Source organism: Balaenoptera borealis (assembly GCF_965194805.1).
Source record: "Balaenoptera borealis genome assembly, chromosome: 6".
Classification (NCBI taxonomy): Eukaryota; Metazoa; Chordata; class Mammalia; order Artiodactyla; family Balaenopteridae; genus Balaenoptera; species Balaenoptera borealis.
In genome coordinates, this window is record NC_138863.1 from 52,686,925 (window position 1) to 52,831,103 (window position 144,179).

The window sequence follows — 144,179 nt, forward strand, 5'->3', positions numbered from 1 at the left end:
ATTTGAGACTAAAATAGAAGATTAAAATAAGGATTGACTAAAATGCAAAATTGTACTTTATCTTATAGATTACCTTTCAGAAGTTTTCTAATTTATGTATACCCGCTTTTACATATAAACATATATATATTCAATACTACCTGTAATGCTATAAACAAAAACTCTTAGCCTAGTGGTAAAGAATGGGGGCTGTACCTCTGCATCATACTGGCCGTGTAATCTGCATCAAGTAATTTAACCTGTCCGTGAATCAGTTCTATTCTGTCAACTGAGGATCATCAGAGTGTCTCTCTCCTGAAACTTTCTGAGGGATAGTAAATGAGATGAGGCACCTCAGTAACTAAGTGGAGCCTGGCATGTAGTGGTCTGTGCACTGCGTGGCCCCTCTGAGGGCACACGATCATAATTAGAACACTCCAGGCTCAACAGGGTACATGGTGCTATGGCCATTCTTGAATACTTACAACATTACATTTGGACTTGTAAAATTTGCTCTTAATGAATAAGAAAAAGTCTAGGTTTTAAAATATCACAATTTACATCTAGAACAAAGTTCCATGGGGGAAAAAAAAACCTATCTGTAGTACACATGGATGGACATCTATGTAACTGGGAAGTGGATCAAAAATAGAAAAGATTTTTAAAAATTCAGAATTTTAAGAGAACCTAATAGTAGGAACCAAAGTGATGACTTATTACTCAGTCCATTTGAAACTGTGGCCTGTTCCCGGCAAGAGAAAGTGGAACAAGTATAACAAATTTTATAAGATTAGAACGACTGAGTTTGAGGACTAAGGACTAATAGAGAATAGGGAAATAATGATATTAACTTCTTTGAGTTTTACATAAGAGATGGAAGTGTCTTATTTAAGGCCACAAAGGTAGTTTGTGGATGAGCCACAAATATTTTTATGTCACCAGTTCTCTGCACTCTGTCCCAGGTGAGTATGGGACACAGCCTACAAGTAAGCAGTTTGGTGGTAGTAATTAGGCTGATAGCAAATGAAGGAAGTCAAAGGATAGCATCTCCAAACATCCTGATATTCAGTATGATGAAAGCTTTTCTAGGACTAAGAGATGTTTATTAACCTAGGATGCAGAATGTACAATATTGGAATTGGGTAAAAACTACTTTCTACAGCTCACCTACATAGAAATCCTTATAGCTTACATAAAAGATGCCCATTCTCATCACATTAACTTGAACTCCAGTACAGATTATTAGTTACTGCTTAAAATAGTCAAGGCTCAGAGGTTTTCATAAGCCTAAGCCTGTTTGGTGTACCTCTGTAACATGGAGAGATTCTTTTTGTTTATTTTTTTGGTGGGGGGCGGAGAGGCGGGTGTGTGTTAAGTGAAAGATAGATATAAAAGTGTAATTTTATTTTTACCCTGATTTAAGACTTCTACTGACAAACACTCAAGTAGGAGTCCATTATTCTTTGTGAGGGTATATACAACTAGAAATGTTTTACTTTATTATCTTGGAGCAATGTATTTTTATGCTAATAATTCCAGCCTATAAATTTTAGGGTGTTTTTCTATTTCCATATTTAGGACTGGAGAAGATATTTGCCCATATTCCACAACTTTGGTTACATGACCAGAGAATTACCTCAATAACTATCCCAGTCATAGAAAAAAACATTTATCCTCTGTTGACCAATCTGAATATTGAAAAATAAACTAGCTCCTGTAAGAAATCTAATATTTAATAATTATAACTAGAAAGAAGGAATTCATATAACCTATTAAACCCTTAAAATTCCCTATTCTTTCAACTGAGAAATAATGCCACAACTGCACAGTAATCCAGAGTTCTAGTCTACCTTCAGGGCAGACAAGGGTTTCTGTGTTCATCTCTGCCTCTGCCTATATCTGTTGGACAAATGCATAATAAGAATGGTAACGCACACCAAAAACACCATGAAAATTCAAGAACAGGATTAGAAGTCAAAAATGCATGAAAGACACAGAAGGGCTACCAGATTAAAGTTATTTGACAATACTGCCCAATGGTGGACAGACCATTCTGGAAACAAAATCTCGTAAGCCCGGATTTCATGTTATTTTTAGCTCAAATATCATATTATCAAAGTAGAGCTTTATCTTTTTTTTTGAGACCAATGGTTAAAAAACGCAGTTTTGTACATTTAAACTCATGTATTCTCTCATTAGGACTTAAAGGAAAAAAACTCTACACATTTATAAGATTTCAAATGTTTTCAATTTAATAAATGATTATTTATACTAGTCCTCTGTAGTCAATCTTCATATCCACATTTTTATTTCATCAACAATCATCTCAGACACACCTTCTAACAAGACTGACTTAAAATATTACGACAGGAAACTATGCCTTCAGGAGCATGTTTATTGTGTTTGAGATGATACATCAGGTGCTCTCTGAGCTACAAAGGGTAAAAGGAAATCCTCTCGTTACAAACTGACAAAGGTAAAAGGTAAAACATTTTTCACAACAGCATGAACCACATACTCAGAAATAGATCTGGGTTTAATACAAATGACATAATTCCTAGTCATCTACGGCTACTATTATAACTTCATACAGATAATGAATTAGGCTAAAATGCACTATAATATTTGGTAGACTTCAGGACCAGTATCCTTAGTACATCACAAAATACATTTTGATATCCCAAAGAAGCAAGACTTGCAAGTAGGCGTTTTAAACGTAACTAATCTACAGCTACAAAGTTCTACTCTTGATAGCATTTACCTTTTTGGGGAGTCTCCCAGTCTCCAAAGGATAAAAGCAGAGAGTAGAATCAGTATAACATATACACAGAAGTCCGTATTGTAAAGGCTATAAAGATTTGCAGCACAGTGAGAAGATGCCTTCTGCGCCTTCACACTGCATACAAATTATGTGAATTATGTTGCATATCGCTTGGTCCACTGTCTGGCTATCCTGTCATGTTCTGCTCTGTTGGTCAAATACTGAGTGGCTATGCTTCCAACCAGAGGATCCGCTGGAAAAGTGGAAAGAACATTAAAAGATATTATATGGTGTCTTAAAGGTTCAGTTCTAATAGTCTACTGAATTGAAATGCTGATTTTTCAGCAGCATCTTGATATATAATGGCTAATTTCTCAAAAGAAAAATGTTAAAGTAACATAATCATCTTTATATTTTACTATTCAAATTAGAAAAGCCTCTTTAAAAAATAAATGTTGAGTTAATAAATCTGATTTTTAAAAATGTGTATGCCTTTAATATACAAGAACTATTTTTCACTCTTAGCATTTTATTGAACAATAAAAGTGTGCTAGATGATTGTATTTGTTTTTCTACGGATATTTAAAAATTAATTTTTCCAAACTCAGATCCTATGATGCAATGCTATTCAGAATGAAATATTTCCTTCATTCTGTACAATAACACGACTTAAATCACTACCCTTACCTCCATTTGAAAGCTTACTTGCCATTTTGTTTTAAATAGTATTGAGTGAGAAATTGAATCTGAGATGTAAACTTTATTTTGAACTTATTTTTCAAAAAGGTGTACTATGTACCACGTTTGAAGTACACCAAACAACAGCCAGTAAAACGTAAAGCTCTCTTCCCTCCTGACTCCAACTACTCAGAAGTTTCTCTTCCTGGCAAATAATTTATACCTGTTCACAGCATTTCTACCCAGAGACATTATACACATTTATAAGCATTTAGAATATTGTTACGCATGTGTGTTTTTTTTCAGTGCCTTGCTTTTTTACTTAACATATCTTAGAGAGTTTTCTCTAACCATTCACATAGAGCTACCTCATTAAGCTACATCCTCTATTAATGGATATGTAGGTTATTTACAATCTTCTGCTTTAATAAAAGATGCCACAATGAATATCCTTCTATATATCGTTCTATCTATCCTTCTATCTATCTAGCAATCAATCAATGTATTTTGGGTATATGTACAACTGCTAGGCCTAATATAATAGTAATAACCTTTGGTGATTGATTCAATGTTTAGAAAAATTAAGCCAACTTCTTTAAAAAATGACCACTTAGTAAGAGAGCATATGCGAAATCCCAGGTCTAAACATTATTTTTTCAAGTCAGCTACCCACATTAAAGATCACGTGTGGCAGTTAGGCATTTCTTCCAGATTACGCACTAATGACTTTATCTCTGAGTTTTTATAATCATAATCTAGTCTAACTCTCTCATCGGCTATCATTTTAATATCGACTATTACCACATCTAATACAACCAACCATAATCCGAAAAGGAAGGGAGAACAAGAAGCCCATCATTACTGAGAGGCTGCGTTAAAGCACACGGCAGCATGGAAGGAGCAAGAGGAGGAGGCAGTGGTGTCAGAAACATTACTTTACTCCCGTCAAAAGTGGTTTGTACAACTCCACTAATTTAGAAAACAGAGAGTCACCAATGACAGGGAGAAAATAATTATAGGGTAGTATGCCATTAACAAATTAAAGGAAGTTATTGTGAAACTTCTGGTCTATTCTAATTGAAATGGCATGGATAATTTCCTCAAAAAGTGTTTTATGCTGATCTTTCTACCAACAGCATTTACTTCTTAAATTCACTTTAAACTGAAAAAAAATGCACTGTTTTTGTAGCCTCATCGCATGTGTTAATAAAAATCTGCTTACCAGGGTTGCAGTCTGTCAAAAGAGAACAAATTGACAGCAAAACCTTTGAAATAGTCAAAGCAGGACTCCAGTTGTCTTTAAGGATGTCCAGGCAGATGACTCCCTGACTATTGATGTTGCAGTGATAGATTCTGGTGCGGAAAGTAACCTAAGGGCAGTGACATTAAAGACAGAAAGAAAATAAAAAGCTTTGTTACCAACTAAAACTCTCACTAGCAAAAAGGAAGTGGAACATATCACAGATCATAGCAAATAGCATATAATTTCACTGACGAGCTAACAAACACTAGGTTTAAGTAATAGCAAAATTAAATGGTTTTATTTAATTCAGTTCAGAGAAATTTTGTTTTTACCCAGTATAGCAGGAACTATGTTGCTTTTAAACCAAATGAGTCGCTGAACTGTTTATACAAATGATAGGGTAATTCTATGAATGAGTGTGTGGGCGTGCACACACACACCACTATTTAAAGACAGGAAGTGAGGGAGAACACAAACGTTTTGGTGCCAAAGGTAAGAGAAACTAGTGAAGAATTTTTTTAAACATAAAACTAAAGTTACATTAGTTTCTTGATAGAAAAAGGTCACCAACTCAGCTAATCTCTTGCCATGTGTCCGAAAATACTGGAGAAGGTTGGTGAAATCACCAGCCTTTCTATTTCTCAGACTTTCATTTCCACAAATGGCTCACTGTCTTGTTAGACTAAGACAGTAAAATGAAACAAGTAAGGTCTTAAGCTACTGAATAAAGGAAACTATTATATCCTTGAGATATGTGAAAAAAGAGAATAAATCATGGAAACAAACACTCACCAGTTTCAAACAATCACAAACACAAATTGGGTGGTTAATTCTTAATTTGGAGTTGCAAAGAAAAAAGACAGTGCCTGATCCCTTGGAACTAGCTATGTACTGTGATCTCCCAAGTGGAGTCTGGGAAGAAAATGTTTAAAGCACTCAAAAGTGTATTTCTGATAAGGACGCATAATTAAAAACAAGAAAGAAACCACTGGCGTGGTGGGGAAGGAGGAGAAAGAGACCACAGTAGTACTCGTTTTATCCACAGTTTTGCTTTCCATGGTTTCAGTTTTGGACCCCTGAGGTCAACTGGGGTCCAAAAATATTAAATGGAAAATTCCAGAAATAAACAATTCATAAGTTTTAAATTTTGCGCTGTTCTGAGTAGCATGATGAAATCTTGCCCCGTCCTGCTCTACCCTGCCTGGGTGTCCAGCATGATCCTGCCCAGTCAGTCCACTAAGTAGCATCCTGGTTATCAGTTCAACTGCTGCGGGGTCGCAGTGCTTGTGCTCAAGTCACCCTACTTTATTTGATAACGGCTCCAAAGCTCAAGAGCAGTGATGCTGGCAACTGAGATCTGCCAAAGAGAAGCTGTGAAATTCTTGCTTTAAGTGAAAAGGTGAAAGTTTTTGACTTAATAAGGGCAGGAAAAAAAATTCTACACTGAGGTTGCTAAGATCTATGGTTAAGAATGAGTCTTCTATCCATGAAACTGTAAAAGGAAAAAAACACTTGTGCTAGTTTTGCTGTTGTACCTCAAGCTGAAAAAGCTACAGGCATAAGTGCTTAGTTACGATGGAAGAGGCATTAAGTTTGTACAAGATATTTTGAGAGAGAGAGAGAGAGACCACAATCACATAACTTTTATTACAGTATATTGTTATAACTGCTCTAACTTTATTATTAGTTATTGTTAATTTCTTACTGTGCCTAATTTATAAATTTATAAATCATAGGCATTTATGCATCGGAAAAAATAGCATCATATAGGGTTCAGTACTCTCCATGATTTCAAGAATCCACTGAAGGTCTTGGAACATACGCCCTGAGGATAAGGAGGGACTACTGTATATAACTCTAGAACTGTTCTAACACAGTACATACTAGTTACACAGAGCTCTTAAAATGTGGTTACAAGAATTAAGATGGGCTAAAAGTGTAAAATACATACCAGATTTCAAAGACTCAATATCAAACAGAATGTAAAATATGGCGCTAATGATGCTTCTATTGATTACATGTTGAAACGACGATATTTTTGGATACACTGGATTAAGTAAAATATTATTAAAATTAATTTCACTGTTTCTATAAAAAATTACACATGTAGCTTGCATTATATTTCTATTAGACAGCCCTGCTCCAGAATATGGGAATAATGTATGTTCATATCGTTGACAGCTGACTACTCAATAGATATGCATGGCTTACAAACACAATTAATACTCTGATTCCTTTCAGCTTTTAACAATCAATGAACAGAAGAGAATTAAATTTCTATTATTCTTCAAGAAGTTCAACACCTTATCTGAACTTCAAAAATAAGCAGAACTGTAGAGAAATAATTATACCTAAACCAAGATAACAGCAGAAGTCTTATTTCTTTTTCACTTGTCCAACTATAGATCTGAAGAATGCTTCATAATACTGCATAAGATATCTTAGGGAAGAGGAAGGAATCAACATTAAAGGGTTAGAAAATAAAGATATTGAGACTTTAGTGAAAAAATTAACATGCTAAATTAATAAATAGCCATCATATTAACCAAAATAATTATGACAAATCATATACAGAACTATGCTAGTCAATCTCTATTTTCCATTAAAAGATTCCAAGAAAAATGTCTCTTCCTTTAACAAATTTTCCCTCATGTATAAAAATTATTTCATAAAAACTATATCTTGCAAACTTTTTTTCTAATTTTGCTACCATGTTAAAACCAATTTCCAATATGAAAAATGATGAAAGTAGAAATAAGCCTCACTATAAATACAGTCATGTGCTATTTTGCTAAGGTTTTGTTTGCTATAATACAGAAAACTTAAGCACTGAAGGCAAACTGAATAGTTAATGATATATTGGCATTTAACATGTGTCATTTTGAATGTGAATACAATCTGCAGTATTATTAACATGAGGGTTTTGTCCCTTTCTTTGATTGATCTAGCAAGAGATACTCGACATACCCAAGAACATTAAATAAGACAATCATTTAAAGATCTTAGGTTCTGATGGGACCACACAGTAAAGCACTCAAAAACTGACAGCTGTAGTTGAGAGCCAATACCTCTAGGTGATAGGGAAACTTGGTATCTGCAATTTGAGGTAAACACCACTAGGTGGAACTGTTGTTACCTTGTTAGATAAGGGAGAAATGATCTGCCTTCTTTCCAAAAAAAAAAAAATCCTTTATCTTTACACACACACACATAACAACACACATGCACGTGAGGCAGGCATTAAATCGCAACATATATTTTAAATAGTGAAGGGAACATAAGGAACTACGCTAAAAGTTAAGGGCTTGATAACACTTCTCCCTGACATGTCAGAAGTCTTTCTAACTACAGCATAATTATGCTCAGGCTTAATACTGATGGTAAAAACTGCTGGCTTGACCATTTTATTGGGAGAAGTCAGAGGAGGAAGCTATTCAAGTAACTGCTATGTTTAAGAATTGAAAAATAATTGCCAGTGATCACAAGACACAACTCAACCCTTCTTGCTGTTATCCACCTAACTGACATTCAGAGGCAACAGGAGGCATAAGTCAGCCAGCCACCCTCACTCCCACTAATGCATCATACTTACAGAGAGCACAAAAAAGTTTATTAAATAGTATTAGTTCTCTCTTCTGTGCTATAGGTATCTAGTCTTTGCTCATCTATAAAGATAGGGTATTTAACACAAGATTCAAGTTACTTAACTCTTCTTTCCGGAAGCTGTCAGACAAATTTACTTTTTATCCCAACAGGTTTCTTAAGCAAGGTTCATAAGATACTTTTTCTCATATCATAAATCTAAAATTTATGTGCTTACTGATGTGCAAAGTGGCATACTTTCACTTACAATTAACAAACTCTCCGCTGGTTACAAAGTTATTTGTAAAAGACACAAATCAATTACTTCTAGTTTTAAAAATCCTTGGTTACATGAGAGTTTCTGTATAATCCATGAAAAACAATTAAATAAAAATAACTGCGTCCATCCCCTAGAATAAACTGACTGTGGAAAAGGATAAGTATTAAAGAATGCAATTCTAGGTTCTTACCTTTGGTGGCTTAAATGGATAATCAGATGAAAATGTGATATCCAGAAAAAACACACCACCTTCATATACAGAACCTGGTGGACCAAGTATAGTCGATCTCCATTCATAAATGTTATCTCCTTTAGGCCCAGCACTATTTAAAAGAAATTAAAAATCAATGTGTATATCTGTGATCAATGAATTTAACATCTTAAACCAATTAAGTATCAAAGGTAAATTAGCAAACTAGAACAAGAAGAGATAAGTGTAAAAGAAATAAGTCTTAACCAACTTGTGCACGCATGTGTGTATAAACATATTTGGAAATATTTCTAACTTACAGAAAAATCACAAAAACAAAGAACACCTGTATAACTTTATCCAGAATCCCATTTTGCTCATTTGCTTTATCAACTCCCTCTCTCTCCCTCTCCATCTCCTCCTGCTAAAAAAAAAAAACAAAACAAAAAACCCCACACACATACACAACACCACAACACACACACACACAAAGTGCTTTTTTTTCTGAACCATTTGAGAGTAAGTTGAATGTATCATGGCCCTTTCCCCATAAATATTTCAGTGTGCATTTTCTAATACAACTGCAATATAGCTACAATTTCAGTAAAAGTAAAATCTACACAATACCTACAATCTGCAAAATGTTATCAACTGAACCAATTACGCCTTAGGAAAAAATCTTAGTTTTCCTCCAGATACAAGATCCCAGTCTTGGGATCGACCATCTATATATCCTGTGCCTTTAGTCTCCTTTAATATAGAGCCTTTTAGCCTTCCTTTGCCTTCTATAGTATTAATATTGTTGAAGAATACAGTTTTTCTTTTAATAGAATGCTCATCATTTTGAACTCGTCTGATGTTTCCTTATGATTAGATGCAGGTAGTTCAGCCCTGGCTAGAAGAGAACGTTAAGTGATGCTGTGTTCTTCTCAGGGTGCCACATCCAGAGGCACACTGGTGATGTTAATTTTCACTATCCAGATCAAGTGCTGTCCAATTTTCCTACTGCAACCAATAAGCAACCTTTGCAAATACCCCACTCTTCATCAGAATTTCTCCCCTAGATTTAACATCGACTTGTGATTCTTGGCTAAACTAAACCTTACTATGATAGTGATAAAATCATAATTTTCCAACGTCAGCATTTCCTCCACATTTACCAGCTGGCCCCTGAGCCCTCTCTTCTCCTGATTCTATGAATATGTATGTGTATTATTGGTGAGGTCTCATGGATTCCTATCTTTTTTCCTAATGATTTAGAATTCTTACTGAATTTAATTATTTTGATACTCAAATCACCCCAGATTTGGCCACTGGGAACACCTTCAAAATGACCCTGTATCCTTGTGATAGGCCACCATCATTTTTTTGAACACTTCCTTACTTTCTGGCCTAACGATATGTTCCAGGCTCCCATCCTTGGAATCTGCCATTTCTTCAAGGAGCCCTGGTTCCTTTTAGTGGGAATGTTGTTCAAGGTCTGAGTGCTAGGTGCTATTAAACCCCAAGTACATTACATTGTGTTCAACACCATCATTTCATTTATAAACTACAATGAGAGATAATTCAAAGTCTAAACTCACAGTTATTTGTTAGTAAGACACATCCAATACCCCTTAAACCCTTTTCAAATTTACCTTACACACTTCCATTTTTCTCTAACCTTTACACTATAGACTAACTTGACTTTCTGCACTAAGGTATGTATAAAGTTTTTCTTCTTTTAAAATGACCATCAATTTAAAAATGATCTGCATGTTTGATTTAAAATAAGTGCAAACCAGCATTGATAAAGCAACCACATTAATTACAATAGGACATTCAGGTATACGTTAAATGATTTAACTATAGCTTATTAATTCTGTAAAACATACACTGCAGACTGTAAACATCAAGTAGGCGATGCTATCAATAATCACTCTGACAACAGTTCATACAGAAAGGGTGGAGAAAACTTGACGGTACAATCAAAATGTTTACCGGATGTTTCAAAAACCTATTTTTAAGGCAGATATATATGAACTATAAGATCTTACTTTTATGGCCTATTTAGGGAAAATGCACTTTTGAAAAATACTATTTTCTAAGTTTTAAGTATACACAGCAACTGGAACTAATTACAGTAATGGCTCATTGTTCTGTCATCATCTGAGAATCAGGTATATTCCCCAAGGGAATTTTCACTGTAACTAAAAGCATACAAAATGAAGTACCAATTTTGTTTAAAAAAAGGAGAAGTTTAAACTGATTCAATGGCATTTCCTTTTCTAAGTTAATTTTTCCCTTGATGACTCAAAGTAATCGTTATAAAACTAAATTATAGTATGAGACTTTTATAGTACACCTGCTATACTAAAATGTTTTAAACTACACATGTCACACACTGATGATAATAATGATGATGATGATGATGATAACAACAGCAGCTAAGGTTTACTCCATAATAAGCCAAGCATTTGTCAAAGCACCATAGTGCATATCTCATTTAATTCTCCTTACAAATCTATGAATTAGGTACTATTATTATATTCCTATTTTTAGATGAGGAAACTAAAGTTCAGAGAGTTAAATAACTTTCCATACGTCCCACAGCTACAAAATACTCAGAGAGAATTTGGACAAAGTCTGAATAAATCTCTACTGACTTCAATAGTTTTGCTATATTTATATTCCCTCTTATAATTTCAGTGCTACTATGTGTAATTTAATCTCCAGTCAAATTTTGCAAATACTTACTTGGGTAGGAACCCAAGGAGAGCAATTCTCCAAAGAAACCAAATTTCCTCGGTGATATTCTTTGGTTCTTGGCAGAAGAACTATGTTATGCTTCAGATGGCTGGGGATTACTATATTTTAATGAATCACAGAATTTCAGCATGAAAAGGATCTGGTTGAAGCCAAACCCCTCCTTTTACACTTGAAGAAACCAATTCACAGAAAGTAAGCGATCCATCTTAACTCCCCTCTGCCAGTTGGTAGAAGAGCTGGAATTCCCACACCAAGTTCTTGGTTCTTAAATTTGCTGTCTTCTCAGTTATGCTATTCTGCTACAAGACACTAAGGATATGGTTATTGCAGCAGGATATGAAATGTGACTTTCCCTATTGTTTTGGAGTAGACCTAGCAGGGTTGCAGCTTATGGCTGTGTTCTAAGGAACCTAGCCTAAGGTGAGTTAGGGCTAAATATCCACCTCTTGTTGGCTGCCTTGTCTGGAATAAGAGTCTCCATTTTCCTTCTCACAAAGATGCCACCTGCTAATCAAGATGGGGGGCTGGGGGTGGTAAGGAGGGGGTGTGCGGGTGTGCTGGAGGCACGACTGACTCCACCCTAATTCAAACGTAACATTTTATAGGCTAGTAATTGACCTGCCACTGAGGCTTCACAGCTGAGTAGAAAATGGGTGCTAAATGCTGACAATCTCAAGATAGGTGCTAGCCACACCTTTTCACTAGTTCTCCATCTTCTCTCTTTCTCTTTTCCAAAAAGACAACACTCCAGCAATTCTACACTCCATCCTGGATCATCTATTTTTCCCTCTCTGGTGAATCATGCCCACAAGAATACTACAGTGCCATTTCCCCAATCTTTATTTAAAAACTAACCACGATTCCTCTACCCCTTCCAGCTCTCATTTCAATTACCTCTAACAGGCTCTTACCCACCCCCCCCCCCGACACTCCACTGAAACATCTCTCATCCAAGGTCACCAATGACCTCATCACTAGACTCGATGCTCATTTCTCAATCTTCATCTTATTTGACTGGCCCAGCAACATATGACACAGTTGGTCACTTCTTCCTCCTTGATATACTTTCTCTGCTTTGTTGCTAGAATAACATACTTACTGGTTTTCCTCCTAACTTTCTTGGCCTCTCCTTCTCAATCACTATTGCTGTTCCTTATCTCCCTAACCTCTAAATATTGCCAATCTTCCAGAGCTCAGTCCTTAAACCTCTTCTCCTAACTACATCTACTCTTTTGTTGATCTCCTGCAGTTTTATGGCTTCCAATAGCATCAGTAAGCTCTGAACCTACAAACCTGTATCTCTAGCCTACATTTCTATACTAAATTCCAGAGCTATACATCTAAATGCCTACTAAACCCTCTTTATTTTGAAATCTAATATTTTGTATCCAGTAATTTTGAAAAGTTTAACATGCCCCAAACTGAATCCCAGATATTCCAATTCCTCTTACAAGCTTCCCTAATTCAGCTAATGGCAACTCTTTAGTTCCTCAGGGCAAACACCTAGACCTCACCCTTGACAACACTTTCTATCCCACCTCCTGTAAATTCCACTGGTTTTATCTTCAAAACATACCTCAAATTCTACTACTTCTCCCTACTCCTACCACCTCAACCTTCATTGAAAACACCAGCATTCTCTGTCTGGTTAATTACAATAGCCTCCTTGCTTCCACCTGAGACCCTAAGCCCCACCACGGTAGTCTATTCTCAAAGACAACCAGGCAGAGCGATAAGTAAATCAGATCACGGAACTCTGGTCAAAACCCTCCAACGGCTTACCTCCTTATTCTGTGTTAAAGTCAAAGTCTTCTGACCTATAAGGCACTGTATCATTTGCTGCTACCATCACCACTACCACCCTTCTTATCTGCTCCTCCTTTCCTCGCTCAACTGGCTATAGCAACCTGTTTCTCCAACTAAAATGTACATTTCCACCTCAGGGTCTCCGCACCAGTGTCTCTGCCTGCAATGCTCTTCCTCAAGATATCCACGTGGTTTGCGCCACCACCGTCTACAGGTCTTTCTTGGCTCAAAAGCCACCTTCTCAGCGAGGCCTTTCTTGGCCACTCTACCTAAAATGTCACACACGGTCTCCACACATTTCACCCGCCTTTCTATTTTTTCTCCATAGCCTCTATCGCTCTCTAACATATATTTTATCTATTTATCTTACTTATTATTGTCCGTCTCCCACTAGAAATGGAAGCTCCATGAGGCTGCAAGATGTGGACCTGGCTCTTCAACTTACGGTGAAACGGGCTTTTTATGCCCTGAAAATCAGATGTACTTTAATAACTCAAAGTGACTAAAGAGTTGTGGGATCTGCCCAAGGGGAGAGGAAAGAGAGATCTCATGGAGCAGCGGGCCCCATCCTTTTTGGCACCAGGGACCATTTGCGTGGAAGGCGATTTTTCCAAGGACCGGGGGTAGGGGGGATGGTTTCAGGATGATTCAAGCGCATTACATTTATTGTGCACTTTATGTCTATTATTATTACATCAGTTCCACCTCAGTTCATCAGGCATTAGATCCCGGGGGTTGGGGACCCCTGTCATAGAGCATGTTTAATGGCAGAGGAAAGGGAAAAGAGGCAAGGGGGAAGCAGAAAGGGAACTTTTTCTTAAATGGGTATCCCCTGCTTTTAAAAAATTCACTTTATGCCACTTTGCTCTTACGAAAGACTTACATTAGTACCTGTTTTCACCAACCAAAAGAGATCTAAAGAAGATTTTCGCTTTTACAAAAACAGGTGAAAAGCAAAAACAGCGTTCAGTCTGTTCTGCAGTGAACATTCTAGAGGCAGGGAGAGCGGCACTGCCAAGCTCCTTCCCGGGGAACTACACTCAGCATCTCAGCATCAAGCCTCCGTAGCTTTGAACTGTGTGTCTGTGAGTATCTGTGCTTTATCTCGATTTATTTTGTGCAGCCATTAGCAAGATGTGTCCTAAGGTAACTGCTTCTTCGCTTTACATCATTTAGGCTTACAAAAGGTTTTATAGGAACACTCTACTTTCAGATAGTGGGGTAAACATGTATTAATTTCATAAAAAAGGGTTAATTTACTTAGTAATTTACTTCACTGATACAGCAGAAGTAAAATTCATTCCAGTTCTGAGTCAAATTATGAAAAAGCAGAGACAAAGTTAACAGGGACTTTGTTTACTGCAACCTCAATATTTTGCTAATGCCAAAAAGAAAGATCACTTGTTAAATTCCAGAATTGAGGATGTAAATTTTTGTTTAAATACCACTAAGAAAAAGAGTAGTACTTTTATTTTACTGTTTTTCCCCTGCAAACATTACTTTCCTCCCTTTAAATACCATGTTTCCCATAAGCTATTATAGCTTCTGCACAAAACAAACAAAAGTAAAAAGCAGGCAGAAAGTTTGGATAGAGTGACAAATTTGCACCTGGGAATTTTCTGTTACTAGCTGCTCTTATTGTTAATGAGTAACAATATTTTAAACATTAGCAGCAAGAGGACTGATCTTAGCAAAATCCATTTTCTCATCACTTGAATATTCGTTCAGAAATTACTGTTACTACAAGGGTCATAAACACTAGCCTTTTACAGCACTGGAGTGATTTCCCACAAGAACTCTCAAATGCTTAATTTAATAACAGATTCAATTTTACAAATATCCTTTTTTTTAACACAATGCTTTTTTATACAATTTTTAAATCCCATACTAAGCCAAATGCAAAGATTTACACTAAAATCTGTATGGTTTTTATCCCTATGGCAATCTTAAGAAGAGCTGAATTAAATTCAAGGAGAAAAGAATATAACGTATGTCTGACTTAAGACGGACATAACTATGAAAAGTGGTGGAATGGTGAGTGTCCCATTCTAAACCATTAAATTGTTAAAATATACCTGTGTGTGTAGTGTGCATTTAAAAAAAATTACTAATACAAAGTTCTTATTTAAGCATGGGTTTAATTTTACAGCTACAGAAATGAAAGAGCTTGAACTAAGATGCCATATTGGTATAACTTCAATAGACCTTATCCACCATGACTAAATTTTAAAATACTATATATTAATATAAAATCTGTTAAAATACAAATAAAACCAAAGAAGAACTAAATAAATGGAGAATACTATATGTTCATGGGTAAGAAAACTCAATACTGTCAAAATGTCAGTTCTTCCCATCTACAGATTCAATGCAAACTCATCAAAATCCCAGCCAATTATTTTGTGGATATCAACAAACTGATTAGAAAGTTTATATGGAGAGAAAAAGATCCAGAATAGCCAACTCAATATTGAAGGAGAACAAAGTCAGAGGACTGCCAGTATCCAACTTCAAGACTTACTATACAGCAACAGTAATCAAGACAGTGTGGTATTGGCAAAAGAATAGACAGATCAATGGGACAAAACAGAGAGGTCAGAAATAGACCCACATAAATAAAGTCAAGTGATCTTTGACAAAGGAGCAAATGCAATACAATGGAACAAAGACAGCCTTTTCAAAAAATGGTGCTACAACAACTGGACACCCATATGTTAAAAAAATGAAATTTAGACACAGACTTTATACCCTTCACGAACATAAACTGAAAATGGATCACAGGCCTAATATAAAACTACAAAACTCCTAGAAGATAATATAGGAGAAAACTTAGTTGCCCTTGGGTATGGTGATGCCTTTCAGATACAGTACCAAAGACACAATACAGGAAAGAAATAATTGATGAGCTGGACTTCACTAAAATTAAAATATTCTGCTCTGCAAAAGACAACGTCAAGAGAATGAGAAGACAAGTCACTGACTGGGAGAAAATATCTGTAAACGACACATCTGATTAGGACTGTTATCCAAGATACACAAAGAACCCTTAGAACTCAAAGAAAAATTGAACGACCTAATTAAAAAATGGACAAAAGACATGAACAAAGATACCACATCAAAGAAGATACACAGATGGCAAAAGAACATATTAAAAGATGTTCAACATCACATTTTGGTGTGGACTGAGTGTGAGTTGTCTCCCATCCACCCCCAAAGTTCATGTTGAAATTCCAACGCCTGATGTGGTGGTATATGTGTGTTGGGGGCGGGGGCGGGGGCGGGGGCGGGGGGGGGGCTATGGGAGGGAATTAGGTCCTGAGAATGCAGCCCTCAGGAACGGCATGAGTGAGTGCCCTTATAAAAGAGACCCCCAGAGTTCCCTTGCTCCCCCTGCTATGGAAGGACACAGTGAGAAGACAGCCATCCACGAGCCATGAAGCAGATCCTCATCAGGCACCAAATCGGGAACTTCCCAGCTTCCAGAACTGTGAGAAATAAATTTCTGTTGTTTATAAGTCACCCAGTCTATAGTATTCTGTTAGAGCGGTCCAAATGGACTAAAACATCATCAGGGAACTCCAAACTAAAACAACAAGACATCGCTACGCACCCATATGAACGGCCACAATCCAGAACACCGACAACCCCAAATACAGGCGAGGATGTGGAGCAACAGAACTCTCATTCATTGTTGGTGGGAACGCAACATGGCAGAGCCGCTCTGGAAGACAGTTTGCCGGTTTCTTCCAAAACTAAACATACTCCTACCATACAACCCAGCAACTGTGCACCTAGGTACTTAATGAACTGAAAACTTATGCCTATACAAAAACCTACACACGAATGTTTATAGCAGCTTTATCCATAATGGCCCAAACTCTGAAGCAAACAAGATCTCCTTCAGTAAGCGAATGGATAAATAAAGTGATACATTCAGATGGTGGAACATTATTCAGCAGTCAAAATAAATAAGCTATCAAGGCATTAAAAGACATGGAGGAAACGTAAATGCCTACTACTAGAAGCCAATCTGAATCATACATACTGTATGATTCCAACTATATGACATTCTTGAAAGTCAGAACTATAGAGATTGTAGAAAGATGAGTGGTGGCTAGGGTTTAATGGGGAGGGTGGGATGAACGGGAAGAACATACAGGATCTCTAGGACAGTGTAACTATTCTGTATGATACCACCATGGTGGATACGTGTCACTATACAGTCATCCAAACCCACAGGATGCAGAACACCAAGAGTGAAGCCTAACGTAAACTGAAGACGCTGAGTGGTAACAGTGTGTCAAACGCAGGTGCATCCATGGTAGCAGGTGCACTGGCGTGGTGTGAGGTGCTGGTAGTGAGGAGGCGTGCGTGTGGGGCAGCAGGTACACGGGTGGGTACTCCGTACTTTCTGCTCAATTTTGATGTGAAGCTAAAACTGCTCTAAAAATAACATTTATTAATTTAAAAAAATACAAATGAAGTTTAGAACAAGTAAATGTTTCCATATTAAAGCAAAAAGTACTAACTGTTTCTTTAAGTGTTGGTTTATAGAAAGAGTTTGAAACACAATAATGTGTTTTAAAATCAGGTAATTTGGAACTTTGGATCACCTTTTAACCACGGTAATATAAATGGTGGTTTCAATGTTGGCTCACAAGTCAATTTAAACCATTTCCCCCATAAGTTTAAGTGAGGTACCACGTATGTGAAGATCCAGACTTTTCTTTTACTAATGGAGACATCAGGAACACCTATCCTCCCCTCCAAACTGCTAATGCAAACACCCATCACCCTTTCTCCTCCTAGTCCCTTCTACCGTCTCTTGGCTGAAGCCTAGAGTTCTACATTCCCTGTGACACAGGAAGGTGGAGTGGGGGGAGAAGGTATGTGTGAACTAGACTAAACAACCTTTGTACTGGGAAAATGTGTCCCAACAAGAACAGCAGCTGCAGCAACAGCAGCAACCATGTGCGCTGACTGAGCATTTGTATGTTGCCAGGAGTCACTACATTAAATGCTGTCTATCTCATTTAATCCTCACAGTAATACTATGAGATAGATGCTGTAACTATCCTAGCTTCCCAGATGAGAAAACCAAGGCTCACAGCAGTTAAATAGCTTCCCCTAAATTCTCATGGCTAATAGGTAGGCAGACACAGTCAGTCTATCTAGAGAGAATACAATCTTAACCATATCTTTATTATTTCTTTCCGAACTTCAATTGTTTTATAAGTGAAAAGGTCTATTCCTGACTGCTTTGGGAAAAGTTTTATTTCTCTAGGTTGAAAGTAATTAGGAGATCATTTATTAGGGAAATATAAGACAATGGGAGAGGGGAAATGGCTTAGGAAACAATACAGGCAAATAATTCCACTAACTACAAAACAGACCTAGAAATCTGCTAGCAGTTCACAATTATCTTCCCATTCCCTGCCCCCAGAATGACCTCTTTCTGGTAAACTTAAGGCCTTGGGAAGTCTGTGGTACATATTGCTTATTAAGCCATACTGTGCCTTGTTGAGCATATGGATTCACTTTGAACCTGAAATATGTATTTGAGCCTTTGCAAAATTTTGCATAGTTTCCACAAGATGAGTCAATGGAGAAAACAGAAACAAATTCATTCATGTATTCATTAAAGATATGAGTGTCTACTATTTTGTGCTGAGCACCTGTGCAGGAAACTAAAGATATAAAGGCCACTGCCTCCAGGGAGATTACTGCCTACCTGGGTATATAGTGATTAGTCAAATGCTAGCACACACACAAATGCAGCAGAAAATGTGCTACAAAGGAGAGGTATATGTGCTTTGCTGAGTCACAGGAAGATGTGACCTAGTCAGGAAGTTCAGGGAAGATTCACAGAGTTAACCAATGTTTGAGATGATATTTGAAACACTAAGTGGGAGTTAACTAGGAGAAGGTAAAAGGGAAGGGCTGGGGAAGACTTAACAGCATATGTAAATGCCCTGAGGTAGTAAGGAGCAAGGTGAACGGCAGCGCCTGGAAGTTAAGTCTAGTGTGGTAGACGCAAAGAGAACTGGGGGGTGGGGTGCAGTAAGAGATGAACTGAAGAGGGAATTAGTAACAAATATCCGTGCAGGACCCTGTTAGGCTATATTAAAGATCTTGTCTTTATCCTAAAAGCAACAGGGAGACATCAAAATATCTTAAGCAGGGAAGGGGGTCGCACTAATATTTACATTTTGAAAACATTCCTTATATTGCTGTGTGGAAAATGGTCTGGAAGAGGACCAGAGAGGCTATGTCAGTGGACTACTGTGATAATTCAGGTGAAGATTATGGCAGACTGGACTAAGGTAATATCAGAGATAAAGGGAAGAGGATGGATTTGAGAGGGATTTAGGAAGTAAAAAATCAACCAAACTTATGTTTTTGGAATATGGGAGGTGAGGGAGAAGGAGATATCAAGAATAGTTCATAGTTTTCCGGACTGTACAACTGAGATGGATACAGATACCTTTTACTAAGATAGAGACAATGGAAAAGGAGCTGGTTTTGGACACACTAGGATTAAGCTGCCTTTGAGATATACAAGAAATAAATATGTCAATGATGTGTGTGTGTGGCGGGGGGAGGTGGGCTGTAGATATAAATTTGGGAGACCTTGGTACACAGGTGGTAACTAAAGTCCTAAAGATGGGATGAGCCAGACTGTGGGAAGAATAGAGTGAGATGAGGAGATGACACCTGGGATGAGAGAACCACACATAAGTCATGATAATATATGGCAGACCTGTGACAGGTGTGTAATAGAGGGACAAAAAAAATAAATGGGAGCAAAGCAGAGGAGAGATTAATTACATGAAGAGACATGGGGGGAAAACTGGGTTTGAAAAGGATGTTACAGACTAAGGAAGACTTCATCTGGTAAGGACATGGGGATCATACCAGCTCACTGTGAGGAAAATAAAAAAGTAATTTGGAAAGATCTCTAAGACATATGTTAAATGGGGTTGGTGGGGGAACAAAAAAGAAGAAACAGAAAGAAAAAGGAAGGTACAGAACAGTGGATATGAAAAGCTATCTGCATGTGTATGCTGGAAATATAAACAGACTGTTTCTGGAAAGATACACAAGAAAATGGTAACAGTGGTTTCCTCTAAGAATAGTTCTCTACAGTAGAAAGAAAACCTACTTTTCACTGTATACTCTCTTCTATTCTATTCTGAATTGTTCACTATGTATTTAAAAAAAGTATTTTTTTTACTTGTTTCTTAATTTAAAAAGTAAGGGGCGGGGGGGAAACAACAGAAAACCCAGTGAGTAAAGCACTAAGGCCACAGGAGAAAATCTAAACCATAAAGGTTTTTAAATAGGCAGAATGAATTTGTATGACATGCTATGTTATCCTCAATCCTAGCACTCTGGCACTAGAGATTCCCTAATTCTGGAATAACAAAGATTTAATAACAGCTTTTAGATATCTTAGGTAACATCCTTTCCCCTATTCTTTGCACATTATAAAGTTTAGAGCTCATCCAAAATTTAAGCCATTTTGCCAATGCATTGTAAATCTGTATCACAAGTCAACCATATTTGACAGGATCATGTCATTTTAATTTACCACCTTCTACTTTAAGACAGACTATGACTGGGTAAAATACAACTAACAAGCTGATAAATGTACCAAGCTCTAGTCTAGTTTATCATGAAGCTTAAACTAAGCACAAACTCTAAAAGTACCTGTTGGTTTTTTTAGTTTTTCTATATGTTTTGTTTTGAAGTTTGATTTGAGAGCCAAGTATGAATTGTGTTGTGTGCCGCATCTTTGTTCAAAACTTAATAATCCACACTGAATCCCTGACCTGCAAAAAACTTTCAAAATTAAATAAATCTATTTCCTGTTTATGTTCTGTTTTATGGAAGATCTTTTTCCTTAGCAGATAATGTAATTATAAAGCTTTATAATATAGGTAGTACATATAGATATAAAACAGTAAGTGAGGTACTTCCAAAACTCAGGGCTAATGATTCATTTTTGTAACATTTACCGAGTAACCACTATATGCTGGGCACTGTTAGGTACTGAAAATAGAGTGATGAACAGAATAGACATGACCTCTGCCCTCACAGAGATTATACAAATACTAAACAAACACCACAAAATTATTAACATGAAATAATACTGGATAAATGCAAAGTCACTTACATAAGCGGAATATCTCCCAAAAAGAGTATAGGAAAATGAGTACTTAACAAACTGATCCTTTGTTTTTTTTGTTTGTTTGGTTTTTTTTGTCCTAACACATCTAAGGAGTGGGTTATACTCCTGTCAGTTGACACTGGTTCACTCCAGTAATAAGGGGAGAGGGAGGGAAGGAACAGTGTGGAGAAAAACTCCCAGGTGATTTTAATAAGCAACCCTCTTAAGAACTACTAAGCTGCCGCAACTAAAGATCCCGTACGCCGCAACTAAGACCCGACGCAGCCAAATAAATAAATATTAAAAAAAAAAAAAAAGATAACTACTAAGTTCACTGATGGTATTACTACAGCTGAAACCATGGGTTGCAACTTTGGCTTCCAAGTGAAATCACCCATGGAGCTCTAAAAATTACTGATTCCTAGGCTGTAGCCCTGAGAGACTCTGATTTAATCAGTGTGGGAGTGTGCTGTGTGATCTGAGCTTAGAGAGATTTTAAAACTCATCAGGTGACATAAAGTGCAGCCAAGACTCAAAACGACTTGGGGGAGCAGGAGATCTGATATGCAGAAGAATGGGAAATGGCAGAATAGAAACGTAAGAAAATATTCTAATTCTCAGATATGACATAATTATCTAGGCTGTGTAACTGTTACTCCTATTGTGCAGACAGATGTTAACAGGCTACGATAGCTTCTTGCCAAAACTCATTATCATCTTTGGATTATAGTGAATTTATGAAGGTAATGCTACTCCGGTTGGGCTCAGCCAGGGGCATGCCAGCCTCCCTGGACAACTTCCCTATCACCACCTCAAAAAGCTACAATGATAAGCAGCAGAATACAACAACTTGAAAAAAAAAAACTGGTCAAATGAGAAAATGTCTCAAAAATATTCTTAATCACATAAGGCACAAATAATTTTGCCTATACATTTGTCTCTAAAAAGTAAAATGTTTTATGATAGTTTAAGATCCTTGCTCTTGCTGTTCTCTGCTTTCTTGCCATTTCCCTCCCTCTCTGATTATAAAGCAGAAGCAGACTTAAAATCATAAACACAGAGTAGAGCAATTAGAGATGGGTAAAATACTATTTAAAATAGTATTTAAAATAGTATATTTTGCATTTAACATGTATCATTAAGTCTAGAACATTTATCAGTAACATCACTAGATATTATTATGACCACCGTGCTATAAAATACTTTTAAAACAGACCTGAACAGTTTCAGACCTGCAACTACCATTTGGGGTCTTTAGTAATATCATCTAAAAGAATATAAAACAGCAAAAGGTTCACTAAGAAGATCAAGAATATATTAATCTATGTGACATAAAACAGTTCTATTGGCATAACACTGGAATATTGAAACCAGGTTAGAAATGTGAAATTACAAAAGCAGTTGCTGCACCGTAAGCTAAAATACCCCTTAGGGTAAGACCTTACAGAAAACACAACCTCCTACTGATGTTAACCCCGCATTCTCTATCACCTTGAAAGATCCTTTTTTCCCCCACTTCCATCTCTTACTGTCTGGGTTTGCCCTAAAGTTCATCAGTCTTTAACTATCCTACTTTTTGTTATATATACCACAGATATCATTACACACACTATATATATTTATTGCTTAGAGATAACTTATTTCACATGAACTACATATAGATGGTTTCTAAACCTTTAATTGCAGTTTGCATATTTTGCATTTATCACTCTGCTTCTTCAAGCACTACTTACTGAATGTTATACTCATCTGTCCAATGATACCATAGATATCATTACACACACTATATATATTTATTGCTTAGAGATAACTTATTTCACATGAACTACATATAGATGGTTTCTAAACCTTTAATTGCAGTATGCATATTTTGCATTTATCACTCTGCTTCTTCAAGCACTACTTACTGAATGTTATACTTATCTGTCCAACTGTCACCTCAAACTCAACAAGGTCAAAATAATCTTCAAAATAAAACCTGGCCCTTCGAAAGACCAAAAATTATAGTACTTGATAGCAAAAGTGTGGGAGGAACAGTCATGCTCACACATTACTGATGGGAGGAGAGAGGAGTATAACTTTAAAGGTTAGCTGCATGTCTCAAGAGCCATTTGATCAAGTAATCCCACTTCCAAGAAGCTGTCCTAAGAGAATAACAGAGATGTGGATAAAGATTTTTGTACAAGGAGGCTCAAAGCAAATTAAAAATGAGACTCAAATATCCAACAAAATGGTAATAGTTAAATGACGTGGTTTTCAATGAACTATAACAGTCACTAAAAATTAAGATTCTGAAGATTTACTGACATTAGAAAATGCTCATACCAGATTAATGTGCAAAAAGGTCACCACACTGTATTAGTAGTAATCAAAGTGTAAAAAATATGTATATATATCATACTTTAACGAGGATAGATGGAAACGTTAACAGTGGTTATGTCTATACTGAAATCAGTTGATTTTTATTATGTATATTTTTGCTTTTGATTATCAAATATTCTATAATAATTATACTTTTATAATCAGAAAATAAATGTTATTTAAAAAAAATAGCACTTTCACTTATTGTTCAAGTTATACAGACTTGAGTATTAAACTTCCTTCTTCTCCAGGCCCCATATCCAATCATTCAACAAGCCCTTTTAAGCAATCGTTCTTACAACACAAGAATGGAAGTAGCAAACTAACTGTATTGGGAAGGCTTGGAAATCCTCTGGAATCCTCGGAAAAATTCCTCATGTTTTTGCTCATGCCATTTCTCCCACCTCCATGATCATCCCTGTCTCTTTTAATATACTTTATTGGAATTAATTAATAAATAGAAAGCCCTCCCTAATACTAAAGTGACTTCTCCCTCCTTCTGAACTAATTTAATACACACTGCTGTTTGGTTTTTTAGTTACGTTACACAGATGGAGGGCCAACCAGAAGAAGAGCACAGCAGCTTGAGGTCAAGGCAGAAAACATGAAACATGTAAACAACCCCTGAAGGCACCGAATAGCAACATGTTACACAATAACAGCCTTGAGTTAACAGGACAAGACTGAGTGATGCTCAGTACATATTGTTTCCTGAGACAAGTCAAACATTAATTTTCAAACATCTGGAAAACTTAAAATATTCTTGAAAACTGATGTGTTAGACAAAGAGACATGACAACTAAATGCAATGTGGTATCTGGAATGGATCGTGGAACCAAAAAGAGAATATTAGTGAAAAAAACAATAAAATCTGAATGAAGCCTTCAGTTCAGTTAGCAGTAATTTACCAGTATTAATTTCTTAGTTTTGACAGATATAGCAGAAGGTTTCACAAATATTTTCTCATTTCCAATCGCTTTCTATTGCCTAAGGGATAGGCACCATTATAGCACTAAGTCAATAGTGCTAAGGTCTGCCCAGATGAGAGATGAAGTCTTCTGCCTCACACTCCAATGCTCTTCTAGACTACGTTGCCTCGTGTCCAAGTCTTGGTTGTCATTCAATCCACCGAGTGAAAGCACCAGCCATGGAATGAATGTAGTTCTATTTGACAAAACCTTATCACAATTTGCAGTATTAAGAATCCTTTTGTTTCACGGCACTCACAGAAAACCCTGACATCCATTTTAACCATTAGTACATAAAATATATTTCACACTAAGCTTCCATTACTGTTCAATGCCCCTATGAGGAGAGGTAAAGGGCTTTGTCTCAAGTGCTATTAAACACTCTAAAATCTACTTTAAAAAGGAAAAAAAAAATGCCAGTGAATCTTTGAAGCACTACTCTTCACTGTACTTCTTTAGAGAAAGGAAATGTGCTGAAGCATGAGACGGAAACTCTAAGAGCCTACTTATGAAAATTCAAGTCTCCCGTTCTTCCAAGGTAAAAACTATTTCATTTACTGCACAGTCCAACTCTTTTGATCAACCTAACAATATAATAGTAAGGAGAATAATTTTATAAAAATCCCAGAAACTGTTTTGTTAAATGACATTTAAACTATGATTACTTTGAATATTACAGTTGCTGAAAAGTGATTTCCTTTGTCATCAGGAAATCACTATTTCCTGGTAAGGACTATTTCATTTACTGCACAGTCCAACTCTTTTTGATCAACCTAACAATATGATAGTAAGGAGAATGATTTTATAAAAATCCCAGAAACTGTTTTGTTAAATGACATTTAAACTATGATTACTTTGAATATTATAGTTGCTGAAAAGTGATTTCCTTTGTCATCAGGCTAAACAGTTTTTCCAGTATTTTAACCTATGATACACCTGAAAGCTCTAGTGACTACTCACCCTCATCCTTTATATTATACTTTACACTAAATAGAGATTACAATTTCTTCTAACCTTAGAAGTTTAGATGTTATAGCATTTTTATACGTCCCAAAGCAGCTAGTATAATGCTTTCCACATAACATTTAATAAAATGCTTGTTGAGTAAATGTCAAGCATGATAAAAGGCATCATGGCACAAAATTGATTCTTTATAAAAATATTTTTTGTCCTATCCACCAATTTTTTATTTTACGTACATCAGAAATCAGGCACTGTAGACCGTGGTAGGGATAAAAAAGATAAATAAAATGCCACATAACTAAATTTACAGAATGGTTGCAACACAGTGTAACACGTGCAGAACTACAGACAGTTCAATGTCCCGTGGAAGGATGAAGGAGGATGTATCAACTCTGCTTAACTGTGTAGAACAGAAGGCTCTATGCATGCCTGAATATAAGGCAATCCACCATTTACCCAGTACAAAGAGAAAAAAAGTTTTTTCCCTCCAATCTAATTACATCAATTTTTAGGAATGTCAAGGAAACAGTCAGCCATTTAAAATATTCACTAGTTTTGAGATATTTAAAATCACCCAATAAAATAAGAAATTAACTTGCGAATAATGCTTTTCTCTACTCATGTTTCATTAAAATTTTATTCAGCTCCTTGACATCAGTGTCTTCATCATCACCACCAGAATCCTTTTCTAGAGCACACGATCTTCACTTCTAAGTTATCGAGATACAGCACTTTTTGATTCTACAATTGACACCGTTATCACAAATTTTATGGTGGCCAAAAGTACGATTTGTACAATCTTTAAATGTTTTTTCGTTCAATCTAAAAGCATATTCATTATACACTCAATGGGACCACTTATTATATTCCTTTTTACATGTTTTAATCAGCTTTGTTGAGTTATAATTTATAATAAAATTCACCATTTTGAAGCGGACAACTGGTTAAGTTGCAACAAGTATATATAGTCCTGTAACATCACCACAATCATCATAGAGAACATTTCCACTACCCCAAGAGTTTCCTCATGTTCCTTGCAGTTAATCTCTCCCCACCCTTATCCCCTAAGAACTACTGATCTGCTTTCTGCCATCACAGTTTTTCCTTTTCTAGAATGTCATATCAGTAGAAGTACAGAGTCAGCAGAACTTTGAGACTGGGTTCATTCATTTAGCATAATCCCTTTAGACTCATTCATGTTGTGGCATGTATCAGTAGTTCATTCTACTACACAGATGTATCACAATTTTTATTCACTCATCCAGTTTGTAGACACTGGATTATTTTCAGCTTTTGGCTATTAGGACTACAACTGCTGTAAATATTCAAAGTACATCTCTGTAAAAACATGTTTTCATTTCCCTTAAGTAAATGCCTGTAAGTGGTATTGGTGGGTGTATTCGTTTCCTAGAGCTGCCATAACAAAGAATCACAAACTGAGTGGCTTAAACAACAGAAATTTATTCTCTTCCAGTTCTGGAGGCTAGAAGTATGAAATCAAGGTGTTGGTAGGGCCATGCTCTCTTGAAGCTTCTAGGAAAGAACCTGCTCCATGTCTTTTTCTTAGCTGATGTTAGTGTCTGTAATCCTCAGCAGTCCATCTCTCCCCTCTGTATCCTCCTTGTCTCTCTCCTCTTCTTGGGAGAACACAAGTCATATTGGATTAAGAAATCCCTACTCAAGTAAGACCTTATATTAAGCTGCAATGACCCTATTTCTAAATAAGGTCACATTCTCTGAGGTACTGAGGGTTAGGACTTAAACATACCTTTGGCGGGGGGTGGGGGGGCGCGGGCACAATTCAAACCGAACAATGAGTCATACGGTAAGTGTACGTTTATAACAACAAATTGCCAAACTATTAGTCAAAGCAGATACACCATTTTGCCTTTTCAACAGCAAACGTATGACAGCTCCAACCACTCCACATCCTCCCCAACAGTTAGTATGATTTTTTTTTTAATTTTAACCATTCTAGTCTGTGTGTAGTTGTATCTCAGTGTGATTTTAAATACATTTCTTTCATGACTAATAATGTTAATCATCACTGGAATTTATACAGTTTTGTAGGTGGCATGTACATTCAATCTTTTGCCCGTTCTGAATTGGTTTCTTTTTCTTATAATTAAGATATAAGAATTCTTTATAGGTTCTGGATACAAGTCTTTTATCAGACACAGGTTTTGCAAATACTTTCTCCCTGTTTGTGGCTTGACTTTTCATTTTCTCAATAGTTTTCTATTTTGATGAAGTCCAATTTACCCATTTTCGTTCTTTTATTTCATGCTTTTTGAGGCCTAAGAAATCTTTGCTTAATCCAAGGTCATAAAAACTGTCTCATATGTTTTGTTCTTGATGTTTTATTACATTAGCCTCTACATTAAGACATGACCCATTTTGAGTTAATTTTTATACATGACGCAAGGCAAAGGTCAAGGCTCACTGTTTTGCACGTGGATATGCAGTTATTCTAGCACCATCTGTTGAAATCCTTTCCCTACTGAATTGCCTTGGCACATGTGTCAAAAATCAACTGACCATTTTTGTGTTGATCTATTTTGGGGCTCTCAAGTCTGTTCCACTGATCTGTATGTCTATCCTTATGCCAATACCACACTATCTTGATTACTATAGCTTTATACAGTATGTCTTGGAATCAAGTAGTCCGAGTCCTCCAACTTTGTTCTTCATTTCCAAAAATTATAATGTCCAAGGTGGTACCAGTTGTATCCAGTACTTCCATCCTGTTCATTTCAATTAAAAACTTGGTGTTTCAAAGATACTACTCAAGAAAATGATTATGTCTCTGCTGTTTAAAAAATGTACTGTATTGATATTACCTACCACACTGGAGACTTACATATATAGATAAGTATAAATACGTACTTCGAGTGTATGTATGTGGATATATATATACACTTACTTAAGTGTGTGTGTGTGTATATACTTACTTTAATATATACCTCTAGAGTTCAATATCACATAAAATAAATCTTGAATCCAAAGACAGCTGACTACTGAAGGATTAAAAAAATTCGTTATAAGCATATATTGCCCATTATGTGACCCTCCTCTTGTCCCCATACTGCCATTGCCAAGAACCCTGGGAACATATAAAGTAAAACTTGTATTAACAATAATAATTATTTTAAAGTGAACTCATACTCTTTAGGAACACATTTAAAAATCAATAGAATGATGAAAATTCTTGCGCATAAAAAAAAGAAAAATTACTAGTTGTAAGAGCTATTGTAACAGCAAAAAGAATACCCCAGGAAAAGGACTATTTTATGAGTGTGTGTGTATAACAAATACATACATTCTTATAAGAATATTTTATATATATCATTATACATCCATCCTTATATACCTTATATATCTATGTCTGTCTGCCTATCTCCATATATATACTTTCATACATATCCTTGCATCATACAAATCATAGAACAGCAGGTACCTTAGAAATTTTTCACTTGGAGGCTTAAATTTTCATTGCTGAAAATGGTTTTGTCCCTTAAAGAGGATGCACACAAATACTGCAACAAAATAGTTCTTTTGCTATATATACACAAAAATTAAAAGTTATGAATACTAAGCCAGAAGTTTGTCATTTACCTAAATAGAATTTATTTACCTGGAATTATATAAAATACTAGTGTCTTACCTTACCCCTTTCTCTACCTTTCATAAATTACAAGTTTCAAACTAATTCCTCCCTGAAGATATTATTATATATCCTTTAACTTTAGAAAAATTTCCATGACAATGATAAAGTTGTGTTTTCTATTACTAAAACCATTTCCCCTGTCCTTCATATTTTGTCCTCCTCAGTACCTGCTTTGAAACTTCAATATAAATAGAAATGAAATACAATTCAAATACATACTAAAATTTGAGTAGGACATAAAATAATATTACATCATGCTAGCTCCAAGAAATTTCAGATAGTGTTAGATAATCCTAAAATTACATGAAACATTTGCCCATAAATTTCAGTGATTCTGAATAATAGTTGGGAATAAGGAAGCACACTTGAAAATTATATTTTTTCAATCTCATTCCTTTGCATGTCCAAATTATGGTGATACACTTAAAATTTTCTCTTTTACATTCAGAGACTGTCAATTTTTCTTATTCAGAAAAAAAAAAGAAATACTTGGTAAAAAGATTGAGAGAGTTAACTATAAAGAAATGCACACAAATGAGAAAGTTCTAAGATGCAAAGAACATATGCAAAAACAGTGAATGAGTCACTGTAATATTATTTGAAACTTCATTATCCTATCCATACTATCTACATTACAGAGGTTCTCTTTGATAGGGGTCATTTGAATAAGTTAGCTAAATGATTTTTCTGTAGTCTATATATATGAAATAATATACATTTTTATCAGCAGAAGCTGACTCTACAGAGAAATAAATGTCACCAATTAAAAATTAATGTTGAATATGTTATTTCATACAATTACTACCAGATGAATAAGTAGGGCTGTGTTCTATTTTTCTTTCCCTTTGAAATGATGAGGTTCACTTTAGCTTTCATAAGATATTACTTCAATATGAAAGTTCATTTTGTCAGAGATGTCTCCCAAGGAAAACTGGACATAGAATCTGCTTAAAGTAGCACTAGAAGCTTCTGCTTCTTCAGAGAAGAAAAACCTCAGAAGAGTGATTATCAGTAGGTTTTGGTTTCCAGGTTTTGCTATTGGAGTCCCTCCCTGATGTAGGTTTCCCACTGCAGAAAATAACTCTTGGATGATAAACACAGGTTATATGGAATTTCCAAAGTGGCATTTGTGAGCCTGGCAAACTCTGAGTTAGACAGAAACAATGGCATTTAAAAAATTGTTAGTCTGGAACCATTTCAAATCAGGAAAGGAGCTGATTGGAGTTAAAATGTTCTAAAGTCCTTGTGTTACATGAGAGGCTCTTAAGATATTAACTTAGAACTTCTTTAAGTAGGCATGGTAAAATTTCAAGGGAACCGTAAGAAAACAGAAATAGTGTGTATCTTCTAAAAATAAAGAGGAAAAAAAATGAAAAAAAAAAGAACTAATAAACATGTAAAAAACCTTCAATAAATTTAAAAAGGGAGACGTGCAAGAAGGTAATAGTGAGACAAGGACAGGAGAAGACAGAAAAATAGGAAGTATTAAGTAGATAGTAGAAACAAGCCCCAATCCAACAAATATAAATGGATCACTTTTCAAAGATTGTCAAAGTGAATTCTCTCTGTCCCCCCCACACATACACACAAAGAGTAATAAGGTATTTTTAAAAGACAAAACCCAAAAGCTATAAAGATAAATGTTTCAGGGAATTCCCTGGCTGTCCAGAGGTTGGTACTCAGTGCTTTCACTGCCATGGCCCGGGTTCAATCCCTGGTTGGGGAACTAAGATCTGCAAGCCATGTGGGAAAGCCAAAAAAAAAAAGATAAACATTTCAATTTACTGAGGCATATGATTTCAAACTTGCTTTAGCTAAGAAAATAGCCTCAAGATACACTGCTATGGGAGAGATTAAACAAATGCACACATTTTCATGTTTGTTTTTGATAAGTAGGAAAAAAAAAAGAAGATATAAACTATTTGAACACACAATTACTGAGCTTTATATAATGGAGACAAACAGAACCCTAAACCTAACAATCAGAGAAGACACATTTTTTTCAAACATACTGAAAATACTTACAAAACCTAACAATGTATTAGGCCAAAAAGCACATCTCAACAAATTTTTAGAACCACAGTATCGGAGGAACCACAAAAACAGTACTTAGAGGTAAATTTGCAGTTCACAGGCTTACATTACAGAAGAAAAGTTGATGATTAGTGAGCTAAATACTCAAACTAAAAAAAACTACAAAGAGAACAACAGAATAAGCTACAATAAATAAGAAAGGATTACAAAGGTAAAAGTATAAATTAGTGAAATAGAATACAAACACAGAATAGAAAATCAACAAAGATTAAAAGTGTTTTTTATTTATTTTGGCCAAGACTAATGAAATATACAAACCTGTGACAAGACTGACTGAAAAAAGGCACAAACAACAGACAAGAAAAAAAATCTTAGACAAATGGTCCTACTCATAGAAAAATATTAATATAACTTACCAAAAGAAACAGACTATGAGAATACTGCTATAATCAATTAAGAAGTGGACTAGTAGATAACCTCTACCTTTTCTTTATGTCAAGCCACTCCAAATATAAAATAACCAGGTCCAAATATTGTTTTACAGAAGAGTTCTATTAAATTTTAAGCAGAAGATCATTCCAATCTTAAAACTCTTTGAAGAACCAAAAAATTTCTTCTCTGAGACCAATATAACCTTGATATTAAAAACAGGCTAATAAAGTAGAATTTTTAAAAAAGAGGTAAAAGCTAATCTCACTAACGAACATAGATGCAAAACTCTTAATAACAAACCACATCCAAAAGTGTTATATTAAAAAGGATGATATATCATGACCAAATTGGGAATGCAAAGTTAGTTTGACATTAGAAAAATTATACAAATGAAATTTCTCATATTAATAGACTAGAGAAAAAAATGACTATTTCTTTCAATAGCAGATAAGCATTTGATGAAAATTTTAATACCCAATGAAGAGTTTCCATAAGAACACCACAAACAACAAAAATACCATCTTAGAAAATTAGAAAAAAGGACTTCATTAACTGATAAACAGTAATCTTTCAAACATACACATCAAACATCATTTTTAAAGACAAAAATTTGTACCACTCTGTTTAAAATCTCAAACAAGACAGGAAACCCACTTATGACCTAGTGGATATTACAGTAAGATAAAGAACTAAATGGAAAAGGGATTAAAAAAGAAGAACGAAAACTGTCATTTAGAGATAATAAAATTGTCTACATAGAAAGCACAAAAAATGTTTAAGCAATTAGATTTGATAAAAGTGTTGAGGTAAGGTTGCTAAATACAAGGACAGAAAAAAAAGTCAACCTAATTTCTAAATAGAAGAACAGGAACAAATTGAAATTTTTAGATGATGTAATTTACAATACATACCATCAAAATTCTAAATACTTAGGAATAAATCTAGTAAAAGATGTACAATACTTACATAGAACAAGTTATAAAACATAACTGTAATCAAAGAAGTCCTAAATTAATGCAGCAATGTATATATTCATGGACAAAGAGATTCAACATTTTTAAGAATTTCACTTCTCTCTAATTTGATAAACAAGTTCAATAAAATTCCAATCAAGACCACAAAAAGAATTTTTCAAGAATTTGATAAGCTGATTCTCAAATTATATGGATCTGTCAAGCAGCTCCTGATGAAGGAGGCATGGATTCTTGCCCTAACAGATATCAAGACCCAATAGAATTTTAGTAATTAAACCAGTACCATGTAGTATCTGTGCAGAGACAGAAAATCTGATCAATAAAACAGAAGAGCCCAGCATGGAACCATGCACAGAATCATGAAATGACAGAAGTGGTACTCTAGTCAATGGAGAGACTATTCAATAAATCATACTAGAACAAACAGTTATCCATACGGGGAAAAATGCAACTGGACCATGAACTTACACTGTCCAAAGAAGCAATTCCAAAGAGATTTAAAATAAATATGAAGGACAAGACTTTAAAAATAAAATATTGATAGTATCTTCAAGACCTTAGAGCAGGTGAAGAGTTCTTAACCATGACCTAAAAAAGTTCTAACCATGTAAGAGAATGATACACATGGACTAAGGAAAAAAAATTAAGAAGTCTGCAGACTGTCAGTATTGATAAGCATATATAGCAAAGAGAATTACTGCACTCTGCTGACGGAACTGTATAATGGTGCATGACCAATTTAGCGTTATCTTGCACGGATGAACATGCACATACCGTGACCCTAATTCCACTCCTAGATATACACGTAAAGAATTTACTCACATATACCACAACACATGTTAAATAATCATCACATTAAAAGTGCTCATGACAAAATAAACATTGAACACTTGATATTCCCTACTATAGAATATATCAAGGTATTTTCACATAATGAAATATTTAGTATACAACAGTGAAATTTAATGAACTACAGCTACATGCCATGGCTCAAATAAATCTCGAAACACAATTTAAGAGAAAAAGGAGTTTCACTTCAAGATGGCAACATTTAAGGCCTGTACCTAAGAGACAGGCCCCAAAAATATCAGCTCTGAAAGACAATGGGACATATGTCCATGAGATCCACAAGGCTATATATAATGAAATGAAAAACAGGTCTTAAAAGGCACAAAGAGACTCACTAAGGCTATCCCACACAGCCCAGCACAGAGCAGCTGACTGAAATACCCTATCTTTGCATAAAAGAGGTCATCTGCTTATCTTGAAAGTTTCTGCCTGAGGGCAGGCCTCTAATTGAATGCACATCTAGGGGCCTACAGAAATTCTCCCCAAAGAACAGGAAGCCAACCAGTATCATCTTCACTCTCTCCTTCTACTTGACTCCAGGTTGTTGGTATCTCCAATCTCCAAGGAACTTGTGCAGAAGTCTGGCGCCACCCTCATACCCTGGCTCTGATGGCCAGCAGGGCTTGTGATCAACAGATGGTAGCACACAAACAGTTCTTAATTGGCTATCACCCCAGGGCTCAGTGCAGAGAAAGCACAAAGAAACACTCATCTCCCAGTCCTCCCCAGAAAGAGGTATATCTAAATACTTTAAAAGATACTACCTGAGAATTTAGCTTCCAATTTGCCTGAATCTAGGTGCTGATTAAGAGCCTTCCCTTTGGGACACTGACACACCCTGAATTACTGGGAGCAACTAAGAGCAAAGTAGGCTGGCTTGTACTGTCTCAAGGTTTCAAAGACAACTAAGAGCTAGGGCAAAGTTAAACAATAAAGTTCATCTACTACACTAGGTCACTACTCCTTTAAGAGATGGCTGAATTATCTAATGCATAGAAACCAACACAGAGTAAAGGAAAATGAAGAATCAAAGGAATATATTCCAAACAAAAGAATAAGATAAAATGTCAGAAAAAGACCTTAATGAAACAGAGATAAGTCATTTACCTGATAAAGAGTTCAAAATAGCTGACATAAAGATTCTCACTGAGGTCAGAACAATGTATAAAGTGAGAATTTCAACACAGATAGTAAATACAAGAAAACACCATGCAGAAATCACAGAGCTGAAGAATACAACAACTGAACTGAAAAATACAACAACAGACTAAATGAGGATGAAAAAAGGATAAGTAAACTCAAACAGAAGGCAGTGAAACTTGGGACTTCCCTGGCAGTCCAGTGGTTAAGGCTCTGCATTCACAATGCAGGGGCGCAGGTTCGATCCCTGGTTGGGGAACTAAGATCCCGCATGCCGCACAGCATGGCAAAAAAAAAAAAGGCAGCAAAACTCATCCAATCAGAGCAGCAAAAAGAAAAAAAGAATATAAAAGAGTGAGGAAAGCTTAAGGGACTTATGGAAGATCGTCAAGAGGACCAATATGAGCATCACAGGGCTCCTAGAAGGAGAAGTGAGAATCAACGGGACAAAAATCTAAAAATATACAGAAATCTGTTTCATTTCTATACACTAATAATGAACTATCAGCAAGAGAAAATTTTTAAAAATTTAAAATTGCATCAAAAATAATAAAATACCTAGAAACAGGATAGAAAACCCAGAGATAAACCCATGCAAATATGGTCACCTTATCTTTGATAAAGGAGGCAAGAATATACAATGGAGAAAAGACAGCCTCTTCAATAAGTGGTGCTGGGAAAACTGGACAGCTCCATGTAGAAGAATGAAATTACAACACTTCCTAACACCATACATAAAAATAAACTCAAAATGGACTAAAGACCTAAATGTAAGGCCAGACAGTATAAAACTCTTAGAGAAAAACATAGGCAGAACACTCTATGACATAAATCACAGCAAGATCCTTTTTGACCCACCTCCTAGAGTAATGGAAATAAAAACAAAAATAAACAAATGGGACCTAATGAAACTTAAAAGCTTTTGCACAGCAAAGGAAACCATAAACAAGACGAAAAGACAACCCTCAGAATGGGAGAAAATATTTGCAAACGAAGCAACTGACAAAGGATTAATCTCCAAAATATACAAGTAGCTCATGCAGTTCAACATCAAAAAAACAAACAACCCAATTCAAAAATGGGCAGAAGACCTAAATAGACATTTCTCCAAAGAAGATATACAGATTGTCAACAAACACATGAAAAGATGCTCAACATCACTAATCATTAGAGAAATGCAAATCAAAACCACAATGAGATATCATTTCACACAAGTCAGAATGGCCATTATCAAAAAATCTACAAACAATAAATGCTAGAGAGGGTGTGGAGAAAAGGGAACCCTCTTGCACTGTTGGTGCGAGAACAGTATGGAGCTTCCTTAAAAATCTAAAAATAGAACCACTATATGACCCAGCAATACCACTACTGGGCATGTAACTTGAGGAAACCATAATTCAAAAAGAGTCATATTACCGCAATGTTTATTGCAGCACTATTTATAACAGCCAGGACATGGAAGCAACCTAAGTGTCCATCGACAGATGAATGGATAAAAAAGCTGTGGCACATATATACATGGAATATTACTCAGCCATAAAAAGAAACGAAATTGAGTTATTTGTAGTGAGGTGGATGGACCTAGAGTCTGTCATACAGAGTGAAGTAAGTCAGAAACAGAAAAACAAATACCGTATGCTAACACATATATATGGAATCTAAAAAAAAAAAAGAGGTTCTGAAGAACCTAGGGGCAGGACAGGAATAAAGATGCAGATGTAGAGAATGGACTTGAGGACATGGGGAGGGGGAAGGTTAAGCTGGGACAAAGTGAGAGAGTGGCATGGACATATATACACTACCAAATGTAAAATAGCTAGCGGGAAGCAGCTGCACAGCACAGGGAGATCAGCTCAGTGCTTTGTGACCACCTAGAGGGGTGGGATAGGGAGGGTGGGAGGGAGACGCAAGAGGGAGGGGATATGGCGATATATGTATACATACAGCTGATCCACTTTGTTATACAGCAACTAACACACCATTGTAAAGCAATTATACTCCAATAAAGGTGTTAAAAAAATTAAAAAATAAAAATAATCTATTAAAAAAAAGAATAAAATACCTAGGAATAAATTTAACTAAGGAGGTGAAAGCCCTGTACAATGAAAACTATGACACTGATGAAACCAACTGAAGAAACAAATAAATAGAAAGGTATTCTGTGCTCATGGATTGGAAAAATTAATATTGTTTAAAAGTCCATACTGTACAAAGCAATCTAAAGATTCCACGAAATCCCTTTCAAAATGCCAATGACATTTTTCACAGAAATAGAACAATCCTAAAATTTGTATGTAACCAAAAAAGACCCCAAATAGCCAAAACACTCTTGAGAAAGAAGAAGAAAGCTGGAGACATGACACTTCCTGATTTCAAAGTTTATTACTAAACTATAGTCATCCAACCAGTACAGTACTGGCATAAAAACAGACACACAAAATAAATGGAACAGAATAGGGAGCCAGAAATAAACCTATACATATATGGTCATTTAATATGCAACACGGGAGCCATGGGGAAAGGACAGTCTCTACAAAATGGTGATGGGAAAACTGGCAGTCACATGCAAAAGAATCAAACTGGACCACTATCTTACACCAAATACAAAAATCAACTCAAAATGGATTAAAGACTTAAACATAAGACCTCAAACCATAAAAAGCCTAGAAGAAAACACAGGCAGTAAGCTGCCTGACATGGATCACCAAAAGCAAAAATAAACACGTGGATCTACATCAAAAGTAAAAGTAAACAAGTGGGACTACATCAAACTGAAAAGCAGTTCTGCATAGCAAAAGAAACCATCAACAAAATGAAAAGGCAGGGACTTCCCTGGTGGCGCAGTGGTTGGGAGTCTGCCTGCCAATGCAGGGGACACGGGTTCAAGCCCTGGTCCGGGAAGATCCCACATGCCGCGGAGCAGCTAGGCCGGTGCACCACAACTGCTGGGCCTGTGCTCTGGAGCCCACGAGCTGCAACTACTGCTGAGACCCACGCGCCTGGAGCCTATACTCCACAACAAAGACAAACCACCGCTATGAGCTAGAGAAAGCCCACGGGAGGCAACAAAAAAACCCAACACAGCCAAAAATAAATTAATTAATTAAAAAAAGGTAACCTACAGAATGGGAGAAAATATTTGCATATCATGTATCTGACAAAAGGTTAATATCCAAAATATATTTTAAAACAAATACGACTCAACAGCAAAAAAACAAAACAAAACAAAAAAAACACTCCAGAATCAGACTTTAAAATGGGCAGAGGATCTAAATAAACATCTTTCCAGAGAAGACGTACATATGGCCAACAGGGTACACGAAAAGGTGCTCAACATCACCAACCATCAGAGAAATGCAATTCAAAACCACAATGAGCTATCACCTCTTACCTGTTAGAATGGCTACTGTCAAAAAGACAAGAGATAACAATTGTTGGCACGGATGTGAAGAAAAGGGAAGACTGGACACCACTGATGGCAAAGTAAATTGGTGCAGCCACTGTGGAAAACAGTATGGAAGTTCCTCAAAAATTTAAAAATAGAACTACCATATGATCCAGCATTTCTACTTTTGGGTATGTATCTGAAGGAAGTGAAAACACCAACTCAAAAAGATATATGCACCCACATGTTCACTGCAGCATTGTTTACAAGAGCCAAGATATGGAAGCAGCTAAATGTCCACTGATGGATAAGTGCATTAAAAAAACATGGCGTATATATAATGGAATATTACTCAGCCATAAAAAAGAATGAAATATTGTCATCTGTGACTACATGGAGGGAACTTGAAAGTATTAAGCTAAGTGAAATCAGTGAGACAGAAAGACACATACCATATGATCTCACTTACAGGTGGAATTTTTTAAAAAATGATACGGAGAACAGACGGCTGTTGCTGGAGGCAGAGGGATGGAGAGCAGGCTAAATGGGTGAAGGTGGTTAACAGGCTCAAACGTTCAGTTATAAAATAAACAAGTCCTGGGGATGTAATGTACAGCCTGTTGACTATAGTGAATAATACTGTGTTTTCTATTTCAAAGTTGCTGAGACAGTAAATCTTAAAAGTTCTCATCGGAAGAAAAAAAATTTAAAGTATGTGTGTTTACAGATGTTAACTAGACTTATTGTAGTGATCATTTCCCAATAAATACATAAATCGAATCACTGTTATACACCTGAAACTAATATAATGTTAAACCTCAATTATACCTCATTAAAATTTTTTTTCAGTTTCAACAAAAGAGAAAAAGAAGATTGTAGGAGTCTAATTACGTTATGATACCAAGTATATAGTGCTCAAAAATAAGCAAAAGATACACTGTTTAGGAATATACAGAGAACCTATAGTTTTAAAGTAGTATGGGAATAATTTTTAAAATCTCATCTGGGTGAGGGGAAACAGAGGAGTGGATATGGATGGACAATATAGGTTCAATGATGTATTCTAGTCCCTTAGGTAGGTGAGAGGTCATCAGTGTTTATTTTATTACTATGCTTTATAGCATGTTACATCTATTTTTTCCTATGCATTATGTAGTGCATAGATACTCAATAACAGTATACTTACAAACAAAATAAGAGTATACTTTTTCTGCAGAATCAGATGACTAGGAAAGTAGTTACAGCAATGTTAAGAGTGGGAGATAGCAAACAAAACCTAGCTGAACTACATTCAGCTTCAATACTTTATTTAAAAAGTGATACTAGGAGAGAATTGGGGCTTTTCTGTCACTCTAAAAGCCTTTAAAAGACACAATATGTTACAATTCTCTTGCATCTCATAATTATATAACACTTTCCCCCCAAGACCTTCAAATAATAATAAAAAAAAACCCAAAATGTCTAGCCTCCATAATGCTCCAATGACAAAACCTTTAAAAAGTCTACCCATAAATGAATTGTTTAAGTTAAATCTCAGAATTAAATGGCTTTACATCTAGGAATTCCTGCTAAGATTTTTTCATTTAATGGGTCAAATAGTTCTACTTTCAGATTTATTGGGTATTTTAAATCATGGTTAACCATGCCTATCATTTCAAACAAGAGGTGTGGCTGGCCATGATGCAGTTACTAACTTCTTAGCCAGAAAAGCAAAAAGCAGGATATTGTTACTATAAAACTTGCCTACACTTTTTGTTACAGTCCATCTTATATTCTAAGATTTAATTTGTACACGCATGCACATACATATACATACATGTATATTTGCTATAAATTTGAAATTAACATGAGTTATAAAATATATGACCTTTAATTTTAAAAGTTGCAGGTAACATTTTAAAGGAGTACAGATTACCTAAGAAATTTTGAATAAAGTTTCAATAAAAATGCTGACAACATTCATAAATGTAGTTTAAATTAGGAAAGAAGAGATAAAATTAAGTTCGGATATGCTGCACAATGCTGGTTCACAAATCTTTTTACTAACAAATAATTAGCTTCATAGAGAGAGATATTTCTGACTGATTAGATAAATCCAAATCAAAACATTTAAAATACAATTCCCTAGGTAACCGGTTATCAGTTTTATGTTTACAATAACCATAGAAATTATACAAAATGTCACATGGTCAACAGACTCAAATTGGACATGAATTTCAATCAATATCAAATAAATACAAGATTACTGACAATTTATGTACAACGGATCCAATACTGGCATTGCCACAGATTTAATTAAACATAACCATATTGACTGACACAACAGAAGTACAGGCAGCCCAGTCAAGGAAATGTAATCTACTTGAAGTGATGGTTGAACAAATCTCATACCCAAAATTTAAATTAATGGCATTGTTGCAACTTGAAGAACACTAATTTATCCTGCTTAATTCCTTTGAAACGTAGCTTTCCCCCCATCTCTTTCTTTTCTTCTCAGCCTCTGGAGGGCATTTTCCCAGGATTATCAAAAAATGGTTTAAAGATCTAATAACTCCCTGACAGAAAATATACACGCAAAGAGGAGCCTCTTTCTTACCTTCAGACAAACAAAACTTAGAAAGCACTAGAAATAAAACTTCTCTATGAGCCCACAGGTGTCTTTTCGGGGAATTTAACTGAGGGAGTTACCTAGCTTTATTCAATGTCTTCTTAAATTAAAAAAATCAGATTACAAGAAAATGCCAAAACAATCTATAGAATATGTAATCTATTGATACATTTACCTGTTTTTCTGCTTCTATGAAAACGTCTAAAATATCAGGCTCAAATCATTATTTTCAAAATTTATGACTAAATCTCCCAAAGGATTTGAGTTTGCTGTTTCAGTTTCTTCTGCTGTTTTAATTCAAACTATTTATTCATTATCCCAACACACTTGATCCTATAGCAAAAGTCTCTTCAGTTCTATCATTTTATTAACTACTCTGCTGACCCTCTAAATGAAGTAAAATTGCTTCCTGGTATTATTCAAATGTTAACATTTTTGAACATTAAAAATAATTTTTATACATTTTAGATAAAATGTGAGTAAAAGTTTACTGTACAACTTTCCTTAAGTCCATTTCCCGCTCTCTTGAAAACTGTTTTCATATAAAGTTTAATTATCTTAGAGAGTTTTAAAAATAAAAAAGGGCTGTACACTTACATTAGAGTTATTGTTATAGAAGACAAAATGTGAACTTAACATTTTTCTTTTTTTTTTTTCTCTTTTATTAAGTCTAACAGATTGTTACTAAAGTGATTCTTTACCGCTAACATATGTAGATGTGACTCTGGAAGATCATTAATAGCCAATAATATCCAAATCCAGAATTAATTTAATATAATGACCCGATATTTCTATCATTTCTGAGACAAGTTCAATAACACAGCCTGTTAGTCACTTAAAACCAGAAAAAAGTGACAAGTGGTATTTAACAACTATGATTAAAGGTACCTCTTAGATAACTGTTCTAAAAGAATATCTTTAAATGCATATATTATAGGCAATTATACCTGTTTTCACAATAAATACTGAAGGATACTACTGAAGTTATCTTGGCCAACAACGCTATTCACATTTTAACATCAACTACCGGGAAAAAATAGGTAACATCCTCAGTGACAAAAATCAACACAATGACCCTGTGCAAATTGTATTTATTTGTAAATAAAATACTGCTAATAAAAATGAAAACATTTTCAAAAAGTAAACTTACTACACTATCTTATATGCTATTAAGAGTAGGGTTTCTGATTTACGTAGGAGAGTGTTTAGGTTAGTGAATACATTTAGTAATTCAAGCATATTGAGCAAAGTGGTCTGGTCTCTGGACAAATGCGTAGACCCACGCTAAATCCAAAACTGTACCTCAAAACACTGTTGACCCTAAAAATTACTTGATATTATTAACAATGCTTTACAATTGGCAGTACTGTCAATGGAGTAATGAGAATTATTTTGCTATTTTTCTACTTTTATTAGTGGAGCTGATATGAAACAGTATGATAATACACATCAGAAAGACATACTTTTGAAATTACTCCATCTGAATTACTACAATTTAAGCAAATTATCCTAAGTAAAAAAAAAAAAAAGACACCTTTATTTAATTTCTATTAAAGACTTCAGGGGAAAGACACATTGGTTTTTTAAAGTGTACAGCTTTGTTTATGAAACTGTGACATAAAATTACCTTTATAGAAATAAATTGCTCAGTGACAGACACCAGGTGGTGGGCATACAAGTAGTCACTATAAAATTTTTAGCTTTGAGTAATAGGGGAGACACTTCTTCCCCACAAATACATCAGAAATACATCTACATGTGGAACAACTCCTACAGAACACCTACTGAATGCTGGCAGAAGACCTCAGACCTCCCAAAAAGCAAGAAACTCCCCACGTACCTGGGTAGGCCAAAAGAAAAAAGAAAAATCAGAGACAAAAGAATAGGGATGGGACCTGCACCAGTGGGAGGGAGCTGTGAAGGAAGAAAGGTTTCCACACACTAGGAAGCCCCTTCGCGGGCGGAGACTGTGGGTGGCAGAGGGGGGAAGCTTCAGAGCCATGGAGGAGAGCGCAGCCACACGGGTGCGGAGGGCAAAGCGGAGAGATTCCCGCACAGAGGATCGGTGCCGACCAGCACTCACCAGCCCGAGAGGCTTCTCTGCTCACCCGCTGGGTCGGGCGGGGGCTGGGAACTGAGGCTAGGGCTTCGGTCGGATTGCAGGGAGAGGACTGGGGTTGGCTCCGGGAACACAGCCTGAAGGGGGCTAGTGCGCCACAGCTAGCCGGGAGGGAGTCTGGGAAAAACTCTAGACCTGCCTAAGGGGCAAGAGACAATTGTTCCGGTGTGCGCGAGGAGAGGGGATTCAGAGCACCGCCTAAATGAGCTTCAGACACGGGCGCGAGCCGCGGCTATCAGCGCGGACCCCAGAGATGAGCATGAAACGCTAAGGCTGCTGCTGCCGCCACCAAGAAGCCTGTGTGGAAGCACAGGTCACTGTCCACACCTCCCCACCCAGGAGCCTGTGCAGCCCACCACTGCCAGTGTCCCGTGACCCAGGGACAACTTCCCCACACACGGCGAGCCTCAGGCTGTTGCAACTTCACTTTTGCCTCTGCCGCCGCAGGCTCGCCCTGCATTCTGTACCCTGCCCGAGTGAGCCAGAGGCCCCTAATGAGCTGCTACTTTAACCCCATCCTGTCTGGGCAAAGAACAGATGCCCTCAGGCGACCTACATGCAGACGCAGAGCCAAATCCAAAGCTGAATCCCAGGAGCTGTGCAAACAAAGAAGAGAAAGGGAAATTTCTCCCAGCAGCCTCAGGAGCAGCAGATTAAATCTCCACAATCAATTTCATGTATCCTGCATCTGTGGAATACCTGGGTAGACAAAGAATCATCCCAAAACTGAGGCGGTGGACTTTGGGAGCAACTGTAGACTTGGGGTTTGCTTTCTGCATCTAATTTGTTTCTGGTTTTATGTTTATCTTAGTTTAGTATTTAGAGTTTATTATCATTGGTAGATTTGTTTACTGATTTGGTTGTTCTCTTCCTCCTTTTTTTTTATATATAGATATATATTTTTTCCTTTTTCTCTTTTTGTGAGTGTGTATATGTATGCTTCTTTGTGTGATATTGTCTGTATAGCTTTACTTTTACCATTTATCTTAGGGTTCTGTCTGTCTGGTTTTTTTTTCTGTTTTTTTTTTTTTAGTATAGTCTTCAGCACTTGTTATCATTGGTGGATTTGTTTTTTGGTTTGGTTGCTCTATTCTTTCTTTCTTCTTTTTTTATTACTTTTTAAATTTTTACCTTTTAATAATTATTTTTTATTTTCTATTTTAATTATTTTATTTTATTTTATTTTACCCCTCCCTCTCTCCCTCCCTCCCTCCCTTCCTTCCTTCCTTTTTTCTACCTTTTCCTCTGAGCCGTGTGGCTGAAAGGTTCTTGGTGCTCTGGCCGGGTGTCAAGCCTGTGCCTCTCACGTGGGAGAGCCGAGTTTAGGACACTGGTCCAACAGAGACCTCCCGGCTCCATGAAATACCAAATGGCGAAAGCTCTCCCAGAGATCTCCATCTCAACGCTAAGACCCAGCTCTACTCAACGACCAGCAAGCCACAGTGCTGGACACCCTATGCCAAACAACTAGCAAGACAGGAACATAACCCAACCCATTAGCAGACAGGCTGTCTAAAATCATAATAAGGTCACAGACACCCCAAAAAGAACCCACCAGAAAGACAAGATCCAGCCTCATCCACCAGAACACAGGCACTAGACCCCTCCCCACCAGGAAGCCTACACAATCCACTGAACCAACCTTACCCACTGGGGGCAGACACCAAAAACAACAGGAACTAGGAACCTGCAGCCTGCAAAAAGGAGATGCCAAACACAGCAAGTTAAGTAAAATGAGAAGACAGAGAAACACACAGCAGATGAAGGAGCAAGGTAAAAACCCACCAGACCAAACAAATGAAGAAATGGGCAGTCTACCTGAAAAAGAATTCAGAGTAATGACAGTAAACATGATCCAAACTCTTGGAAACAGAATGGAGAAAACACAAGAATTGTTTAACAAGGACCTAGAAGAACTAAAGAGCAAACAAACAATGATGAACAACACAATAAATGAAATTAAAAATTCTCTAGAAGGAATCAACAGCAGAATAACTGAGGCAGAAGAACAGGTAAGTGACCTGGAAGATAAAAGAGTGGAAATAACTACCGCAGAGCAGAATAAAGAAAAAAGAATGAAAAGAATTGAGGAGAGTCTTAGAGACCTCTGGGACAACATTAAATGCACCAACGTTCGAAATATAGGGGTCGCAGAACAAGAAGAGAAAAAGAAAGGGACTGAGAAAATATTTAAAGAGATTATAATTGAAAACGTCCTTAATATGGAAAAGGAAATAGTTAATCAAGTCCAGGAAGCGCAGAGAGTCCCATACAGGATAAATCCAAGGAGAAACACGCCAAGACACATATTAATCAAACTATCAAAAATTAAATACAAAGAAAAAATATTAAAAGCAGCAAGGGAAGAGCAACATATAACATACAAGGGAATCCCCAAAAGGTTAAAAGCTGATCTTTCAGCAGAAACTCTGCAAGCCAGAAAGGAGTGGCAGGACATATTTAAAGTGATGAAAGGGAAAAAAATACAACCAAGATTACTCTACCCAGCAAGGATCTCATTCAGATTTGACGGAGTAATCAAAACCTTTACAGACAAGCAAAAGCTAAGAGAATTGACCACCACCAAACCAGCTTTACAACAAATGCTAAAGGAACTTCTCTAGGTAGGAAACACAAGAGAAGGAAAAGACCTATAATAACAAACCCAAAACAATTAAGAAAATGGTAATAGGAACATACATATCGATAATTACCTTAAATGTAAGTGGATAAATGCTGCCACCAAAAGACACAGACTGGCTAAATAGATATTAAAAACAAGACCCATATATGTGCTGTCTACAAGAGACCCACTTCAGACCTAGGGACACAGACAGACTGAAAGTGAGGGGATGGAAAAAGATATTCCATGTAAATGGAAATCAAAAGAAAGCTGGAGTAGCAATTCTCATATCAGACAAAATAGACTTTAAAATAAAGACTATTACAAGAGACAAAGAAGGACACTACATAATGATCAAGGGATCAATCCAAGAAGAAGATATAACAATTGTAAATATTTATGCACCCAACATAGGAGCACCTCAATACATGAGGCAAATGCTAACAGCCATAAAAGGGGAAATCGACAGTAACACAATCATAGTAGAGGACTTTAACACCCCACTTTCACCAATGGACAGATCATCCAAAAGGAAATAAATAAGAGAACACAAGCTTTAAATGATACATTAAACAAGATGGACTTAATTGATATTTATAGGACATTCCATCCACAAACAACAGAATACACTTTCTTCTCAAGTGCTCATGGAACATTCTCCAGGACAGATCATATCTTGGGTCACAAATCAAGCCTTGGTAAATTTAAGAAAATTGAAATCGTTATCAAGTATCTTTTCTGACCACAACCCTATGAGACTAGATACCAATTACAGGAAAAAATCTGTAAAAAATACAAACACATGCAGGCTAAACAATACACTACTTAATAACCAAGAGATCACTAAAGAAATCAAACAGGAAATCAGAAAATACCTAGAAACAAATGACAATGAAAAGATGACGACCCAAAACCTATGGGATGCAGCAAAAGCAGTTCTAAGAGGGAAGTTTATAGCCATATAATCCTACCTCAAGAAACAAAAACATCTCAAACAACCTAACCTTATACCTAAAGCAATTAGAGAAAGTAGAACAAAAAACCCCAAAGTTACCAGAAGGAAAGAAATCATAAAGATCAGATCAGAAATAAATGAAAAAGAAATAAAGGAAACAATAGCAAAGATCAATAAAACTAAAAGCTGGTTCTTTGAGAAGATAAACAAAATTGATAAACCATTAGCCAGATTCATCAAAAAAAAGGGGAGAAGACTCAAATCAATAGAATTAGAAATAAAAAAGAAGTAACAACTGACACTGCAAACATACAACGCATCATAAGAGACTACTACAAGCAACTATATGCCTTAAAATGGACAACCTGGAAGACATGGACAAATTCTTAGAAGAGCACAACCTTCTGAGACTGAACCAGGAAGAAACAAAAAATATAAACAGCCCATCACAAGCACTGAAATTGAAACTGTGATTAAAAATCTTCCAACAAACAAAAGCCCAGGACCAGATGGCTTCACAGGTGAATTCTATCGAACATTTAGAGAAGAGGTAACAGCTATCCTTCTCAAACTCTTCCAAATTAAAGCAGAGGGAGGAACACTCCCAAACTCATACTAGAGGCCACCATCACCCCGATACCAAAACCAAACAACAATGTCACAAAGAAAGAAAACTACAGGCCAATATCGTTGATGAACATAGATGCAAACATCCTCAACAAACTACTAGCAAACAGAATCCAACAGCACATTAAAAGGATCATACACCATGATCAAGTGGGGTTTATCCCAGGAATGCAAAGATTCTTCAATATACGCAAATCAATTAATGTGATACACCATATTGGCAAACTGAAGGAGAAAAACCATATGATCCCAATAGATGCAGAAAAAGCTTTCAACAAAATTCAGCACCCATTTATGATAAAAACCCTCCAGAAAGTAGGCACACAAGGAACTTACCTCAACATAATAAAGGCCATATATGACAAACCCACAGCCAACATCATTCTCAATGGTGAAAAACTGAAACCATTTCCACTAAGATCAGGAACAAGACAAGGTTGCCCACTCTCACCCCCATTATTCAACATAGTTTTGGAAGTTTTAGCCACAGCAATCAGAGAAGAAAAAGAAATTAAAGGAATACAAATCGGAAAAGAAGAAGTAATGCTGTCACTGTTTGCAGGTGACAGGATACTATACGTAGAGAATCCTAAAGATGCTACCAGAAAACTACTAGAGCTAATCAATGAATTTGGTGAAGTAGCAGGATACAAAATTAATGCACAAAAATCTCTAGCATTCCTATACACTAATGATGAAAAATCTGAAAGTGAAATTAAGAAAACAGTCCCATTTACTATTGCAACAAAAAGAATAAAATATCTAGGAATAAACCTACCTAAGGAGACAAAAGACCTGTATGCAGAAAATTATAAGACACTGATGAAAGAAATCAAAGATGATACAAATAGATGGAGAGATATACCATGTTCTTGGATTGGAAGAATGAACATTGTGAAAATGACTCTACTACCCAAAGCAATCTACAGATTCAATGCAATCCCTATCACACTGCCACTGGCATTTTTCACAGAACTAGAACAAAAAAATCTCACAATTTGTATGGAAACGCAAAAGACCCCGAATAGCCAAAGCAATCCTGAGAAAGAAAAATGGAGCTGGAGGAATCAGGCTCCCTGACTTCAGACTATACTACAAAGCTACAGTAATCAAGACAGTATGGTACTGGCACAAAAACAGAAATATAGATCAATGGAACAGGATAGAAAGCCCAGAGATAAACCCACGCACATATGGTCACCTTATCTTTGATAAAGGAGACAAAAATATACAATGGAGAAAAGACAGTCTCTTCAATAAGTGGTGCTGGGAAAACTGGACAGCTACATGTAAAAGTATGACATTGGAACACTCCCTAACACCATATACCAAAATAAACTCAAAATGGATTAAAGACCTAAATGTAAGGCCAGACACTATCAAACTCTTAGAGGAAAACATAGGCAGAACACTCTATGACATACATCACAGCAAGATCCTTTTTGACCCACCTCCTAGAGAAATGGAAATAAAAACAAAAATAAACAAATGGGACCTAATGAAACTTCAACGCTTTTGCACAGCAACGGAAACTATAAACAAGATGAAAAGGCAACCCTCAGAATGGGAGAAAATATTTGCAAATGAAGCAATGGACTAGGGATTAATCTCCAAAATATACAAGCAGCTCATGCAGCTCAGTATCAAAAAAACAAACAACCCAATCCAAAAATGGGCAGAAGATCTAAATAGACATTTCTGCAAAGAAGATATAGATTGCCAACAAACACATGAAAGGATGCTCAACATCACTAATCATTAGAGAAATGTAAATCAAAACTACAATGAGGTATCACCTCACACCAGTCAGAATGGCTATCATCAAAAAATCTACAAACAATAAATGCGGGAGAGGGTGTGGAGAAAAGGGAAACCTGTTGCACTGTTGGTAGGAATGTCAATTGATACAGCCACTATGGAGAACAGTATGGAGGTTCCTTAAAAAACTAAAAATAGAACTACCATACGACCCAGCAATCCCACTACTGGGCATATACCCTGAGAAAACCGTAATTCAGAAAGAGTCATCTACCACAATGTTCATTGCAGCTCTATTTACAATATCTAGGACATGGAAGCAACCTAAGTGTCCATCGACAGATGAATGGATAAAGAAGATGTGGTACATATATACAATGGAATATTACTCAGCCATAAAAAGAAACGAAATTGAGTTATTTGCAGTGAGGTGGATGGACCTAGAGTCTGTCATACAGAGTGAAGTTAAGTCAGAAAGAGAAAAACAAATACCGTATGCTAACACATATATATGGAATATGCTAACACATATATATGAAATCTAAAAAAAAATCAAAAAAACAAAACAAAATGTTTTTAAGAACCCAGGGGCAGGACAGGAATAAAGATGCAGACGTAGAGAATGGACTTGATGACACGGGGCGGGGGAAGGGTATGCTGGGACGAAGTGAGAGAGTGGCATGGACATATATACACTACCAAATGTAAAATAGCCAGTAGGAAGCAGCTGCATAGCACAGGGAGATCAGCTCGATGCTTTGTGACCACCTATAGGGGTGGGATAGGGAGGGTGGGAGGGAGACCCAAGAGGGAGGGGATATGGGGATATATGTATGCATATAGCTGATTCACTTTGTTTTAAAGCAGAAACTAACACACCATTGTAAAGCAATTATACTCCAATAAAGATGTTTAAAAAAATTTTTTTTTAGCTTTGCTGTATGTTTAAACATTTTCATAACAAAATGTTGAGAGAAAAATTGGAAAAAACACTGACTCATATCTACACAGCAGCACATCACAATTACATCTTTACAATATTTTATATACAAGGATATTGTGTGCGTACATATGTATGCATATATATAGGTATAACGTGAAGTCTGAAAATAAATTGAGGAAAAATATTAAAGTATAATTTATAGTTCTACAATTCTATTTTATTGGAGCTTTACCTAATCTTGTTACTTGCTTGTTATTGCTTGTTCATTTCATGATGACTGAAACTCAGTTCCCCAAATACTTCATTAAATGTTCCCTCCTTTTTGAAAACTTTTCTGGATTATTTTTCATGCAGTCATTCATGCTGAATGACTGCAAGATGGTAGGATAGAAGGATGGAGTCTCACTTTTCCCTGATCAAGTCTTAACATAATCCATTATTCACGTTAAGAGTCAATCTTACATACACTGTCAACTATTTTCTAAGAAAAAGTCAGCCAAAAGACTATTCTTGGGGGAAGAAAGATGAAGACATTAATAAATATTTTAAAAAAATAATCCTTTGGTGACTCATTGCTCAAGTACCCATATCAACTTTTGGCTCATAATGGAGGACTGAATGTACAAGTTTCTCTCTTCCCCTTCCTGACCTCTTAACAAGGATAGTAAAAGGGTGGGGAGTGATAAGTACATCGATGATAAACAGGAATGCTGGGAGAGGTGACAAATATGAAAACTATAAAGCACGGGGTTTTCAATTGCTCTATCACTCATGACAGTAAGGGGTGGGGAGGAATAAAATAGGTCTACTTAAACTAAGGATGGTAACAATAGTAATAATGATGACAGCTAACATTTACTGAGCAGTAAGTTAAGTGGTGGGCACTATTTTATGTATGGTCTATGTATTAGTTAATTTAATTCTCTCACCAAAATCATGATTGTATTATTATTTTCCTCATTGTAAAAAAGAAACTGAGGCACAATAAACTTAACAGAACTAAAGTCACACATCTAGTAACTGATCTTACCAAGATAGACAAGAGTCCATACTCTTAACCCCTTTGCTATACTGGATGCCCCTGATTTACACCCAGAATTACCCAGAGGTTGTCAGAGTGCAGTTGCTTAGCTATTGCTGAGTCAGGTAGTATAAGGGATGCCGCACATTGGCCACACTGGCCAAAGTCCTCTGTCATCTTTCTGATGCCACACACCATTTCGTGATTCCTTGAATAGCAGATTTCTTATCATCAAATGAAAGGGCAAGGCATTACATTATATTTACTTATTTGTTACAAATATCATGGATAATGGATATTTTTGTGGTTATATTGTTTGAGAAATCAAAAGATAGAGTTTATTTACTGTAAACATAAATTTAAGAAATTAAGATGAAAAGTCTCTGAATCCAACTTTAGCAATTTAATAACTTAACCCAACTCATTCTTTCACTGTTCAGTAGACAGTTGATCCTCATTTATTCATGGATTTTATATTTGAATTCACTTACTCCTCAAAATATGTTTATAAATTCCAAATCAATACTAGCAGTGCTTCTGCAGTCATTCGAGGCATGTGCACAGTGGCAAAAAATTTTAGTTTCAGCTAAGGTAGAACAAGACAAAACTTCCTTCGGGACTTCCCTGGTGGCGCAGTGGTTAAGAATCCGCCATGCCGATGCAAACCCTGGTCCAGGAAGATCCCACGTGCTGCGGAGCAACTAAGCTTGTGAGCCACAATTACTGAAGCCCGCAAGCCTAGAGCCCGCGCTCTGCAACAAGAGAAGCCACCACAAAGAGAAACCCGCGCACCGCAACAAAGAGTAGCCCCCGTTCGCCTCAACTAGAGAAAGCCCGTGCGTAGCAACGAAGACCCAACACAGCCATAAATAAATAATAAAAACTCTGCCTTCTTGTTTCAGCTCTCATACTGTAAACAAGTGCTCTTTTCATTGTGTATTTAGTACCACGTTTTTCCCATTTTTTGTGCTTTTTGTGGGTGACTTGCTGTTTGGAATGGCCCCCGAAGCATAGTGCTGAAGTGCTGTCTAGTGTCTGTCCCGAAATGCAAGAAGGCTCTGATGTGCCCTAAGAAAACATATGTGTTACATAAGCTCTCTCCAGGCCTGAGTTATAGTGCTGCTGGCCACCGGTTCAATGTTAATAAATTAACAGTATATATTAGATAAGGTATCTTTAAACAAAAACATAAAGTTATGCCTTCATCTGTTGACGAAAAGGTAACCAGAGGTTCGCAGGAAACTAACCCTGTATTTCCTTTAGGGACAATGGTTCGATATTCACTAATTCAGTGTTTGTGGCAACACTAAAGAACATAACCACTGCAAATAATGAGAACTGACTGAATTTCTTTTTCCTACCACCTGGTAAGTCTTCTTGAAATGGATCGAGCTAGCAAAATTAATTTTATTTTCAAGACAGTCTTAATGAAAAGATTAAATTTCATAACCATCAGATAACTATTAAATATTCATTAAAAAAGCACTCCATAATTCCTAGATTTATAGTATATTTACCAAAACAAACATTAATCAGAGGACATCACACATTCCCACTTAAGTTCTAATATTATTATTAATGACATCTTACTGTGTTTTACAACTGTACGTGTTTTACAATTTCCAAAATGATACACACATTATTTAATTTTTACAAAAGTTGTGAGACAGGGCAGCTTTTCCCTTAACAAAACTGATCAAAAGAGAAAAACTAGTGGTTTCATATATAAGGAAGACCTAGGTCATGGATTCTCAGGACTGTTACTCTGAACCTGCAGGTATACTCAGAAATCATTTAAGTTAAAAAAACAAAATCCAAAAACATTTTCCAACCTACATATGATCCTTGAAAAAGATGAAGTACAAACTAACAAAGAGATAGTCTATAAGAATATTAAGAAATCCATCGCTTCAAAACACTCCTAAATTTAAAACAAAACAAACAAAAAACCACTACTAAAATTACTTTACTTGGTTCCATGACCACAGCTGTTAATAGATATAGCACATCTAAAAAGAAAAACTGTTAACTAGGAGGGGGTAGGGGCTTGCAATTATGTGAATAATTAATTTTTAAAACCTGAATAAGGACAGAAAAATGTAATTTAAATGAATACATAATTTCAAGAGGGAGAACAATACTCCATTGGGATTAATATTTTGTTTGCCAGTAAATACCACAATCTCAACTAATCTCACGTTTTTTAATTCCAACTATATTATTATATATGCAAGTCCACAAAGAGTGGTATATTGCTGTAGCAATGATCTACTCCATTATTTTTGTACCTGTTAAACCATCTTTCCTGAAATAATTACTGCTTTTTATGCACAGTAGTCTATAAAATTATTGACAAAGTATACAATAACCCTTTTATTAGTTTCAAATGCTTATACGTTAAAATACTGAAACATTTCCAAATAAAACATTATGAAACAGGAAGGATACAATTCCCCCTTTCTTTTCCATCTTTTATCAATCTCTGAATCTAAAAATTTAATTAGAATTGTAATCTATCCAGTCAGCTACAACCACAGCACTGGATTTTATACTCACATCAAGGAATTCCTGGATATGTTAAGGTGAATTTAAAGTTTTCTACTTCCTATGACTACCTAATATTTTCTTCTTGCGCATTACATATGTAATCCACTTCTAACTGTTCACCTTCTTTCTCTTAGCTTTATATGAAAACTAGTTTCAACATTTCTCTGAATCTACTGTAAGGCTTTTATTTGATCTTAGATACCAGAAACAAACAGAATTCAGTAACGTTTGCTCAGCAGATGGAAAGGTGGTAGTGGCAGTGTTGAAAGATTTATGAAATAAGGAGTAAGAGGACAATAATCTGGTTTTAGTACATTAGTGCTTACGATCATAATCTTATCAACAATTAAGGGTTGAACTGTGCTTCCCCCCAACCCCCGGCAAAAGATATGTTGAAGTCCTACCCTACAGTACTTCAAAATGTGACCATATTTAGAAACAGAGTCATTGCAGAAGTAATTAGTTAAGACGAAGTCATACTGGAGAAAGGTGGACCCTTAATCCAATATGGCTTCTATCTTTTTAAGAAGAGAAGAGATACAGAGACACTCAAGGAGAAGCTGGCCATGTGATAATGGAAGCAGAAACTGGAATGATGCATCTACAAAGCCAAGGAATGCCGAGGACTGCCTGAAAACACTAGAGACTAGATGAAGCAAGGAAAGAGTCTCTCCTACAGGTTTCAGAGGGGAGCATGGTCCTGCCTATATCTTGTTTTCAAGAATTTCTAGTCTCCACAACTGTTAGACAATAAATTTGTGTTTAAAGCCACCCACAGTTTTGTGGTACTTTGTTACAGCAGCCCAAAGAAACTAATATATCAACCTTTTGAAAAAAACTAACAGTAAATAGACTTGAAAAAAAAAAAATCACTGTACATTGTGACCTCCAATGAAAATAAATTTAGATACAATTACAAATGAAGCCCCCCACTCCTGAAAGTTCTGTAGTTACTATTATTCCTTCAAAATGTGAAATGAAAATAAAATCCATGCTGTGCTTTCCAAAGTAACAAACTGAAACAAGAAGCTAAAAAGGCCACTGTGGGACTTCCCTGGTGGCACAGTGGGTAAGAATCTGCCTGCCAATGCAGGGGACACGGGTTCAATCCCTGGTCCGGAACGATCCCACATGCTGCGGAGCAACTAAGCCCACGTGCCACAACTACTGAAGCCCGAGTGCCTAGAGCTCGTGCTATGCAACAAGAGAGGCCACCAAAATGAGAAGCCCACACACCGCAACGAAAAGTAGCCCCCGCTCGCCACAACTAGAGAAAGCCTGCGTGCAGCAACGAAGACCAAACGCAGCCAAAAATAAATAAAATTAAATCTTTAACAAATAAAAATAAAAACAAAATAAAGAGGCCACTGCACAGTGCATTTTGAAAGTTTGAAAGTATATACTGTAGGGAGGAAAAAGAGATTAATGCAAAGTTAATATGTTTCTGAGTGACATTTATGAGCAGCAAATTTTGAGCAGTAGCTGAACATGCTCCAATGATTTAATGTCTGTCAACTAAGAATTTCACGAACCCATATTCTCATAAATTTTAGAGCTGGAAAGAAACTTCAGAGTTTTAGTATTTTCAACTTTCTCATTTTACAATGAAAAATCTGAGTCCAGAGAACGTAGATCTCTCCTGCTCCTAGCCCAGATAATCATTTATCAGGAAAATGATTCTCCCCTACACAAAAAGCATGAGCTTTTCTAGATCCTCCAGATACTGGGGGAAAAAAAAGTATGTATGTTGTACTACTACCCTATGTCCATTTGATATTACTATTGTATCAAATCAAAGATGAAGAATCCTAGCAGAAGGGAAAACCAGAATGACAAATCCCTAACTCCTGCAATTAAAATGATTTCCTTCTTCAAGCTCTTCAGAACCTGCTTATTAAAAGGTCTAATAAAAGAACAAACATAAGAAATTGAAACAAAATACAGAGCTGTCAGCAAGTAAGAAAGGCACACAGTTTTTAACTACCTACACTCCCCTGGGTCCTCCGGCACAAAAGCTAATAATGAATAGATCATGTACACTGAAATATGTATATGTGTATATAGGTATACACACACGCACACACACATACCAGCCCAATAGATATATAGTACAAAAACTGTGTCTTCCTATAGGTCAAACATATATATGTATATGTAAAAATATTAACCACATGTGTAAACATGGGTGCTTGTGTGTTTATGTATGCATGTACATTACCAGTATATAGTCCTCCAAGACAGAACCTTTAAATATAAGCACTGTTCTTTAGGTTTTACTGGCATAAAGTACTACTGTAATATAACCTTTTTTATTAGTTATTTAAGAATATTCATTTTAGAAGAGATAGCCAACCAAGTACCAAGAGCAAAGCAAATGAAAGTCCAACAGGCATGAATGAAACCAAAACAAAGCCACTTTGGCAGTCTCATCATAAACAAAATTAACTAGGGTGATCTTCGAGGTAGAAAGAGAAAGCAGAAAGTAAACATACTGTTGAAAGGAAATGGAGAAAAAAAGTAAACCAAGCTGGCAAGTTGGAAGATGATGACTGACAACACGAGGGATGGGATTTCTGTAACCAAGAAAATCTGCCGTCAGTAGGACTCAGTCCCTCAGGTCAATAGCTCTCTTTAGAAAGGCAGCCTAGATCCCCTATTCTCTGGCTATCAAAGCCCTCTTTTTAGTTGGGAGTTGAAAGATAAGGCAGGCTGAAGGAGCATTCTGGATCTAAGTATTATTTAAACAAGAGATTTTTCAAAAACCTTTTATTTACCACTTTTCAAATAAGCAACATATGAAAGGAGTACTTCTACACAAATTAGATCAAGGAAGAACCCAGAGCTATGACAGATGAATCAAATTTAGAATCAGTCACATTTACCAAAATGGTAGTATACATACAAACTATCTCCCCTTGGAGAAAACTGCCCAAGCTGCAGAATTCATGGTCTAGTCTTAGAAGAAAAACTGTTGGCTTAGTACAAGAGAGACTCATACTTGGTTCCCCATCCTATGCCCCCAACTCAACCTCCAGGGTCCCAACCTCAGATGTCCCCAACTCTGAACTTTCATTTCTGAGCTCCCCTCACTGGCCCTGCCCTTGTCCTAGGGGCCCCTCTTGGGCCGCAGACTTTACCTGCACACTTTCGTAATCTCTGGAGAGTCCCGGCCACTGTCCTGCTTTAATCTGAGCTCCCAGTCCTATGCTTCTTCCAGATTTCCCAAACCCTTTGGCCCTCCTTCAGGCTTTACACTCTTTTTCCCTGTCCCAGGGAGTGTTCCATCCTCAGTTCCAGGCTTTCCTATAATCCAGGTTCCATCTCTGGTCCAATTCTGTCTTCTACCCTTGAGCTCTCTTTTAAATCAGACCCAGGTGCTCCTCACTCTCTCCCCCCATCTTCTTGTTTGTGATACAGTCCTCAGATGGGATCCAAATTGCTAGTCCCAAACACACCTATTCTCTGAACTGTTCTGGCATTTCCAGGCCTCTAACACGAAGAAATTTCTTTCTCTCTGGGTCCCTGGTTCTTCCAACCTTTTTTAAATCTCTCTAAATTATTAAATAAATAGGCTTCCTGGTGGCGCAGTGGTTGAGAATCTGCCTGCCAATGCAGGGGACACGGGTTCGAGCCCTGGTCTGGGAAGATCCCACATGCCGCGGAGCAACTGGGCCCGTGAGCCACAATTACTGAGCCTGCGCGTCTGGAGCCTGTGCTCCGCAACAAGAGAGGCCGCGATAGTGAGAGGCCCGCGCACCGCGATGAAGAGTGGCCCCCGCTTGCCACAACTAGAGAAAGCCCTCGCACAGAAACGAAGACCCAACACAGCCATAAATAAATTAATTAATTAATTAAAAAAAAAAAAACACATTTCAAGTGTCAAGCCCTTTCCATTTAAAAAAGAAAACAATTTTAATTAAAAAAAAAACTCTTTACTTCATTTGCCTCTGCAGCTACTGGCCTCAGTCCCCCTCCTCTCCTCCTTAACCACACTTCTTAAGAGTTGACTCATCAGGCATCGTCATTCCTCCCTTCCCACTCACTTTTCACACCACTCCAATTTGTCTTCACTTCTACTCTTCTACAAAAACAATTTGGTTAACGTCACCTCCAAGAGGCTAAATCCACAAAATATTATTAAACCCTCAACTTACTTGACTTTTATGCACTCTTGAAATACTATCTTCCTTAGGTTACCTTGACATACTTATATTCTTCTTGTTTTCTTCCTACCTCTCAGGCCAGTCCTTTTCAGTCTTTTGTGCTGATGTAGTCTCCTCTAATCAATCATTTAAAGATAACATTCCTCAGAACCTTTTCCCCCCTTTTTAGTCTTCTCAGTTTACATTCACCTAAGTGAACCTACCCATACCAATTGCAATCTATATACCTAAAATTCTCAAATAATTATTTCCAGCCCAGACTGCTTCTCTGAACTAGACTAGCAGCATTCCACTCCCATTGAATGTCTCTCATATAACTCAAACTCAGTATGTTCAGAAATAAACTTAGAATCTTCCCAACTCAGCCCACCATAGCCACTGAAAACAAAAACCGTTGAAAACAGAAACAAAATCTCCTTCCCCACTTTGGTCTTTATACAAGATTTCCCATCCCAGAATATGACACCACATCCACTTGACTGCTTACGTCTGGAGGATGGGAGTCTTCTCTAACATCCCATCTTCTTTACCATCCACATCCTTTCAATCACTAGATTCTGTCCATCCTTCTGGCCTATCTCTTACATGTATCCTCTTCTTTCCACTCCCACTACTACCACCATCATCTCCCTCCTGGACTACGAGAAGTTAACTGATCTCTCAGCATCCTCTCTTCCTCTCCCTTCTGCAACAGATTGTATTTTCCAAAAATGACCACATCAATACTGTGGTCCAAATGCTTTTTCCAGAACCTTGCCATTCCCCATTAAGAGGTATGGTTTCTTCCTCTTTTCTTGAATTTGGGTGGGATTTTGAGACTACCTTGATGAGCAGAATGCAGCAGAAGTAATGCTGTATGACTTCCAAGGCTAGGTCAGAAAAGGCAATGTAGCTTCTATCTGGTTCTCCCTCTCTGTCTTTCTCTCTCTGAGAATGCTTGCCCTTGAAACTCAGCCATTATGTTTTAAGGAAACCCAGGCCACATGGAGAAGCCACACTCCAACACCCTCCCCCCATCGCTTACTCTGCAGGCAGTTAGCTGCTATGTTATACAGAAATTTAAGCAGCCTATGGAGAGGCCTATGTGGTGAAGAACTAAGGCCTCCTGCCAACAGCTATATGAGTGAGCCATCTTGAAAATGGATCCTCCAATCTAATCAAGCCTGCAGATAACTTCGGCCTGCTGATACCCTGACTGCAACTTCATGGAAGATCTTTAACCAGAATCACTCAGCTAATCCTCTCCAAATTCTTGACTCACAGAAAGTATAATAATGTTTGCTATTTTAACCACTGAGTTGTGGGGTAATTTATTAAGCAGCAATAGATAGCTAACAAAATCCCTATGGCATCTATCATAACAGTTAGTATTTTTCCTTTGTTGCACTTAATATATTTGCAATTAAAAAAAAATTTATATGTCTGCCTGACTAAAAAGGAAGAAGCATATGGACAAAGGCTGACTTGTTCACTATTATATTCTCATCACCAAGTAATGTCTAATACATAGTAGGGACGCCAGAAACATTCAATATGAGAAATGTCAATGTTTATCAATATCTCTAAATTCATGACTACAAATGTGTTATTAGATAATAATAAAACTTTAGTCTAAAGTATGACATCATCAAATGGCTTAACACCTTGATTCAAAACGTAGATGTTAATTACATATATATGTATATAAAATGACAGATATAGGGGTATGTATGTGTGTTTATCAAATTGTTAGTGTTCATGGAATATACTGCATTTTTTTACTAGTCAGATCTTCCAAACTGGCTTCAGGCATAACAAAGATATTACTTCGTTGTTAAATGTTAAACCTCTGTGCGCTTACCTGACGATGTGTAGTTGTGTAGATAAATGACTTAAAATCAATTATACACACATAAACATGAATCCATGAGAGTGCACGCACTTGTGTGTGTGTATGTATACAGACACACACACACCTCCCCCCACCCCAACCATGTTTGTTTGTTCTTAAAAAGCTAGTAAAGTACCTAATTATACAGCAAACTACCTAGGAAATAATGTTAATCATCAGACAACATTGATTCAAATGATAACTATAACTGACAAACATCTTGGCTCTCTATCAACTCAATAAGACAAAATAAAATATTTGCCTGACATGTTTGAAAATTCCTAGCATACCCTATATATGTAATAGATTTGTTAAAAACCAATCTAATTGGTGTTGTTATCTAATCAGGATTGCCACACAACAAAGGAATACACAAACTATTAAAAATTATCATTCTTGGCAAGGGACAAAACAAATCTGTAGCTAGTGACCAATCACACTGCTTTCTCTGAAAAGAAGACAATAATTAATTTTCCCCCTCCCACCTAATAACTGAGTCCTCTACCTCACAGTGGAACAAAATAGATCTGCCCTTACACATAAAATGAAAGTTTAATTCTGAAAACACTAAAGTGACAGGAAAACATGATGTATTCTATGGAGTCCACTTTGCCTAATAAGCCTCACTCAGGGAATTTAAGGACAAATAAATACAAACCATTGTTCATAATGTGAAATTAAATAATTGGAAAAAATGTTACAGTCAATCTTTACCATTTGTTCTTCCTAAAAGCAGCTAAAAGGAAGATACACGGCTCATTCGCTTCAGAAGCTAAAATAAAACAATAAATAATGTTATGATCCAATTTTTATAACACTACTTGCCAGAGGATCTCAGTGATTAAACTGTTATAGCTCACACAAAGCTGGCATTAAGATGAAAGCTGAAGAATGGAAGAACATTACCTGGCAACTAATATAATTAGAAATGATGATTCTATATCATGGTTCCTTTGCAGCTACTGGGTTATCTTTCTAAAAGAAAATTTTGCTCGAGGAGCACTAGAAAGAACAATGGACTGGAGCCTGGTGATCTGGACTTTTGTTCTGGCTCTGATCAAAAATGAGTCAAGACCTCATGGCCAAGTCACCAAATCACTCCTTGATTTTACTAACAACATTAGGGGCTAAGAGTAAGTAAGTCCACAAAGGCCCTGTGTTTTATGATGTGCAGCTGAAGTAATAAGTCTTCAATAGTAAGTTTTAACTCAGGGCACTCACTAATAAAGAAATCAGTAGGTTCTTTTTTGCAGAGGCACCCAAGGCACACATAAAAGTCTGAGACAGATTTGAATATTGCCAATAAGCACATCCATGTAGGAGTAAAATGCAAAAATAAGAGAATATAACAAAAACTACAAGCAGGAGGTACATATATTCAATACTCTGTAACATCGTACTTCTCTTTATCAGAAAGGGGTTTTTTTCCCCCTAAACAGGTTTTAAGAGTCACAGGCTGTTTTAGCTATTCTTAACTCCCACTAGAAAACACTATTTATCCAAATGGAGAAAAAGGAAGAGTATAACATGATATTGAGAAAAATTCTACTAGCCACTGTTTTCCTTTTATATCTAACTGTGAAAATCAAGTTCACATGAAACTTCTGAATCCATTCTTGGGAACCACGAAACAATTATCAAAATCTAACTAAAACAACGCCAATCCTAATAGAATTTTTACATCATAGTGAGGAAAATTTTCAATCTGATAGGAATATTAAAAACCTGCATAGTTCCTGTACATGCTCTCCCTTTTAGTAGTAATAGTAGTAACCTACTATAACTGAGGAGCACACAAAAAGATTTAGGGCAGGTAGGCACACCTGGAAATAAATGAACATCCCTTTGACTTCCTCTACAACCAATAATATCAGCCACTACTCTTATTTTAAAAAGAAATCAGCGAAAAGCAACCACCTCAAAAAATAACCCTTCAATATTATAAAGGATAGGACAAACAAGAAACAGTAGTAAAATAACATGTTAGTAACCAGCTCTAAGACACTGGAAATTGACCCTACTACTGATTTCTTTGAAAATAAGAACTACATAGGACTTCCCTGGTGGCACAGTGGTTAAGAATCTGCCTGCCAATGCAGGGGACACGGGTTCGATCCCTGGTCCGGGAAGATCCCACATGCCGCGGAGCAACTAAGCCCGTGCACCACAACTACTGAGCCTGCGCTCTAGAGCCCGCGAGCCACAACTACTGAGCCCACGTGCCACAACTACTGAAGCCCGCGCACCTAGAGCCTGTATTCTGCAACAAAGAGAAGCCACCACAATAAGAAGCCCACACACTACAACGAAGAGTAGCCCCTGCTCACCGCAACTAGAGAAAGCCCGCACGCAGCAACGAAGACCCAACGCAGCCAAAACTAAATAAATAAATAAATAAATTTATTTAAAAAAAGAAAAGAACTACATAGAGAAACACAATAATACAAAAGAATACAGTCTACCACAAATATATATCCTCTAATTGTTGTACTAGTACCATACCAGAAGTAATACTTCGGTAGACTTTCATCTTACTTACTCTGTTTCTAGTTGGTAAAACACTACCATGATCCAGAAAGGGTAAAAAAAATGGATGTAACTAGAATCCCATTACAACCACGTATCTGGCTAGAACAGAACAGAAATAGTATTTACGATATCAAAATACAAATACATCAAGAGGACAATTGATGAGGAATAAAAAATGTATTAAAGAAACTGGAAAAGTTAGTTTATTAAAAAATCATAAATTGTACTTTTATGATAAAAAAGCATTCATAAAGTAGCTAAGTGCCAATGTCCTTATTTATACCACCCTGCATATCTAGATATCAACATATCCTTAAAACAGTGTTTCTTACATTTCCTAAATAAATGAGGGCTAGCACATACTTTAGAGCGCAGGAGTCCGAAGACATGTTCACAATCAACACTTCAGTAGCAGAGAAATACTGAAAGGAAGAAATTTATATCTGTTCATGACTTCAGGCAGGTGTATATACTACAACAGATTAAAGCAATATGATAACTTAATAACTCATAGTGTCTCTGAAGATAAATGGTAGAGAAGATAATTTATTTTTTAGTCACTTATTTTGTAATGTGCCCAATCTGTCAACATTAAAAATAGTACATGCCTAGGAAAAATAACACATTAGCATTAATTACTGAGGAAAATCAGGGATTAGATAGGACATTCTTTCAAAAGGAGCAGGCAGGTGACAAAATGTCAAGAGTTGGCTAAAAGGGAATTCCCTGGTGGTCCAGTGCTTAGGACTCTGCGCTTTCATTGTTGATGGTGCGGGTTCAATCCCTGGTCAGGGAACTAAGATCCCCCAAGGCGCTTGGAAGCCGCATGGTGTGGCCAAAAAAAACAAAAAAAGAGTTGGCTAAAAGAAAGTACTACTTCCTTCACCTTATACAAACAGTATAAAATACACTGTTTTAGGACAACTGTCTTTAGCACTGCCATAGTATTTTTAGCATTGCCATAGTATTTAATGCATAAGACCCAATGTTATTCTATTCAACTAATTTTATATTTCCATTGGAAAATAAAACAAATTATAGCCTGGTCTGCTGAGGAACAAGTATTATTAGACTGAATGACTCTGTCAAAGTATATGGTCATAATGTATCAAATTATTACTTCAAATTTAGCTTTCAAGAGATTAATCCGTCGCCTCTCAGTAACTGTTTAATGTTTGCTTGTAAGAAGCTGACCTGCCTTAGCCATGCCCAGTGCTCTTGATCTGCTTTAAGTATGCCCTTTTCCCAGCCCAAAGCCACTGAGGAATTCCCTTCCCACTCCACTATCCTCAGCACATGAGCCAGGCCCAAGCTATCGCTCAGCTAGAACCCAGAGCTGACCCCCCAGCACTCCCCTCAATGGCTTAGAACCGGATACTTTTCCTTACACAATCAGGGCTGCAGTACACATCCCTGGACCTCAACTGGAACTAAGAACGCATTTTCCACCAGTACTCAGCTTGTAAGCACACAAACAAAATGTCTATGGCCACTTTAACAACAACTTAACAAGATCAGTGCAGTACAGCAGTTAAGAGCATGAACTCTGGAGCCAGTATGCCTGAGTTCAAATCTTGGTTCCACCTTTTACCAACTGTGTGATCCCAGGCAATTATTTTCTCTCTCTGTGCCTCAGTTTTCTCTTCTTAAAGTGAGAATAACATCCATAAAGCTGCTGTGAGACTTGGAATAATGCCCGGCAATAGTGATTGTTCAAGAAATATCAGAATTATTTACTTGCAAAGCATTCAGCCAAGTCTCATGTAGAAAAACAAAACCCTCATACAAAATAACTGCCTGACTGGTACAGCAATCATATTTGTCTATACTGTAGAGACCCATGATGTCACAACTGGTGATTTTATCATTAAGGCCAAAGCTTAAATGATTAGATCTTGACACCTGTCAAGCCCTACTTTAAAAAGCCAGGCTATAGACTATTCAAAATACTATATTTGTTTGGTTTTATTTTCAGTGTATGCTTGGGGAACAAACACAAACTGACTTGTCTATTCCTGAAGAAGCTTGGATAAAGATTTAAGACTCCATTCACTATGGTAGCCACTAGCAACATGTGGTTATTAAAATTTAAAATAAGTAAAATTAGGGAGGGAGGGATAAATTGGGAATCTGGGTTTAACAGATACACACTACCTTATATAAAAAAAGATAAACAAGGCCCTACTGTATAGCACAGGGAACTATATTCAATATCTTGTAATAACCTATAATGGAAAAGAATCTGAAAAAAAATAGGTATATATATAACTGAATCACTTTGCTGTACACCTGAAACACTGTAAATCAACTATACTTCAATAAAAACTAAAATAAGTAAGATTAAATTACAAATTCAGTTCCTCATTTGTACTAGCCACCTTTGAAGCACTCAGTTCCCACATGTGGCAGATCAAACATTACAACCACTGCAGAAAGTTCTTTGGACAATGCTGTCGTAATCAGAGCCCTGCAGCAGCACCACTGCCGTAAAGGCCTCCGTGCACTGTCTTGCCTCCCAGGGAGTGGTGACACAAAGAACATATCGAGGCAGTGCCCCTCCAGAGGAGGTAAAGCTGGAGACCAGAGGTGACCCAATGGAAGGTCCAGTGGACTAATTAATTCCAGCTCCAATTTTCATCTCCTCACTAGAGAACAGTGTTCTAGAGCTATTTACCCAACTATTTCCAAGCATAAAGGAAAAAGAGAGATGATCAATTTTTACTAAGTTTTACTTAGTATACAGTTTTACTTCACAGTTCTACTTCCTCTCCTTTCCCCCAGTTCGGTCTATTCTAAGATAAAAGTACTAATGAGGTTTGTTTACCAATGAAGAGTAACAGCTGGGATTGACTAAGTAGCTGTGTGGGAAACAAGCTGGTCATGTTTCTCCCCATGCTATCCTGTCAAGATGAGGAAAAAGGACTAATTGAAACAAGCTAGCTGATTCAATTTGATGCAAGAACTCTGAAAACCGGAAGTGTCCCGTCTTTTCTGTTTCCCATCTTATTCAAAGGTGTGGTAGGCAAATTATAATTCCACAGTTCTGAAGTCACCACAAACTGCTAGAAAAGAGAGAACTATAAACCCTCTTGCCAAATCTGGGTCAAAGGAGTTGTAACAACTTTAAAGGACTGGGCGATGAAAGAGATCTGAGATACCTGGCTCAAAATATTACCTGCTCAGAGATGTCTCAAGCTAAATTAGTTCATTGTTTCCTAACATTTCCAATGCATTATCCTGCATAGCTTTTAAAGTAATTTTATTCTGCAATTTTGAAAATGTTGAAGTACTTTTAGTAGTATCTTACATCAAACATTATTCTTTCAAAAATCAGTCTTCTCTGAAGTATTAGAGGGTCTCCAAAAGGTTTCCAACTAATATTTATCATTGGCAAAACACAACTGCTTTGAGGTTGGGTTGCCTTATGATGAAAAGACCCAGAGAGGGTTGCCAGATTTAGCAAATAAAAATACAGGGTGGTCTCTCAGAATTATTTTTCACAACTGCATATGAATCTATAATTATCTCAAAATAAAAAGTTTATTTGAAGAAAAACCCAGGACACCCAGTTAAAATTGAATTTCATATGAACAAGAAATACTGTATAAGTATATCCCATGTATATTTGGGACATACTTATACTAACAAGTTATTCGTTGTGTATCTGAAATTCAGATTTAATTAGGTGTCCTGTATTTTATCCGGCCACCCTAGACTCAAAAGGATTAAAGGCAAAGAGTGGAAGTCGACAAAATCGGAAATCACAATCAATATAGAGAGAGTAAATATAGACAATGGGTGGAGAGGTGTGTCTTTAAAACATGCAAAGACATGCCTGAGAGCAAACCCTAAGGCTCTGAATCTAATGCCAGTGCAAGAGAATCCTGTTGGAAGAGTTTTTTCTACATTAGTTGTACTCAATTGTAGATCCCACTCTTAATTTTAACCTGTTGACACAAATCCCAAATAGTGCCACAGACTTGTGCCTCTCTACCCCATCCAGTTCTGGCTTGCTCTGAGTCAGGGACTCTAGAAATGCCTCTGATTCTGTTCCTACAGAAGGGCTAGGCTTGGAACCTCTTCCTTCCAACTACAGCAGCCCATCCACTGGTGTTCAGATTAGTAGCTTCTGGTTTAGTTGTAGCTATACATACATGTCAAAACCTTGGCTACAGGATCTTCTAAAAAACTGCCAGAAGCAGTTCAGGACATCTGGCTGAGGTTTAACCAAGAAATGAACTTGTTTTGGTAAAGTCATTTAAAAAATAACCCAACCCTTTGTAAACATCTTTGCCATTCCACAACTCAAACAAATGTAACTTTCTATTCAAAAAGTAAGCCACAGATATCCAAAAGATTAAACTATAAAAATAGATCTGTTAAATGCACTAGAGAAAAATATACATTTTATATAAACACAACAAATTCTTCAATAATTTCTGATAACAGGAAGATATAAACCAGAGGAATTAAAACCAAGTACTCTAAAGTACCAAGCAGGTAATGTAAATTACTTAAATAAGCCAGCATGCTTGAAAGAGTGAGGACTATGGTGAAATAAAGAATACCTGCCACCCCAAAAGAAATGCACATTGGTTTTGCTACTCAGCCCCACTCACCTGACTTGTGGTAAGCCACTTCACATTTGCAGCCCTTCTCATAACCTATACACCTACCCCAATATCAGGGATAGGCATGAACCATAAGTGCATAACACTTCACCCTTGCTCCACTCACCCCATTGTGATTGATTCAATGATGAACCCAATTAGAGTTATGGAGATGCAACTGGACTTCTGATAGAAATACTGGGGCTAGTAATCTCACACTATTTCATACTACATCTGAACCTAAAGGATGTAACTGGGAGGTGCTAGGCAGTTATCCTATAACCACAACGACAAAGCTTGTCCAATACTGGAGTCAACTAAAAGGAAACAGACCTGGCAGATGGAGAGGTAAGTCAAGACATGCCTAAGGCCAACTCTACCCCGAACTTCCCAGTTACGTGAGACAACTTATTCAGTTGTGCCATTATTCAGTTAATGCCAACAAATTAATGCTTTTCTCAAACCAGTTTGGTTTGCATTTTCTACTACTGCAACCAAGTGAGTCTCGATACAGGAATTCAAAATCAGTTTTTTAAAACAGTTCACACAAACACACAGTGCTACGTTTGGCTTACAGGCTGCCGGTACGCAAGTATATGCAAATATAAACTCTTGGGTTTTATTTAAATTTTTTTCAAAATATTTTCTTTGTAAGATATAGTATATCTTAAGATTTAATATATCAATACTAGCCTTCAAAACTACATTTGGCAAAAGGCCAAGAAGCAACAGCGGCCTTGGTCGTCACTACATAATATATATTACTTTCTTACAAGTATAGCAGACTATAATGCCTAGGCCTCTTTAAAAAGAAACAAGCCCTAAGCATGTGCACACAACACAAGCATAAACTGACAAGTATTCATGGAGTACTGTGCTAAAATGATTATCCTCATCTCTTCACCGCCACCCCACATACACATTCTCACACACACAAATACACACAGCCGCACACTAAGGCACATGCCCACACACACACACACACACACACTCACACCTGATGCCGTCAGAATATCTAAGGCATTGTGATGAACAGCATGGCTTTTGGGATCAGACAGACTTGAGCTTGAAGCTTGCTTCCACAATTAATTAGCATGTCTTTAGACTAGTTACATAATCTCTCAAAGATTTACTCTTCTCATTTCTAAAAAGATGATTATAATATCTCCCTGAGAGAACTGAGAAAAAAGATAATACATGTACATTACCTAGCAAAGTACCTAGCACAGTCAATAAGTAATAGCTATTGCATCAAATGGGCATGCATACCTGCAATTAAGTGACACTTGTCATAATTCAACACATAAGAAAAAATGGTATAAAAATATAAAAGTTTAGAAGCCTTGGAAAACACAGTCTGGTTCTACCGTGTACTATATGCAAATTTTATTTCATGAAGTTTTTAATATTCAAATTAAGTGTTCAAAAACAGCAAAATGACTATGGCATTAGGGTAGTAAATAAAAATCACAATCCAGAAAAACAGAGAACTAACTATCTTATTTAAAGTTTACATCAAATAAGATCCAACTGTAACTAGATTAAGTCAACTTTACATCTTGAGATAATATTATCCCTCCAGGAATTAAGTTCCTAGAAAATAAGACACAAATAATTTGAATTAAAGCAGTACTTCTAAAAATGCCCATAGTGAGAACACCATATTTGCTCATTAGAGACTGTCTAAAACATGAGTATTGCTAATGGCAAGATTATCTGTAACAAGGTAAAAGAGTTACAAATACATAAGCTTACATTTGCTTAAAAGGTGTTAATATAAAAAATTAAACTCATAACAAATGACATTTCAGCTTAGAAAACCAATAATAATACATTTAAGTCCAATGTAACCTCCTTACTAAATAAACTCCTCCATCTAGGAATCCTAATTAAGCCAAATATACTTCCTGTCACAAAAGTGATGTTCAAGACATACTCTCCATTCGCAAAAAGATTCTTTCTCAAGTAAAAAGGATGCACATACTACCATAAGACAGCAATAATGAAGAATCATGGGCAGAGAAATATATTTCAAAACAGAATCCCTTGGAAAGCAGCTTGCATTTCTACGCTGGGTGCTGAGCTTTCTTTTAGACCTTTCACATCTAATTCCCTCCAGCCATGAAGGGTTATTAATCTTACTTTTACAAACTGGGGTGTGCCCCAATTCTTAAAATCTATGCACAATAAAAAGTGGTAAGAGGGAGTAAAAGACAAGTTAACCCATGACAGATAGAAAGACACGGCAAACATTCCAAATCCATGCTGTCCAATACAGTAGCCACTAGCTACCTATGGCTATTAAGCACTTACAAAGTGGCTAGTCTGAAATGAAATATGTTGTAAGTGTAAAATACAGACCAAATTTCAAAGATACTGTATATATTGTTTACATGTTGAAATAATAATTTTGGATACCTGCATTAATAAAAACTTTAAAATTAATTTCATTTAAAAAAAATTTTAATAATGTTACTAGAAAATTGAAAATTACATATGTGACTTGCATTATATTTTTATTGGACAGCACTGTTCTAAGTCATAGCGTCTAAATCTATGAGTTTAGAGGACTTTCTTCATTTGTAATCATTCCTAAATTTGTCTTTAACAACAAAAAAGAGATAAGCATCTGCCAATTTACACAATCTACATGTCCTGTCCCACCTCCATACTTTTCATACAACCTCTTAGGACTTGTTAACACCAGTGAACACTACAAATACAGAGTAAACGTATTAATATATAATATAGATTATATACTTGATCATTATGCTGTTACTAACGTACTAGTGCTTTTGTCATGCAGCCAACAACTGGTACACATTTTCATCAAAACAGAAATCCATTAAAACAAATCCATTTCAAGAGGTGGTTAGTAGGCCAATCATAAAGTCAACCTAATTCCCAGAATTTTATTTGCCAGCTAGGCGTGGAAGGCCACATGTAGTTCTTACTAATGACAACTGGGCTTCTGTGATACTGTAATTAATGCCTGTTGCTTGTGATACTCAAGTCCTTGAATCCCCAATGTGCAACAGCTAGAAAAGTACAACTTCCTTGTAAACTTCCGTTATTAAAACACAAAGACATATATAAACGTCACTTTCTTTAGTCACCGAGTATTTAAAAGTGAGAATAGCACTGTCTTACAAGAGGTTTAAAAAGGTAAAATTATAGTCTCCTCATTCATATTTGAAAATAATATATTAATTGATTTGAACAATGAACTGTATCCAGATCATTTCCCCCAGGAGCATCCACTTGCCAATTAGTTACCTAAGTCGCTTTAGCCACCCTACAACTCACTTTACAGGCTCATCTGTTACACCTCTAAACCCCAACTCCTCTTTTCAATACTCTGCAGAGATTTCCCATTGCCCTTCCATGTCAGGATCCTTATCTTCAATTTTGAGTTTCATTAGGCTAATCTATTTTTTCTCTACTTTTCCGCCTATTCCTTCCATTGTGCTTGAACAAACCTACTGATCTGGTGCTCCATTAACCCACTCCTTCTCCAAATCTTCTCTTTTGTTATAATTCCACTTCTTGTTCCCCCACACATTCATAAGGGGGAAAGTCAAGGCAAAACATAATTTTATTTTTCTTTTCACCAGCTATTTAAGAAGCTCTTTTAATTCTACTTTCAACATGCAAGCTCTCAACTTTCTAAAGGGTATAAAGTTATTTCTCTCCCAAGTATCTTTCCTGAATAAGTGACAAATTTTAATTTGTTTCTTCATACGAATTTACAGTAAATGTAAAAATCCACTTATAAAACTAGAGCTTGGAAGGAAATTTGTGGTCCCCAAACCTCCTGAAATGTTCCACATAAGTATTTGACTTTTTACAGTATATTTAAGATTTTCATCCATGTGGAGATTATATTGTAAAAGTTGTGAGTAACAATTTTTATTTATTTATTTTTAATTAATTAATTTATTTATTTTTGGCTCTGTTGGGTCTTCGTTGCTATGCACGGGCTTTCTCTAGTTGCGGTGAGCAGGAGCTACTCTTCATTGTGGTGCACGGGCTTCTCATTGTGGTGGCTTCTCTTGTTGTGGAGCACGGGCTCTAGGAGCACAGGCTTCAGCAGTTGCAGCACACAGGCTCAGCAGTTGTGGCACGTGCGCTCTAGAGCACAGGCTCAGTAGTTGTGGCGCATGGGCTTAGTTGCTCTGCGGCATGTGGGATCTTCCCGGACCAGGGCTCGAACCCATGTCCCCTGCACTGGCAGGTGGATTCTTAACCTCTGCGCCACCAGGGAAGGCCGATTAACAATTTTTAAAATCACTATTCATTTACCTCAGCTTGATTTAATAAGTACTCTTAATTCCATGTTTTGGAAAGTTACTTTAACAGATTTTTTAAGGTGTTTGTTTAATATACTCTCTGTCAATCTGAACCTGTATTCAACAAAACTTAAAAAAATACATATGTATCTTCCACATGCTAGAAACTGGGCTAAATGCTGATAATGAAAAATGCAAAGGATGGTTGCTGAACACAAAAATTTAACTCTCACCAGAGAAATAAATCAATTACCATGCTGTATAATATTTTCTTATTCTGTCCCACTCATCACTGCTATTTGTGGACTAGAATTATTTTTTTGTACAATTATTGGTTCTAATACCTCAGTTTTTCAAAATGTTCTTCCATAAACATGCCTGTTTATTTTTCCATATAACTGCTATTTACCATTACATGTAACATATACAAGGTATGTAATATCTAACTCACTAAAAAAAACAGATGAAATAGGATTATTATCTGGATTTCTGAGAGAAGAGTTAAATAACTTGCTCAAAAGCTCACAGTTAATCTGTGGAGCTGGGACTTGAACTTGTATTTGTCCAACTCCAGAGCCCTTTATCTGGGTCAGCTGGACTTTCTGGATGTACAAAAGGACAGTTTTTGCTCGTCTGTTTGTTTTGCGGGTGGAAGGGGGGGGGGGGAATCTGTCTCTGCTTTCCCAATAGTTGGGAATTTTATAGTCACAGTTATTACCTAACTATAATGGTGGCACCTTTGGTTTCCCCCCACCCCTAAATTTAAAAGAACTGTTCACAAGTATTTTCAACAAATAGAATATTGGCTTTTTGTTAAAAGAGAAGCATATTTTATTATTTTAAGGAAGAATTCTCTTCTACTTCACTGTTTAAGATTTGAGAGTCAGTTAAAATACACCAAATGGTGCTCAACATCAGGAGCGATTAGGAAAATGCAAATCCAAACCACAATGAGATGCCACTTCACACCCACCAGAATGGCTATAATGAACAAACAAACAAATAAACAACAGAAAATAAGTGTGGCAAGCACATGGAGAAATTCGACCCCTCATACATTATTGGTGAGACAGTAAAGTGGCATAGACTTTGTGAAAAACAGTTTGGCAAGTATATGACCACAATTCCACTCCTAGGAATGTACCCTAAAGAACTCAAAACAGGTATTCAAACAAATGCCTGTACACACAAGTTAACAGCAGCACTATTCACAACAGCCCAAAGGTGGAAACAACCAAAATGTCCGTAACTTATGAGTGGATAAAATGTACCAAATGCTTTTATTTCATATTGTGTTTCTTTTTTTAAAAAAAACTAAAGTACAGTTGATATACAATATTATATAAATTACAGGTGTACAATATAGTGACTGGTAATTTTTAAAGGTTATACTCCATGTATAGTTATTATAAAATATTGGCTATATTCCGTGTTGTACAATATATCCTTGTAGCTTATCTTATACATAATAGTTTGTACCTCTTAATCCCCTACCCCTATGTTGCCCCTCCCCCCCAATAACGACTAATTTGTTCTCTGTATCTGTGAGTCTGTTTCTTTTTTTTAGTTATATCATATTATGTATTTCTTGAAATGCTCAATAACTTTTCTTCTTTAGCCTACTGTTGTGATATATCAGAGGACTGGGAACTGCCATTCTTCAGTCTTGCAACAAACTTCCTTTGTTTGAAGAGTATTCTATTTGTTTTTACAATTTTAATGTTCTTTGTTCATCAATGAAATTAGACCATTGTCATTTTGGCAGTACTAGTATCATGCTTGGGGACTTAGGTCATATTTGCCTCAAAACATGTTTAAGGTAGTTTGTCATCTTTTCCTATGCTCTAGAATAAAAGATAATATGGGAAAGAGTTACCACTTGGAAGTTTAAAACATCTTAACTGTAAATCTATAGAGAAAAGTATTTAATAAAAGTATTAAGCATAAATTTTTAAAAGTTATTTTACAAATAATCTAATTCATGTTTTCAAATGAATCATACTCTGTCAATTATCGTTAAGAGACTGCTGTTGAAGTTTGTTTTAAATTTTCTTTTTTTTTTTTTAAATAAAAACATCTAGTAAGATTTAGGGATGTCTCTGGTGCTTTTAGCTAATGCCATCTTCCTCCAAAGTTGCATCTTATTAAGTTCTGATTAACTTCTATTTTCAGCTGTTCGCACTAAAATTTCATGCCCTCATTAAGTCATTAGCTACACACACATACATATACACACGGCCCTAATGTTTCGCACACTCCTGCCACACACTTTTACCAATCTTTTGCATTAGGACACAGGCAATCAAAGTATAGAGAGTGCTTATGTTAAGAAACAGCTAGCCATTAAAAACCAAGTAAGAAACACGGTCTTAACTGTTCTCTAGCTTCATAGAGAATACATGGTATTTCATTATCTCCCCTGTCCCTTCCCAAGTCTGCTCATCCCAACAAGGACCCTAAACCTCAGAGCACTATTTCTCAAAAAACTGATTACAGTGCAGCTAGTACATGAATCCTAAGACATGCTTCTCAAAATGCACATTCTCAGGCCACCCTTGGACTACGAAATTAGAATCTCTGCTTTGGACAATGCTTGATTACAAGAATCTTTTGATTCACCAAGCCTAACCAGAACACTGCCCACATATAGCATTAGGGCAAGGTAACGCCACAACTTATCATACTAACTGGGATATTTCTGAAAGTGAAAGGAAATGCTATTAACAATTACACCAAGACAAAAGATATAAACCAGGATGTATGGTCAAAGTAGGGTTCCTGTGGTGTGCCTCACCTCTGAGAATTTGGCTAGCTTCAGAACTACTTTCAACTTAGGAGTTCATTAACATTATCCTAAAATGTAGTGCAAGAGTATTATACTAAGAGGTGAAAATGTAAAGAAACGTAAGATCCACACCCAGTTCTGGTGCCCAGTTCAGTTGGAAAGAAAGAGCATGTGACAAGAGGCGATAAGTAGCAGAGAATAAATATGTAGGTCTCTCAAAAGAGAGATATGCAGGAAAGGCTTCACAAGATGTAGGATTTGAAATGGGCCTTAAAGGAGCACTACTGTTTGGTGGATGAAAGCCAGTCTATGCAGTGAGAGAAGGTAAACAGAGATGCAGAGCCTAGAAACCCATGTTATGCCCAGGGGGTGGGAAACAGACCACTTCTGCCAGAGCATAGCTTTTATACGTAACAGAAATTTAAAATAAAGATAAGTTAAGAACCAAATGCAGAACGTTTTGACGTACACCCACTAAAATTCCTGAGGGAATTCCATAATCAAGAAGCAGCTGTGACACAATGTGACATGAGTCCCCAGGGGAAATGAGAAGGGATAAAAGATACAAGAGTGAAAAAAAAGAATAATACCCCACATAAGAGGAAATACTAAATACTTAAAGAAGAGTAATTAGGAGAAAGAAGAGACATTTCAGGGACGTCAAAAAGAAGTTGAAAGTAAAGACATATAAGAAGGCAGGCAGTTAAAACAAAAAAGAAATTAAAAATAAGTCATATGAAGAAAACACTGACAGCTAGATTACCAAATAGCTTTTTCAAATAAAATAGAAGAGGAAAAGCCAGATTACAAAAAGATGAAAGAAATACAAGACAGAAAGGTGGAGATGTGGCGATATATATGGCTCAGTAAACTAGAAGATAAATGGGCAGCCAGAGAGTGGATAAGAAGAGAAAAGGTGACAATTAAATGGGCTTAAAAAAAAAACCTCTCAGAAACAGGATAAGGTTAATAATTGGAAAGAGACTGGAGATAAATGAAAAGGAAAGGTTCAGTTTCAGGCAATGGGCTAGCAGAAAAATCCTGTTAAGAGCACAGGTTTTCCTGTAAATAAAATCAAATTCACTCACAATAAAAAGATCAAAGGAATATACAAAGATACATATTTGCCAGAGAGTGTGTATATGTACACGTTAAGGTCATACAAAAAGCTTAAATTTAATGAAGGATTTCAGAGTTTGGGGGAGGTGTAAAAAGTAAAATGCTAGAGGAAAAAAATATCTATTTTTTGCATAGAAGACAATTTCATATGCAGTAAAATCATACACATTTGGTCATGATAGATTTTACATAAGAAGTCTATTACAAATCATACATTACTAAAGCAATGTTATACAAAAATATTTTTATTACAGCATTATGATTTGCTATCATTATAATGTGGAATCTAGACCAGTAATTTGCAACTGGAAATGATAACCCTTCTTCCCCCCTAGACATCTGGAAATGGGAGGAGGAGTTGGTTTCTGGTGGCCACAGTACTGGGAGAGGCCCTACTAACACTATGTCAGCGAAGTCCAAGGATGCTCAGCGTCTTCTAAGGCAAAGCACAAGCCAGTCCAAAATGCCGAGGTGGACACTGGTAAGAAACACTGTAAACAGACAAAGAAGGTCGCTTTTCTTGTGTATTCTTCTTGCATATTTAGATAAAAATGAACAACAAAGTTCATTCTTAAACTTAATTCTTGTGATAATTTGATTCTGATAAAGGTCTTTGCATTCCACCTTAATCTATTTAAATTCAGAACTTAAGAAAAGACATATAGTTCTAATAAAGGAATTTTGGTTATTCTAATGCTAAGACATTGATTATCCCTTGACAAATGAAGAGGTGGCCAGGAAAATATGTTATGCTTAAAGCAACAGTTTCGGTAAGTATTCAGTTTTAAAAATAACACCTAGGGCATTGGTTAAGTTGAATAACATGCATTTGCATTATTTTACCACCAAATATGTCCATGCAACTTTTATACATCCAAAGTTTCCTAAGGCAAAGCAATTTAAGTTGAAGTTTATTTAAAATTAAGAAGGTCTGTAAGGACTATAGCAGCATATACTGAAGTACTGCAATGGAATGAAACACAACAAATACAAGTTCACAACGAGTCTGAAAAGGATAATAGGAAACCAACTCATTATTCTGAAAAGGAAGAAAAAAATAAATCTGATAAACAAGGGGAAGAATTAACCACTTATTCTGCCTTCACTATGTAACTCACCAGATTGGTAACCAAATGGAAGATGTGGGTAAATTTCTCTTAAGAGGTGTATTCCAATGACTATCAGCATCACAAAAAGACAATCAGATCTTAAGTGTTTCCTGATAGAAAAGCTCACTACAACCTATAAAGCAGTTTTGTCAAAAGAAAAAAAGGGGCGGGGGGGGGGGGGGGGTATCAATCCTGAATATGAACAAGCCTCTTGACCTAACTCCCAAATTTACAGGAAACACTGAACACAAAGAAAGATATTATACTATGACTAAGAATGTAATAAGCAAATCCAGACTTAGAAACTCAGCCCTATTTCATTAAATAAATTGCAAAAATGAAAAAAGAGAAAGACAAAAACAAAAAGAGAGAACTTATAGATTGGAAGATACATAAAAAACATTGACCAATCACAGTGTCTCTACTTTATTTGGATACTGATTCAAATTAGTTGTGAAGAAGGAAGGTAGACATCCCTGAGACATTTGTAAATTTGAACAATGACTGATTCAGGAATTTTGATATTTTTAGATGTGTTAATGACATTGTGGTTAAATTAAAAGAAGTCCTTACCTTTTGAAAATGCACACTGAAATAGCTGTTCTTTAAAAATGCAGATGAAATGATGTCTGAGATTTGCTTCAATGTAATATGGGAGGGTGAAATGGTTTGGTGTTATAGATGAAACGAAATTGGTCAAAGGTTGGTAACTATTGAAACTGGGTGAAGGCTACAAGGGCATTTATCACACTAGTCTGTTTACTTCTGTATATGTTTCAAGTTCTCCATAATAAGTTTATTTTAAAAAATTAAGAAACCTCAGCAGGAGGGAAAAGCGATCATTTGCAACATGTTTATTTTCCGGCTTATAAAAGAACAAAATGAATACTTGGCATAGTCCTCTAATGGATATGGGGATATTAAGCATCTGGGAGGATATAACAGAAATGTCTTTACAAATTTTAAACAGACACTGGTGTAAATAAAATAAAGAAAATCTAAAGGTGCACTCGTTAAAACCGTCGCTGAATTCCACACGGGTCGTGTGCATCTAAGTTTGTGTTTAAACCCTTCAAATGCCAGATTTCCCCTCTTTGTGATAGCAGGTAGATTTACTACAAGTATTTACAAATCCAACAAATATTACCAATACCCTTAGAAACAAGTGTGAAACAAAAATAAAACCATAAAGCCAAGGCTTTATGATGCCCTCTATATTTTGATGTTGTTACTGTTTAAATTGAGAAGACTACAGAAAGCAGTAGGAAGCCATAAAAAATGTGTAGCCACAATCTTCTGAGATCGATTCTCTTGGGGACCCTAAATAAATGGATTCTTGACCTACTAAAATTTAATGTAAAAAAATGATCCATTTGTAAAGGACCTATAAGATTGTAAATGGCAAAACAAACTACAAATAACCACCCTCAGAAAGGGAATGAATGGTGTTTATAAAAAGCGAGTCCCATGGATATAAAGGGAGAATCATCATGATGATTTATAAGTAAAGGAAAATAAAATAAAAAGGTAACAAAATTCATGTTTCCCTAGGCCTTTCACTCAGACCAAAACATGTGGAGCTATACTCCCAAAAGCAATTTCAGACTAGAGATGTTTTTATTTTTCCCCAGACAAGCTAGAAGTTAAACAGAATGACAAAGTATATTTACTCTGGGACAGTGAAGCAGCAAAGAAACTTCAGAATGGCAAAACTGGTCCAAATCCCTCCAAAACAGACAGATTAAACCTTGGACAATGAATGAACAAGGCAATATTGCAACTCCTTTCAAAGTTTTATCTGTTGCAAATAACCATAAAATTAAAACAATTATTATTTACAACAAGGACCAAACAGGAGGCTGGGATTTTTAAAATTTAATAACTCTAGAAATTTGACCCTCTTGCTATTACTTAAGGTTAATCACATCTTACTGACCATCACATCCAAAACAGGTGCTAAAATCAAGCTTACGCTATTTCCTTTTATAACCCTTATAAAACTGATGAAATGTCAACAGAAAGAAAAAGCTGAAAGTTTTAGAATTTAATTTTTATACAGCATTTAGACAAGATGCAAGACACAGATATGATTCACAAAACTCATTTAGTTTTATCAATCTAAAATGAACTATATCAACCTAGCAGGTCACACTGAAAACATTAGGTCTGTTTTCTAAGCAGAACAGTTCCTCTTCCAGAGAAACTCCTAGGAAAAAAGCAAATCTCCATACTATTATCTGGAAATATTTTTGTATAAATTCACAAGTTTAGGAAAAATAGTGCTTAAATAAACTATGAAACTATAGAAAACAAGACAAAATTAAGAGGGATCTAATATAAAGCCAAATTTCTATAAAAAGTCAGATCTAATACCAGTATTAAAAAATAACAAGAGCACATGTTGCTGAGAAATCAGCATTAAAATACTCCTAAAATCCTATGTGATTAGGACTTTTCTCCATAAAACTAGAAATTCTTATCCATAGATTTTTTTTCCAACTTCAAAGCAATTCATAAACATAGACCACTTCACAATACCCCAGACAAAAAAGTAGAGGCAGATTTAAAGTCTCACTGCTTTGCCCAAAGAAAAGCCTTACACAAGGAACTACAAGCCAGAGAACAAAGATTTGCCTTTTCCATTACGATCATATTCAATCCCTGACCTTCTTCCTTACAAGGCAAGAGAATAGGCAAGGAAGCTGGCAACTTGGGGAATGCTCCTTGAAAAGAAAATGCTTCTGAATGATTTAAAAAGAAGAAGAAGAAGAAAAAAAAAAAAACCCAAGGCGAGCCTAGCACCCCCAAGCCAAAGAAGGCAACTCTTCTTTCTCCCACTCACCATCTGGACCTCACTTGCCAGGTTCTAAAACCATACAGTATTTTGGATCCTTCAAGAGACTATAAGCAAACAAATGGGATGTACTTATACTAAGCATGCACCTACAAACCCTTAAACAACTCTGAATGCTTTTACCAGATTTCTCAAGCAGCAGTGTACAAAAGCAAAAGTGCTTACCTTCACGTAAAAAGTAAGCCTAAAGGGCTTCCCTGGTGGCGCAGTGGTTAAGAATCTGCCTGCCAATGCAGGGGACACGCGTTCAAGTCCTGGTCCGGGAAGATCCCACATGCCGCGGATCCCACATCCCACTTGTTGCAGAGCAACTAAACCCGTGCGCCACAACTATAGAGCCCGTGCTCTAGAGCCCATGAGCCACAACTACTGAGCCCACGTGCCGCATCTACTGAAGCCTGCACACTCTAGAGCCCGTGTTCTGCAACGAGAAGCCGCCGCAACGAGAAGCCCGCGCACCGCAACGAAGAATAGCCCCCGCTCCCCTCAACTAGAGAAAGCCTGCGAGTAGCAATGAAGACCCAACACAGCCAAAAATAATAAATAAATAAATGTATTTAAAAAAAAAAAGTAAGCCTACATTTTTGCCCTGGAGCTGTTATATATATGCACTACATGTGTGACAACTCTCAGATTAGCTTTTGAAATCTTAACAAGAATGATACTTCAAAGGATTGTTTTGGGAATTAAATAAAATAGCATATTAATAGGCACTATACTATGGAATCCAGTAGTGTCAGGCTGGGTGCTCACCTATTCATGAAGTATATATCCTTTGTATATAGGGAGAGAAATCGATTTCTCACTGAATATCCATACGCTCCCCGACATTTTCCAGCCACCTTGCAGTTGGTCGAGGCCATGTGATTAATTCATGTCTTAACTTCCAGACCAAAGCACTTAACAGTTAGACAGCACATGACCCTCTAGCTATCTTGCCTGGACACATGTTCCAAATGGCAGGGCTACAAGATGTAAGCTGCACAGATCTGAGCCGACACGTGGAAGAGCTAACCAGGAGAGTGTGGACCCACAGAGGACTTCATACAAGTGAGACAAATGTTTATATGTTCATGTTATAAGCTTTCTAGGTTTGTTTGTTAACGCAACACAGCTTAGCAAAATTCAACGTCTCCTTTTACAGCCTAACTGCACTCAAATGCTAGACAAAATGCATACATAAAAATGGCAAGTCCTGAGCTTAGGTATTAAAGGATATCTTCCTTTCTGTGTAATTTTGTATATCCAGGATGAATAGAATGGTTAAAAGAGAATTCTGTTAGCAAAGCAGAAAAGTAATCGAATGTACACAGAATAACTTAAAAAAGAAACTGATACTTATAGTTTCACCTTAAGGAGAAAAGATTCTAAAATCAAGAGTCTAAACTTTTTTCTAGTTAAGCACACAAATTATACAAAAAAAAAAAAAAAAAAAAAGCAACAGTACAAAAACAACAACTGAGAAACTAAAAACAGCTATCAGGAAACAGGTAAAAGAAAGAAAAGCTGAACAAGACTTTAAACACCCTTTCACCATGAGTAAAATAGCTGAAGTCACTTGTCATTGTAACAGAAGTATTATAGAGCCACAATTGCTTACCCGCAATTCTGGAATATCCCAAAAGCTCTAAAAATCAAAGATTTAAAAAAAAAGTAAGTTTGGAGAAAAATAATTTGGCAGCAACACCAAACATGAACTAACCAAAAACTATCTGTAGTGTCTATTTATCCCCTTAATATGAACATGCATACAATTTGACTGTAGAAATATGAATGTGTTTGATTATGGAGTGCTTCTCCAGATCCCACTGGCGGTGTTACATAAAACACAACAAACATATCATATTCCCTTTCTAAAATCTTAAAATTTCCAAATTCTGAAACATTACTGGCCCCAAGAGTTTGAAATAAAGGACTGTGGACTTGTAACAATAATAGAAGTAAATAATCTCTGTATTGTCTTAATGATAAAAATAAAAGTCAAATGAAGAGCATGGCTTTCTAACCTGTTTGTAGTTCAATCAATGTACTGAATCCAATTGAATTTTGATGACTTTCCAATGGTATTTCTACTTGATGATACTTCAATATTCCCAGTAGCACACAGATACAACCAGCCTAAAGCTAAATCATGAGAGGGTATAATTAACTAGAAGGAGACTAGTTAATTAAAAATACTGCTGTAAGCATTTCTGGCCTCAATAGACCATAATTTAGCAGGTACTCAAGGTAGCCATTCCTGTAGGTTCACATAAAAAAACAGACATGTATCAGATAACATAAGATAAACTACAGCACAAGAGTAGTGGGAGATGGGGACACCAACTCTGAGGAAGGTATAGGAGAATGTATTCAGTAGGCATCACTAGTAAGATAGGAAAATGGTAAAAAGCAAACCATGTAAAAATTAAAGAGGCAAGGTATTGGAATAAACATCTACAGCAGGATTTCTCAACCTCAGCACTACTGACATTTTATAGCCCAGATAAATCTTTGCTGGAGGGAGTTGACCTAGGCATTACAGGTATTTACTAGGTATTTAGCAGCGTCCCTAACCTCTACTCACTAAATTATCAGTAGCAGCCCCTCTTCCACCAGTTGTGAAAAGTCTCTAGGCATTGCCAATTGCCCCCTAGGCCAGGGTGGGGTGAGGGAATAAGAAGGCAAAAACTGCCCCCAGTTGAGAACTGAGGCAAGAGAAATATTAAAAGTTTAAAGATGTTTATTCTTCAAGATTCTAAAATGCCAAATATATTTCCCTGTTAAAAGCAGTATGGGAAGGGAAAAAACCATTTTCTATTTCTCTAGATCTACAGGTGGTTTTATTCTATGTTTTTAATCTTAATTTTGTAGGAAAGACCAGAATGGCAGATCAAGTTCTCCGTTATCAATCGGAGCGGCCGGCACTCTAAGGAACAATGACTTGTTGACTTTCTTATAACTAAACATATCCATCTGCTGTTACCGCAACTTATTCAAGGAGAGAATAAGGTACCAGTTGGTTATGTATAGAAAGGAACAACAAAACAATTTGAGAGTCCTGCATGTAGCGGCAAAGTAACCACGCAACTTTTTAAATGCACAGTTTTCACACACTTTCTAATTACATTATCTGCACTGAACTTAATAGATCCCTAATAAAAATGTGACCTTTAGATGGGGAAGAATATTATTTTCAATCACATCATTCTTTTGGAAAAAATTTTTAGTCACAAGAGAACTGAGTCCTTCTGCTACACTGGCATATATAAGGGAAATAATTAGCTTTACTGTGAATCAATTTCCTTTTATAATAAAAATGGTAACCAAATACCTCTGAATAATCATATTAAAAATTACAATTATGAAAAAGTAAAGAATATATGGGATATTTAATAGATTTTCTCCAATCCAAACTCATTGTTTTGCCTGGAATTTCTATTCCTGTCAATCTGACAGACTTCAACTTATTTATTAACTTAATAAATCTTCACATGAAAAGCACTGTGTGAAGCAAGACAGAAAAATGTTCAAGACAATCCTCCTTTCAAAGGAACACTAACTCATGCAGAAGGTAGACAAATAAGTAAATAATTATAGTATATAGTATTAACATACCGGATTCACGTATTGATATTACAGCTGCGCTGAACCAATTATTAGCTTATTGAAAAATAAAACATTTAAAATTATCAGGAATGTCCAAGTACCAAGAAAAATCCTCATGATTTTTGAGGTCTATGCTGATGCCAAAATGTAATTAATTAATAATAAAATAAGAACTATCAGACAACCATCAGAATGGGAGAAAATATTTGCAAATGAAGCAACTGACAAAGGATTAATCTCCAAGATTTACAAGCAGCTCATGCAGCTCAATAACAAAAAAACGAACAACCCAATCCAAAAATGGGCAGAAGACCTAAATAGACATTTCTCCAAAGAAGATATACAGATGGCCTACAGACACATGAAAGAATGCTCAACATCATTAATCATTAGAGAAATGCAAATCAAAACTACAATGAGATATCATCTCACACCGGTCAGAATGGCCATCATCAAAAAATCTAGAAACAATAAATGCTGGAGAGGGTGTGGAGGAAAGGGAACCCTCTTGCACTGTTGGTGGGAATGTAAATTGATACAGCCACTATGGAGAACAGTATGGAGGTTCCTTAAAAAACTACAAATAGAACTACCATACGACCCAGCAATCCCACTACTGGGCATATACCCTGAGAAAACCATAGGTCAAAAAGTGTCATGTACCACAATGTTCACTGCAGCTCTATTTACAATAGCCAGGACATGGAAGCAACCTAAATGTCCATCGACAGATGAATGGATAAAGAAGATGTGGCACATATATACAATGGAATATTACTCAGCCATAAAAAGAAATGAAATGGAGGTATTTGTAATGAGGTGGATGGAGTTAGAGTCTGTCATACAGAGTGAAGTAAGTCAGAAAGAGAAAAACAAATACAGTATGCTAACACATATATACGGAAACTAAGGGAAAAAAAGAAAAAGGCCATGAAGAACCTAGTGGCAAGACGGGAATAAAGACACAGACCTACTAGAGAATGGACTTGAGGATATGGGGAGTGGGTGGGGTGAGATGTGACAGGGTAAGAGAGTGTCATGGACATATATACACTACCAAATGTAAAATAGATAGCTAGTGGGAAGCAGCCGCATAGCACAGGGAGATCAGCTCGGTGCTTTGTGACCACCTAGAGGGGTGGGATGGGGAGGGTGGGAGGGAGGGAGATGCAAGAGGGAAGAGAAATGGGAACATATTGTATATGTATAACTGATTCACTTTGTTATAAAGCAGAAGCTAACACACCATTGTAAGGCAATTATACTTCAATAAAGATGTTTAAAAAAAAAGAACTCTCCCTTGGTAGATGACCACAGTAGAGTGAGATGGAAAACACCTTCAGTCAGAGTAGTTCTATACTTATCTGTTTTACAAATCGAGCATCCAACTGAGATTTAATTTTTATAAAAAGGCAACTGCAGGATTTTTTTTCAAGAGTTGAGAACAAAAGGACTAGATGATTAATGACACAATTTTGTTTTATAAAATAGGGTACCTTCACATAGCACACACTGGCTAATATAAACTGGCTAATATTGTTGGCTAATAACAATCAAATGCATAAGTAAAAAAGAAAAAGCAATCTATCCATATGTGTGGGAGGGTTTAAAACCAAGTATTGTATAAGCAACCAACAAAGCTATGTAGATATCACATGTTATTTTGATCATGACCTGCTTTCATACACCAATCAGAGAAAGCTTCCAAAATCTCTCCCTAGATCAGAGAGAAGGAAAGAATGCTATGTTTAGGTAACGAGTAAACTGTATCAATTCAGAATCTAAATTTTACAAAAACATTGATATAATCTCATTCTCAACACAGTAAAACTACAAATTCCTACAATGGAACATTTAAAAGAGAAAACATAACTATCACCATTATTTAAGAATTTTTTATTATAATTTATTGGACAGTCAGAGCATTCTCTACTGAATGACGTATCATTAACCTTATGCATATTCCTTTAAAGAGGATATACTATTTGTTCAGCTTTACCCAATGTTCTTAGGTTTATTTTCTTTTTTACTCAAGTTCCAAGGAACTGCTTTTACTAACATCAAAAAAACAGCTGCCTGACATAGTCTCAATAAATAGGTGCGGAGCTGATTAGGATGAAATTATTCCTACAGTCAGATGCTGATGCACTGGAGAAAACGCCAGCAAGAGTGAAGGCATACTGCTATAAACTAGCTCTTTAACCATGCTACGGCCACTTTATTGACCAAGTTTACATTGTTAAAAAAATTTTAAACATATTAATTCATCTAATCCTCACAACAAACTTATAAAGAGGGATATCATTTTAATCTTCATCATACAGATAAGAAACTGAAAGACAGAAATATTCCATACCTTATCTAAGTTAACATAGCTATTAAGTGCCAGAGCAGGGATTTGAACCCAGACAGTCCAGTTCCAGTACCACTGCTTTTCAAACCTTAATATACATACAATTCACCTGGAAATCTAGTTGAAATTCAGATCCTGATTCAGTACTTCTGCAGCAGGGGAGGCAAGATTCTACATTTCTAAAAATCTCACCTGTGATGCAGATGATGCTGGTCTGAAGACCACCCTTTGAGCAGCGAAGTTCTATCTTCCCTAGAAATGGTGCAAAGTGGTGGTAACCCTCCAAAGGAGATAGAGCTCATCCGGTTAGACAATTAGGCTTACAAATAAATCAGGGCTTGGCAATTTCTGGTTTAGAACTTAACTGCTTCTCTTATTAATTTTTTTTTTAGAAAGAAGGAAATGAGCAAAATTTGCAAGCATTAGTACCTACTTTCAGGTTTCGCATATTAATACTATAACTTGATACCGTCACACCTCCCTCCCAATAAGGTCTTTTCCACATTCAAAAACTATTTACAAATGTCCCTGAATACCTACTTTAACACAGATTCAATCTGAACATGTTAAAGAATATTTTTGGAGCGTATTTTTCTACTTCCTCAGATACAGAAAGAATTAGAGGCTAAGTTCAAAATCCAGCACCTTTCTAAACTTCTGCCACCTGTCAAGTCCTGAGAGGACAAGGACACTCTTTGGATGGAACGTAAATGTCTTAATAGCACATTCCCTTCATTCTCACTGGTGTATCAGCTGTTTATACTCTAATCTGGAATACAGTAAAGAGTATGAATTGAAGGCACTAAATGTTATATCCCTATGTTTAGAATGCTTTGGCCTAAAGCACTCTAGTACCTAAAAATTGAAATGCCATCAAATCACTGGAAATAACATTTTATCAAACTTTTATACTACTGGGAAAAGAAATATCAATACTATCAAAATGTTTTCAAACATGTTTAAAGCCACACACTCAATTCAGTAATTAAGTCTATCCTATGATCACCCTGGGTGTATACATATTTGACACAGCTGTATAATAACTAAAGAATATTTTATTAATTAAACATAGGAAGGAATTTAAGAAAAATCTTAATCAAGTCTGAGTAATTTTGGTTTTGTTGAGTTTTCTTGTATTCCATTCAACTTTTTCCTGAATGTACACAGACATACTTTACATTTCTTCCCTGAAGAAGAATTAAATGTGTCACGTACTTTGATAAACTAATAAAAATCATATTCAAAACCATAATGGAATTCTGATTACACATTAAAGTCAAAAGAATTAGGTTTCATAGATTTCAGGCAATATGAATTCACATACTCTACAATTTATTAATATAGAGTCTCATTTTTAATTAAGACAAAAATTAACAAATTTAAACTGTACGATCATCATAAAGCTAAAATTCTCACCAACGCACTTGTGAATAGAAGAACACCACAAGTATGACACAAAGGTAAAAACACAATACAGGGCTTCCCTGGTGGCACAGTGGTTGAGGGTCTGCCTGCCAATGCAGGGGACACGGGTTCGAGCCCTGGTCTGGGAAGATCCCACATGCCGCGGAGCAACTGGGCCCGTGAGCCACAACTACTGAGCCTGAGTGTCTGGAGCTTCTGCTCTGCAACAAGAGAGGCCGCGATAGTGAGAGGCCCGCGCACCGCAATGAGGAGTGGCCCCCACTCGCCGCCAACTGGAGAAAGCCCTCGCACAGAAACGAGGACCCAACACAGCCAAAAATAAACATAATAAATAAAAATTAAAAAAAAAAAAAAACACAATACAAATTTTAAATTAGCTGTCAAAATCCTAAAATGCTTCCACTAAACACTCACTATTCCAAATTCCTGCTCAAGAACAAGGACTAGATGTTCTTCCACCCAAAAGAATCTGAAGACTTATAGAAAAACACACAAAACTATGTGGGTGTTTTACTTGTCCAGCATATGAAGGAAGGCTGTGCCCAAACTAATAAAAAAAACTTCTCCAGTCTCCTACTAAGACTCATATTTTCTGTTTTTTTTCTTTAATCACTCACACAGTCACAAAGAAACTCATACGTAACAAGAAGCAGAGAACTGAAAGATGTCATTTGCAATAGTTGACAGTGATCACAAGTTGTGACGAGGGAAAGCACAGATGATGTAGTCCAAGTTACTGCACACGAGCAAGCCCAAAGGTTCACTATTTCACTAGCCTAATCACTAAATGTGAAGCATTATTTCATGGACTGAAAGGAAATCTGGTAGATAAAGAGAAAAATAATAACAAGTTAAACTTTCTATCTCCAAGAAAGACTCTACTTCCTCTAAAATAATCATCAGTGACCTTGTGGAAACATTCCTGGGCTAAACATGTAGAGCACATTTCTTCAGCAACTGCAACACTAAGCAACTGCTCTGAGGGCATCTCACACATGCCTACTGGGTTCGCTAGATCTGCACAAGAACACTAGTTTGTGCCATTTGCAGAAAATCAACAAAAACTTTTAAAAAATGTTTGACCTTACGTGCAATTTTAAAACATTTAAGACCTTTGAACTGATAGATCTTTATGCCTTTTACAATGAGAAATACCAGAATACACTCTGCAAGTTAAGTGATTCTTCCAGAGAGCAAATTTAACTTGACCTCCCTAAATGGCTACAGATTTGACACACCATTTAGAAGCCTGAAAGGAAATACTTTCATTTATTTATTCTCTAAAGCAGTGCCGTTCAACAGAAATATAATGCGAGCCACATATGTAATTTTAAATTGTCTAATAACCGTATTAAAATGGTAAAAAGAAGAAATTAATTTTAAAACATTTTATGTAACCCAACATATCAAAAATATTAATATTTCAACATGCAATAAATATTTTTCAGAAAATCAGTTAAGATATTTTACAAAAATTCTTTTCTTCATACTAAGTTTTCAAAATCTGATGTGTATTCTACACTTACAGAACATCTCATTTTTGGACTACAGCTGAAATGGTCAATAACCACAAGTGGTTAGTGGCTACGTTACTGGACAGTGCAGCTCGTAAGCGCTACTTTGAGATCTGACATACCACTATGTTTAAAATTAGTCTACATTCATGTTTCCTTTTTGAACTGAAATGTCTGATTACAAGTATGAGCAAATAAGGATCAGATCACCTTACTGGAGGACCCAGTTAACACACATGATAAGAAGCAGTTGGATTATATCCTATTATATCTCAAGTAGACTTCAGAAATAGGTCTGATCATCACAAGTGAACACAACTTGTAGCAAAAATATAGGTAAGACAAGAAAACATTTTCATACCAAACCACAACACTGCCTTATTTCTAGCAGCCACTCTTGTTCTTGAGCAGGTATCTCCATGCAAATTATCTAAAGACTGGTTTTCTAAGTTTGATGAATTTTGGAAGCCATAAAGTCACTGCTGAAAAACTGAGCACTAAGTAAGAGGAATTTAAAAAAATTTTTCAGGGAAAAAATTATCAACCAGTTACTTTTAATACACCTATACCAACCAACAATCTTAAATTATTCTACATGAGTTTCACTGAAATGACTTCTTTCCACAAATTCCAACTCATTCACTGCTTTTTATACATGTATTTCAAGTACTAAAATTACTAAGAATTTTCCCAAGTAATTAGGCCATTTAATTAAAATGTAAATAATTCCAGCAATGCATTCTCTAGAAAGCAGCAACTAAAACCATTAGCTTAGCACGTAAAATTTGTCCTTAAGGCAAGTTACTGAATAAATCAAACAGAAACAACTATACTCTTGTTTACTGCATTTACATTTTGTAACACCACATTCAGCAATTTCTAAATTTGGAAGGTCAGTTCAGATTGCACACAAGCAGTAACTTTAAAGCTTAGCAAAATTTTAGAAGTTTCTGCAATGTACTTCTGAATAAACACAGCATAGAACTACTAGGGCAGAACAAAAACCAGCACTATTCATACTAACCCCAGCAAGAAGCACAAAATCAATATATTCGTAAGTCCGAAGCGCATGATACACGCTAAAAAGGTTTTATTCCTCCCGAATTTATTTAATTCACCCAAGACAATTTTTGTTTCATCCACTTGCAAAGCTGAAAAGAAGCAAATGTAGCCTCTTCTGCAGCACACATATTCCAGGACAATACATGAATCTCTTGATATTTTTCCACAATTTGAAATTAAAACAAGATTTGTTTCTTACCTGCAGTTAGGAGGAGGATCAAGGGTTATTTCAGCTAGCTCCTTCTGAATTCTGTTAGTGAAATGAGAAGAGACAAAAAGGATCTGAGAGAGTCTACAGAATAACCGGGGAATCACACTGCCCTCTACCACCATGCAGTTAAATGCAAGGCTGGCTTCGCCTTCAGTAACGCTAACATGGCTGCTTCCTCTTTGTTCTCAGAGGCATAACCCAAATCCCTTAACAGAAACTTTGCAGCTTTTTTTCTCACTTGCTACTATAAATAAGTAAGACGTTTACACCTGATTTGAGAACTAGCCCTCTGCTAGTACTCAGTAAAGGATATAAAATGTATTTTAAAACACTTTTTACCAAAGAAATTCTCTTTTCAAGCTTATATGCAAATGAGACAAGAAGGGAGGAGGGAAAGCACTGGAATATTTGACAATGACTTCAAGTCACTTTTACCAAGGTAAGAGTTAACAGGCTACTGCAAGTGCACATTAATAATTCTGACAATATTTTATCTTTAAAAAAAAAAGAGTTTGAAATTTACAAATATTTTTACCAGTGAAAAACTTCCAAAGGATTCTGGCATTCTTATTTAACTGAATCTGTCTTCCCTGACCTTAAGTACAGCATTTAAATTTAATAAATTTGGGAGAAGAGATAATGATAGCCTTGAGGTAAGAGGAAAAAAACGCAGTCCTTATTTTATTCAAATTTAAAATGCTTTCAAAACTTAAGATGTGTCTAATACGTTCATCAACAAGATTACAACAAATTGAGAATTTTAAATTATCTCAAAGACTGCTGTTATTTCATAAATATTCTCGTTATTAATACTTGATTATTGATGTAAAAGAGGTGAAAATCCATAGAATATCACTACAGAATGCCAACATTTGATCAGCTTTTATATTTTCTTTTTCTTTTGGTTGTGATCAACAAAAATCAATAAAATGTCAATATTGGTTAGTGCTATAGAAGCATTTGATGTATAATTACTAGAAATCATGGGTATTCCACTACTACTACCACTGATGGAGTCCCACTGACAGTCTTTTTTTCACCATTACAGATAACATAAATCAACAAGAAACAAATGATCTTTCACTTATATCCAACAAAATATGTTTCTCCTGCTGTTGAGTATTAATGTGACAAGCATATCCACAAGTTTTAGAGTGAAGAGGAAAAATGACAAAGTTGTCACTCACCAAGTGCCACCTAAAATGTAAATGGCTACTTTTCAGTTTTATTTGCCCTCACAAGGACACAGAGCTATATAACCATAGCCTAATTACAGAAAGTAATACCTGGGATGCATGACTTAAAGTCGTTTGTAAAACTGAAAGCAGATTTGGAGCACAATTTTAAAATCTGCTTTCAAATATAGCCAAGGCCTTGAATTTACAAATTTTCTAGCAAACATGACCATTTCTGATCATTAAGTTTCATGAAGAGAGACACTGCGGACCTAAGTGTCAATTTCAAGGAAGCCGAATATGACTCATAAAAAGGAAACATCCTCAATGCATCAGCTAATTTGGGTTCACCAAATATTCCTTGCCAACTCCTTAAACAATCTGTCAGATGTTAGTCCAATCTCTGCTCAAGGACACTCTCACTGAAGTTACCAAAGTACAGAACGAGTTTGCTTAAAAGTCTAATTCTAGGGAGGAGGATTATATGCCACCTAAAGAATGACAACTCATTCAAGTCCAAATAAAACTGAGCGCAAAGGAAATGTTTTCGAACTATTGCTACTGATATAAAACCAACAAAAGCGTCCAGCCATTTGGAAGACAACCTGACAACGTGCTTAATCCTTTTTTTACACATTACCTTTTAGCACTAGTGGATAACTTAGCAGTGGTTTTGCTAGAGAGTTTGGTGTTTTTCTTCTGCTGGGTGGCAGAAGGTTTTCTTTCTTCTTGTTCTTCAGGCTCTGGAGCGGCTGGGTCTCGCTGGTCCGCATCTGAACTACCACTGCTGGTGCTGGGGCTCTCATCATCGGACCTTTGCCGATCACTGGACATCTTGGTGAAGTTATTTCTTGGAAAACTTTTAAAGAGAAAAGGGGGAAAGAAAGGAAATGTAAGTCTAAGAAATAAGCCAACAGCATTTTCTTCTCTTAATCTTCACCTAAAATCATATTTTAATGAAAACGCTTCAAAAGTGTTCACACATCTCATCGTACAGGAAGGTTACAGGGGAGGTGATGTGTCTCACAACGGCAGCGTTCAGGGCTTTACCGAACTCAAGTTAGAAAACCCACTCACATTTTTTTCCATCCCTTGGACAATCTATCAATTGTCTACTTTCTCAGAAGGCATGAAACAGATTTGCCAGGGAACTTAGGCAACGAGCATTAATAACATATGACACACTGTAAATAACAGATCTCGCTGAAAAATGTTAAAAAGTCACTAATAACGTCTAAATATTTACACACTGACATTGGTCAAAGCTACCAAATTCCCTTTCCGAGAGGAAAACATACCCTATTAATAGCCCATATGCTTATTTAAGGTGGCGATTCCTCCTCTGAGCCCGTAAGCCTTTAAATACAACACTTACGAATTTTAAAAAATCAACTAACAAGCTGCTCTGGCCGTTTTCACGGCCAGCAGAGAAGATTCATCCGGCCAAGACCGAGCTGCCACCCTGGGAAAAGCAGAATTCAAACTGCACCTTCTGCAAAGCTCCCCGTGCCATCAAGGTTCCTCGCTCAATTTTTACATCACGGACCGACATTTTGTCCAAAATAACGAAAAAAAAAATTTGAGAGGAAAAACAAACAAACAAAGCCCCAAGAAGTGCAACAAATTTCCGCGCCCGCCGAGGCGAGCCGCGGCCGGCGACGGCGGCCACGCAGCTCCGCGGCCCTTTGTGGGGAGGGCCGCGCGGGGGCCGCGGGCAGCGCTCACCGCGCCGGGCGCCAAGTGATGCGAGCAGCCCGGCCGGCCCCGCCGCGGCTCGCGGACACCGGCGGCGCGGGCTCCCGGCGCGAACAAAGCTGCCCGCCCCCGCCCCCTCCCCCACCGCCGCCGCCGCCCCGGCCGCCCCCCACGCGGCCCCCCGGCCCCGCCGCCTTACCTCGGCCGCCCGCCCGGCCCGCTCGCGCGCCGCTACGATGTGGGGGAGGGAGAGAGAAAAAAACCCTTCCTTAAGGAAATGGAGGCAGCTGGGGGGGGGAAAGGGGGGGGAGGGAAAAAAAGAAGCCGAGGAGGCTCTGGCCGGGGAGTGTGGAACATTGAAAGTCGGAGGGGGTTGTGCAGTGCCGGGCTCCGGCCGGAGGGTGGCGCCGCCCAGCGCCTTCGGAAAAAAGTGGGGGGTGGGAGCTCGGCTGGGCGAGGGCGCGAGCTCCCGGCGAGGCGTAGGGGACGCGGGAGACCCCCGCGCACTGTGGCCTCCAGCCGCCGCCGCCCGGCTCGGCTCCTCCCGGCCGCGCAGTCAGCAAGTTCCGAGGCGAGCGCGGGGGGAGGGGAGGGCGCGGCGGCGGCGCGCGTGCTCGCTCGCTGCTTGCCTGGCGGACGGGCGCGCGCCGCCGGCGCCCGGCGGGCGCGAGCTGTTCTCGCGCGCTCCCGCGCGCTCTCTCCGCACCTCCCTTCACCCGGGGGGCGCACGCGTCCGCCCGCGCGCGGCCAGGACAAAGAGCGCGGCGGGGACCCGGCGGACTGGCCCCTGACGCCCTTGGCCGCGGAGCTGGTACCGGAGAAGGCGGGGGCACGGGCGCCGTCTCGCGGGGCCGCTGTGCCACGGGGTGGCTTCCGGCCTGAGCCCGCCTCCGGAGCGAGGCTGCCCATTGGACTACCCGCCCCGCAGGCTGGGGCCAGGGTCATCCCCGGGGCTGGCCGCATCCCCTCTCCCTACACACGGGCCGGCGTGGCCCACGGGGCCCCCACGCCTGGGCAAGGGCCCGGGGCGCGTGGCCGGGAGTCTCCCCGCTGCCCTGGAAGACTGGAGACTAATGGGTGTCGTTGACGAGGCCAGGCACGCAGGCGGAGGAAAGCTGCCTCTTGCCCCTCGTGTGAGCTAAAGGGGCAAGATGGGGTCTTGGGCATTGAGGGAGGGGAAAAGGATTTCGAGACTAGGTGAGCAGCCTCTGCTTCTCCTTGGCCCTCAGCCTTCCAAAGGGGAAGGTCCTTCGGATGCTTCGAAAACTTAAAAATTCAGAACAATTATTGAAATGTCCCACTCAACATTTTTTAAAGTGAAGAGGGTCCTTGTAAGGAGGGTTCGTACCTGATGCTTTGCTGGATGCCCTTCTGACGTGCCTGCTAGACGCCAGTTCTGGAAAGAGAAGCCCTAAGTGATACTGGGTCAGAATGTCCACACAGAAAATCTTCAGATGGGGTTAAGGGAAGGTTAGTTTTGTTCTGTCATTCTCGCTTGCAATCTCCAGGTGGACTCTGCAGTTTTTGCCCCGGGCACAAAGTGGCCAGAAGTACAAAAACTTCCTGTTTGCAGCCCAGACCTTCTCCTGCTACTGAGAACTTGCTCCAGTGATGGATCCCCTAAGGAATTTGGGGATTCCTCTCCCACAAGTGTCAGGGGCAGGGGTGCTGGGAGAATGTGGAGTTCACAGAGGGAGTGACAATAGCAGAGTCATAACAGCTGAACTAGAATTAAAGGAAAAAACAAAAGGTTGAGTGAGCCAATATATTTACTTATTTTTCCTCCAAATAGAAAAATTTTGGTAAATTGTTGCTTACAATTCTGACGAGTAAGTTACATTTCTGTGATTTTCCAAAGACACAGTTATTCAGCGAACCTTTCAGAGGTCTATGCCCTAGGTGCTGGACACACAAAATTCACTCATTCAATTACTGTGTGACTCAAGCCAGGTTTCTCCTCTGTGCTAGAAGCAACCAGTCCAGAAGGGGAACAGGTCATTAAAGTGCACCAGGTCGATTAGGAGGAAGGACACTCTAGTCAGAAGGAATAGGAAGTCTCAGATGTGGAAGACAGAGCACGGTGTGTGTGTTGACAAGAAGTTTGACTGGGCTGGATCAAAGTGTACCTGTGGAAAGAGCTTGTTAGTGAAAATACAGGCAGAAGTTTCCCCCAACTTTTACACTGTGCTGCTACAGCAAAAGCCAACCAATTTGGAGTTTGGATTTTGCTCTATTTGGAATGGGAAGTTGTGAAAGGAAAGCTATATATAAAAAAGTGGGTTATTTTAGGAAATTTAATATCACAGAAGTAGACTGAAGGCCCAATGGCAATTTGCTGATAGGATTAGGGTGGGGCTAGGAGATTGGTAGATAAAGATATTTAGTTGTGTTTGGTAGCATTTTCCATGATAAAAGAAACAACAGTGGACTGAAAAGCAAGGGAACTGGATTCTAATCTTATTCTATCCAATTCATGTGACCTCAGGCAAGTTACTCTTTTTTTTAAAAAATAAATTGTATTTATGTATGTATGTATGTATTGGCTGTGTCAGGTCTTCCTTGCTGCGCGCGGGCTTTCTCTAGTTGCGGCGAGCGGGGGCTACTCTTCGTTGTGGTGCGCAGGCTTCTCTCATTGCGGTGGCTTATTTTGTTGCGGAGCACACGCTCTAGGCGCGCAGGCTTCAGTAGTTGTGGCGCATGGGCTTAGTTGTTCCGCGGCATGTGGGATCTTCCCGGACCAGGGCTCGAACCCGTGTCTCCTGCATTGGCAGGCGGATTCTTAGCCACTGCGCCATCAGGGAAGCCTAGGCAAGTTACTCTTTCCAGTTCAGTCTTTCTCGTATGTAGCAAAAGTGTAAATCCTTGCTCAAAAATTTCATGATTCTTCAATGAGTTTGAAGTCATGGAGTTCCACTCAATATTCACGCAACAGATTACTTAGGAACTACCAAATGCTAAGAAATTGGAGTGAAATAATGGGTGCTGCTCTTCCTGAGCTCAGTGGGTAGTGGAACAGCCAGAAATGTAGACTACAGGATGAGAAGTGCTGCATTCAAGGAGTGGACAGAATGAGTGGAGTGTTATTAATTATGAATTAAAAATTAGTAATGGAATTAATTCAGCTTGGGGTTCTGCACCATGGGTTGTGGGTCAAAAGAAGTTGCAATGAACTGGGCCTGGAGGGATCAATAAGTGATAATATAGATAATGCTCTGGGCAAAGTACCTGGGACATAATAGGTGTTCAATAAATAGTACTTACCAAATTGTTAAAGTCACCATAAAGAAAATGAATGGCTCCATAAGGTGAGGGACATTAGTGGCCTGCCCTCACAGTATTAGGTACCCAGCTACCATTATTCACTTGACTGAAGGGGTTTGTTCAAGAAATTGTTTCCAGCTCACAGCTCTCCTCCAAGGTCATCTGACATCACTATCTTGACCAGAAGCAACTTGTAAGTTATGAATTGTTATCTAACTTGAAGTTCTTCCTCACAGGACACCTGTTTTATCTTTCTCTTTTTTTTGCCGTGTCTACCCTTGGAAACAGGGATCATGTCTTATAGGCATTCCTGAGCACATACGTATTTCACCTAGTGCAAATTATTCTATAAAGTATGTAATAAAAATTTTTCCCATATGACCCCTCAAAATAGTACCACAAAGTAGACATCAGCTACCACAAGAAGATTGTTCCCTCTTGGTTTCCTCTTTTTCTCTTCTTGGTATGGGGTCCTGCCAGCTTCTCACTCACAACTCTGAAAAAGGCAGAAGTAAGAGGAAAGATAAAAAATTCAATTGCAGCAGATATTGCCACAAAGATCTCTTCTCTCTTTCCCCCCCCGCCCCCAAATGCTGTGACCAAAAGGAACTGGTCATTACAAGGGCAGACAAGGCAGGACCCAGAATCCTTTAGACTTACCTGGTTTGGGAGTTGCTTTCTCCCGTGCCTTTCAATGGGTCTCAGTGTTATATAGGTACATGAGTATGTGTGTGTGTAACCAAGAATTCTACAGGAATATACGTTTGATTTGCTTAATAAGTTTCTGAATTGAGTGATTATATAAGCTACGGTAGGGAAGCCACAGATCTTTTTAAATCACCCACCATGGCCAACAACATACCTTACACATAATGGATATAGAATACTTATTAATTTGTTTTGTTGATTTCAGAGTGCTTTCGTTTGTTTCCTTCCACACAATAACCTTTCTCAACATCCCTTCCTTTTAGCCTTTTTTTCAGGCTGTTTCAGATGCTATCCAGTTACTTGTATCCTTTTGTCCTCTGGCTATAAAACTCTTTCTATCCATTCAAAAAAAAAAAAGAGTTTGGTTTATTAGGAAGTCATTTCCTGGCCCAGGCTTAGTTTAAGAAGCCATGATTGCCATTGTTAGTCTCAGTGTCTCTGGACCTCCAGAGTCCAATGCACTGATTGACATCTAGCGTTCCTCCATTGTGTCATGTGTACAAAACCTGCTGTGTGCCAGACCCTGGGCTGGGGCGTGGAAATGGAAAGGTGCATTAAGCCTCTGTTTGACTTCAGGGACTTCAAGGCACAAAACTCGATGATCATTTCCTGCTTTTCTCCTTTGAGATGACTCTGAGGGAGAGTATATACCAAAAAGGGCTCATGTCTTTATTCCATAAAGAGCTTGTACACATGAAATGAAAACATAAGCACCTTAATAAGACAAAAGTCATGAACAGATACATTTTTTTTTGGCCACACCGTGCAGCTTGTGGGATCCTAGTTCTGGCTTGCAGGATTCTAGTTCCCTGACCAGGGGTGGAACCTGGGCCCCCTGCAGTATAAGTGGAGAGTCCTAACCACTGGACCGCCAAGGAATTCCCTGAACAGATTCATTTTAAAAGAAATACATTTATTTAAACTTATTTTAACAAAACAAAACCCTCAACCTTGCTAAGTATCAAAAAAAGGAAAATTAAAATGAGATACATATCAAAATAACAAAAAGAATTTTTAGTGATTATAATCATTGCTGGCAAATTAGTAAAAAAATTTCCCTTTGTCCATTTCCAGTGGCAACGAAAGTTGGTACTAGCTGTTTGAAAAGCAGTTTGTAAGTCTATGTCAGGAATCTTAAATGTGTTCATAGCCTTTAACCAAATTTCTCCATTTCAAGAAATGTATCTTAAGAAAGTATTCTAAATGTGGAAAAAATAGCATTGAAAAATTGGAAGTGTCCAGCTATAGGAAAATGATTACACAAACTGATTCACCCACACAATGAAATTTGCAGTTATTAAAGTAATACATATGAGGAATATGCAAAAATACAAAAATGGATTATGATAAAATGTTAATGAGGGCAGGATTTGTCCATTTTGTGAAACCAGAGCTTGACTCAATGCCTAGGAAGGTATCTGGCACAAAGTAAGTGCTCAATAAATATCTGTCAAATGAATATGCACTATATCTGTACAACTAGCAAGACAAAAATACCTGAAAGGAATATACTCTAAAAGGTTAACTAGGGACTTCCCTGGCGGTCCAGTGGTTGGGACTTCACCTTTCAATGCAGGGGCTGCGGGTTAGATCCCTGGTCAGGGAGCTAGGATCCGACATGCCTCAAGGCCAAGAAACCAAAAACGTAAAACAGAAGCAATTATGTAACAAATTCAATAAAGACTGTAAAAATGGTCCACATCAAAAAAATCTTTAAAGAAAAATAAATAAAATAAAAGGTTAACTATGCTTATATTTTAGAGCAACTATGAATAACCTTTTTAATTCTTTCTATATTCAGCTTTTTTTTTTTTAATGAGCAGGCTACTACTACTATAATGAGGAAAAAATGATGTGAATAAATACAGAGGTGTACATTTGGTGAAAATAAATACTGTTTTAAGTTTTTAAAATTATTATTTTTATAAATTAAAAGAAATGTACATACAAGTAGACCTTCAGAATTTGTCAAAGTTTTAAGGTCGATATAAGAAAAAATAAACAAGACCATTTTTTAAATCCTTAAAAAGCTGTGTGAAGGGGCTCTTCATTAAATAAAACAGTAAGCTCTGGCTCAAGGACAGATAGATCACTGAAACAGAAGAAGTAAATAAGAATTAGGTGATATAATATGTAACAAATGCGACTTCATCTAAAACATAGAAAAATGAAGGATTATTCAATTAATGATATTGAGGTAACTAGTTCCCAATATGGAAAACATAACTTAGAACCATACCTTATACATCAACATAAATTACAGATGAATTCAAGAGTTAAGTTTTTAAAAAATCGCTCCTTGGGAAAGTTAGAATAATTTGATTACTTAATATAGATGGAGATGAGTTATGATAAGCTACGCTAAAAACCAACAGAAAAAGAAAAATCACAGAAGAAAATATGTATTTGACCAGGTACAAAAATTGAATCTTCAGTATGCTTCCTGACACACATACACGTGCAGTCACCAAGCTGAAACATCAAAATAGACAAAGCAGTTTGTACTATGAAAAAAGATTAACATACATCACATATAATTCTAAATAGACTTATAAAAATATCAAATCATCATAGACAGTTAAAGGACAGATTAGAAATTGGAGGTTATTAAACTACATGTTGTCTTAAAAATCTAAGAGAGAGATATATATATGTGTGTGTGTATATACACACACATATATATATATATTCCACAAAATTTACACATCTAAATGCTGTATGATGCCAAATACTTGTGAGAATATTATGAGAAGGGCACTTTCCTGTATTGCTGGTGGCATTGTAAATTGATGTAACCTTCTTTTGGAAAGCAATTTGGCAATGTGTTTCAGGAGTCATAAAAATGTTCATACCCTTTAACCTGGTAATTCTACTTCTGGGAATCTATCCTAAGGAAATAATCCAAAATATTAAAAAATGCCATATGCTTGACAATGTTTATCCCAGTGTAATTTATACTATATAAAAATGGAAACCACTCAAACTGTCCCACATAAAGGCTATGCTTTAGTAAATTATGGTCCATTCACTCAATGGACTGTACGTGAATATAAAATAGTGAGTATTATAACTATCATTTGTACTAACAATTCCTTCTCATGGTAAATCCTTTTCTATGAGATCAGCTCATGTCCTACTTACTTAATAAAACTAACAAAGATGTCATGCATCATCTTTTTAACTGTTGTTTTTACTTAACATCATGTCACTTAAATTTTTCCAAGATGCTTTACAGTATGTCATGTGTAAAATCAGGTTAAGTGTATACTTTCTGCTTCAGAAAACAAACTTGTATGCACAATATGATTGCCTGGAAAATGTATACAAGAGATTTGGAAGAAATATGCAAACAATCATTTTGGGTTAAGGGCCAGTTTACTTGTGATTCTGGCCATCTTTTCCATATTGCACAAGTGGTTATCTAATTGGAAGAGATTCAATAAGAAACAATATGTTTTAATTTGGGGTTGCAAAGAAAGTAGTTTAATTTGCAATGATAAACAAGTTTCCATTTTACTTAAATGTCTTTATACCAAAGAAGTAAAACAATATTTTTTAAAATGGGGATATTAATTAAATATGTTGAGTTATACTTTAGTTTTTTTCAGGTCCATATTCTACAGGCTTGTCATTTATAAAAGATCTCAAAGATGTGCCTAGTAAAATGTCAGAATGCATATGATTTTAACTTCTCTGAATTACAACATCCCAAAATAGCTCAGATAAAGTAAATATCACAGAGTGATGTGAGTGGGTTAAAAAAAGTGATAGTTTTCAGTAAGACTCAGTGTGTGGTGAGGGTAAGGAGAAACTTGGACTCATATTAAGGAATGACTGCTTAGTAGCAGTACTTATAATCCAAGAAAAGGATATTGAAGTGCTAGACTTTTAACCAAGGAAACAGTCTCAGAGATACCGAATCACTTTCCTCAAGTCTGCATTCTGCCCCCATTTCACTATGCTGTCATATCCACCAGGGCATATAGACCACTTTACCAAGTCACTAGCTCCTGTAGAAATGTCAAAAGGATATCATCAGAAAGTTCTTAAAAGTGTAACAGTCTTTTCTCACCCATGTTCATAAGCATGAGAAAGAGCTCCGATACGCCGTTATAAATTTGGTAATCTGGTAATAATCACTCATAATATCCTATATATATTGTATAATACTTACCGTGGTTTGTAAACAAATATTTTGTGTTTATTTCTTTGATATTTTTATCCCCCTCCTAGAATGAGGGCAGGGACCATATCAGTGTTTTGTGCCTAATACAGTGCCTGGCATATAATATTTAGTAAATAATACCTGAATGAATGAGTGGATGGCCAAGTTACCTTCACACTCAAAGTCAATTGAAGGGACTGTTATAGAATAACAGCAACAACAAGAAGAAAGATCTTTTCCCACTGTCTGACATATTTATGGACATGAAAAGTAGCACAGGCTAAGCATATGGGAGTCCAAAATTATTTAGAGAAATTAAAGGCCAGTAGGTTCATACATTCAAATAAATTAAGGGTGTTTGGTATGTGACCTTAAGCTCTGAAATGCGTGTCAGGAGAACAATGACCAAACTTCTTATAGAACCATAGTCAGAAAATGAATATTGGTTTATGTTCTTTTCTAAAACTACAGTAGGGCAGCAAAACCTTTTCTAATCTGCGTTATACAGTGTCTACATAGAAGAGGTGGAGTTATGTGTTCTATAAAGCTAAATGCTGGCGACTAAGATTAAAATTAATCAACCTCAATCAATCTCAGACTCATTGGCAGAGCCATTTAAAAGGACCAATGGAAAAATAAAACTGTTATATATTTGGTCCAACTTTCTCTAGCTCTTAATCAGAACATCATGGTCATTGACCCAGAAACCTGGCATCTTGGGTTCTAGTTCCCATTACATTGTTCAGCCTTCTAGATGCCAGGTTCCTCATCAGCAAAATAAGTCTGGAGGTTGTTTCTGATTCTGGAATCTATGATTTATGCTATTGTATAAGTAAGTGCTGTTGAGCAAACTGAATTAACTAGTATGGCTGGTAGTGCTTTTTAAATTCTAGCATTGCTTAATGGCAAGATTATGCCAGCAATGATTTTTTTTTAACATCTTTATTGGAGTATAATTGCTTTACAATGGTGTGTTAGTTTCTGCTTTATAACAAAGTGAATTAGCTATACATATACATATATCCCCATATCTCTTTCCTCTTGCGTCTCCCTCCCTCCCACCCTCCTTATTCCACCCCTCTAGGTGGTCACAAAGCACCGAGCTGATCTCCCTGTGCTATGAGGCTGCTTCCCACTAGCTATCTGTTTTACTTTTGGTAGCGTATATATGTCCATGCCACTCTTTCACTTTGTCCCAGCTTACCCTTCCCCCTCCCCGTGTCCTCAAGTCCATTCTCTAGTAGGTCTGTGTCTTTATTCCCATCCTGCCCCTAGGTTCTTCAAGACCTTTTTTTTTTTTTTTTTGATTCCATATATATGTGTTAGCATACGGTATTTGTTTTTCTCTTTCTGACTTACTTCACTCTGTATGACAGTCTCTAGGTCCATCCACCTCACTACAAATAACTCAATTTCATTTCTTTTTATGGCTGAGTAATATTCCATTGTATATATGTGCCACATCTTCTTTATCCATTTATCTGTTGAAGGACACTTAGGTTGCTTCCATGTCCTGGCTATTGTAAATAGAGCTGCAATGAACATTGTGGTGCATGTCTCTTTTTGAATTATGGTTTTCTCAGGGTATATGCCCAGTAGTGGGATTGCTGGGTTGTATTGGCCAGCAATGATTTAAGGCCATATGTAACCACACAAGTTGATTATCCATTAAAACTCAGTTTGGCTTGAAAAAATTTGAATGTCTTTCTTACATAAAGGCTACCATAAACAGCTATCCCTCCCCACCCCACCCTCAGTTATTTTGGCTATATGAATATACGTGCCTCCAAACCAGCTGTCAATTTAAGTGGAAAATATATATACCAGTAATTCTAGTTGTCTGAAATTTTCCAAAGAAAATAATGTCATTTCTAATAAGGTTGTTTACATCAGGTGAAATTTCCACTTCTTTGTTAGATTAATTCTAAATTTAAGTTTTTTCCTTGTCCCTGGAAAAATTTCTTAGAAAAAAAAAGTCCATAACTTACCTATGGCCATTTTTGCCACCCACACAAAAACCCCACTTGAACTTAGGAAATATAACTATTTGCATATCTGAGCCTTTATTTACTCGTTTAACAAACATAACAAATGCCTTTTCAAGGACAAAGCACAGTGCTAGAAGATGTGTGTCAAACAATACGTGATACTGTCTCTTCTCTAAAGGGTTTATAATCTAGCAGGATGGTTTAAGAGGGAGGACTTCAAGATCCAAGAACAGGAGTTTCCTGCCTAAAAAACAATAGCAGAATTTCACTCACCTCCTCTTCTTATCATAAGCAGCCCCTTAGAATTGTGCTTTTACTACCTTCAAATACATTAGAGGAGAAGCCAGAGGATGTAAAAGAGGGATTTTATATGCTTATTCAACAAACATTGAGTACCTACTGAACAACTGGGAAAACTATAGTTTTGAATGTAGATGGCATGTCTTTCAAAACACACACATACACACACAAACACAGCAGGCTCTGAAGAAGTAAGCACTGGTTGAGTAGATGGAAAACAAGTTCTATCTTAGGATAATTATATGGTTTAAAAAGCAGCAGTTGAATTATTTTTGCATCGTAGCAAGTTATCCATTTTCTTCTTTTCTTTTTTTTTTTTAAGGAGACCAGAGTTCAGAGTTCAACCTTCCAGCTAGGATACTTCAGATATTGGTCTCTTTCACTCACTCCCTGCCATCACAACTGTATCCCCTGTGCCTAGCATGTTGTTGGAGCTCAAGAAATATTTGTTGGAAAATAGCAAACACTTCTGTAACACTTAATGTCTTTTATGCTATATTTTACATGCACTGACTCATTTAATTCTCTCAATAGCCCCCATAAGGCAGGTACTGTTATTATATATTAATGTTACAGATAAGAAAACCAAGGCACAGAGAGATAAAGCAACTTGCCCAAGGTCACGTGACAAGTAAATGGTGGACTCTGGCTGGGAAGCCTACGCTCTTGATTGCTATGCTATGCCACTTCTAAATAAATAAGTGGCATTCCGAGTGAGGGGATGGGAGGGAGGAGAAGGAACTAGCATCATTGGCCCCATAGCCAGAAGGGAAATAATTGGGACCCTTGGGACAGGCTGGAGATGTTGACAGCCAGTGAAGAATGAGAAAGTTTAGGCATCCCATCAGGGTTACTTTTGGACCGTCTTTGGTTGCTGGGGTTGACAGAGAGACTGTTCAATGAGAAAGAGACATGTAAGGAAGCTCTTATAAAAATCAGAAATGATCTGTGGTCCGTTTGGGCAATTTTTCTTCTGCTAATCTCTCTCTAGTTCATTCTTTTTTATGCCATTCTCTTCCTTTGTCCCTTTTCTTTACTATCCCTTTTAGCCTGTTATAATCTTGACCTAAATTTTAAATTATTGTATTTATTAAATCAAATGTATATATCATCCCACTTTCCTCTGCAGTTCCATTAAAAAAAAACAACCAAAGTTATTTCGAAATTGTTCCTTATTAATGCTGTACATGCAGGTCAGTGATTCTTAATAGAAAAAAAAGTCTCCCAAAGTGGACTAACCCTTAAAAAGTGAGACATTATGAAACTAAATCTTGGTACCCTATCACTTCAATATTAGTAGAAGAGATGGCCAATCTTAAATACAAAGCAGTTCATGCTGAAATTTAACATTTTCTTTCAAATTTTAAAAATATCTCCAAGTTTAGACTGAAGAACATTTTAACATTGATTAGACTCTTCACTTTATGATAGGATCAAGAGTTCATTTGTGCCTAATGTCAGCTAAGGGATAGTTTATAGAATGCTGAAATTTCTGGGTTTCTGAAAAGAACACTAAAAGATTAAGAAATTATATTTGTTCATTTAACTATGTGAGAATATAAAAATAATAGTGAGTCATTTACAGGAGTTGTCTAGAGAAAATTCTCAGGATAACTAGGCAATTTGTGCCTAGCCTGGTACAGTAAACGGATTAATGACTTAATCTGAGTAAATTCAGTCTAATTAGTAAAAAAGTGCAAATGTTTACACATATATGAGTGTATGTGTGTGTGTGCACAGATAGTCAATTTGCTACAAGGACAAGCACTTGTTTGTTAAAGACTGAAAATAAGGATCAACATTGCAGCATTCACAACCACATAACTGGATAAACCACATGACGTAGGTGCTGCAAATAAGGAATAAGTAAAAACTAGTATCAGGGGCTGACATCAGGAGCATAGACATAGGCTCTAAATTGCAGAAGCTAAGTAGCTACAATGTGGTTTAGTGTGGGATGTGGAATGTAAAATTCTAACAAATGGGATCCCATTTTAAAGAGACTGATTTGGGGCGAGTGAACGTGATATGATATTTATCTCTGTATGGCTTCTTAAAACTGATTTAGTACGGTGGCTTATGGAAGTTAACAGATGTTTATTTGAATGAATATTCATTCGCTGACATCAAGTCCCAGTAGATGACACTTTCCTCTTAAGAGGTCATATTTTCCTCTTACAGAGTGTTTGCTATTGTGGTTGCCAATTGTCTATTTAGAAGACATAACACTAAGGAGCTATGTAAAGTGGAGTATTCATGTATAATGATGTAGAGTCTGAACCAAAGGTAAATATGCTAATTAGAAACAGCAATAATGCCAGATATAAACATCATAGTGACTTACCTTATCCTTCTTGACAGCATCATGATAGCTTCTCATCAACCAGTCACGAATTTTCTTTTAAATTACCTTATTAGTACACCGCTTGAGCTGTAAAAACATTTATTTAAGAAAGAACATTACCGAGAAGTGAGGTGACTTTAAATCACCATAGAAACCAAATAAAGACCTTTATTGTGAAGAAGCTAAAAAAATTATAAAATTCTATATGAATAGAAATTATTTTTATTGGGGGCCTAGCTGTATCTCTACCATTTTCTATACAGAATCTTGCTTTCTTCTATGTGTATTTTTAGAGAAAACAGCAACATCAAAAGTACAGATAGACCTACAATTGTTTTGTTTCATAGATTCATGCATTGGGGCCAGTTTATCGTACCTAAAGTTACTTTGGCTCCGCAAATGATTATTTTTGGCAGAAGTTGTATTAGTGTGTCAAACTGTCTTTAAGAAACTTGGCCAGGATTACTGCTCAAGATGGTAAGTTATAAATTTTAAACCGTATTACTACACACTCCCACTCCCCTCCCCCAAGACAGTAGTACTATCGACTTTTCTGGTGCTATGATCCAAACACAAATTTGTTACAGAATTCCAGAAACAAATAAGATAATTTTAGAAGCAGAGTTAACAAATGAGATAATGATCTGGTTATATTTCTTGGTCCACGAAATACCTAGAGCATTTAGCAACACAACTATGTCTTCGTTTGCTGTGGTGTTAGGAACAGATATGACATATACATGGAAATCTGTAGCTAATTCAAAAGTATCACTGTTAAGCCATTAGAATCAGCATTCTTAAACTCACAGGTGTGTTTTCTATTACCTAACCCTTTGTATTCATGGTTCGCAACTTGGGCTCCATATTAGAATCACCTGGCGATGACTGGGGAGTGGTTAAAACTCCTGGTGCATGGGCTACACTGCCAAGTAATTAAATCATAAGCTCTGGGTGTGAGACCCAGACATTAGTACTTTTCTAACCCCACCCCCACCCCCTGCTCGAGTGATTCCAATGTACGGTCAAGGTGGAGAACTACTTAGTGGTAGGAATGCTGAGAATCAGCGAGGTGGAGAAATAGTAAGAAAAGAACGTCTATTTGCTAAATTAAAAAGTAAATGTCAATGATTGTTCAAACTGCTGTAGACCAATGATAATGTAGAAAGAGATTATTAGGCTATCTTTTTTTCTGATTTCTTTGACAATCATAACTTCAGTTCCACCTATTATATGAGAGGGTAAATTTCCAGATTATACAAGTGTTTATACCTATTTATTTATTTTTTAAATGTATTTATTTGATTTATTTTTATTTTTGGCTGCATTGGGTCTTTGTTGCTGCGCGCGGGCTTTCTCTAGTTGCAGCGAGTGGGGGCTACTCTTCGTTGCGGTGCGCTGGCTCCTCATTGCGGTGGCTTCTCTTGTTGCAGAGCACGAGCTCTAGGCACACGGGCTTCAATAGATGTGGCACGCAGGCTCAGTAGTTGTGGCACACAGGCTTAGGTGCTCCGTGGCATGTGGGATCTTCCTGAACCAGGGCTCGAACCCGTGTCCCTTGCATTGGCAGCCGGATTCTTAACCACTGCACCACCAAGGAAGCCCTATACCTATTTATTAAGATTGAAATACGCCAGTGATATAAGTTGCCCCTCATTTCAATATATAATAATTTTTAATTTGTGGAGTTCTTTTTCAGAGAAGTAAATTTGAATACTTAGCAAAAATATATTATTAATTCAAAAACTATGCAGAATAAATAATTCTCAAATGGTACTTGGAGGTAGCAGAGATGTCCTTGGGAGGGAAGTAGATTTTAGCCATTCTCAGTTTAGGGAAAAAATGATAAATCTGTATTTTGTGCTGTTACTCCTTGAAATGTATTCATTTTCATAAAGTATGCTTTCCTGAGGTATCTTATTAGCATTATCCAGTAAGAAAGATGAATTACAGTAGAACCAGAAAAATCCCCCCTAACTTTAATGTAAGTTGAAGGCAGTGATTTATTTGCTTAGATATAATTAATATAGAAGGTAGTATGTACTGTGATTAGACTCAAACAAACCATGGTTCAAAACCTAGCTCTGCCCCTCCTAGCCAGGTTTCCTGGAACATATTATTTACCTAGTCCAGGACTCACTTTTTTCATCTACAAAAGGGGCATATTTATATCTTCTGTGCAAGGTTGTTAGTTGTGGGAGATTAAGTGAGGAAACGTTGACACAGCCCTTAGTATAATGGCTGACACATAGTAAGCTCTAAATAAATGGCAGTTATTTTTTAATTACTCAAGCACATTTTTTGAAACTCTTCTTCCCCCAGGGTAATATGTGCTGTTTTTTATAACTGTCCACCATAGACTCGGCATTCATGAGAGTTACAGGAAATTTTTGCATATTCTTAAATTTAGGCGTAGAGTGGCAAGCCGTGTGTGAGTTGCTGCACAGGTGCATTCAAGGCCATGTGAGTCAAGTGCATAACCCACCACGCTCATTCACCAAGTGAGGTACCCTGTTCTGTGACCAGATGGGAAACAAGCAATATGTGTCACAGCAAAGTTGAAATCACCCCCCGTCACGGACCATCTCAGGTACTAGTGAAGAGTGGGAATCAAGAATGTTAAATCATCATATTCTAAGGGTCTCTATATATTACATTTCATTGATTCTAACGTGCACATTTTAACATCTCCAAAATCAAAATGTACCATCTAATCAATGAGGTCTTAAATCACTCTCAGCCAGGCAGCACTTCTGATGTAGCTGGCACTGCCTGTGACTGCATGAACTTGGCCATAGCTATTCATATTGTTGTGATGCAAGATAAAAACCCAAGGCCAAGTAAGTTTAAGAAAATTCTTTAAGTAACTCTAAAATAAAAAGTCTAAGTGATAAAAAAAGTGTCATAGTTTAATTGGAAGTCATTTTTCTTCCTTAATGGCACATGAAATGACAATGCATCTTAGAATCTAATCTTTAATTTGATGTAATAGTTTGCAATGGTTTTTGCAAAGCAATTTGACAATATGATTGAAAAACCTTTACAATGCATATATCCACCAATTTCAACGCTCATAACTCATCCTAAGGAAATAACCAAAATTAAACCACGTTAATACTTCTGTCTCAGTTGTTGTTTAGGCTAAATTTGTTAATGTGGTAGACAGAATAATTCGCCCTCCCCCCCCCCCCAAAAGAGATGTCCATACCTTTATCCCTGGAACCTGTGCATATGTAAGGTTACGGGTGGGGGGGGGCAAAGGGAAATTAAGGCTGCAGATGAAGTAAGGCAGCTAATCAGCTGATCTTAAAAGAGGGACATTAGCCTGGATTATCTCTGTGGGGCCAATGTAATCACAAGGATGATTAAAAATGAAAGAGGGAGGCAGAAGGAAGAGGAGATATAATGAGGCAAGAGGTCGGAGTAATACGATGCAGTGTGAGACGGAGTCATTCTCCTGTTGGTGACTTTGAAGATAGAGGGAAGAGCTACAAACCAAGGTGTGCTGGAGGCTTCTAGGAGCAAAGCCAAGAAAAAGACAAGGAGATGCTTTCTCCCCTAGAGCCTCCAGAGGAGAATGTGGCCCTCCCACCACCTTGATGATAGCCCAGTGAGACCGGGGTCAGATTTCTAACCTACACAACAACAGCAGTATAATAAATTCTTGTTGTTGAAGACACTGTTTGTAGTAATTTGTTACATCAGCAATAAGTAACTAGTCCAGTTTTCAGACAAAAGAATTTTTATGATTGATTGCTTGCATTAGGTACATAGTTACTAGACTGGTGACTTTAATAGACCAGTAAAAGTTCCAAAACATGTTAGCGCCAATTGACAGCTTTTAATTTTGCTGCCTTATTCTAAACTTCTTAAAATTATAACATAACACTAGCATATTATAACACAGTCTTACAAAGGAATAATAATGTAAATATAACATATAAGAGCAAATATTTAAATAAATTCAATTGGGAAAAAAACTCATTATGTTGTCATTATTTTCCTCACTTCATCCAAAAACCAGTAAAAATATCCCATACCAGGGCTATTCTATGATCAAGCATTTGGGAATTACTGTGTGAGCTGCATTTTGTTTTTTATTGTTGTTGTTGTTGTTTTAAAAACTATTTTATTTTATTTTTTTTAACATCTTTATTGGAGTATAATTGCTTTACAATGGTGTGTTAGTTTCTGCTGTATAACAAAGTGAATCAGCTATACATATACATATATCCCCATATCTCCTCCTTCTTGCACCTCCCTCCCACCCTCCCTATCTCACCCCTCTAGGTGGTCACAAAGCACCAAGCTGATCTCCCTGTGCTATGCGGCTGCTTCCCACTAGCTATCTATTTTGGGAGTCTGTATAAGTCCAGGCCACTCTCACTTTGTCCCACCTTACCCTTCCCCCTCCCCAAGTCCTCAAGTCCATTCTCTACATCTGTGTCTTTATTCCTCTCCTGCCCCTAGGTTCTTCAGAACCATTTTTCTTTTCTTTAGATTCCATATATATGTGTTAGCATACGGTATTTGTTTTTCTCTTTCTGACTTACTTCACTCTGTATGACAGATTCTAGGTCCATCCACCTCACTACAAATAACTCAATTTCGTTTGTTTTTATGGCTGAGTAATATTCCACTGTATATGTGTACCACATCTCCTTTATCCATTTATCTGTCGATAGACACTTAGGTTGCTTCCATGTCCTGGCTATTGTAAATAGAGCTGCAACAAACATTGTGGTACTTGACTCTTTTTGAATTATGGTTTTCTCAGGGTATATGCCCAGTAGTGGGATAGCTGGGTCGTATGGTAGTTCTATTTTTAGTTTTTTAAGGAACCTCAATACTGTTCTCCATAGTGGCTGTATCAATTTACATTCCCACCAACAGTGCAACAGGGTTCCCTTTTCTCCACACCCTCTCCAGCATTTATTGTTTGTAGATTTTTTGATGATGGCCATTCTGACAGGTGTGAGGTGATACCTCATTGTAGTTTTGATTTGCATTTCTCTAATGATTAGTGATGTTGAGCATCCTTTCATGTGTCTGTTGGCAATCTGTATATCTTCTTTGGAGAAATATCTATTTAGGTCTTCTGCCCATTTTTGGATTGGGTTGTTTGTTTTTTTGATACTGAGCTGCATGAGCTGCTTGTAAATTTTGGAGATTAGTTCTTTGTCAGTTGCTTCATTTGCAAATATTTTCTCCCATTCTGAGGGCTGTCTTTTCATCTTGTTTATGGATTCCTTTGCTATGCAAAAGCTTTTAAGTTTCATTAGGTCCCACTTGTTTATTTTTGTTTTTATTTCCATTTCTCTAGGAGCTGGGTCAAAAAGGATCTTGCTGTGATTTATGTCCTGGACTGTTCTGCCTATGTTTTCCTCTAAGAGTTTTATACTGTCTGGCCTTACATTTAGGTCTTTAATCCATTTTGAGTTTATTTTTGTGTGGTGTTAGGGAGTGTTCTAATTTCATTCTTTTACATGTAGCTGTCCAGTTTTCCGAGCACCACTTATTGAAGAGGCTGTCTTTTCTCCAGTGTATATTCTTGCCTTCTTTATCAAAAATAAGGTGACCATATGTGAGTGGGTTTATCTCTGGACTTTCTATCCTGTTCCATTGATCTATACTTCTGTTTTTGTGCCAGTACCATACTGTCTTGATTACTGTAGCTTTGTAGTATAGTCTGAAGTCTGGGAGCCTGATTCCTCCAGCTCCATTTTTCTTTCTCAAGATTGTTTTGGCTATTCGGGGTCTTTTCAGTTTCCATACAAATTGTGAGATTTTTTTGTTCTAGTTCTGTGAAAAATGCCAGTGGTAGTTTGATAGGGATTGCATTGAATCTGTAGATTGCTTTGGGTAGTATAATCATTTTCACAATGTTTATTCTTCTAATCCAAGAACATGGTATATCTCTCCATCTGTTTGTATCACCTTTAATTTCTTTCATCAGTGTCTTATAGTTTTCTGCATACAGGTCTTTTGTCTCCTTAGGCAGGTTTACTCCTAGGTATTATTCTTTTTCTGGCGATGGTAAATGGGAGTGTTTCCTTAATTTCTCTTTCACATTTTTCATCATCAGTGTATAGGAATGCAAGAGATTTCTGTGCATTAATTTTGTATGCTGCTACTTTACCAAATTCATTGATTAGGTCTAGTAGTTTTCTGGTACAGTCTTTAGGATTCTCTATGTATAGTGTCATGTCATCTGTAAACAATGACTGTTTTATTACTTCTCTTTTCCAATTTGGATTCATTTTATTTCTTTTTCTTCTCTGATTGCTGTGGCTTAAACTTCCAAAACTATGTTGAATAATAGTGGTGAGAGTGGGCAACCTTGTCTTGTTCCTGATCTTAGAGGAAATGGTTTCAGTTGTTCACCACTGAGAACGATGTTGGCTGTGCGTTTGTTATATATGGCCTTTATTATGTTGAGGTAAGTTCCCTCTGTGCCTACTTTCTGGAGGGTTATTATCATAAATGGGTGTTGAATTTGGTCAAAAGCTTTTTCTGCATCTATTGAGATGCTCATACGGTTTTTTTCCTTCAACTTGTTAAAATGTTGTATCACATTGATTGATTTGTGTATATTGAAGAATCCTTGCATTCCTGGGATAAACCCACTTGATCACAGTGTATGATCCTTTTAATGTGCTGTTGGATTCTGTCTGCTAGTATTTTGTTGAGGATTTTTGCATCTATGTTCATCAGTGATATTGGCCAGTAGTTTTCTTTCTCTGTGACATCTTTGTCTGGTTTTGGTATCAGGGTTATGGTGGCCTCGTAGAATGAGTTGGGGAGTGTTCCTCCCTCTGCTATTTTTTGGAAGAGTTTGAGAAGGATAGGTATTAGCTCTTCTGTAAATGTTTGATAGAATTCGCCTGTGAAGCCATCTGGTCCTGGGCTTTTGTTTGTTGGAAGATTTTTAATCACAGTTTCAATTTCAGTGCTTGTGATTGGTCTGTTTATATTTTCTGTTTCTTCCTGGTTCACTCTCAGAAGGTTGTGCATTTCTAAGAATTTGTCCATTTCTTCCAGGTTGTCCATTTTATTGGCATAGAGTTGCTTGTAATAATCTCTCATGATCCTTTGCATTTCTGCAGTGTCAGTTGTTACTTCTCCTTTTTCATTTCTATTTCTATTGATTTGAGTCTTCTCCCCTTTTTTCTTGATTAGTCTGGCTAATGGTTTATCAATTTTGTTTATCTTCTCAAAGAACCAGCTTTTAGTTTTATTGATCTTTGCTATAGTTTCCTTCATTTCTTTTTGATTTATTTCTGATCTGATCTTTATGATTTCTTTCCTTCTGTTAACTTTGGAGTTTTTTGTTCTTCTTTCTCTAATTGCTTTAGGTGTAAGGTTAGGTTGTTTATTTGAGATGTTTCTTGTTTCTTGAGGTAGGATTGTATTGCTATAAACTTCCCTATTAGAACTGCTTTTGCTGTATCCCATAGGTTTTGCGTCGTCGTGTTTTCATCGTCATTTGTTTCTAGGTATTTGTTGATTTCCTCTGATTTCTTCAGTGATCTCTTGGTTGTTAAGTAGTGTATTGTTTAGCCTCCATATGTTTTTATTTTTTACATATTTTTTCCTGTAATTGATATCTAGTCTCGTAGCGTTGTGGTCGGAAAAGATACTTGATACAATTTCAATTTTCTTAAATTTACCAAGGCTTGATTTGTGACCCAAGATATGATCTGTCCTGGAGAATGTTCCATGAGCACTTGAGAAGAAAGTGTATTCTGTTGTTTGTGGATGGAATGTCCTATAAATATCAATTAAGTTCATCTTCTTTAATGTATCATTTAAAGCTTGTGTTTCATTATTTATTTTCATTTTGGATAATCTGTGCATTGGTGAAAGTGGGCTGTTAAAGTCCCCTACTATGATTGTGTTACTGTCAATTTCCCCTTTCATGGCTGTTAGCATTTGCCTCATGTATTGAGGTGCTCCTATGTTCGGTGCATAAACATTTACAGTTGTTATACCTTCTTGGATTGCTTCCCTTGATCATTATGTAGTGTCCTTGTCTCTTGTAATAGTCTTTATTTTAAAGTCTATTTTGGCTGATATGAGAATTGCTACTCCAGCTTTCTTTTGATTTCCATTTGCATGGAATATCTTTTTCCATCCCCTCACTTTCAGTCTCTATGTGTCCCTAGGTCTGAAGTGGGTCTCTTGTAGACAGCATATATAAGGGTCTTGTTTTTGTATCCATTCAGCCAGTCTATGTCTCTTGGTGGGAGCATTTAATCCATTTACATTTAAGGTAATTATCGATATGTATGGTCCTATTACCATTTTCTTAATTGTTTTGGGTTTGATATTGTAGGTCTTTTCCTTCTCTTGTGTTTCCTGCCTAGAGAAGTTCCTTTAGCATTTGTTGTAAAGCTGGTTTGGTGGTGCTGAATTCTCTTAGCTTTTGCTTGTCTGTAAAGGTTTTAATTTCTCCATCAAATCTGAATGAGATCCTTGCTGGGTAGAGTAATCTTGGTTGTAGGTTTTTCCCTTTCATCACTTTAAATATGTCCTGCCACTTCCTTCTGGCTTGCAGGGTTTCTGCTGAAATTTCAGCTGTTAACCTTAAGGGGACTCCCTTGTATGTTATTTGTTGTTTTTCCCTTGCTGCTTTTAATATTTTTTCTTTGTATTTAATTTTTGATAGTTTGATTAATATGTGTCTTGGTGTGTTTCTCCTTGGATTTATCCTGTATGGGACTCTCTGTGCTTCCTGGACTTGATTAACTATTTCCTTTCCCATATTAGGGAAGTTTTCAACTATAATCGCTTCAAATATTTTCTCAGTCCCTTTCTTTTTCTCTTCTTCTTCTGGGACCCCTATAATTCGAATGTTGGTGTGTTTAATGTTGTCCCAGAGGTCTCTGAGACTGTCCTCAATTCTCTTCATTCTTTTTTCTTTATTCTGCTCTGCAGTAGTTATTTCCACCATTTATTTCTTCCAGGTCACTTATCTGTTCTTCTGCCTTAGTTATTCTGCTATTGATTACTTCTGAGAATTTTTAATTTCATTTATTGTGTTGTTCATCATTGTTTGTTTGCTCTTTAGTTCTTCTAGGTCCTTGTTAAGTGTTTCCTGTGTTTTCTCCATTCTGTTTCCAAGATTTTGGATAATCTTCACTACCATTACTCTGAATTCTTTTTCAGGTAGACTGTGTATTTCCTCCTCATTTGTTTGGTCTGGTGGGTTTTTACCTTGCTCCTTCATCTGCTGTGTGTTTCGATGTCTTCTCGTTTTGCTTAACTTAACTGTGTTTGGGGTCTCCTTTTTGCAGGCTGCAGGTTCATAGTTCCTGTTGTTTTTGGTGTCTGCCCCCAGTGGTTGAGGTTGGTTCAGTGGGTTGTTTAGGCTTCCTGGTGGAGGGGACTGGTGCCTGTGTTCTGGTGGATGAGGCTGGATCTTGTCTTTCTGGTGGGCAGGACCGCATCTGGTGGTGTGTTTTGGGGTGTCTGTGACCTTATTATGATTTTAGGCAGCCTCTCTGCTAATGGGTGGCGATGTGCTCCTGTCTTGCTAGTTTTTTGGCATATGCTGTCCAGCACAGTAGCTTGCTGGTCATTGAGTGGAGCTGGGTCTTAGCGTTGAGATGGAGATCTGTGGGAGAGCTTTCGCCATTTGATATTACGTGGAGCCAGGAGGTCTCTGGTGGACCAATGTCCTGAACTCGGTTCTCCCACCTCAGAGGCACAGGCCTGACACCCGGCCGGAGTACCAAGACACTGTCAGCCACCCGGCTCTCTCTGGGCTTCTATTTTGACAGCAACAATGTACTCTGGACAGTGTGGGCCACTTTTTTGGCCAATTGGCCGAGGAGAAGTGTGAGGGTGCCCAGTGTCTCTTGAAAATGCAAAACCAGTCGAGCTGCATTTTGTTGAATTTAGTGCATGGATTTTAGAGTCCCTTAAAAAGAAAGATTGGCATAACAACAACAAAAATCCTTAGATTATAAATTCTTAGTTCAGATTCTCAGAGTTTGGAGTTAGGACATCTTGATTACTTTTACTGTGATTTTTCTTTTTCTTTTTTTCCAATTCCCTTCCCATCTTTTCTTGCCATATATCCAGAACATGTTATGTTAGTTTCCTATGGCTGCTATAATTACCACAAACTTGGTGTCTTACAACAATAAACGTTTATTCTCTTACAGTTCTGGAGGTCAGAAGTCTGAAGTCAGTTTCACTGAGCTGAATTCAAGGTGTTGGCTGGGCTATGCTTCCTCCTGAGGCTCCGGGGCAGGGGAAAACCTGTTTTTTTGCCTTCCCCAGCTTCTAGAGCTGCACTCCTCATCTCATAGCCCCTTCGTGCTTCATCAGAGCCAGCAGTAGTGCATCTCCAAATCTCTCTGCTGAGGACACATGGCTTTCTCTCTTCTATGTCAAGTCTCCCTGTGCCTCCCCCTTCTAAGGATATTTGTGATGGCATTTAGACCCACCCAGATACCCAGAATAAGCTTAATCACAGCTTCAAAGTCTCTTTTGACATATAGTAACATTCACAGGTTCTAGGGATTAAAATTTGGATATATTTGGGGCCATTATTCAGCCTACCACATATGGTTAGTTTATACACGTACTGCATAGCTGTTATATATTTTTAATTTAAATAGGAAATTTTTCTTTGTAAGAATCTATTAAATTATCCATTAAAGTTGTGACATATTCTAAGATGTCTAGGTCTTAGAAAGCCATGTATATGACTACCAAAGAAAAGGGTCATTACACAATTAAGCAGTTTTGATTAATATTATAACTTATTTCTTACGTACAATGTCCTCTACAGAAAGTCCTCTCCGTGGTAGCAAAGTATAAACTGAATATTCCACATTAATTTTGGAACATCCTCTGAAACTGCTGGTGCACAAACAACACGCAGACTGCTGGTGCAGACAGCCCACTGAGCACCTCTCAACAGACGCTCAGGCACCCGCCTTTTGAGCAGCACATTCCTGAGATCAGCTGGTGCTAAGGCATATAAAAATGTAATTTAAGAGAGCTCTGACCACCTCTTCTCCCCTTCTATTGAATGCTATCAGACAACTGGAGGATCAGTTGTACTGTCAGAAAAAAATAACAAAACAAGCTGGCAAACCCAATCCTGGACTTGACAACAGCTGTCCTGTTCTGGCCGTTGCTGCTGAGGTTCAGTAAACGGTATCTGAGTAACTCCCACCCACGCAATGGCCAGCTAACCACCAAGGAACTTGGGTACAGGGAGGATTTGTCTCTGTGTCACTTCATAATAAATAAAACAAATATCTTCTTGTATGCCTGGAAAGGGAGAGACACTCTCTATCAATGGTCAGATTCAGTTCCAGGTATTATAGGATTTCACAGGTATCTTGAAGAGGACTGTGAGGGTAGATGGAGCAGACAGAACAGATTCAGCTCTGGGTTATCTACCCTAGGTTCATCACTTTTATCTCTTTTACTTATTGGGATTCTATGTAAGTTCTTCTGTTGAAAAATAATTCAACTACTTTTTAAAAAGTAAAAAGCAATTCTAAAGGAACACTGTCTTATTCTGTTCTGGCTGCTATAACAAAAATAACAAAAATCTATTGCTTACTGTTCTGGGGGTTGGGAAATCCAAGGTCAAGGAGCCAGCAGATTTAGTGTCTGGTGAGAGCCAGCCTTCTGGTTCTTAGATGGCTGTCTTCTTGCTGTGTCCTCACATGGGGAAGAACAAGGGAGCTCTCTTGGAGTCTCTTTTGTAAAGGCACTAATCCCATTCACGAGGGCTCTACCCTCATGACCTAATTACCTCCCAAAGGCCCTGCCTCCTAATACCATTACATTAGGAGGCAGGATTTCAACATATGAATTGTAAAATATATATGAAAATAATGGGCAAGGATCTGAATAGACATGTCTTAAAAGAAGACATTCAAATGGCCAACAGGTACATGAAAAGGTGCTCAAAATCATTAATCATCAGGGAAATGCAAATCAAAACCACAATGAGATATCACCTCATACCTGTTAGGATGGCTATTATCAAAAAGACAAAAGCGTTGGTGAGATTGTAGACAAAAGAAAACTCTTGTACACTGTTGGTAGGAATATAAATTGGTACAGCCATTATGGAAAACAGTATGGAGATTCCTAAAAAAATTAAAAATAGAACCACCATACGATCCAGCAATCCCACCTCTGGGTATATAGCCAAAGAAAATGAAGTCTGGATCTTGAAGAGATATGTGCACTCCCATGTTCATTACAGGATTATTCACAATAGCCAAGATATGGAAACAAGCTAAATGTCCATTGATGGATGAATGAATAAAGAGAATGTGAAAATAAATCATTCACCCATATGCACAAATACACTGGAATATTATTCAACCTTAAAAAGAAGGAAATCCTGCCATTTGTGACAACATGGATGAATGTGGGGGACATCACACTAAGTGAAATAAGCCAGACACAGAAAGACAAATATTGAATGATATCAGCTACGTGTGAAATCCAAAATAGTCAGACTCATAGAAGGAGAGAGTAGAATGGTGGTTACCAGGGCCTGGAAGTAGGGGAATATGGGGAGATCTTGCTTAAAGGATACAAAGTATCAGTTATGCAAGACAAATAAGTTCTGAAGATCTAATGTATAACATGGTGACTATGTTAACAATACTGTATTGTATACTTGAAATTCGCTAAAAGGGTAGATCTTAAAGCATCCTCACCACAAGAGAAAGAAAAAGAAAGAAAGAAAGAAAGAAAGAAAGAAAGAAAGAAAGAAAGAAAGAAAGAAAGAGGTAACTATATGAGGTGATGGATATGTTAGTTAGCTTGATCGTGGTGATTATTTCATAATGTATGAATATATCAAAATATCAAGTTGTACATTTTAAATATACACAATTTCTACTTGTCAATTATACCTTAATAAAGCTGAAAAATATATATGAAAAAGCAAAGGCTTGGAAATAGTCAAGACAATTTTGAAGATGAACCTATTGAAAAGATGTGCTCTACCAAATATAGAGACTTCAAGTTACATTAGGACAATGTGCTGTCAGCACTGGGATAGTCAAATAGGCCAGAGGACATAAATAGAGGAAAGTGTGAACAAGCCAACAGTTCACATCAGTGGGAAGAAGACAAACTTCAATAAATAGATCCAAATCCCATTCAGTACATAGGCCTAGGCCTTAAGGACAACAGCCAAACAGACTCCTGTACTGCATAGTTGCAGTTCCCAACTTTGGTATTTCATATGGGAAAAACTGGACTCCCCCTCATCTTATGCACAAAATTAAGCTGGTAGAGGGATGGAAATTAAAGATCTGAGTAAGAGAAGCAAAACTTTAAAACTATTTGAAGAATAGAAACTCAGAGTTAAAATGAAAAAATTTTTAAATCAAAAGACAGCATAAAAATTGAACAGGTAACCCACCATCATTTAGAAGATATTTGTAACACCTCTAATTAAAAAATGATTAATATCTATACTATCTAGAACTCTCTACAATCGACAAGAAAATGACTCAATAGAAAAAAATGGGCAAAAGTGATGAGCAAGCAATTCACAAAGGATGAAACACAACTAAATAATAAGTGAAACATCTGCCATCTCTCTAATAATTATGCCCAACATTACGTAGCCAGAAAATGGAACTATGAACTCTGAAGCTTATGCTTGTTTACATGACAAAGTATCTTTTATAAGAAGACATTTAACACACCATTAGCAAGTGGTCTGATAGATACAGGCTTCCTATTTTGCCTGTTTCACAGGGTGATTCAGAAGAGAGAATGAGATAAGAGATGTGAAAACATTGAAAAGACTTTAAAGTGCTATACAAATCACTTATTACAACCTACATCACAGCAGAAATGAAATTCCTGGTTGGCTACAGTCTTAAAGGAGCATATCTAGCAGTAAATTCAGAAGTTCCTGGACTCATGGCTGGAAGTTCCAAAGAAAGACACTCTTAAAGGAAGACACTGAAACTCTGTTCTGGTCAGGCTTCTTGCCTTGACTGCTGTTCCTAGGAATAACCTATTTCAAAACGAAATAGTTTACAAAGAGCTAGCTAAGTCTAACACCTAGAAATAATATTAGCATTAGACTAGACTTAAAAACACTTTACTCCAATAAAAAAAGTATGGGGAGGGGAGGATACTACCTATATTTCTTATCAGATAATATTTCTAGAATTTTACAAGAGTCATGTGTTGTCATAGTATAATCTAAATTACTTTGTTTGTTTCATAACTTTATTGTGAAGCTTACATTTTTATAAATAACTATATTTTATTATTTTTTAAAATTTAATTTTATTTATTTTTTTATACAGCAGGTTCTTATTAGTTATCTACTTTATACATATTAGTGTATATATGTCAATCCCAATCTCCCAATTCATCCCACGACCACCAACCCCACTGCCACTTTCCCCCCTTGGTGTCCATACATTTGCTCTCTACATCTGTGTGTCTATTTCTGCCCTGCAAACCGGTTCATCTGTAACATTTTTCTAGGTTCCACATACATGCGTTAATATACGATATTTGTTTCTCTCTTTCTGACTTACTTCACTCTGTATGACAGTCTCTAGATCCATCCACATCCCTACAAATGACCCAATTTCGTTCCTTTTTATGGCTGAGTAATATTCCATTGTATATATGTACCACATCTTCTTTACCCATTCGTCTGTCGATGGGCATTTAGGTTGCTTCCATGACCTGGCTATTGTAAATAGTGCTGCAATGAACATTGGGGTGCATGGGTCTTTTTGAATTATGGTTTTCTCTGGGTATATGCCCAGTAGTGGGATTGCTGGGTCATATGGTAATTCTATTTTTAGTTTATTAAGGAACCTCCATACTGTTCTCCATAGTGGCTGTATCAATTTCCATTGCCACCAACAGTGCAAGAGGGTTCCCTTTTCACCACACCCTCTCCAGCGTTTGTTGTTTGTAGATTTTCTGATGCTGCCCATGCTAACTGGTGTGAGATGATACCTCACTGTAGTTTTGATTTGCATTTCTCTAATAATTAGTGATGTTGAGCAGCTTTTCATGTGCTTCTTGGCCATCTGTATGTCTTCTTTGGAGAAATGTCTATTTAGGTCTTCTGCCCATTTTTGGATTGGGTTGTTTGGTTTTTTGATATTGAGCTGCATGAGCTGCTTGTAAATTTTGGAGATTAATCCTTTTTGTCAGTTGCTTCATTTGCAAATATATTCTCCCATTCTGAGGGTTGTCTTTTCGTCTTGTTTATGGATTCCTTTGCTGTGCAAAAGCGTTGACGTTTCATTAGGTCCCACTTGTTTATTTTTGTTATTTCCATTTCTCTAGGAGGTGGGTCAAAAAGGATCTTGCTGTGATTTATGTCATAGAGTGTTCTGCCTATGTTTTCCTCTAAGAGTTTGATAGTGTCTGGCCTTACATTTAGGTCTTTAATCCATTTTGAGTTTATTTTTGTGTATGGTGTTAGGGAGTGTTCTAATTTCATTCTTTTACATATAGCTGTCCAGGTTTCTGAGCATCACTTATTGAAGAGGCTGTCTTTTCTCCATTGTATATTCTTGCCTCCTTTATCAAAGATAAGGCAACCATATGTGCGTGGGTTTATCTCTGGGCTTTCTATCCTGTTCCATTGATCTATATTTCTGTTTTTGTGCCAGTACCATACTGTTTTGATTACTGTAGCTTTGTAGTATAGTCTGAAGTCAGGGAGCCTGATTCTTCCAGCTGCGTTTTTCTTTCTCAAGATTGCTTTGCTATTCGCAGTCTTTTGTGTTTCCATACAAATTGTGAAACTTTTTGTCCTAGTTCTGTGAAAAATGCCAGTGGTAGTGTGATAGGGATTGCATTGAATCTGTAGATTGCTTTGAGTAGTAGAGTCATTTTCACAATGTAGATTCTTCCAATCCAAGAACATGGTATATCTCTCCATCTATTTGTATCATCTTTGATTTCTTTCATCAGTGTCTTATAATTTTCTGCATACAGGTCTTTTGTCTCCTTAGGTAAGTTTATTCCTAGGTATTTTATTCTTTTTGTTGCAATGGTAAATGGGAATGTTTTCTTAATTTCACTTTCAGATTTTTCATCATTAGTGTATAGGCATGCTAGAGATTTCTGTGCATTAATTTTGTATCCTGCTACTTTACCAAATTCATTGATTAGCTCTAGGAGTTTTCTGGTAGCATCTTTAGGATTCTCTATGTATAGTATCATGTCACCTGCAAACAGTGACAGCTTTACTTCTTCTTTTCCAATTTGGATTCCTTTTATTTCTTTTTCTTCTCTGATTGCTGTGGCTAAAATTTCCAAAAATATGTTGAATAATAGTGGTGAGAGTGGGCAACCTTGTCTTGTTCCTGATCTTAGTGGAAATGGTTTCAGTTTTTCACCATTGAGGACAATGTTGGCTGTGGGTTTGTCATATTTGGCCTTTATTATGTTGAGGAAAGTTCCCTCTATGCCTACTTTCTGCAGGGTTTTTATCATAAATGGGTGTTGAATTTTGTCGAGAGCTTTCTCTGCATCTATTGAGATGATCATATGGTTTATCTCCTTCAATTTGTTAATATGGTGTATCACATTAATTGATTTGCATATATTGAAGAATCCTTGCATTCTTGGGGTAAACCCCACTTGATCATGGTGTATGATCCTTTTAATGTGCTGTTGGATTCTGTTTGCTAGTATTTTGTTGAGGATTTTTGCATCTATGTTCATCAGTGATATTGGCTGGTAGTTTTCTTTCTTTGTGACATCTTTGGTTTTGGTATCAGGGTGATGGTGGCCTCGCAGAATGAATTTGGGATTGTTCCTCCCTCTGCTATATTTTGGAAGAGTTTGAGAAGGATAGGTGTTAGCTCTTCTCTAAATGTTTGATAGAATTTGCCTGTGAAGCCATCTGGTCCTGGGCTTTTGTTTGTTGGAAGATTTTTAATCACAGTTTCAATTTCAGTGCTTGTGATTGGTCTGTTTATATTTTCTATTTCTTCCTGGTTCAGTCTCAGAAGGTTGTGCATTTCTAAGAATTTGTCCGTTTCTTCCAGGTTGTCCATTTTATTGGCATAGAGTTGCTTGTAGTAACCTCTCATGATCCTTTGCATTTCTGCAGTGTCAGTTGTTACTTCTCCTTTTTCATGTCTAATTCTACTGATTTGAGTCTTCTCCCTTTTATCTTTGATGAGTCTGGCTACTGGTTTATCAGTTTTGTTTATCTTCTCAAAGAACCAGCTTTTAGTTTTTTTGATCTTTGCTATCGTTTCCTTCATTTGTTTTTGATTTATTTCTGATCTGATCTTTATGATTTCTTTCCTTCTGCTAACTTTGGGTTTATTTTGTTCTTCTTTCTCTAATTGCTTTAGGTGTAAGTTTAGATTGTTTATTTGATATGTTTCTTGTTTCTTGAGGTAGGCTAGTATTGCTATAAACTTCCCTCTTAGAACTGCTTTTGCTGCATCCCATAGGTTTTGGATCATCGTGTTTTCATTGTCATTTGTCTCTAGGTATTTTTTTATTTCTTCAGTGATCTCTTGGTTATTTAGTAACATATTGTTTAGCCTCCACATATTTATGTTTTTTACGTTTTTGTCCCTGTAACTGAATTCTAATCTCATAGTGTTGTGGTCAGAAAAGATGCTTGATATGATTTCAATTTTCTTAAATTTACCAAGGCTTAATTTGTGACCCAAGATTTGATCTATCCTGGAGAATGTTCTGTGTGCACTTGAGAAGAAAGTATAATCTGCTCTTTTTGGATGGAATGTCTTATAAATATCAATTAAATCTATCTGGTCTATTGTGTCATTTAAAGCTTGTGTTTCCTTATTAATTTTCTGTCTGGTTGATCTGTACATTGGTGTAAGTGAGGTGTTGACGTCCCCCACTATTATTGTGTTATTGTCGATTTCCTCTTTTATAGCTGTTAGCAGTTGCCTTATGTATTGAGGTGCTCCTGTGTTGGGTGCATATATATTTATAATTGTTATATCTTCTTCTTGGATTGATCCCTTGATCATTATGTAGTGTCCTTCCTTGTCTCTTGTAACATTCTTTATTTTAAAGTGCACTTTATCTGAAATGAGGATTGCTACTCCAGCTTTCTTTTGATTTCCATTTGCATGGAATATCTTTTTCCATCCCCTCACTTTCAGTCTGTATGTGTCCCGAGGTTTGAAGTGGGTCTCTTGTAGACAGCATATAGATGGGTCTTGTTTCTGTGTCCATTCAGCGAGCCACTGTCTTTTGGTTGGAGCATTTAATCCATTCACCTTTAAGGTAATTATCAATATGTATGTTCCTATGAACATTTTCTTAATTGTTATGGGTTTGTTTTTGTAGGTCCTTCTCTTCTCTTGTGCTTCTCCCTTAGAGAATTTCCTTTAGCATTTGTTGTAGAGCTGGTTTGGTGGTGCTGAATTCTCTTAGCTTTTGCTTGTCTGTAAAGGTTTTAATTTCCCTGTCAAATCTGAATGAGATCCTTGCTGGGTAGAGTTATCTTGGTTGTAGGTTCTTCCCTTTCATCACTTTAAATATATTGTGCCACTCCCTTCTGGTTTGTAGAGTTTCTGCTGAGAAATCAGCTGTTAACTTTCTGGGAGTTCCCTTGTATGTTATTTGTCATTTTTCCCTTGCTGCTTTCAATAATTTTTCTTTGTTTTTAATTTTTGCCAATTTGGTTACTATGTGTCTCGGTGTGTTTCTCCTTGCATTTATCCTGCCTGGTACTCTCTGCGCTTCCTGGACTTGGGTGGCTATTTCCTTTCCCATGTTAGGGAAGTTTTCAACTATAATCTCTTCAAATATTTTCTCGGGTCCTTTCTCTCTCTCTTCTCCTTCTGGGACCCCTATAAATGCGAATGTTGTTGCTTTTAATATTGTCCCAGAGGTCTCTTAGGCTGTCTTCATTTCTTTTCATTCTTTTTTCTTTATTCTGTTCAATGGCAGTGAATTCCACCATTTTGTCTTCCAGGTGACTTATCCATTCTTCTGCCTCAGTTATTCTGCTACTGATTCCTTCTAGTGTAGTTTTCATTTCAGTTATTGTATTGTTCACCTCTGTTTGTTTGTTCTTTAATTCTTGTAGGTCTTTGTTAATCATTTCTTGCATCTTCTCAATCTTTGCCTCCATTCTTTTTCTGAGGTCCTAGATCATCTTCACTATCATTATTCTGAAATGTTTTTCCGGAAGTTTTCCTATCTCCACTTCATTTTGTTGTTTTTCTGGGGTTTTATCTTGTCCCTTCATCTGGTACAAAGTCCTCTGCCTTTTCATTTTGTCTATCTTTCTGTGAACGTGGTTTTCCTTCCACAGGCTGCAGGATTGTAGTTCTTCTTGCTTCTGCTGTCTGCCCTCTGGTGGATGAGGCTATGTAAGAGGCTTGTGCAAGCTTCCTGATGGGAGGGACTGGTGGTGGGTAGAGCTGGGTGTTGCTCTGGTGGGCAAAGCTCAGTAAAACTTTAATCTGCTTGTCTGCTGCTGGGTGGGGCTGGGTTCCCTCCCTGTTGGTTGTTTGGCTTGAGGCGACCCAACACTGGAGCCTATCTGGCTCTTGGTGGGGCTAATGGAGGACTCTGGGAAGTCTCACACCAAGGAATACTTCCCAGAACTTCTGCTGCCAGTGTCCTTGACCCCATGGTGAGCCACAGCCACCCCCCCCCCCCCACCTCTGCAGGAGACCCTCCAACACTAGCAGGTAGGTCTGGGTCAATCTCCTATGGGGTCACTGCTCCTACTCCTGGGTCCCGATGTGCACACTACTTTGTGTGTGCCCTCCAAGAGTGGAGTCTCTGTTTCCCCCAGTCCTGTCGAAGTCCTGCAATCAAATCCCGTTAGCCTTCAAAGTCTGATTCTCTACGAATTCCTCTTCCTGTTGCCAGACCCCCAGGTTGGGAAACCTGACGTGGGGCTCAGAACCTTCACTCCAGTGGGTGGACTTCTGTGGTATAAGTGTTCTCCAGTTTGTGAGTCACCCACCCAGTGTTATGGGATTTGATTTTATTGTGATCGGGCCCCTCCTACTGTCTCATTGCGGCTTCTCCTTTGTCTTTGGATGTGGGATATCTTTTTTGGTGAGTTCCAGTGTCTTCCTGTCAATGACTGTTCAGCAGTTAGTTGTGATTCCGGTGCTCTCGCAAGAGGGAATGAGCACATGTCCTTCTACTCCACCATCTTGAACCAATCTTAACTATATTTTAAATTATAAAAGTGCTACATGTTTAGGGCAAAAAATGTCTAAATAGAATAAAGGGATAAAGGTAAATATAAAGTTGTCTGCCACATCTTCAGCTCCCTCAAAATCAGTCCCAATAATCAAGAAAATTTAATAACATTTTCATATTTAAAATAATGTAATAGTACAGTAAAGAAATAATTTCCACATTTATTTGAAATGAGAAATCATCATATTTCTTAGCAATACTAAGTATCTGAGGTCCCAGGAGCAAATGGGGGTCTTGAAAAACCTTAGATTTTGAGTTCCTGTGGCAGAAGGCATGTCTTTGGTTGCCTGACCTTATTTCTTAGTGTTTCCATAATTCTCTTCCTTTTTCCCACATTCTTTCTTCAAACACGGAAAAGAAGCACATCTCTCTTTTATGTTCACATGAGAAAAGGCAACATTAACCAGAAAATATCAAAATATTGACAATTCTATAGCCCAAGATATCCCACAGATTTTCAGAAAGTTCTCACAGAACAAGTATTTACTAGTACTGTTACTACTACTACTGATACTATGAGTATTAAGAATAAGAATAATACTTGGAGTTGCTACCATATTTTAGTTGAGCACAGTGTGCCATAGACTGCTGGCATTTTTCTCATTTTTTTTCACACTCTACATGTATAAGGCTTATTACCATTCCAAGAGAAGCAAACTGAGATGAAAGATTTTAAGTAACTAACCTCTGGTCATACAGTAAGGGTCAAAGCCCGCATTTGAAAACAGAAGCTCTCAGAACATTCTGTGCTTTTTAAGCATTAAGCTTAACTGCCTCTCAATCTTACACACTTACCAAATGGAAATTCTGAAAGCACATTGCACCGTATTAGTAACAATTTTTGTGGTTGTCAACATTACAATTTAATGAAAATTATTTGTAATTATTTTTATACCCTATACTGATGTAGAAAAGTAATATTCTCAGAATACAATCAATCAGTGCAGATGCTTTAAAAATCTACCTCTTCTTTCAATAATTGATGATTTTAAGACCCTGCACATTTTCTCTTGGGGTCATAATTGAGATCCATGGTTTTAACTAATGCCAATACACTAATGAACCCCAAATCTTTAATCCTAAGGCCAGCTTTTCCTCCCAGTTCCACTGTGTATTCAGTGCATTGGGACTTTTCCAAGAGTATACCCCATAATCATCTAAAAAATAAATATCTAAAGTAAAAATCATTTCCCCCAACAACACTATTATATATAAATCCCCTCACTGTCTCTTAGCACGCTTGTTTCCCCTTTATTCTTTTTAACCACGATTGTAATTCAATATTTATTTGCTCATGCATTTTTCTCCATCACTAAAGTGGTAGCTCCACGAGGGCAGGGACAAAGTTTATTTTGTTCACACGATATTGTCAGTGGGTAGAACAGTATGTGATTTATAGTTGAAACCAAAAAAAAAAGCATTTGGTAAATGAATGAGTGAAAGAGCAAATGACACCTGTATCTCCTCCCGGATTTACTGACATGATAAATAGCAAGACCATCCACATTCACATGGTCCAAGCCAGAAAATGTCAAGTCAGCACAGACTTGCTCTTCTTCATTTCCACTCCAGTGACAGCCCAGGTCCTTTATTTTCTCTTTGTATCAATATAACTGCAATAGCCTCTTTACTGGGCTCCTTACTGCTGGTTTCATCTTCAAATGATTTTTTACACTCCTGCCAGAGTGGTCTTTCTAAAGCAGTATTTGTCACACTTTGTAACTTTCAAAAATGTTTTTTTCTTTACCTTCCATATAGTTCCATGAAGATCTTATCAAACTTTACTTTCTGCTGTTTATATCACAAAAACAAGAGGTATAGTGATATGCTTTGAAAAAGCAAATCCCCCAAGATTTGGGCATGGCTCTCCATAGGCCCTCCCACTTCAAGAACTAATACTGTTGTTAGCATAAATTTGCTTAAAATTCTTTAATGGTTCTACATTACCTAGCATTGATGTTCAAATCTATGATTTTCATAACGGTGGTGGTTTTGCTCAAGCTGGGGTCCCATTCTCTCATAGATCCCATGACTAAATAAAAATATATTTTACATTTGTATTTTCAGTTTCATGATGATCTAAGATGATATAAACAAGTGTATTCTGGAAGATCTCAATGACTACCTTATTTAGTGTCCTTGTCTACTTTTATGTTTATGAGAGCATGCCCAAAAAATAGTACAAGTTTTTGTGTTGTGGGTGAATTATAAAAGAAAATAATGAAATGTGGCAGAGATTGCAATTTGTCTACCAATAATCTGTCACAGTCTGTTGTTCCCTTTTCCTCAGTAATAGAAACACTGCCTTTAATAAAGGCTCTTATTTTCCAGCATCCCTTGCAGCTAGGTGTGGCCATGGGATATAATTAAACATGGAACATGCAACCTGTGGGGAGTGCCCTTAAACAAAGAAAGCATGACCTTTTCCTTCCCTTTTCTCTATTCTGTTGTGTGGAATGTAGTCTCATGACTGGAGTTGGAGTACCCCTCTTAGATGATGAGATACTTAGTGCTCATTTAGGGCTGAGCAACAGGATAGTGTACAAGAAGCCTGAGTTTCTGACACTGTGGAGACTATACCAAGCCTGTATCACCTTCCCAGACTTATATAAGAGAGTAATAAACATCTATCCAGTTTAATTATTTGGGTTACTGCCACTTGTAAATGAACTTAATCCTAATAAGTACATGGACTCAATATCCAAAAAATTTTTAAGTGGAGGTCAGATGACATCCAAGTGGGCTGCATAAATTAGAATTCACAGTAGTTCAAATAGGAAAAAATGTTGGATGAACTGAGTCATCACATGATATACAATCTTATCCATATGCTAAACCCTGAAGATCTATCACTACAGCAGCAGGAAGAATCATAGTCACTAAGAAAGCAACAATTTATCTCAACAAACAACATCATCGTACAATTGAAATTGATGTTACTAGATTTAAATTTCATTGGTTTCTCAATTTTTTGTTTGTATTTTATTTAGAAATAATTGTGGTCAATTAAAATTTATTTTTCCTACAAAAATGGTCCATATGTTCACTAATTTTAGAAACACTGACTAGGAGAGCTTACTATAATGTCTAATTCTCAGTCCACAGAATCTGATTAAATGGGTCTCTGGTGGGAAATAAGAATCTATAATTTTACTAAGTGTTCTAGGTGATTCTAATGTAGCTAGTGTTCTGGAAACAAATTGGTATATCTGAATTCTTAAATTGGTTCACAAATTCTTTTAAGATCTGCCCCTGCCAATCCCTCTAGCTTCTTTTCTGTCTCACTGTCACCACACACCCTTTTCCTTACAGCCGTAATAAACAACTTGATGCCTCTGAAGTTGTAAACTCTGTTTCTGCCTTGTGCTTTGACATACATCTATCTAAGATTTCCTCAAGCTTTCCTTTAGTTGACAAAATCCTATTTATCCTTCAAAATCAGTCATGACTTCCTAAAAGAAGCTTCCTCTCATCCTCCTACTACCCCTCCTCTGTGCTAACAGCACCCACAACCAACTGCTATTTCTGTTCATTTATCACCTTCTATTATCATGATTGGTTTGTCTATCCTATTAGACCTTACATTTCTGGAGCACAGAATTAGCAATATTCCTCTTGCTATCCCCATTGCCTAGTGTAATGTTTGATCATAATAGGGGCTCAACAGATGCTTTCTAACTGAATTAATGGGAAAGTGAATGAATGAAGTAGTGAACAAAACATATAATACATTCCAAACATATAGAAGTTCTTAACATTTTAAGATAGATGCATCTAAGCATAGTGGTAATGGTACTATAAATACTAAAGTACTGGAGTTGTGTTTGTTTGTTTATTTATTTTTTTGCATTATCAGGAGTTTCATCAAGATCTTTGAAATAAATTTACCCACATCACACAGAACACAACAGGGCGTTGTAATCTACTAAGATTGATTATAAAAATTTCCACCGAAAATCAGACTATAATGATGTGTTTCTCCACAGAAGACCGAATTTTATATAGTGAGCGGCCCCATTCCAAATACCCAAAATATGACTGGACAAATTTCAGGACAGAACGAAAACAGATGTACTATATAGCACACAATGTTATGTTGTATTAGTTATTTATTGCCATGTAACAAATAACCCCAAAACTCAGTGTGTGGAAACAACAAACATTTATTACCTCACACAGATTCTGTGGCTCAGGAATCTGGGAGTGGCTTATCTGGATGGTTTTGGCTCAAGGTTACTCCTGAGATTACAGTCCAGCTGTCAGCCAGAGCAGTAGTTTCATCTATAGGAGTATCCACTTCAGAGCTTACTCATGTGGCTCTTGGCCGGCCTCAGAAGATTCACTTCCAAGATTACACATATGCATCTTTTCACAGGACTGCCTCACTTATGGCAGTTGGCTTCCCCAAGGTGAGTCAAGAGAGAGCAAGATTCAAAATAGAACAAGAGAGTGAGCAAGAGTACCCAAGACAGAAGCCACAGTCTTTTTATAACCTCATATCAAAAGGGGTAAAACATTACTTCTGCCATATTGTATTTTTTAGAAATGAGTCACTAAGTCCAGCCCACACTCAAGGGGAGGTAATACACAGTATGAATACTAGGAGGTGGGGATCATTGGGGGCCATCTCACAGGCTGCCAACCAAAAACATATTCTCTGTATTTCAGATATATTTTAAACAGAACAAAATAACAGCATTTTACAGGTTAATTACATAGAAATTTAGTTGATAGAAACAAATAATAAAGAAGAAAGGCCTAGGGAGTTCCCTGGTGGTCCAGTTGGTAAGACTCTGCTCTCCCAATGCAGTGGGCCCCAGTTCGATCCCTGGTCGGGGAACTAGCTCCCTCATGCATGCCACAACTAAAAGTCTGCATGCTGCAACTAAAGATCCCACATGCCACAACAAAGATCCCACATGCTTGGGCTTCCCTGGTGGCACAGTGGTTGGGAATCTGCCTGCCAATGCAGGGGACATGGGTTCGAGCCCTGGTCTGGGAAGATCCCACATGCCGCGGAGCAACTAAGCCCGTGAGCCACAATTACTGAGCTTGCATGTCTGGAGCCTGTGCTCCACAACAAGAGAGGCCGCGATAGTGAGAGGCCCGCGCACCGCGATGAAGAGTGGCCTCCGCTTGCCACAACTAGAGAAAGCCCTCGCACAGAAACAAAGACCCAACACAGCCATAAATAAATAAATAAAAACTTAAAAAAAAATAAAGGAAAATTATAAAAAAAAAAAAAAAAAAAAAAAAGATCCCACATGCTGCAACTAAGACCCGGTGCATCCAAAATAAATATATAAATAAATGTTTTTTAAAAAAGAAGAAAGTCCTTAAAATAATGTTTAAACTCAATTTTTCCCAGTTTTATTGAGATATAATTGACTTAGAATATTAAATTAGTTTCAGGTGTACAACATAATGATTTGATATACGTCTACACTGCAAAATGATTACCGCAATAAGATTAGTTAACAACTGTCACCTCACATAGTTACATTTTTTCCCCCCTTATGACGAGAACTTTTAAGATCTACTCTCTTAGCAACTTTCAAATATACAATATCTATTAACTATAGTCATCATATTGTGCATTACACCCCCAAAACTTATTTATCTTATAACTGGAAGTTTATATTTTTTTTATTACCTTCACCTAATTCCCCCCACTCCCACCTCTGGCAACCACCAGTCTCACCTCTGTTTCTCTGAGCTTGGTTTTTTTTAGATTCCATATAGAATCTTGTCTTTCTAAACTCAGAGTTTAAAATGAATTCATGTTATGTAGAGGTGGCTTCTGAGATAATATATCGTGGGCACAATCCATCTAATAGTCATTAAAATTGTAATGGTTTATGCCTATTTTGGAATTACAGTCAGGTTAAGGCATTAGTTCTAACTACAATTCAGGTTCCTTACCATCAAAATATAGCAACTGAAAACAATCATTTGCTATAGATATTGTATACTCTATTTAACTATTACCATTAGCATCATTTGACTTTTCCTCTTAACTGAAGGGGAAATAATATTCTTTTAATTACTAGGTTAACCATATTCTACCTACCCACTAACATATGTCTCTAGGCGGTTCAGTATGATTCCTTAAAATAAACTAGCAGTAAAGTAACCATGAAGTATTAACTGTCTTCTGTTTCTGATGTGCTCAAAGAAATAAATATTAGTTTAGTTAGGAACACAAGATTTTGAATTTCATATTGTTAAAAAAACAGCAAAAAACAAACAAAAAAACAACAAAAAACCCCCTAATATCCATGTCTGAATCATAGCAGAAATTTCCAATCCTGTTTAAAAGCAATTTTATGTTATTAGCTTCATTTTCTTCATTCATATTTAATAGTAGAACTAGACCTACAATAGGAAAAACACATATCCATTATTTGTTGTATCCTTTCTTGAATAATTATGAGTTTCTAAATTGAACACACTTTAATATATGTGAGTCTCAGTCCTAAATTTTCTAATCCTTTTTGATGGAGGTCTATTTTTGGTTCTCCAAAGCCCTAAGACCCTTGGGAAAGGGGGGCTGTGATGGTCAGAGAGGAGAGGAATGCTGAAGGTGGATACTGAGAGTGAGAATTTGAGCACCTAACCCAGAAGCAAGTTAGCATCACGGCAGCTACTAGAAATCAACTAGATCAGGTTTTATAGGGGATCAATCAGGGACTCCTATTTCAGGCAATCAAATAGGATTTGGTGAACTCCTTTGGGGGGATTCAAATAAGTAGAGAAAGGTCATGAAGTACACAGTCTAGTTGGAGAGAGATGACAAATCCATAACAAGATGGCAATACAAGGTAACATATAATAGACAATGAATAGTATTGCAATTGGGCAACCCACTATATTTTTATCCATTTATTTTACTCCACCATGGTCCCCAAATTATTTAAGGTAGCTCATAAATATTGCGTGAATATGACATTAAAAAATACTTATATAAGGCTTCAAAAGAGAAGCGGCTTCCCATGGGTGGGTTTTAAAAGGAAGAATTGATGTAGATAAGCAGAGAGCAGTGGAAAGCATTGTAGTCAGGAAATAGGAAAACAAGAAAGGTGATAGTCCTCTTGTGTGTCTGGGGACAACAGTTTATCTCAAATGAAAAAATTAAAGTTAATAGCTTCTATGAGTTTGCTAGGACTGCCATAACAGAGTATCACAAGCTGAGTGCCTTAAACAACAGAAATACCTCACATGGAGCACAGAAGTCTGAGACCAAGCTGTTGGCATAGTCATGCTCCCTCTGAAGGTACAAGCAAAGCATCTGTTCTAGGGCTGTCTTCTAGCTTCTGGTATTTCCTTGGCTTGTGGCAGCATTAACTCCAATCTGTACATGGCGCTCTCCCTCTATGCACACGTCTGTGTCCAAATTTCCCCTTTTTATAAGGATATGAGTTATATGGATTAGCAGTCCACCATATCCCAGAATGACCTTTCGTTCACTATTACATCTATTTCCAAATAAGGTCACTATTTCCCCTGTCTCCAAATAAGGTCACATTTTGAGATCCTAGGGGTAGAGACTTCAACATACAAATTTTGGGGGGACACAATTCAACCCAAATCAAAGTCCAAGGAGTCTACTGAGTCTGTAGGCAGTGGTGAGCTTCTAAGTGATAATTTTTTTTTTTTCTGTTTTCTTTGTGTCAGGAAACTGATGTGTTCCAGCAGATCTTTTAGAAAGATGTATCTAATTGTAGTGGGCAATAGTAGTTCTATAACCTGGAGGCAGAGGCTAACTTTAGGCTGTTCAAGGGCTACAATCTAGTACATAGCCTACAAGGGGCAGCATGATCTGGCCACCCTACCTTGCCAGCCTCAGGGTAGACCTCCTCTCTTTGTCCTCCATCCAAATGGCTTTGCCCCAGTATTCTGAATGCCCCAGGTCCTTTTCTCCTCAGTTTCTTTGAACATACTTTTCTTTATGCCTAGATTGCTTCTCCCTGCTTCCTGTAGTTAATGCCACCACTTCAGAGCTCAAGGTAAATGGCACCTCCTCAAGAAATCTTCACTTGAGCCCTCCAGACTAGATCTGCCTCTCTAGTTACTTTCTGTTAACAATTCTTAGTTCTTCTTTGAAGCAACTGTAGTTACATGATTAATTGTATAATTAATTGTATAACTGTCTGTCCACCCAACTATACTATATATTCCACAAGGGTAGAAACAACATCTGTCCTAATATCATTGCCATAGTGGAATGCCTTGTACAGACTAGGTGTTCCATAAATATTTGTTGCATAAAAGAGGTAATAAAAACCTGTGATAGGGTGGGCGCTATGGGAATGGAAAAGAAAGTACTGAAAACAGGTTCAGGAGAGTTTATGATTTGGTAACTGGATATGGTAGGCAAAGAAGGAGAAAGTCAAAGCTAGCTCAAAGGTTTCAAGTGTGAGAGAAGGACGGTACCACTGGTAGAAATGAGGCTAATGGAAGCTAGGTTTGGAGTCCCATTTTTAATGTAAGATGGATGATGATACACTTAAGTAGAAACACCTACCAATCAAAGAAAGGAAGGTAAACAGATATTTGAGGTTGACATATGGGTCTCATGCTGGTTCCAAGAAACTCTAACAATCACTGTTGAGGGATGAGAGGTTATATCTCATTTGATCTGCATTTCTAATACTGTATCTTCACAGCCATTTTTCTAACATATGTAAGTATTTTTTATTATTAAAATATTTTTGTTTAATTCAGATAATTTGGACAATAAAGAAAAATACAAAGAAGATCTGGTAAGCTAGGTACACATGTAGAAACTGGCTTGCTTACAATAAAAATATATAAGTTGGTATAATACCTCTGGATGGTCATTTGAAAATGTGACATAAAACACTTAAAAATAGCAATATTCCTCATATCATTTCTACGTTTAGGAATTTACTCAAAATAATTAATCAAATATTATTTGTAATATTAATTATTAAATATTTATATAATATTTGTAAAGAAGGATGCAATCTCTTCACCTAGATATGACTGCTACATGGTTGAATTTCCTTCCAGTAATTTAAAAATATTGAGTCTTATTATATAAATAATTTTAAAAATTCATATCATATATACATGTAATGCATCAAACTCTACCTTTTTGTACCCTATCTTTGATTATAACTATGTATTAGATTATGTCCTAACAATTTAATAATTAGGTTATTCCCATTTCTTTCTTTTATAAATATGCTATTACAAACATCACTTTATATAAATCTACTTTATCCAAAGGAGGTGATCAGATGTGAGCACAAAGTAGAATTGCTGTGCCTTTAAAAACTCTTGATACATTATCAAATGATCATCCAAATGGTTGAACCAACTTACATTCTCACTACCAGGTTATGACATTTTATAGTGACACCAAATTCTGGCCAAATTTAAAGCTACCTCTGATTAGATCTAGATGACTCACTGGGTCCATTCAATGTCAAACAGCCATTTTTCTGGGCTTTGAGAAAGGAGAGAAGGAAAGGAGGTCACCACTACACATCGGTCATTAGTGCCATAAATTTTAGGATAAATGGACTTAAACCAATGTAATAAGTATTTCAGTCTATTTACATTGAGTTAATTTGAATTGCTTAAAAATTGCATATATAATTGCATATATAAACATAGAACTAACATCTATTTTGGAAATGTCTTATTACCCTCCACTTTTATTTTTTAGAGAATCATTAGTTTTTGATTGAGGTATTATAGCACTATATGTGCAATAGGTGAATATCAGCATTTTTTTTAATAGATCTTTATTGGAGTATAATTGCTTCACAATACTGTGTTAGTTTCTGTGTGCACCAAAGTGAATCAGCCATATGCATACATATGTCCCCTTATCCCCTCCCTCTTGAGCCTCCCTCCCATCCTCCCTATCCCACCCCTCTAGGTCATCGCAAAGCACCGAGCTGATCTCCCTGTGCTATGGTGCTGCTTCCCACTAGCTAACTATTTTACATTTGGAAGTGTATATATGTCGATACTACAACCACTATGGAAAACAGTATGGAGGTTCCTTAAAAAACTAAAAACAGAACTACCATATGACCCAGCAATCCCACTACTGGGCATATACCCTGAGAAAACCATAATTCAAAAAGAGTCATGTACCACAATGTTCATTGCAGCACTATTTACAATAGCCAGGACATGGAACCAACCTAAATGTCCACTGACAGATGAATATCAGCATCTTAACTGCACAGTAGCCCCTCGGTATCTGTCGGGGATTGGTTCCAGGACTCCCTCACCCTCAAGGATACCAAAATCCGAGGATGCTCAAGTCCCTTATATAAAATGGTGTAGTATTTGCATATAACCCACACACATCCTCCTGTATACTTTTTTTAAAAATTAATTAATTAATTAATTTATTGGCTGCGTTGGGTCTTCGTTGCTGCACGCGGGCTTTCTCTAGTTGTGGCGAGCGGGGGCTACTCTTCGTGTGGTGAGCGGGCTTCTCATTGCGGTGGCTTCTCTTGTTTCAGAGCACAGGCTCTAGGTGCGTGAGCTCAGTAGCTGTGGTGTACGGGCTCAGTTGCTCCGGCCTGTGGGATCTTCCCAGACCAGGGCTCGAACCCATGTCCCCTGCATTGGCAGGTGGATTCTTAACCACTGTGTCACCAGGGAAGTCCCCTCCTGTATGCTTTAAATCATCTCTAGATTACTTACAATAGCTAATACAATGTAAATGCTATGTAAATAGTTGTAAATACAATGTAAATGCTATGTAAATAGTTGCCGGCATAGGGCAAATTTAAGTTTTGCTTTTTTGAATTTTTTTTTCTGAATATTTTTAATCCATGGTTGGTTGAATCCTCAGATGTGAAACCCAGGCATATGAAGAGCTAACTGTATATGTTGGTCTTTCCCTGATTTCCGTCTACTCTCTGGTGTATTTAGAGGTGGATTCACCAGTATTAACAGTTACCAAAAGGAAACTATTCTGAGGACATTTTTCTTCCCAAATGGGGATTCAGACTAAATAAGCCATGCTCAAACGTATTATGCAAGGGTTATTCTCCAATGAACTCTTACATATTACATCACGGATGTTTTTAAACTGGGAGCATAACTTATTGCATTGCATTTGCTGCACCAGAAACTATGAAAAGCCTCTTTGCAGAGACAGATGAGAATTCCATTTTCTAGAGAAGAGATAAGTAATGCTGGGCAATTTGGAGAAAAGCTCTCTACTGCTCTTGTAAAAATTCTGTTCTGAAATAGAGAAAAAAATTAAAAGTCAAACAAAAATAGACAAAGACAGAATGGAAACTGAATATCACTCTAGAAAAGCAGCACAACCAGGAAGAGCAAAATGTAATTACCTCAAAATGGCAGGTAACTCTGAAATTCAAGATTTTTTTAAGTTGAAAATTCCTTTATGTTTGATTGCCTCAACTAAGATAGTTTTACAGTTTTTAATTATGCCCTTCCTCTCCCCACAAACACTACAAAAATTAATTTTACATTCACAAAAAGCTTTTATGTGAACATCAATGAGGAACATTTTTTTCTGCATGGATGAAGAAATTTGGCTTAGAAATTTGATTAGTTATACATGTTTGGAAACAGCTTATACATAATACAACGGCTTCCACTTAAACATGAGGTTGTGATTATATACATCCTTGCAGATGTGAAATTTAAATATAACATTTACTGAGTGACACAATACATTTATTTAAAAACTCATAGCAGAGTGCACTGTACTTTGCTATTTTAAGACTTTTTGGTAAATGTTAAGAATTCGTCGGTAGAGCCAATTCTATCCAATTTTTGATAGCGTTTTTAGATGAGTCTGGTAAGTGCTACCCAACCAATATTTATTTTTCCCCTCCACCCTTACTAACAAATTCTCACTTTGCTCAAGGCAACAAAGTGCATCACTAAAAATACTGACCTCCTGATGCTGCCTGGCACCCAGCTAGGTAACGTGACACACTTCTGGCCAAAGATAAGCAGAAGTCTGCTGTGTATGTGCTCTCCTAAAACAGATAACTACTCCTTCACTCTTCCATCTTATTCTTTTCTGAAACTTAGATGTGAAACGGAGGGGTTTAAGAACCATCTTGCAATGACGAGGCAACAAGCGTGATGAGGATGGCTAGGATGGTGGAAGACAAAGATGAAAGGAGCCTGGGTCCCTGATGATGTCACTGTGTATCCCTATGTCCACGCCCTAGACTTCTCATAGCTAGTCTGTTTTATCATGACATGAAAAAACTCTTCTGTTTAAGCCACTGTGGTAGAGTTGTCTATTATTTGCAGCTATGCACATTCCAAACCTCATACAGTGACCAATAATTTTACAAACACTTTTCACTTTCTACTTAGAAAAGTGGGGGGGGGGGGAGGAACATTTTATTTAAAATAGTGGAATACTTCCATACAGTTTGTAAAAAGCTACTGCCCCAAGGCTTCCAAGTGCCAGACCCTTGCCCCAGTGGTCTTGATTATTCCCCTGAGATCTACTGAACTTCCCAAGATCCAGCATGAACTCCACCAGGTCAATGTCAGGCACAGCAAAGGGCCTCCAGAACCCTGCACCCTAGAGGCCCTGCATCCTTCCAAATAGGTCTTTCTCATGCCTTAAGGTTGTTAAATATTATGAATGTCATCTCAGATGAATTCCCCTCTCTTTCAGTTCTAACTAGATATCCATGAACTTATTTTCTTTATGGCAGATAATATGGATAATAAGAGTCTTTTGTTCAGTTTTGGATCTATCAATGCTTTCTGATTTTCTGTATCCAACGTTATTCAATCTTATGCTCCCGGGACCTGTACCTTGGTCAGGACTCATGTCTCCTGTCTTACCTCCTTGCTGCTTTAGCTAAGGGATGGAAAAGAACTTGGATTGAACTGGAAAAAAACCATGAATCATCTGTGTTTAATACACTCACCATCATAAAGCAGGTATTTCTTACTCTCTCCAAATACTCAGTTTTATAAAGTCTCAGTTCCTTCTATGATCACTTTAAGCCAAAGAACATGTATTTGGCTTCCTTCCTTTCTCCTTACAGATGACAAAAGAAGGCATTCTTGAAGCCTACATTTACTTTTCCCCCTCTTATTCTTTTTAAATTTTATATCTCTTTGTAGGGGGGGAAAAACCCCCTATTTTTACTTCTCCACCTCTATTTCATTTCTACTCTCTATTTTCCTCTCCCAAATCTTTTCCTAATTAGATGCAATGAGAGGGGATCACCACTGTCTTACATTAGAGCTGAAATTCTCACAGTCATTGAAAATATATACAGAAGGGAATTTCATAGTTGGACAGGGTAAGGAAGAGATTACTGAATTCAGTGAGCTGCTCTGTTAGGTAACAATTTTTAAAGTGATTTCAAATTATACTGTAATATACATGGGTTAAAGGATAGATTTTTTAAAGGGTAAAATCATAATTCTCATACAAATATAAAATGAAGATATGTCAAAGATTTTATTTAACTCACTAATTAATGAGGGAATAAGTAGATGCTACAAGCAGTTCAAATGACAACTTACAGTCAGATGAGGAATGCTGAAATGAATATATAAATGGATAAAACTGGCCAAAAGAAGCCATTGTCCACAGGGCAATAATCAAGCATTCCACCAGACACAGTTTGCATTTCTATGGACAGGAATTATTTGCATTACTATCCATTTTCTACAAGTTAATTTCTATATCTACAAAGCTGTAAAATAGCTCAGTCAAAGACAAGCAAAGGTGGTCACTAGCTGTATAAACTAGCAAGGACATCCCATAATTTCCAAGTCTTTCACAGTTTTTCCTTATACATGGAACCTGGTGCAGTATAACCAAAAGGTGGTGCTCTTTCCTGACTCCCATCCTGGAAACTGGCTTATTAGTCTTTCCTAGGAGATAAAAATGGGGGTGAGGGAGAGTGGGGAGAGAGGACAGTTTCAAAGGTCAAAACTTGGAAACTGAGTAAGAGTGAGGCAAACTGTCCTTTCTCACTTGACTTGCGGTGGTGTTAAGAGCTTGGGCCGTAGAACCACAGCATATCGTTCAAATCCCATTTTTATCACAGTACACAAGTTGCCGATTAGGCAATTTACTTAATCCTTTGAAGCCCCAGTTTCTTTATCTAGATAATGGAGTTATTAGTAGTACCTAATAGTTGGTTAAGTTGGTTGATGGGGATCAAGTGAGATGACCTAAGTAACAGGCTTAACATAACTGGCATGGCAAAGTGCCCAATAAATATTAGTTGTCATCGTTAATAGTTTTTTCAACATTATACTTTTAAGTGAAACTAATATGTCCAAGCTAAACAAGCTCAGATATATAATAACATCAAATTAATTTTTTAAACAGCTTTGTTTAGATATAATTGGTATATAATAAACTGGATATACTTGAAGTATACAATTGAAGTTTGGCATCTGTATACAGTAGTCACCCCTTATCTGTGGGAGGATATGTTCCAAGACCCCTAGTGGATGCCTGAAACCTTAGATAGTACCGAACCCTATTCATACTATGTTCTTTCCTATACATATATACCTATGATAAAGTTTAATTTATAAATTAGGCACAGTAAGAGATTAACAATAACTACTACTAATAATAAAATAGAACAATTACAACAATATACTGTAATAAAAGTTATGTGAATGTGGTCTCTTTCTCAAAATATCTTATTGTACAAATTTAATGCCTTTTCCATCTTAACTAAGTACTTATCACACACCTTTGCAGTTTGAAGTGCAACAGTAAAGCTAGCGTGAATTCCTTTTTCCTTTTTCACTATTTTACGGAGAGAAGATTGGTAGATCTTTGCAACCTCAGATATGACTTTTTCTGTTCCTTATTAAGTCAAGCACTGTCACCTTTTTACATAAAGAAAGCACTCTGGCTGGCTTCTCTTTGGCATACTGGAATTGCCAGCATCATTACTCTTGGCGCTGGGGCCATTTTTAAGTAAAGTAATGGTTATTTGAATGCAAGCACTGAGATAGGCAACAGTCGATCAGGTAACTGAGATGCCTACTAAGTGACTAACAGGTAGGATATACAGGACAAAGGGATGATTCACCTTCTCGGCAGGATGGAGTGGGACAGCATGAGACTTCATCATGCTACTCAGAACAGCACGCAATTTAAAATTTATGAATTGTTGGTTTCTAGAATTTTCTATTTAATACTTTCAGACCCCAGTGACCTCAGGTAACTGAAACTACAAAAAGCAAAACTGCAGATAAGGAGGAACTACTGTAGTGTGAAACCATCACCGTAATGAACATGGCCATCACCTCCAGCAGCCCCCTAACTCCATAATTTCTCCCTCCCACCTTCCCCTATTTCCCATCCTCATCCCCAGACAACTACTGATCTACTTTTTGACACTATAGATTAGTTTACATTTTCTAGAATGTTTATAAATAAAATGTAGTATGCTTTTTTGTCTGGCTTCTTTTACTCAGCTTAATTATTTTGAGATTTAGTCATACTGATGTTTGTATTAATAGCCCGTTCTTTTTAATTCCCAAGTAGCATTGCCTTGTATATATATACCACAGTTTATTTACCTATCCAGCTGTTGATGGAATTTGGACTGTTTCTCATTTTTGGCTGTTACAAATAAAGATGTCATAAACATTCATGTACCAGTATTTATATGGAGGAATGCATTAATTGGATAAATACCAAAGAGTGGACTGGCTAAATCATATATGTAGGTATACGCTTAACTTTTTAAAAAACTGCTAAGCTATTTTCCAAATTGGTTGTATAATTTTTCATTCTCACCAGCAATGTATGAACACTCCTGTTGTTCTATATCACTGTTAACACTTGGTATGATCAGTCTTTAATTTTAGCTATTCTAATAATTGTGGGGTAGCATCTCATTGTGGTTTTAATTTATATTTTCCTAATGACTAACGATATTGAGCATCTTTTCATGTGCTTACTGTCATGTACTTTTGAACTAATATAAGGTGCTTTGCTAAAACCATTGTGGGCTTTGGTCAGTTGGGTAGTAGATCCATGTGTAATATATTTCACCTAGATGAAACCCATAACAGATTAAGTGGAAAAGCCATAGACAGAGTCCAAAACATGTAAACATCTTCAAGGCTCATAAACAGACAGAAATGTGAACGAGTAAGTGAGACTGAAGCTGAAGGCCTGCCAGATGATGGGCCTGGAAATAGAAGTGGGGAATGGATGGCTCCTGCTGGTAATGAACATTTTAACTTCTCCCCAGGAGATGGGGGATCTGGCCTGTTTCATAGTTTGAAGCCAGTGGCTGGAGTGGGGCCTCTCTGCCTCACCTTTTTGAAAGGAAGCTGAAAAAGAAAAGCTCTATTTTCCTGCTTTTCTCCTTGTTGCTGACCTGCTGTCTGAGGCCTACAGGAAGCTATAGGCTAAGGAAGCAAGAGGACTTGTGACTAGGAACTGAGTCAAGCTGCTTCTGGTGCCAAGGCCTAAATTCATTATAAACCCATAGGTCATAATAGTGTAGGAATCTCAAAACACATTATAAGACTCAACCCTGGACCTGAGGTCTGAAGGAGTGGGAGAGAAGGCAAAAGTAAGATGGGTACAGGAGAGAGACTGAGAACAAACCAAAACAACAAATCAAAACAAAATCTACCCCTCAAAATAAATCTCATGAAAAAAGTAATGATAAAACAGATAACAAAATCAAGAATCAGAAAATAAATCCACCCCGTATGAAATCAATTGCATGGCACAATATGCCAAAGACCTTAAAATAAGTTTGTTCTTTCAAGGAAAGAAAGGAATTCATTACAAGGAACAAGATTTCATGAAATAAAATAGGCATAGAAATGAATATGTGGATATGAAAAAGAACTAGTTAGAAATACTGGAAAAGAAAAACTATATTTGCAATACAAAATATAGAAGATGGATAAACTCTAGCCAGGTATGGTAAACTGCAAAGATTGGCCAAACGTGCTTTGTACCTCCTACTATCAAAAGGTGGAGTCCATTTCTCCATCCCTTGAATCTGGGCTAGGCAACATGACTTGTTTTAGCCAACGGATCACTAGCAAAAGTGACTCAAGTAGAGGTTTGAAAAAGTACTTGAGTATGGGGGTCTTTCATACCCTTGCTTCTGGGAACACTAAAGCCACCATGAAAGAAGCCTGGGTTGCTACCTCCTGGGTAGTGAGAGAGCACGTGGAATAAGGCGTTCAGCCATCTCAGCTGTCCGACAGCCCAGTGAAGTCCAGACCCTAGCTGACCTGCCAGACAAATGGAGTTACATGAAGGAGTCCAGGCATGAAAACACCTAGCCAACCTACAAAATCATGAAAAATAAGAGATTGCTCTTATTTCAAACCACTAGTTTTGATGTGATTTGTTAGGCAGCAATAGATAATTGATACACTGTTGTCGTAAAAGAGAGAATTTCGGAATGAGAAGATAGTCTGAGAAATTCACCTAAAACACAGCATAGGGAGACAAAAGAGGTTAAAATATGAAGAGCCAATTAAGAGATATAGAGGATAGACATGAAAATTCTAATGTCCTTCTAACAAGAGTTCTCGCGGAAGAGAATGGAGGGACTGGCAGAGAGGTAACACTTGAAATAGTGATACCTTGGAACTTTCCAGAACTGAAGAAAGTCATGAGTCTCTAGCTCCAAAACTATTAGGGTATATTTTATGGGTTTAATAATATAATTCACATACCAATTAAAGTTTACCACTCTTAGAAGATGTTTGCATATTGAGTTGAAGAAAATGTGAATTCTGCTCAAGTTAAACCGAAATGGGTCAGTTTCTCATTTTGAAATCCAAGTTTCTCAAAGTTTGACAGGTGGCCAGGATGGCGGTGGGGAAGGCCTCCTTGTAGCAAGTGTCAGCATATTGAACATGCTTTGTTTTTGTTGGTCAAGGCCCCCTTTCTTTTAGGAATTAACCCTGCCACAAGCCACATGGCTTTGATTGTCTCTACATCATGAATCCTCAACCCCAGCTCCAGTACTGCAGGGAACAATATATTCCAAACGGTGTGTTCTCTCCTAGGAATTTTCCACTTCAGATAAATTCATTATAAACGTGCCATATATTCTCATATTGCACACATACAGCATATTATTTCTTCCATTTCTAAGGATTTGGGAAAAGAAAGACGAGGCATACACACGTGGTCAGTCTACCATTTTGATCTAATCTTTTGTATGGATTCTTTTTCTGCTTAAATTATCCATTTTTCAAAACAGAGGCAGATAAAAAGCAGCAAATTTAATGTCAGGAAAAAGTCTGCTAGAGATAGACTTATTAACAGGATTGAAGAATGACAGACTAGATTCTGATAGTAAGGAAGAAAACCAAAAAACTTTAAAAAGGAGACACTACTAGTCAAAACACACATCAATGGGATGTTAATGTAGGGATACATATATATATATATATATATATATATACACACACACACACACACACACACACACGTGTTTCAGCAGACTCCAAGGGCATCAGTGTAAGCTGAGTATAGAGTGATAATTGTGTGGGTCAGAAAGGCACTTTAAAATACGTTTTTGTAGTCTGTGTTTAACAAGACAGGAAAGTGGCAAATGTGCCTATAAGTTTGTAAAAAGATTTCTATCAAAACAAAACTTTTATTGTTTAAAGGAATAAACACTCGTGTAAAATTTATTCTATAAGGACTTGAGATTTTATTCCATTAGCTAAACTCTGATGGTTTATAAATGTATCAACATTTTTGTTTTTTTTTCACTTTGTCATGCTTGTTTTCATAGAAAACACTCTATAGTCCCATGTTGATAAAAATATAACATTTTCTTTCCTTGATATGGTATGTAATGTTTTAAATTTTATCCAAGGGAAATTTCTCTTCTTTGTGTAATTCAGAGTAGTTCTATTTTTCACAAGGGAACTCTGTGTCCTCTAAGGTTGTTTGTATTTAATGTATTGACTACTGGTTGTTCTGAGTCACAGAAAGATCAGGACCTAATTATTTTTGCCACTAGAAGATTGTGAATACAGCTTTTCCCAGATATTCTCTTTCAGATGTGTTTTCAGTTATGTTTAAAAGTGTGGTGTGTAAGGACTGATTTATCATATTAGGAAATAAAAAGATGAAATGAAAGACCAGGCTTCCCAAGTTAGTTACCTACCCAGATTAACTAATTTAGTTGTCATTTGGTACTACCCTTCTTTTAAAATAGGAATGAATCTTCTGTACAAAACTCTGACGGCTGTCATCCAGTCTCTGCTTGAATGCTTGTGGTTACAAGGGTTCATAACTTTACAAGGCATCCCATTTTACCTTTAGACAGTTCACACTGTTAAAACACTATGTTGCTTATCCTGAAGAAAATATGCCTCCCTATACCTTATATCACTGAATTCAAAATGAGTTCTTTTTGTATTTCTATACATGGGTCCTTAAACTATCTGAAGACA

The 144,179-nt window shown here is 37.0% G+C and overlaps 1 protein-coding gene and 1 long non-coding RNA gene across 8 annotated transcripts; one reads left to right on the top strand and one right to left on the bottom strand.

Annotated features, from left to right (window-relative positions):
- Nucleotides 1-2,356: 2,356 nt before the first annotated feature.
- UBE2E3 (ubiquitin conjugating enzyme E2 E3) lies at nucleotides 2,357-92,536 on the bottom strand. Of its 7 annotated transcripts, none has more exons than XM_082397619.1 (6): nucleotides 92,392-92,536; nucleotides 90,708-90,926; nucleotides 88,881-88,931; nucleotides 8,714-8,846; nucleotides 4,641-4,788; nucleotides 2,357-2,993 (listed from the first exon to the last, which is right to left on the bottom strand). In XM_082397619.1, exons 2-6 carry the CDS (start codon nucleotides 90,899-90,901, stop codon nucleotides 2,896-2,898), a joined length of 624 nt encoding a protein of 207 aa, XP_082253745.1. In that variant the 5' UTR covers nucleotides 90,902-90,926; nucleotides 92,392-92,536; the 3' UTR covers nucleotides 2,357-2,895. The 7 variants fall into 7 exon arrangements, 6 of the variants coding, with proteins under 6 accessions (XP_082253745.1, XP_082253747.1, XP_082253742.1 ...); XM_082397621.1 differs by lacking the exon at nucleotides 92,392-92,536 and adding an exon at nucleotides 91,962-92,351 and having other exon boundaries at nucleotides 2,357-2,411; XM_082397616.1 differs by lacking the exon at nucleotides 92,392-92,536 and adding an exon at nucleotides 91,962-92,342.
- Nucleotides 92,537-92,708: 172 nt separating this feature from the next.
- LOC309631337 lies at nucleotides 92,709-120,104 on the top strand. The gene is made up of 2 exons (XR_014246205.1): nucleotides 92,709-93,232; nucleotides 102,507-120,104. It is a non-coding gene; the product is annotated as an uncharacterized lncRNA (long non-coding RNA).
- The last annotated feature ends 24,075 nt before the right edge of the window (nucleotides 120,105-144,179 follow it).

Bases quoted from the DNA above. Each gene is read 5' to 3' on its own strand.
- UBE2E3 (XM_082397619.1), bottom strand. From the start codon at position 90,901: ATGTCCAGTGATCGGCAAAGGTCCGATGATGAGAGCCCCAGCACCAGC. The intron at 8,847-88,880 runs GTAAGAAACAAA...TCTTTTAAATAG, and splicing joins GATCCTCCTCCTAACTGCAG to TGCTGGGCCTAAAGGAGATA. The intron at 2,994-4,640 runs GTAAGCAGATTT...CCACTTTTCCAG, and splicing joins TTTGACAGACTGCAACCCTG to CGGATCCTCTGGTTGGAAGC.